This window comes from Podarcis pityusensis (assembly GCF_964106645.2).
Source record: "Podarcis pityusensis genome assembly, chromosome: 2".
NCBI classification, from domain to species: domain Eukaryota; kingdom Metazoa; phylum Chordata; class Lepidosauria; order Squamata; family Lacertidae; genus Podarcis; species Podarcis pityusensis.
The window spans coordinates 109607641-109733128 of NC_138029.1; the positions used below are offsets into that span (position 1 = coordinate 109607641).

General features: G+C 46.7%; 4 protein-coding genes and 6 long non-coding RNA genes across 20 annotated transcripts; 3 read left to right on the top strand and 7 right to left on the bottom strand.

Moving 5' to 3' along the window:
• Positions 1–2219: 2219 nt before the first annotated feature.
• Positions 2220–16249, bottom strand: LOC308469393 (uncharacterized protein). Of its 3 annotated transcripts, none has more exons than XM_080991773.1 (6): positions 15633–16249; positions 12408–12438; positions 11282–11394; positions 8890–8958; positions 7627–7743; positions 2220–4706 (listed from the first exon to the last, which is right to left on the bottom strand). In XM_080991773.1, exons 3-6 carry the CDS (start codon positions 11313–11315, stop codon positions 2434–2436), a joined length of 2493 nt encoding a protein of 830 aa, XP_080847899.1. In that variant the 5' UTR covers positions 11316–11394; positions 12408–12438; positions 15633–16249; the 3' UTR covers positions 2220–2433. The 3 variants fall into 3 exon arrangements, with proteins under 3 accessions (XP_080847899.1, XP_080847898.1, XP_080847900.1); XM_080991772.1 differs by having other exon boundaries at positions 8890–8961; positions 15633–16248; XM_080991774.1 differs by lacking the exon at positions 11282–11394 and having other exon boundaries at positions 8890–8961.
• Positions 16250–22638: 6389 nt separating this feature from the next.
• On the bottom strand, positions 22639–28206 carry LOC308470194. The gene is made up of 3 exons (XR_013982246.1): positions 28091–28206; positions 25851–25973; positions 22639–24607 (listed from the first exon to the last, which is right to left on the bottom strand). It is a non-coding gene; the product is annotated as an uncharacterized lncRNA (long non-coding RNA).
• A 4254-nt stretch (positions 28207–32460) lies between these two features.
• On the bottom strand, positions 32461–52554 carry LOC308469821 (E3 ubiquitin-protein ligase TRIM39-like). Of its 3 annotated transcripts, none has more exons than XM_080992796.1 (8): positions 52537–52554; positions 51036–51257; positions 48913–49435; positions 43478–43576; positions 39578–39808; positions 38278–38300; positions 36860–36975; positions 32461–36124 (listed from the first exon to the last, which is right to left on the bottom strand). In XM_080992796.1, exons 3-8 carry the CDS (start codon positions 49327–49329, stop codon positions 35577–35579), a joined length of 1434 nt encoding a protein of 477 aa, XP_080848922.1. In that variant the 5' UTR covers positions 49330–49435; positions 51036–51257; positions 52537–52554; the 3' UTR covers positions 32461–35576. The 3 variants fall into 3 exon arrangements, with proteins under 3 accessions (XP_080848922.1, XP_080848921.1, XP_080848923.1); XM_080992795.1 differs by lacking the exon at positions 52537–52554 and adding an exon at positions 52155–52530; XM_080992797.1 differs by lacking the exon at positions 52537–52554 and having other exon boundaries at positions 43478–43573; positions 51036–51177.
• A 3468-nt stretch (positions 52555–56022) lies between these two features.
• LOC308470184 lies at positions 56023–60039 on the top strand. Its single transcript, XR_013982231.1, has 3 exons — positions 56023–56622; positions 59014–59133; positions 59891–60039. It is a non-coding gene; the product is annotated as an uncharacterized lncRNA (long non-coding RNA).
• Positions 60040–65010: 4971 nt separating this feature from the next.
• Positions 65011–74793, top strand: LOC308470114 (uncharacterized protein). Of its 4 annotated transcripts, XR_013982180.1 has the most exons (7): positions 65011–65129; positions 66964–67450; positions 68653–68740; positions 69291–69373; positions 71159–71275; positions 72721–72874; positions 74531–74793. XR_013982180.1 is itself a non-coding variant. In XM_080993400.1 (5 exons), exons 2-5 carry the CDS (start codon positions 68686–68688, stop codon positions 74646–74648), a joined length of 444 nt encoding a protein of 147 aa, XP_080849526.1. In that variant the 5' UTR covers positions 67296–67450; positions 68653–68685; the 3' UTR covers positions 74649–74793. The 4 variants fall into 4 exon arrangements, 3 of the variants coding, with proteins under 3 accessions (XP_080849526.1, XP_080849525.1, XP_080849524.1); XM_080993400.1 differs by lacking the exons at positions 65011–65129; positions 69291–69373 and having other exon boundaries at positions 67296–67450; XM_080993399.1 differs by lacking the exons at positions 65011–65129; positions 66964–67450; positions 68653–68740 and having other exon boundaries at positions 68762–69373; positions 71162–71275.
• A 1280-nt stretch (positions 74794–76073) lies between these two features.
• LOC308470214 lies at positions 76074–79195 on the bottom strand. Its single transcript, XR_013982267.1, has 3 exons — positions 79057–79195; positions 77091–77210; positions 76074–76877 (listed from the first exon to the last, which is right to left on the bottom strand). It is a non-coding gene; the product is annotated as an uncharacterized lncRNA (long non-coding RNA).
• On the top strand, positions 76080–87736 carry LOC308470189. 4 transcript variants are annotated; one of them, XR_013982236.1, is made up of 4 exons: positions 76080–76678; positions 83805–83929; positions 86251–86370; positions 87165–87736. It is a non-coding gene; the product is annotated as an uncharacterized lncRNA (long non-coding RNA). The 4 variants fall into 4 exon arrangements; XR_013982237.1 differs by lacking the exon at positions 76080–76678 and adding an exon at positions 83049–83166 and having other exon boundaries at positions 83828–83929; XR_013982238.1 differs by lacking the exon at positions 76080–76678 and adding an exon at positions 83054–83166.
• Positions 87737–89027: 1291 nt separating this feature from the next.
• On the bottom strand, positions 89028–103036 carry LOC308470197. Its single transcript, XR_013982248.1, has 4 exons — positions 102265–103036; positions 94002–94137; positions 89831–89971; positions 89028–89171 (listed from the first exon to the last, which is right to left on the bottom strand). It is a non-coding gene; the product is annotated as an uncharacterized lncRNA (long non-coding RNA).
• A 1748-nt stretch (positions 103037–104784) lies between these two features.
• On the bottom strand, positions 104785–107348 carry LOC308470113 (uncharacterized protein). The gene is made up of 3 exons (XM_080993397.1): positions 107136–107348; positions 105690–105830; positions 104785–104970 (listed from the first exon to the last, which is right to left on the bottom strand). Exons 1-3 carry the CDS (start codon positions 107200–107202, stop codon positions 104834–104836), a joined length of 345 nt encoding a protein of 114 aa, XP_080849523.1. The 5' UTR covers positions 107203–107348; the 3' UTR covers positions 104785–104833.
• A 7940-nt stretch (positions 107349–115288) lies between these two features.
• LOC308470168 lies at positions 115289–117849 on the bottom strand. Its single transcript, XR_013982212.1, has 3 exons — positions 117630–117849; positions 116187–116327; positions 115289–115471 (listed from the first exon to the last, which is right to left on the bottom strand). It is a non-coding gene; the product is annotated as an uncharacterized lncRNA (long non-coding RNA).
• Between the last annotated feature and the right edge of the window lie 7639 nt (positions 117850–125488).

Here is a 125488-nt window from a genome sequence, read left to right on the forward strand (position 1 = left end):
ATCAACGGACAAAGTTGGTTTCCCACTAAGGCAGCCCCAATGCTCATTACAGTGGTACCTCAGGTTAAGAACTTAATTTGTTCTGGAGGTCTGTTCTTAACCTGAAGACCACTATAGCTAATGGGGCCTCCCGCTGCTGCCGCCGCGCTGCCCCTGTGCGATTTCTGTTCTCATCCTGAAGCAAAGCTCTTAACCTGAGGTACTATTTCTGGGTTAGCGGAGTCTGTAACCTGAAGCGTCTTGTAACCTGAAGTGTCTGTAACCCGAGGTACCACTGTATATAGAATCATGGAATTGTAGAGTTGGAAGGGGCCAGCCCTGTCCATTGCGGGAATCTTTCACCAATGTAGAGATCAAACTTATGACCCTGGGATCAAGAGCCTCACAGTGGGGATCTGGCAATTCAGGGTCTTGCATGGATGTGGGAATTTTGGATTCAAGGTCAACTCTGTCGTGGACCCCTTCCCCTTGTGGCCTTTGGAAAGTCATGTTCTCTCATCTTTTCCATAGCCTCCAACATGCTACAGAGGAACATCGAGACATAGATCTTTTCGGGCTGCATGCTCACATGAGAGGCGACTTGCCCCAGAGAACCACTGCCATCGCTGGGCCCCATTTCTAGACTTAATCCCATGCTTCTTTCTTACTCTCAAGCAGCACCCCTTGCTTCCGCAGAGCTTGGTCAGACTGGCCCATCACCCAGTACTTCTCCTGGATACCATAAAATGCACCTTGAACCTCCTATGCATCAGCGGAAGTATAGTGTCCAGTGTAACAGTACCACCCTATTCTGCCTTGATCAGACCATACATGGAATACTGGGTCCAGTTCTGGGCACCACAAATTAAGAAGCTGGAACGTGTCCAGAGGAGGGCAACCAAGAGGATCAAGGGTCTGGAAGCTAAGCGCTTGAAGAAGCTGGGTATGTTTAGTCTGGAAAAGAGGAGAACAAGAGGAGATATGATAGCCATCTTCATATATCTGAAGGGCTGTCACATGGAGCAAGCTTGCTTTCTCCTGCTCTGGAAGGTAGGACTTGAACCAATGGCTTCAAGTTACAAGAAAGGAGACTCAAATTAAACATCAGGAAGAACTTTCTGATAGTAAGCACGGTTCAACAGTGGAACAGACTCCCACGAGAGGTAGTGGACTCTCCTTCCTTGGAGGTTTTTAAGCAGAGATTGGATGGTCATCTGTTATGGATGCTTTAGTTGAGATTCCTGCATCGCAGGGGGTTGGACTAGATAATCTGGCGGGTCTCTTCTAACTATACAATTCTATGATTCTATGTACCTCTAATAAGGTACATGAAACACCATCTCCGTGATGCCTGCAAGAACAGAGGTATGCCTGGGTGGGAACAGACATTCCTCCTCTGCTCTGCTCATTGCAAACCTCTAAGCCCATTCCCAACAACATTGTGAGCCGGTTCAGCCGCTCAGGGGGAAAAAAGGACATGGTATACAGTCCACCTGGGATTGTATCGCCTCATTATGAAGAGATGCAGGTCCTACCGTTGGGCGATGAGGTGACTATGTAAGGAGGTACATGCTGAAAGTGGGCGGGGAGGCAGGCAGCAGCCCCACTGCTGTTTCTTCCAAGTTCCCTAGCTGTGTAACTAACTGCCTGTTGGGGGAAGAGCTGTGTGCATCATGTGACCTGCCCTGCGCCCCTGCTGCTCTCAAGTAACACTCAGCTCCCGGTTGAGCTGGCGCCATCCTCTTCTCCTCTGCCTCGGGCAGCAAAATGTCTTGGTCCGGCTCTGAACACAGGATTTGCCGCACCTTTCAATGCCCCCTACATCGAAGAAACTGTGTGGCATTCAGTGTCGTGCTGTCACAATCATTCCATCAGCGCGAGTGTTTCTGCTTTCCAGGTGGAACCAATTCCGCTTTCCTTCCCCCCTCCCCAGCCGTGTGCTGTTCTGGGGGCTGTCCTGACACCCCCACCCCACCCGCCAGCTGCTTTGGGGAGTCGTGTGGGGACAAAGCCCCGGTTGCCCTAGCCGGATTAATTCATCTGGTTGGCCACTGTGAGATCCAGCAGGCTCTGCTTGTGTTCTGATTGTGCTGGCTCCCACTAGCACAACCGTGTGGTCGAATCCGGCCCTCTCAGAACATGGAAACCCTGTAAGAAGAGGCCTGTATGGGAGGCCCACAAGCAGCTTCCCCACAGCTTCCTCCTCCTCTTTCAAAACACTAGCTGTCTACATGCAGCAGTTTTGTTTTCTTCTTTAATGTGAAGAAGTGCTCAAGTAGTCGTTCCTCCACGCCCAGAAACACCCGTTCTGAAATGCTACCGTCCCAGCAGAGCTGTTACCTCGTACTTTTTCAGCATCAGCTGAGGGGCGGTGGTGGAGGAAAGATGAATACTTCCTCTCTTGCCTCACCCCGCAAGCCAAAACAGATCTGGAAGTTGAGGTCCGTCGCCCAGTTAGGAGGTGGGGGGAAGTTGCGGCCAACCATCTTGGGCAAGGGTGGACGCCCAGCCCGAGCTGCTTTCCCCCAGTCTCCATGTATCTGGGGGCAAGAACCCCTTCACGCCCCAGCCCTGCAGACCCCCAGGATGGACGGCATTAGGGATAGGGCTCTGGAAGGGAGTTGGGACCTCGGGCCACGTGGGGGCAGCTGGCGGGTTGCTGTTCCTGTCTCCCTCGACCCACCAGGGCGGCATGATAGAGAGAGCGGGCTCGGGAACACTCGGGCCCGGCTCCTTGTTGCGCTTGGAGCCCCCTTTCCCACCCTCGGCCCCTCCCCGCGCCCCTCCCTTGGGGGGCCGGTTGGCCGCATGCGTGCGCTGGTGGCGGTTGCGGTGGGAGCTGCGGCTGAAGCATTTCCCGCACACGGGGCACTGGTACGGCTTCTCGCCCGTGTGGACCCTCCGGTGCCTCTCCAGGTGCGAGACAAAGCCGAAACTCTTGCCGCAGGCGGCGCACTCATAGGGCTTCTCGCCCCGGTGGGTCCGCTGGTGGGTCAGCAGCTGGGCGCCGGCCACAAAGCGCTTCCCGCACTCCTTGCACTTGTGGGGCTTCCCGCTCGAGTGGGTCCTCTGGTGCTGCAGGAGGGTGGAGCTGACGCTGAAGCTCTTCCCGCACTCGTTGCAGCGGTAGGGCTTCTCCCCCGTGTGGATCCTCCGGTGCCGGTCCAGGTGGGAGCTGACGCTGAAGCTCTTCCCGCAATCCCCGCAGGCGTAAGGCTTCTCCCCCGTGTGGATTCTCCGGTGCCTCTCCAAGTGCGAGCTCCAGCTGAAGCTCTTCCCGCAGTCGGCGCACCCGTAACGCTTGCTCTCGGCCGCGTGGGATTTCTGGTGCTTGACCAGAGACGCCAGCTCCCCGTAGGTCTTCCCGCACTCGCCGCACTTGTGGGGCCTGTCGGGCGAGTGCACGCGCTGGTGCCTCTCGAGGTGTGAGCTGACGCTGAAAGCCTTCCCGCACTCTTCGCACCGGTACGGCTTCTCGCCCGTGTGGATCCTCTTGTGCTTGATGAGGGCCGAGCACCAGCTGAACTTTTTCCCGCACTCCGGGCACTGGTAAGGCCTCTCTCCCGTGTGGATCCTCTGGTGCTTCACCAGCGACGAACTCTGGCCGAAGCCTTTCCCGCAGTCCGCGCACTTGTGGGGCTTCTCGCTGCAAGGTGGCGGCGAGGCAGGCAGCGGCGGTGGAGAGGGTGGGTTGGGGGTGGCCCGTTTGCGGCTGCAGTCGGAGCATTTGGTGGGATCCCGGCCCGCTGCCGGGGACGTCCCGAGGTGATGGAGGGCGGCCGCGCTGAGGTAGAAGCTCTTGCCGCAGTCCGCGCACTGCCGGGGCTTCTCGCCCGTGTGGATCCGCTGGTGCCGGTAGAGGTGGGAGCTGCGGCTGAAGCTCTTTCCGCAGTCGGGGCACTGATAGGGCCTCTCCCCCGTGTGGATCCTCTGGTGCCTTTCGAGGTGGGACGTGAAGCTGAAGCTCTTCCCGCAGTCAGGGCACTCGTACGGCTTCTGGCCCAGGTGCTTCCTCTGGTGAGCGGCCAGGTTGGCACTGAGGTTGAAGCCTTTCCCACAGTCCCCGCACTGGTAGGGCTTGTCGTTCGCGTGGGTCCTCTGGTGTTGTGCCAGGGTGGAGCTGACAGTGAAGCTCTTCCCGCAGTCTTTGCACTGGTACGGCTTCTCCCCGGTGTGGATCCGCCGGTGCCGCTCCAGGTGCGACCCGACGCTGAAGGCCTTCCCGCACTCCTTGCAGGCGTAGGGCTTCTCCCCGGTGTGGACCCTCCGGTGCCGCTCCAGGTGAGAGGTCCAGCTGAAGCTCTTCCCGCAGTCCTCGCACTTGTATGGCTTGTCGCCCGCGTGGCACTTCCGGTGCTTGGCCAGGGCCTCAGCCTCGGAGAAGCTCTTCTCGCACCCGTCACACTTGTGGGGTCTTTCGTCCAAGTGAAGCCTCTGGTGCCTGAGGAGGTTGGACTTCTGGCTGAAGCTTTTGCCGCACTCGGGGCAGTGGTGGCCCCTCTTGGTCCCTTGTGGCTTCCCAGAGGGCAGCAGGAGTTTGGAAGCGCTCACTGCCTGCTTTTCCTTCTCTGCCTTTCCTTCTGCTGCTTCCATGCGCCTCGGTCTCCCTTCCGGCTGGCTCTCTGCCTCTACTGGACTCCCGTCCAAGGTGCTCTCTGCCTGCAGGTCTGTCTTGCTCAAAGCCTCTTGCTGATGGGTATCCTCATTCTTCCTTCTCAGCTCATCACCTAAGACAAATGAAGCAAATGTGAGCTGCCTTCTGTGGTATACCTTTCACCACAACTTAACTGTTGTTGTTTTTTGACAATATTTTTTATTAATTTTCAATTACAATAATTCATGGTAGTCTCATTATAACAATGCCAAATTACAATACAACTACTAATCCCAATCATTCAAATGCCAAATTATATAATTTAGGTGGCCTTCCGTGTGCTAGAATTGATAATTTACTTTGTTTCTGCGTTCCAAGATCTTACTCCTCTCAATTACATTCCATTCAAAATAACCACCCCTTATTTAACAACTGCGGGTGGTGCTGTGGTATAAATCACTGAGCCTAGGGCTTGCCAATCGGAAGGTTGGCGGTTCGAATCCCCACAATGGGGTGAGTTCCCATTGTTCAGCCCCAGCTCCCGCCAACCTAGCAGTTTGAAAGCATGCCAGTGCAGGTAGATAAATAGGTACCGCTCTGGCGGGAAGGTAAACGGCGTTTCCGTGCGCTGCTCTGGTTTTGCCAGAAGCAGCTTAGTCATGCTGGCCACATGTCTGCAGACAAACGTCAGCTCCCTCGGCCAGTAAAACGAGATGAGCGCCGCAACCTCAGAGTTGTTTGCCACTGGACTTAACTGTCAGGGGTCCTTTACCTTTACCTTTTATTTAACAACTGCAGTATTAATGACATCCATTCATCTTGACACATTTAATGATTTATAAACTTATAGGTGAAGCTGTATCTTTATTCCTCCTGTGTGTGACAATTATTCCGTCCTTGTAAAGTGTTATGTCTATCTTTTCCCAGCTGATGCTTCCATCATGCCTTGGGCAGAGCTAATATCCTATCATTATTTCAAAAGTTCTCCATTGCTCCATCGCGTGGTTCATTGTTTTACAACTTTTACCAAAAAGCTCCCGAAGATCTATGTTCACATTGTTTTACAACTTCTACTGCAGCTGCGAAAATCGCACTGTTCCAGTATAAGTCCTCTTTTCGACATTTAACCTCCCCCCCATAACTTAACTGAATGCAACTTCAGTCAGATGGGTGGGGTACAAATTAATAATAATAATAATAATAATAATAATAATAAGTATCACTTATGTAGGAAATGATGCTCCAGTCAAAAAATAAATTTCATTTTTGTGAGGTGAGCAAAGGGTAAAGACACATGGAGTTCTCTGTAAATTCCTATAGGGCACTCTGTGAGGTCATATCCTCTGTCTGCCCAGGCAGGAAGGGTAATAATAGGAAGATTACGATTACGATATCTTTATTGTCATTGTCCCTTGCGGAACAATGAAATTGAAAATAAGATAATCCTTATCACTTCCTCCCACTTGAGAGCCAGTGTGGTGTAATGGTTAAGAGCGGTACACTCGTAATCTGGTGAACTGGGTTCACTTCCCCACTCCTCCACATGCAGCTGCTGGGTGACCTTGGGCTAGTCACACTTCTCTGAAGTCTCTCAGCCTCACTCATCTCACAGAGTGTTTGTTGTGGGGGAGGAAGAAAAAGGAGAATGTTAGCCACTTTGAGACTCCTTAAAAGGTAACGGTACCCCTGACCGTTAGGTCCAGTTGCGGACGACTCTGGGGTTGCGGCGCTCATCTCGCTTTACTGGCCGAGGGAGCTGGCGTACAGCTTCCGGGTCATGTGGCCAGCATGACTAAGCTGCTTCTGGCGAACCAGAGCAGTGCACGGAAACGCTGTTTATCTTCAGAGCAGTACCTATTTATCTACTTGCACTTTGATGTGCTTTCGAACTGCTAGGTGGGCAGTATCACTATCCTTAGGATAGTGATAAAGCGGGATATCCAATCCAAACTCCTCTTCTTCTTCTTCTTCTTCTTCTTCTTCTTCTTCTTCATCATCATCATGCAGAAAGGATGCAGGCTCTGTGTGCTCCTGAACACAGGCACCATGTTTGATCTAAACCAGGGTTTCCCAAACTTGGATCTCTGGCTGTTTTTTGGACTACAATTCCCATCATCCCTGACCACTGGTCCTGCTAGCTAGGGATGATGGGAGTTGTAGTCCAAAAACAGCCAGAGACACAAATTTGGGAAGCCCTAATCTAAGCCATGTATTTTGTAATTTAGAAAGATATTTTGCCTGACTTATTTACTGCTATTTTCTGCTTGAATCAAGTGTGCAACTTTATGTAAGCAAATCATATTATTACATTTTACATTACAGAGTTCTGTGTTGTTATTTTGTATAGATGGATAAACAAAGTCTCTCATGCAAAGTCTCTCATGAAACTCTGGTCTGCAGAAAGGCATCCTGGATAATTCTAGAAAGCTACATAACTTTGTCCCAAGTTTCCATGTTAGTGTTAGAAAGGATGGTATACTCTTAACTCTGCTAAACTAGATGCTAATATTACCCAAGTGAGTAAGAGGAAGGATAATTAATAAACAATGTATGCTATCCTACCTTCCACATCCATCCCAACAACTTAATCACTTAGCCCTGAATGACTGGCATCTCCAGAATGGGAAGAGTTGTGGGGGGGGATGGAGATCTCTCTGTCTCGAATTTGATCTGCAATGGCTCATCCACACATGCAAGTCACCACTTGATAACCAACAGAGTAATTGTGTGTTGAACATGTAGATGAGAATCAGTCCTAGATATGCTATAAGTGCCTGAAAGGGACACAACTTATCGCACCACGTCGTTCAGGTCGGACCTAGCTGGAATAGCTCAGTCGGTAGAGCATGAGACTCTTAATCTCAGGGTTGTGGGTTTGAGCCCCATATTGGGTAAAAATATCCCTGCATTGCAAGAGGTTGGATGACCCTCGTGGTCCCTTCCAACTCTACCATTCTATGATTCCCAGCCAGGAAAGACCACTAGTCTGGTTCAGGAGAGCTGCCTTTGAGTTCTGAAGTTCAATTCCATTTTTTAAAATGCTGGTTCCTCACCTGGGTTAGTCTCGCTTGGCATCTCCCTTCCCTCCGGCTCCTGAAAATCTGGAACCCATGGGTCTTCCCCTCGGTCCATCCAGGAGAGCAGGTCAGGTTTGGAAAGTGGAAATCCAGCTGATGAGAAAACGAAGGTGGCATTTCAGTAAAGGTAAAAAGGTAGTGGTTAAGAGCAGTAGACTCATAATCTGGTGAACCGGGTTCGCATCTCCGCTCCTCCACATGCAGCTGCTGGGTGACCTTGGGCCAGTCATACTTCTTTGAAGTCTCTCAGCCCCACTCACCTCACAGAGTGTTTGTTGTGGGGGAGGAAGGGAAAGGAGAATGTTAGCCGCTTGGAGACTCATTAAAAGGTAAAGGTACCCCTGGACGGATTAAGTCCAGTCAAGGGCGACTATGGGGTTGCGGCGCTCATCTCACTTTCAGGCCGAGGGAGCTGGCGTTTGTCCACAGACAGCTTTCCAGGTCATGTGTCCAGCATGACTAAACCACTTCTGGCGCAACAGCACACCGAGATGGAAGCCAGAGCGCACGAAAACACCGTTTAACTTTCCGCCACCGTGGTATCTATTTATCTACTTGCACTGGCATGCTTTCAAACTGCTAGGTTGGCAGGAGCTGGGACAGAGCAATGGGAGCTCACCATTGTTGCGGGGATTTGAACCACCGGCCTTCTGATTGGCAAGCACAAGAGGCTCAGTCGTTTAGACCACAGCGCCACCCACGTCCCTACCTGGCACTTCAATACCCTGAACAGGGCCCCATCTCTCTTTCTTGCTTGGTTACCTTCCTTTGCACGTTTGCTCAAGTGACGCTTGCAGTGCAATCGTATACAGATCTTCTCAGAAGCAAGTCCCACTGCTCACAGACAGACTATGCCGTTAAGAGAGCCACCAACTTACAGGGCAGCCCTAACTGTATCTACTCAGAAGTCAATCCAACCAAATTCACTGGGGCTTACCCCTAGGTCAGAATGTAAGAGGAGTCCTGCTGGATCAGGCAACTGGCCCAACTACTCCAGCATCCTGTTCCCACAGCGGCCCACCAGATGCTTATGAGAAGCCCACCAGCAGGATCTGAGCGCATGAGTCCTCTCCCTTCCTGGGGTTTCCAGCATCTGGTGTTCAGAAGCATCACTGCCTCTGATTCAGTTTGCAGAATTTTTTTCTGAGTGCAGAATGTGGGTTGATACAGCAAATAATTTCCTTTGTTGCTGCTGTTGTTTTTTCTCATAGAGCACAATGTTTACTGCATGGGACTCACCTGACGCCAGTCCTCTGCGATGCGAGTCGGCCAGCGCAGTGATCCGGGGAAGGCTGATGGCCATCTCTTCTGCTAACAAGAAGATGAGAGGATGCCATAGAAAGGAATGTAAGATGGAATCTTTTTATATGCAATAACAGCAGCAAGAACATTACTGGCCCAAAAATGGAAGCAAGAAAAATTACTGACAATCGAAGAATGGAGGATGAAGTTAATGGACTATGCAGAACTAGATAAACTAACAGGAAGAATTCGAAACCGGCGGGACCAGAAATTCATGGAAGACTGAAGTAAAATTATGGACTATTTGAAAAGTATTTGTGAAGATCAGACGACGTTGTAGGTTTGCAAGAAGTTTTGTGAGGAGTATGATTGGAAGTATTGCAAAAATGGAGAAGGGGAAGGATGATTTGTTAAGAGATGTAAAGGCAATATAAAGTTAAGAAATGCATAAGAAGTGGTTAAAACGGTGGATCATCAGAGGTGCTGATGGAAGTCTAAAAAGATTGTATAAGTGATAAGTTTTGTGGTACATTTTATAATTTATATATTCAAATCAATAAAAATTAAATTTAAAAAAAGAAAAAGATGAGAGGATGCCGTCAGAACACAAGGCAGGCTGGCCGGCGCCGTTGGGCTTTGAGCATTGAGATGCTGCTGGCTAACTTCCCCCATGCGAAAGCATTCTCCCAGTGCAAACCCTCTTCACTGCAGCACTCTCTCCTCCCTACCTTATGTAGCGGCTGGATTACGCTAATCTAGAATGCGGTAGCTAGACTGGTGACTGGGGGTAGCCGCCGAGACCACATAACACTGGTCTTGAAAGACCTACATTGGCTCCCAGTACATTTCCGAGCACAAGTCAAAGTGTTGGTGCTGACCTTTAAAGCCCTAAACGGCCTCGGCCCAGTATACCTGAAGGAGCGTCTCCACCCCCATCGTTCAGCCCAGACACTGAGGTCCAGCTCCAAGGGCCTTCTGGCAGTTCCCTCACTGCAAGAAGTGAGGTTACAGGCAACCAGGCAGAGGGCCTTCTCGGTAGTGGCGCCCGCCCTGTGGAACGCCCTCCCATCAGATGTCAAGGAAATAAAGAACTACCTGACGTTTAGAAGACATTTGAAGGCAGCCCGGTTTAGGGAAGTTTTTAATGTGTGACATTTTGATGTATTTTTAATCTTTGTTGGAAGCCACCCAGAGTGGCTGGGGAAACCCAGCCAGATGGGTGGGTTACAAATAATAAATTATTATTATTATTATTATTATTATTATTATTATTATTACGAAGGTCAAATGCGTCAGGGAATAAGTTTTCTAAGTGCAGAAGCCACCAGAACATTCTGGTACATTCTGCTTTCAAAGGTTCTGAAGTGTTCTGGAGGGCACAGAGAGGGCACAGCTGTTGGTTTTCTACTGTGCTATCTCCAAACTTCAAGGATGTTTGCCCCACGACAGTCTATATCAACTGCCTGCTGGGGAGCTCACATACTCTTCCTTCTTGTACCGTCCTGTACTTACTTTCATTTTGGCATTTATGCGATGTAATTCATTTTGACTGCTGAAACTGGATTTGCTCTAAAGGAGCTAAGTTTTGCCTTGCTAGGGAGCTAACAACAAATGGTAAGATGGATGCCTTAGTAAATCTCTACTCAATACATTTTCTGCCATCTGTGTATTTACAGAATCTACTTATCCGCCAAAAGTTCTGCTATTCCGCTAACCAAACGACGATTTAGGACCCAGGAGAGCCCTGCCAATCAGTGCAGGCAATACAGTGGTACCTCGGGTTAAGTACTTAATTCGTTCCGGAGGTCCGTTCTTAACCTGAAACTGTTCTTAACCTGAAGCACCACTTTAGCTAATGGGGCCTCCTGCTGCTGCAGCGCCGCTGGAGCATGATTTCTGTTCTCAACCTGAAGCAAAGTTATTAACCCGAGGTACTATTTCTGGGTTAACAGAGTCTGTAACCTGAAGCGTACGTAACCCGAGGTACCACTGTACTGAACTAGATGGGTCAATAGCCTGACTTGAGATAAAGGCAGCTTCCTATTCACCCTTGCCCATGGAGTTCTTTGGGGCTTAGTAGAGACCTATAGGCTTTCATTGCCAGTCCCTGATATTACAGCAATATATTATAGCAATAATCGTAACAATAAAAACAGGCTGTCTCGCAGGCTGTTTCTTTTAAAAATCAAAGTGTGGCTACATGTTCTTTTTATTTACCTTTTCGCTCTGACACGACAGGAATGTAGAACGAGTTGTAAAGTATGGAATGGCGGCGACAGAATAAGGAAAATGTCAATTGTGGAAGGTAATGCACGTGGCTGTCTAAAGGGAAAAGGTCCTCGTGTTCCAGGCTCCAGAACTGCCTCACTGGCACCGCTGGAATCCTTACCCAGAGAGATGAGCGTCTCATAATTCTCCTGCATGATATTCCAGCAGAGGGCTCAGGTGGCAAGGCCCTGCTCTTTTGTGAAGCGCACCTTTGGTCTCGGAGGCCTCTCGCATCTGTAAGGAGAAGTTTGCCCATCCATCAAACTAGCCCTGGAGGATAACCCACTTGCCCAATTTGAAATGCACGTTTTCCTAACTGTATTCCTGTCTGTGCGTTAATGACGTTGACTTTGGAGGCTGCAGGGGAAAAACAACCCCAAGATATGACCTGCACATTGTGACAAACATTTGAATGGATGCTCTTCATGTTTTCTTCCACATGGCAGGTTCGGGGGACCATTTTCAACCTGAGGGCCATATTTCCCCCTGGGCAGCTTTCCAAGGGCCACATGCCAGAGGTGGGCAGGGCCAGAGGCAAAAGTGGGCGGAGCAACACATTTAAATGTTACCTTTGTACCATAAGGGATGCGGGTGGCGCTGTGGGTTAAACCACAGAGCCTAGGACTTCCCAATCAGAAGGTCGGCGGTTCGAATCCCCGCAACAGGGTGAACTCCCGTTGCTCAGTCCCTGCTCCTGCCAACCTAGGAGTTTGAAAGCACGTCAAAGTGCAAGTAGATAAATAGGTACCACTCCGGCAGGAAGGTAAATGGCATTTCCGTGCGCTGCTCTGGTTTGCCAGAAGCGGCTTAGTCATGCTGGCCACATGACCTGGAAGCTGTACGCTGGCTCCCTCGGCCAACAAAGCGAGATGAGTGCCGCCACCCCAGAGTCGGCCACGACTGGACCAAATGGTCAGGGGTCCCTTTACCTTTACCTTTGTACCATAGACTACTTTCTACATATGTCCACACACCTTCCAGAAAAGCGATAGGCATTTTTAGAGTCCAGCGACTCATTCCTTCCGGGATAAACTTGGGGTGCACTTAGCACATTGAAGACATTTCACTGCAGGGTTTCCCAAACTTGGGTTGTTTTCGGACTACAATTCCCACCATCCCTGACCACTGGTCTTGCTAGCTCGGGATGATGGGAATTGTAGTTCAAAAACAGCTGGAGACCCAAGTCTCTGTGTAACCTGGGTTTTGGTTATGCCTGCCTGAACTATAAACCAGCACTGCACACCTACCTGAGTAGCAGGGATTGGCTCTTTGCGGTGCCTAGTGAAAAAACAGAAAGAAAGGAAGGTTAGTATGCAACAGGCTGGGTATAAATAAAGGGACATTAGGGACATTTTCCCTCTTACACTTATATCCTAGGTTTCTTCCATCACGGGACCCAAAGCAGACTACATGTAGTACCCAGGTGTTCTCCTTTCCAGCCACGGACCAGACCCAAGCCTGCTTAGCCTCAGCAAGGTAGTGGCTTCATGTGCCCCTTGAACCACACCCTGGGACTACAACTCCCATAATCCCTGTGTGGGATGGGCTGCTGGGAGCTGGAGTCCAGCAATATCCAGAAGGCCACAAGCTCTCCATGCCAGCCGCAGTCTCTCTGGCCCCACCATCACAGAACGGCAACACCCCACCAGTATTGAGGAACTCCCTTCCTGTGACACCAACCTTGTTCCACCCGCCTTGGCCTTTAGATGCCTGGTGACGGGGATTCTTTTCTTGAGAGCTTGAAGATATTTGACAGTTTCCAGAGGGGTGACCACATTTGAGGGCTTCCAGACAGGGGCTTAGTATCTCAGATGGGTCCCTCAGATATCACAAATGGCTCAGGGTATATTTTCTTTTTAACTTATTGACAGTGGTGTTTGGTCCATGAGGGTGACCCACCAACCTAAGTCTATCCTCTGCCAGCCTTCTTCCTTCTAACCGTTCAAAGGAAGAAGAAGTCAGCATCTTCTTCCTCTCCATCAATCTCAAGAGTTGCTCTTCAGTAGGGAAGAGGATGGACAGCCAGTGTGGTGTAGTGGTTAAGAGCGGAAGACTCGTAATCTGGGGAACCAGGTTCGTGTCTCCTCTCCTCCACATGCAGCTGCTGGGTGACCTTGGGCCAGTCACACTTCTCTGAAGTCTCTCAGCCCCACTCACCTCACAGAATGTTTGTTGTGTGGGAGGAAGGGAAAGGAGAATGTGAGCCGCTTTGAGACTCCTTTGGGTAGTGATAAAGCGGGATATCAAATCCAAACTCTTCTTCTTCTACTACTTGGCTCTGCCTGCTGTTGACTCTGTCTCCTCCTAGTGTTGGGCTCCCTGCCTTCCACCCCGTCAGTTCCAACGAGAACCAGCCACCGTGGCTTACCGGATCTTTCCGCAGGAATAAAAATTAAATGGGTGACACACGCTGGCATATCGATGCCGCCGAGGTCACGCAGATGCCGTGAAACACTTGCATGCCTGGGCAGCACCCATCCTGCAATAAGCACCTGTCCGGCAGTCCCTTTAGTCTGTTGAAGAAAATGAACACAAAAATCTTGCCGCACCTTGAAAGCCGGTGCAGTAAGTTAAGGTGCACCAGATCCAAACCCTGTTTGGCAGCAGGGCTTCTGTTGCTGCTCTGCATAAGAGGAAAAGAGCCTTTAAAATAGTATTCTGTGCTGGGTGGTCAGGCCACGTGACTAAGCTGAACAATCTTAGGATCCAGCCTGGGTCCTCTGTCTCTGGCCCTGTTCCATCCATAAAGCACCCATTTTGTGGAACTTGGCAAGCTGAGCAAATTACACTGAGTTGGGGTTGGAGACTTAACTCTGGTTGAGTCAGAGATGTGCTGCATCCTTGGCAATAATAATAATAATAATAATAATAATAATAATAATATATTATTTATAACCCGACCATCTGGCTGGGTTTCCCCAGCCACTCTGGGCGGCTCTCAACAGAATTAAAAGCACAATAAAACACCAGACATTAAAAACTTCCCTATAAAGAGCTGCCTTCAGAGGTCTTCTGAAAGTCAGATAGTTTGTTTATTTCCTTGACATCTGATGGGAGGGCACCACTACTGAGAAGGCCCTCTGTCTGGTTCCCTGTAACTTGGCTTCTTGCAGCGAGGGAACCACCAGAAGGCCCTCGGAGCTGGACCTCTGTGTCTGGGCTGAATGATGGGGGTGGAGACGCTCCTTCAGGTATACAGGGCCGAGGTCGTTTAGGGCTTTAAAGGTCAGCACCAACACTTTGAACTGTGCGCTTTGAATAGCTGCCTATCCTGGCAGATCTTGACATAGGATTGCCCTCTTAAACAAATGGCATAAGCAAATTATGACATAAGCTTCTGTGCATTACATACAGTCCACTTTCTCAGATACATGAAGTGTTAACCAGAGTAGGACGGATGGCCACTTTTCATAATGCAAATACCCACTGTCTATATACTGTCCTTCGTTTACAACCTATGCAATATGTATATGTACCTGCAATGCAGGATTACTCTTCATGCAACTGAGAACCTGAACTACAGCCTGTGAAAGTTTATGCCATAATAATTTATTCAGCATTCATCCTAAAGTCTTCACTGAGCACTCATTCAGATTTGTTTGTGGGGTGTCATTCGTTAATCCCACACTTTCCAGCCTATTTCCAAGTCACTTTCCCAACTGCAAATAGCCATTATTGTTTAAAGATTAGTTGTGCAGAGGCAGTGTAGGGCAACCTTTGACCTGCCTGCCAGCTGTTGCTGAACTACAACTCCCATCATCCCTGGCCATTGGCCATGTTTGCTGTGGGTGATGGGAGTTGCAGTCCAGCAAAACATGCAACAGGCCAAAGGTTTCCCACTCCTGCGCCAGAGCTTGAATCCACTTTAATTGCGCAAACCCAAATTCCCTGGCAAAATAATGACAGTGGAAGTGCCCTTAGTCTTTGTTTATTCTAGAACATAATGTATTTGTGTTTTTATACTGTGATTTTATATTGTGAACTGCCCTGAGACCTGCGGACATAGGGTGGTATACAAAGTTAATTTAATAATAAGAATAATACATTCATGGCGCTTTGCAATGCAAATGATTAACAAGGCAATAGGTCAACTAAAGACACATACCAAAAAAGGTGCTACAAACTCTTTTTATGCAAGAAAATTGGGACAGTTGCTGTTTCCAATTCTGCCTGGGTTTTGCTCCCTTCCCGGGTTCATCGGTTTGCTACAGCGACCCCATTCTTATTCCGTCTTGCAGCTGTATCATTTACACGTGTTAACTGCCTTCTCCGTAGATCAAGCGGCAGAGCTTGCATTGTATGAAGAAACACTATTTTTTTTTTAAATCACTAAACGAAAGCATGCCCTCATGCGCCACCAGTGAACAGCAAACCCTTGACTGATGGCAGCCGAGAATTTTTCATCGCATAGTAGACCCCCCGTGGAAAGTGTGGGGCGGGGATGGGGCGGGGTCATCCCTTCTTTCACCAACCTGCTTGTGAACGGGAGCATTTCCCGGGGTGGCCAATTCCGTGTCAAGCGAGTGCGCGCACAGCTTTGGGAGGTTTGCGCAGGCTGCAGCTCCGGGGCGCGCAGGCGATCGAGGCAGCAGGATCAAGCGCAGCCACTGCCCCCCACCCTCCCCAGTCTTTTGCCTTCAGCTTCCTTACAGCCCTCCAACCTCAGGGCATTCCCGCAGCCCTGGATCGGCTCTCGTTGCGAGCCGGAGACCTTCCCACCTTGGCCGGGCAATGGCAAGGGAGGCGTCCCGTCTAAGGCAGGCAGGTCTCCCGCGGGCATCGACTCCGGCTGGGGCGCCAAAGCAGCTGATCTGGCCCGCTTCTCAGCTGCATCCGAGTCACCCAGGAAGCGCAACGCCCGGAGGAAACACGCAGAGAGAGCGCGAGAGAGAAAGAGCCGCGTTTCTCTCTCTTCCCCAAGCCATACCCAGAGCCCTCTGGTGGCTGCCGAGGACGGAGCCTCCTCCCCGGACCGGCTTGGAAGATCTGGACAGAGGGATGGATGGATAGGCTCAGGGGGACCCGTCGCCAGCGGCTCTGTCTCGAGCTGCGGTGCTGGGACTGCTGGCTGGTGATGTAGGAGTGTAGATTCTGGTGTTCTTGTTGGTTTTTTTTTTTTAATGTCTCAATATTAATTGCATTTAACTTTTGGCTAAAATGCACCCTTTCCCGCGTGCCTGCGTTTTGTGACTCTCATAAATCCCTCCTACCAGTGCCAGATTTACATATAAGCTAAACAAGCTATAGCTTAGGGCCCCACTCTCTTGGAGGCCCCCAAAAAATTTAAAGGGAAAAAAACCTGGATGTACATTTCCAAAATATAAGATAAAAAACAAATAAAATAAAACTTACATACAGCAACAGTGTTTTGTGTTGTGTAGGCTCCTCTTTGTTATGTGCAAATGGCTTTAGATACCTATTAGATCCATAAATTACCAAATAGCATATATTTAACAAAAATAAAAAAAACAAGAGATGATTTGTTGTTGACAAAGGACAGCTGGACATATAAAAGGCCCCATTACCTTCAGTAGCTTAGGGCCTCATCAAACCTAAATCCAGCCCTGGACCCAGGGTGTAGATTTTGTTGTTGTTTTTAATGTATCAATATTAATTGAATTTAGCTTTTGGTTAAAATTCATCCATTCCTGTTTGCCTGCCTTTTGTGACTCTCATAAATCCATCCTACACCCTTGTGCAAATTAATTGAAACAAACTATGTTTTCTATCTTACTCGTAATCCTGTGCTCAAAACAAACACGAAAAGTCAGTTGATTATTATGGTATCAGAAGCCTGCAGCCAATAGAAGGAATGATGCGCTCGCCACAATATATTGAGGTTCTACGAAAGAGAGTTATTCCAGAGCTGGAAAAGAGGTATCCTGATGGTACTGGGAAATTGCAGGAGGACCTAGCCCCCTGACACATATCAAAAGTGGTGAAGAAATTCATGAGAGAGCAGCAAATACAGGTACTTGATTGGCCAGGGAATTCCCTGGACGTAAATCCCATTGAGAATTTGTGGGCTATATGCAAAAGTCGCCTCTGTGCTGTAGACTGTATGACTATAGAGAAGCTCATTCAGGCGCTGAGTCAAGTGTGGTATAGGGATCCGAAAACCAACAGTGACTGTTCAAAACTAGTAGACTCCATGCCAAACTGTGTTCAAATGCTGCTTAAAAATAGCGGAGGTCATATCCGTTACTAATGTACGTATATGTGAGTTTTGTACATGTATATGTGAGTTTGTTTTTCCCCCCAACCCATAATAAAAGATAATTATTAAGATTTTCAAAATGTTACAAAACAAAAAGAAAAAAGTACAAAAATAAAAATGGCTAAAAACAACTCAATCTTTCCATTACTTATTTTTCATTAGCTTATTTCCCGGACCTCCTCACGCCTCCCTTTTTTGTATTCCAGTTCAGTTTGTTGGTTCAGCAAATCCTTACCCTCTTTGTTTATCCTAGTCTTTAATCTTAAAGTATTGTAACGTTAAATTTTTACCTATTAATAATCCATTTTTCATATTCCCTTATAGTATTACAGCTGAAAACCACTTAGTTTCTATCCAACATCATTCTAACATTCATTAATTTTACAATATTTTTGTAGATAGTCCTTAAATTTCTTCCAATCTTCTTCCACAGACTCTTCTCCCTGGTCTCGGATTCTGCCACTCTTTTCCGCCAGTTCCATATAGTCCATCACCTTCATCTGCCATTCTTCCAGAGTGGGTAGATCTTGTGTCTTCCAATACTTTGCACTGAGTATTCTTGCTGCCGTTGTGGCATACATAAAAAAAGTTCTGTCCTTCTTTGGCACCAATTGGCTGACTATGCCCAGGAGAAAGGCCTCTGGTTTCTTCAAGAAGGTATATTTAAATACCTTTTTCAATTCATTATATATCATATCCCAGAAAGCCTTAATCCTTGGGCACGTCCACCAAAGGTGAAAGAATGTACCTTCAGTTTCTTTACATTTCCAACATTTGTTATCGGGCAAATGATAAATTTATCATTTATCATGTATATGTGAGTTTTGTACAATAAATTACATTGCTACATTTGCACAAGGGTGTACACTGCATTCCATCCATAGGAGCCAACTCCTAGGGGCTGAGGGGTCTTTAGCTCCCCCAATAATATATTTGAGGGTCAGCCATGGGCGTAGGCAAGGGGGCAGCTCCCTCCCGAGCAAATTAAGTAAATAAATATAAATAGTTAACGAACAGACCAATTGTATCACAGATAACTCGGTTCTGCCCCCCCCCCAAAGCCTACCCCCCCAAATAAATCCTGGCTACGCCAATGGGGGCCACCCCTCCAAAGTTGATGGGCGTTGCCATTCAAATGGTGAGTGTCCGTGGGAGTAGCCAAGAGGAGGCAGGGGGGCAGTTGCGCCCCCCAAAATCAATCAAAATCTAAACATATCAATTCAAATCTGAGATTCTGTCACCCCTTAACAAAAATCCTGGCTATACCCATGTGTGCGTGCACCCCATCATGTGGGGCAGGGCTCACCTGCCTCCCCCTCCAATATTTTATTCAAGTTGGCACCCTGGTTTCATATCTCTTATCTGACCCTGAAAGTACCACCAATGGCAGGACATTTTGTCTGTTGTGAGTATCTTGTAGTGAATGGAACACAGCTCCCTTTCCTGACTTGAAACAACTTGAGTTCCAGCTCAGCACCTTGAAGACGTCCACCAGGTTCATTCCTGCCATTGGCTTGTGGCACTTTGTCATCTGTGTATATGTGGGTTTATGGGAAGCAGAGGTCGGTTGGTGCTTAGAACATCTTGTGTTGGGCACCAGATGATCTTCTTGTTGGGATACTGCCAGGGAGACAAAGTCCATCATGACTCCACGTTGCCTCCGGACGATCCATCGATCTCCCGTAGATACAGTATCAGCAATTAGAGACACAAGCTCCAGAAATAGCTTGCCGCATTCCAGAGCTGATGCACGCTCTATCAGCAGATAATGCACAGCGAAAGATGCACTCAGGAGAGCATATTTACAACTTTATTCAGCGTTGGTCAGAACAAAGAAAACATGACTGCCTACTTCAGTATCTCAGGCACAGAGAGAGAAACGAAAGCAATAGACAAAACATAAACTTCCTGTGAACAGGAAATACGCAGACTCTGTGACTCACAAAGCCTGCTCCCTTTTAAGGTAGAACGGAAATATCCTAACACTTCTGGTCTTCTCCAGCCTCCTCCAAAATAAGATGCCAGGCATGAACTGGATTGTCATAGCTGAATGCTGGCAAGATGTCCCTATACTTCCTTCCTTCCTTTCTTTTTTTTAAAAAGGGAATTATTCTGTGTTGGCTGAGCAGTTAAAGATCTAGCGGAGGTGTTTTGTTCTTAAGATCCACCTTCAGTGGGTCAAGCTAATCCCATTATTAACTCTAAAGAAACAAAAAGTTTTCCATTGCAAACAGAAGGCCAGTTCAGACCAGTTTAGCTAGCTGGAGGTGGCAAATATACCCATCCCTGTGGTCAAAGGGAAGGGCAATATTAATTTTGTGCAAAAAAATTAAAATGTCTCCAGTGTTTCCTATTATAACTATCAATTAATAAGAAAAAAACTTAATTAGAACATTATCATAGGGGAGAGAGAAAATATTCATAAAAATAAAAAGCAGAGTTTTTGTTGTGCTTATTTTATATTTCAGGTAGCTGAACTTGTTGTTGTTGTTGTTTAGTCGTTTAGTTGTGTCCGACTCTTCGTGACCCCATGGACCAGAGCACATCAGGCACTCCTGTCTTCCACTGCCTCCCGCAGTTTGGTCAAACACATGCTGGTAGCTTCGAGAACACTGTCCAACCATCTCGTCCTCTTTCGTCCCCTTCTCCTTGTGCCCTCCATCTTTCCCAACATCAGGGTCTTTTCCAGGGAGTCTTCTCTTCTCATGAGGTGGCCAAAGTATTGGAGCCTCAGCTTCCCGATCTGTCCTTCCAGTGAGCACTCAGGGCTAATATCCTTAAGAATGGAGAGGTTGGATCTTCTTGCAGTCCATGGGACTCTCAAGAGTCTCCTCCAGCACCATAATTCAAAAGCTATACAATGAATTAAAAAATATGCTTAAAGAAAAAACTTCCCCCAAAACACCTGAGATTTTCCTCTTGGGGATGGTAACAATGGAAGTCCTAAAAAAAAGAAGAGTTTCAGGGAAGTTTTTAATGTGTGACATTTTAATGTATTTTTAATCTTTGTTGGAAGCTGCCCAGAGTGGCTGGGGAAACTCAGCCAGATGGGCGGGGTACAAATAAATAATAAGTAATAATAATTATATAATTATATTGTTGTTGTTGTTGTTGTTGTTGTTGTTGTTGTTGTTGTTGTTATTCGCCACTGCCGCAGCTAGAACTTTATTGGCACAAAGGTGGAGAATGACAGTGTAAAATGTTCAAATATGCTGAACTGGCTGGTCTGACGAACAGGATAAGAGAAAACAAAGATAGGGAATATAAGGAGGAATGAATACTGTTTACTGAATATTTTAAGAACCAGTATAGACAAATACATAGCTTTAGCAGGTCTCAAGTAAACCCAGCAGAGTTGAAATTGATAGAGTATTTTATAGATAACAAATTGGATGATTAAAAAGATGTGGATTACGTGGAGGAGTAGAAAAGCAAAGGAACCAGGAAAAGGGTGGAAGGGAAGTCATATGAGAGACCCTACCTGCCCGGAGACTGTCTTGCCAGAGTGGTGCATGCTCTGGTTATCTCCCGCTTGGACTACTGCAATGTGTTCAACGTGGGGCTACCATTGAAGGTGACTTGGAAACTGCAATTAATCCAGAATGTGGTGACTGGGAGTGGCCTCCAAGACCATATAACACTGGTCTTGAAAGACCTACATTGGCTCCCAGTATGTTTCCAAGCACAATTCAAAGTGTTGGTGCTGACCTTTAAAGCTCTAAACGGCCTCGGCCCAGTATACCTGAAGGAGCGTCTCCACCCCCATCGTTCAGCCCGGACACTGAGGTTCAGCTCTGAGGGCTTTCTGGCGGTTCCCTCACTGCGAGAAGCGAGATTACAGGGAACCAGGCAGAGGGCCTTCTTGGTAGTGGCACCCGCCCTGTGGAACGCCCTCCCATTAGATGTCAGGACAATATGCAACTATTTTACTTTTAAAAGACAACTGAAGGCTGCCCTGTTTAGGGAAGTTTTTAATGTTTGATACTGTACTGTTTTTAATATTCGGTTGGAAGCCGCCCAGAGTGGCTGGGGTATAAATAATAATAATAATAATAATAATAATAATAATAATAATAATTATATTTGGTATGAAGTTGTAAGTGGGACAGGGGGAGGGGAGAGGGGTTAAATATGCTCTCTGTTCCTTTTATGTACTGAAGTTCTCACCCTGGGCCAGCAGGGGGATACTGTAGATAGTTTTCACTCAGGTCCACATATGCAAATAAGGGCTTGAAAGTGACGTTCAGTGATTGGATAGTTACAGAAAATGGTTACTGTTGCGTTCTAGTGGAGCTCTATATAAGCAGGCTGGCTGAACCCTTCAGTTCAGTTCTGTTCTGGCCTGTGAATAAACAAGAGCTGTTTGAAGAATCTCTGTGTCGTCTGATATGTTCACCCACAACTTAACAGTTCCTGTTCTTGAAAATGAGACACACACACACACACACACACACACACACACGTGTAGCTGACTAATGTTTCTTTCATTCTACAAATCATCTTATCAAAGGTCTGCACTCTGCAGTCCTCCTGGGTGTCTATGCTTCAATTAAAGCCCTGGGGAAGACATCATAAGCCTTGGTAACTCTCCTCAAGGGGCTTCTCTTCAGATTGGGAAATGTGGGTAGCCAGGGAGGGGAGGCTGCAGAACTTTCAAGAAGTGTTTACATGAAAGCAAAACACAGAAACCTCCCTTGGCCACCTCGCAGCAGTTAGGTTAGTTGTTAAAAAAACAAAACTGCAGCCACCCATTAAAATTCTCAGATGCCCTGAGAGTCAGGCAGAAAACCTGAAGCCCCTTGAAACTGGAGGACAGATTTTGGTAGCTCACTAGCTTCTTTGTTGCTGTGTACAGAAGCAAGAAGCAGGAAGCAGACCCTTATGCAGGTGTAGCCAACGTGATACATTCCAGGTGTTGCTGAACTACATCTCCCATCATCCTGGACCAATCATGATAGGATTTGTAGTCCAAAATCTGGAAGGTACCAATCCAGCTAGTATTGTGGCTAATAGTAAACAGTTGATACACCTGTTGTCTGTGAATTTGCTGCATCCAATAATTATCTGTGGTAGTCATCTTTAACAGACAGTGAACACAGCTTGCCAACAGTCTAGACTGATCACCTGGAATCCCTCCAGTGTGATCCAGTCGATAAGCAATGTCCTGCATTGGGGAATTGACTTTGCAAGTGCTAAAGTCTGAGGCTATTCCAAAGCAGTCTGCAGTTTCTCAGGAATGATAAAGCATTTCAGAGACTTCCTTTGGGACCACCATGTAGTTTATTTGGATTTTATTTATTTGGTGCATACACACAAGGCTATGAGATTTTCTGGCAGATAATTCATTCGTCTGGTCTCAGTGAAATGTTGTTATAGGAGTGGACAAATCAACCAAGTTTGGGTTTCTCTCCCTTTGTCATTTTCCCAATCTTAAATTCAGTTGTCCCCATTCCCACAATAGTTTGCTTTTGTTTTGTTTTTTGAGTGAACAAAACTTCATATGCATTTTTGTCTCCATATGCAGTTTTGTCTTCATATGATTTTTTTGTCTTCATGTGCATTTTATTTACAAGCAATTTCCCCTAATAAAATGCATTTTTGGTGTTGTTGTTGTTGTTTAGTCGTTTAGTCGTGTCCTACTCTTCGTGACCCCGTGGATCAGAGCACACCAGGCACTCCTGTCTTCTACTGCCTCCCGCAGTTTGGTCAAACTCATGCTGGTAACCTCGAAAACACTATCCAACCATCTCGTCCTCTGTCGCCCCTTCTCCTTGTGCTCTCCATCTTTCCCAACATCAGGGTCTTTTCCAGGGAGTCTTCTCTTCTCATGAGGTGGCCAAAGTACTGGAGCCTCAGCTTCACGATCTGTCCTTCCAATGAGCACTCAGGGCTGATTTCCTTCAGAATGGAGAGGTTTGATCTTCTTGCAGTCCATGGGACTCTCAAGAGTCTCCTCCAGCACCATAATTCAAAAGCATCAATTCTTCGGCGGTCAGCCTTCTTTCTGGTCCAGCTCTCACTTCCATACATCACTACTGGGAAAACCATAGCTTGAACTATACGAACCTTTGTTGGCAAGGTGATGTCTTTACTTCTCAAGATGCTGTCTAGGCCTGTCATTGTCCTTCTCCCAAGAAGCAGGCGTCTTTTAATTTCGTGGCTGCTGTCACCATCTGCAGTGATCATGGAGCCCAAGAAAGTAAAATCTCTCACTGCCTCCATTTCTTCCCCTTCTATTTGCCAGGAGGTGATGGGACCAGTGGCCATGATCTTTGTTTTTTTGATGTTGAGCTTCAGACCATATTTTGCGCTCTCCTTTTTCACCCTCATTAAAAGGTTATTTAATTCCTCCTCACTTTCTGCCATCAAGGTTGTGTCATCTGCATATCTGAGGTTGTTGATATTTCTTCCGGCAATCTTAATTCCGGCTAGGGATTCATCCAGCCCAGCCTTTCGCATGATGAATTCTGCATTTTTGGTGTTAGTTCCATGAAAATAAGGGTGCTTTTTAAAACACTCTCCCCTAATTTACCGTATTTTTTGCTCTATAAGATGCACCAGACCACAAGACGTACCTAGTTTTTGGAGGAGGAAAACAAGGAAAAAAATATTCTGAATTTCAGAAGCCAGAACAGCAAGAGGGATCGCTGCGCAGTGAAAGCAGAAATCCCTCTTGCTGTTCTGGCTTCTGTGATAGCTGCACAGCCTCCATTCACTCCATAAGATGCACACACATTTCCCCTTACTTTTTAGGAGGGAAAAAGTGAGCAAAAAATATGGTACATTCTTTTGGTACGCTTTTTTTTGGGGGGGGGGAACAGCATTGAGAAATTTTGTAGAAGTGTGCATTTTGAAGGATAGCTAGGTTGGGGTTTCCATGAGTGAGAGGTGAGTTTGCATTAAAATACGTTTTTCTCTCCCATCCCTAATCATACAAGAGGGAAGCTTAAGTGAAGGGGGGGGGGAGTATGCCAGTGTGTGCACGCACATGATGGTGTGTCAGGAAAGCAGCATGACCCACAGGTCCTTCTCTGACTGCTTTGGAGACTGATCACAACGAATCCATATCCTCGGAATAATCTGTACCGCTTTCCCAGAAAACCCTGTTGCACATCTCCGGTTCCACGCAGCACTCAAATTTGATGGTATAGTCACCGCTTTTCTGTTCTGTGCCACAGACATCGATACCAGGCCTGGTGCAACCTTGGGCACGCAGCAGCTCTTGTTCTCCTGCAAAAAGGTAATAAAATGCGAGGCTAGTGGTGAGCTATCCTTGCATGTACAGTGGTACCTCAGGTTACATATGCTTCAGGTTACAGACTCCGCTAACCCAGGAATATTACCTCAGGTTAAGAATTTTGCTTCAGGATGAGAACAGCAATTGTGCTCTGGCAGCGCGGCAGCAGCAGGAGGCCCCATTAGCTAAAGTGGTGCTTCAGGTTAAGAACAGTTAAGAACGGACCTCCAGAACGAATTAAGTACTTAACCCGAGGTACCACTGTATATGGATGGCTTATCCGGGCGGTGGTACTAAAATACGGAGTTTAGATTTGGGACTGATGCTTCTGGTCTCCATTCTGGAGATGGAATGGTCTCCTGTGGACTCTCCTTCCTGGGAGGTTTTTAAGCAGAGGTTGGGTGGCCATCCGTCATGGATACTTCGGCCGAGACTTCTGCATTGAACTCTGGTTCTACTAAGGGGGACTGGCGAGTGGGGGAGGGGTACGTGGGGGATGGAGCGTGGGTGAGAGTTATTAGGGCTCAGGGAGCGGGGGGCACATTACTCGGGACACTTTCAAACCTGCTCCAGACCACTATAAGGAAATTCTGCCCTTGGTATGTTCATTTCCCACCTCTCCATTTTGATTGTCTGGCCCCATATCTGCACAAACGTATTATCCCAAAATACAGGCGTGCTTTTACACTTGCAAGACTGGATGTTTTGCCATCTACGGTACTTGAGGGTCGATTCCAAAAGATCCCACCTGAGAAATATCTTTGCCCCTGTGGAGACGGTAGCACCGAAACGGTGGCACACATCCTCCTGTTCTGTACTCTCTACAAAGACCTGAGGAACAAGATCATCACCCCACTCGTACTAACCATCCCAGGGCGCTCAACCACTGCCACAATGTCCTTTCTTCTATCAGATCAAAATGAGCAGATAACAGCAAAGGTTGCTAGGTTCATAGCAGGGGCAATCAGAATAAGGGCCACTAACTGACGGCTGATTCAGGACATATCAATGATTCAGTGCTCTTATATCAAATTTCCTCTTCTGCATATACTGTAATGTTTTACTGTTGCTATGGCCATTGGCTAATATGAATAAATCTTTATCTTATCTATCTAACCTGCTCCACAGCTGGCTCTACCATTTGGCAAAGCGAGACAGTTGCCTCGTGACGGGGCAACAAATGAACAAAATGCCCATTCGGAAGAAAGAACGTGTGGTCACGGGACCACGACTTACCGTGGAAAAAATGGAGCGTTATACAATTCTGTCCTCTGTCTAGGTCAGCCGAACATGCCTTTCCTCCAGTTACGCACCCAGATCCAGGGTAGTTCATGAGACAGCTGTAGCATCTGGTGCGCTCTGTCACAGGAAGCAGTGCAGGTGAGATACCCTGTCGTTTGGGTTTAAGGTGGGGACGCGGGTGGCACTGTGGTCTAAACCACTGAGCCTCTTGGGCTTGCCGATTGGAAGGTTGGCGGTTCGAATCCCCACGACGGGGTAAGCTCCCGTTGCTCTTTCCCAGCTCCTGCCAACCTAGCAGTTTGAAAGCACGCCAGTGCGAGTAGATAAATAGGTACCGCTGTGGCAGGAAGGTAAACAGCGTTTCCGTGAGTGCTCTGGCACTCGTCACACTGTCCCGTTGCACCAGAAGCGGTTTAGTCCTGCTGGCCACATGACCTGGAAAGCTGTCTATGGACAAACGCCGGAAAGCGAGATGAGCACCGCAACCCCACAGTCGCCTTTGACTGGACTTAACCGTCCAGGGGTCCTTTACCTTTACCTAACATGAAGCCATTTCACACATTGGGCAAATCTGTCAATGTTGGTTTCTCTCCAGCTCTCATTTTTCCAACCTTAAGTTCTATTTTCCACATTACCACATCTGTTGGCAATCCCCCCCCCCCATTATCGTTTTGGTGCTTATTTATCTTAATACTGTATGTGTATACATTTTTTGGTAAGCCGCTTCCCCATGTATAATGCACTTTTTTGCATGTTTATTTTCACTATGGAACGTGCTCCTTCTGGGTGAAATACCAGCAGTCCTGACTTAGCAAAGTTTGTCTCTAGGTGGAAAAGCTGAGACGAAGATCTGGCAGAATTTTAGGGTCACACTTGAAGAAGGGAAGTGTGCATGTAACAATATCCTACAGCTAGATCTGTCGAGAAGGCAGTTCCTGTTGAGAAGATATGTTGGCAAAATTGAAGTTGGCTGCATCTAGTGTGTGTTGAGATATTTGGTTCGGTTTGCACTTAAATATTAAGTGAAAAACAACATATAAAATGCATTATAACCGGGAAACTTGATTTGCAAAAATGCCTATATTGGCCAAAATTGCCTTGCCAACAAAGGTCCGTATAGTTAAATCTATGGTTTTCCCAGTAGTGATGTATGGAAGTGAGAGCTGGACCAGAAAGAAGGCTGATCGCCAAAGAATTGATGCTTTTGAATTATGGTGCTGGAGGAGACACTTGAGAGTCCCATGGACTGCAAGAAGATCAAAACTCTCCATTCTGAAGGAAATCAGCCCTGAGTGCTCACTGGAAGGACAGATTGTGAAGCTGAGGCTCCAATACTTTGGCCACCTCATGAGAAGAGAAGACTCCCTGGAAAAGACCCTGATGTTGGGAAAGATGGAGGGCACAAGGAGAAGGGGACGACAGAGGACAAGATGGTCGGACGGTGTTCTCGAAGCCACCAGCATGAGTTTGACCAAACTGCGGGAGGCAGTGGAAGACAGGAGTGCCTGGCATGCTCTGGTCCATGGGGTCACGAAGAGTAGGACACGACTAAATGACTAAGCAACAACAATATTTAAAGAAATGCACACTAAAATGCTGGCAAATTTTAGCGATGATGACTGAAGGGATAGCTCAGTTTGTAGAGCATGTGATTCTAAATTCCAGGGTGTTGGGTTTGAGGCCCACGTTGGGCAAAAAAATCCTGCATTGCAGGGGGTTGGGCTAGATGACCCCCATGGTCCCTTCTGACATGACCATTCTATTCTATGAATTTCCATGAGGAAAATCACAAACCCACGTAGAAATGTTTTGGACGTGGAAATGCTTAGCCGCCCAGAGTGGCTGGGGAAAACCTGCCAGATGAGTGGGGTATAAATAATAAAATTATTATTATTATAGGTAAAGGTAAAGGGACTCCTAACCATTAGGTCCAGTCGCAGATGACTCTGGGGTTGCGGTGCTCATCTCGCTTTACCAGCCAAGGGAGCTGGCGTATGTTCGCTTCCACAACAGGAAGCTCACCCCGTTGTGGGGATTCGAACCACCAACCTTCTGATCAGCAAGCCCTAGGCTCTGTGGTTTAACCCACAGCTCCACCCGTGTCCCTTTTATTATTATTATTATAGTTCAAAACAAAAAGAGACTGTGAAGAGCTCTCACAGGACCTCTCCAAACTGAGGACTAAAATGGCAAATGCAATTCAATGTAAACGATTACACTGGAATGAGACTTACCTGCCAGGCTCAGATCTAGGCAAAGCAGCACAAAGGTGGCAAAAAGAAGGGCCCGGACCATGCTGGAAGCTCCTTCTCAGTTGGTGGAAATTTTCATAAAGGCGGAAAAAGAGATGCCTGATAAAGTCTCCCTGCTAGAAGGTGGGTTTTTAGAAAAACACACACCGTGGGCAGCTGGTGGATTAAGCCAGCAGATAAAAGTATGAGGTCTACTTAGCAGCAAGAGAATCAGAAGACAAAAGTGATAGGATCAAATAATCCATTTTGTTGTGTGAAGAGGCGGCACCGGGCATTAATAATAACTTTGCTGTAGGAAATGGTTTATGGAATATTTACAGATAAATTATAAACAGAATAAAACGCTGGCAGGATTATTGTAACAACCTTTCGTTTTAGAAGAGTATGTATTTGAAGAAGATGAATAAATGAGTAAATTAAGGTAATTTGAATATGCAGAAGATATTCAAAACAAATTTAAGGAACTGCAGAGAGAGGGGGATGGAAGTTAAGTTTTGAAATGTCAAAATGAATGTAAAATTAGTGAAATGTATAAAACTAGTGAAATGTATAAATTTGAAAAGTATAAATAAAAGAAGCTCTTTCTGTTCCTGGGGGGTGTGTGTGTGTGTGTGTGTGTGTGTGTGTGAAAATACAAAACTTAAAGAAATGATGGATAAATTTGAGAAATCCTGCTTAATTGTTATGTTTATCTACTTCTTTCTCTCTTTTTCTCCTTCTCTTGTCTTTTCTTTCTTTGTAACTTTAAAATTCTCAATAAATATCATATATATTTTTTTTAAAAAAAGAGAAATCCTGCATGCCTAAACAGAATGAAATTTTTGAAAGAAACAAGTATTTCCTTTTTTCCATGCATCAGGAAAGCGGGTCAAACTATGGCTTGGTATTTCTCAGTATTAAGAAGGCTGAGCAGGAATTGTGGTTTTGGCTACTTGAAAGAGTCTCTGATAAGATACAGAATTATATGTGTTATTGGAGATAGATGTCCTCAGAGAGCGAGGACTAGCCAGGTGAGGGACATCTTGACCCTGCATGAAAGTCCAGGAACTATTGGAAAGATGCTGTGATCTTGGGTTATTAATTAATAGCTGGAGGCGATTAGCAGCCTCGCTGAGGTGGGTGTAACGAGACCGGCTTAATCTGAACGCACTGTGCAGTACTAGATCAAGGAAGCATCTAGTGATTTGCAAGAATGTGGCGTGGTTGTAGTTCTTGAACGTACCTAATGTTCTTTTTTAAAGTTTCTGAATCTGCCCAGCTGGGTTCACATTATACAAACTGGGTTCTGTAAGGAGGGCCTTCTTCCTCAAGCCAGGACTCCTCCCAGGCCTACATTTTCTGTTCCTCTACCTTCACCCAACCCTGACTGAGTCTCCTACCATCAACTTCATTACACCAACAAAGAGAAAAGGTAGCAAAATGTGCCACGGACAGTTTTCTGTCCTTTGCAACCAGCTTTCTGGTGAGTCTCAACAACAGTGAAAGTGGGAATCCACAGCCCAGGAGACTTTTTCATATTGCTTTGGGGGGCAGGGAGCACAAAACTTTCAGTCTGGCTGTGTACATACCACAGATTGTCTTTAATTAACTTTGACTTGCGGTTTGTACCTGTCTGTCTTGAGTGACAATGGAGTGCGCCTCCAGGGGTGATGTCAAATGGCTGCATTAGCAGCACCAAAGTAGTAGGAGGAGGAGGAGGAGGAGGAGGAGGAGGAGGAGGAGGAGTAATTTATTAATTATACCTCGCCCATCTGGCTGGGTTTCCCCAGCCACTCTGGGCGGCTCCCAACAAAATATTAAAAATAGAATCAAACATTAAAAACTTCCCTATACAGAGCTGCCTTCAGATGTCTTCTAAAAGTCAGATAGTTCTTTATTTCCTTGACATATGGTGGGAGGGCATTCCACAGGGCGGGCGCCACTACAAAGAAGGCTCTCTGCCTGGTTCCCTGTAACCTTACTTCTCGCAGTGAGGGAACTGCCAGAAGGCCCTCGGCGCTGGACCTCAGTGTCCGGGCTGAATGATGAGGGTGGAGATGCTCCTTCAGGTATACTGGGTTGAGGCCGTTTAGTTCTTTAAAGTGACCTCCCTGGGGCACAAGCCTGGGCAGGGTGTATGGAGGTCCTGGGTTGCCCAGACAACAAGACCGGCCTCTCTTGGCCTCTCTGATATGCACCAAAGGAAAGCAGAACAATGCATTTGGCACCAGCAGGAGCTGCCAGAAGGAGGTGTACAGTGGAACCTCGCATTATGGATGGGATCCGTTCCAGAGGCCCGTCCATACCAAGGAACTGACGCAAGCCGAAGTGCTGCGTCTGCGCACGCACGTGGCACGGTTTAGTGTGTCTGCACATGCACGAGCGGCAAACCCCGGAAGTAACCCATTCCGGTACTTCCGGGTTGCCATGGGACGCAACATGAAAACACGTAACCTGAAGTGGACGCAACATGAGGTAGAAGAAGAGGAGGAGGAGGAGTTTGGATTTGATATCCTGCTTTATCACTACCCTAAGGAGTCTCAAAGCGGCTAACATTCTCCTTTCCCTTCCTCCCCCACAACAAACACTCTGAGAGGTGAGTGAGGCCGAGAGACTTCAGAGAAGTGTGACTGGCCCAAGGTCACCCAGCAGCTGCATGTGGAGGAGCGGGGAAGCGAACCTGGTTCACCAGATTACGAGTCTACCACTCTTAACCACTACACCACGCTGGCTCTCAATGTGTGGTGCTTGTCAGTATATGGAAACATCACCGCTGCAGACAGCCAGACTGTTGACATCACATGATGTGCCTATCTGTGGGAAAGAAGAATTTCCCAGGACGTTCACAGGCTGGAGAAGTCTTTGTGAAAAGTGTAACTTGAAACCTTCTGTGTGCGCATGTTCAGGAAGTTTGTCTGACCTGCTAGAAGAACTGAACTGAAAGGATGTTGTCAGGGCTGCCTCAAGTCTCAGCTCACAAAAGACCAACGCCAATTTCTTCTTATATACAAAGGTTGGAGTTCATTGTTTGCTTCACATCCGAGGCGCGCAACCCCCACGTCTGTTACGCTTAGACCGTTGAAGTCCCCTCTGAGTCAGTCCCTCCCCTGCACCAGTTTAAGAGGCTTGCGCTGCTCCACCTCTTCCTCTCTTTCCTTTTCCGCAGGGTCTTCCTGCCCGCTGGGGTTTCGCCCCTCCTGGATTCCCCTGACGCGGAATCCCCAGATTGCTCTTCCCCCCTCCTGCGGGCTTTGGGACCTGGCTCCTCCTCCGGGCTCCCTGTACTTCCGCGCGCCTCCACATTTGAACTTGGCGCACGCGCCCAACCTCTAACCTTCCTTTTGACAGTTACACTACTCCCTTCACTACTCCCCTCCCCTTCCGGGAGGGTGGCTTGCTCCGACCTCCCTCCCTTCTCTGCTGCCGGAGCTGCTTCCCCTGATACACTGGAACCTCCACCCCCTTCGCTGCACTCTGGCGGGGAGGCTGGTCCTGACGCCCAGCTGCCACTTTGGGATCCCCCGCTGGCCCCCTGCTCCTGACACGTCCCCCCTGGGGCTCCCCTGGCCTTGACCACCGGCGCCCCCTTCTGGGAATCCTCTGATTCGCTGGAAAGACTCATGGAATCTCTTGAGTCATTGTCATCCTCTTCCTCGCTGTCCTGGGATTCATCCCCATCGCTCTCCATCTCCTGCCTACCCTGTGCCTCTGTCCCTGAACCCCTGACATCCATCCCCCCCTCGAAGCCCCCCCTTCCCCCCTCCCGCTGCTCGGGCGCAGGTTCCGGGAGCTCCGTTGTAGCGGGGGTAGATGCTGAATACAGTCCGTCGACGTCGATCTCCTCTGCTTCCAGTTCAGTGTATGAGTGCTCGAAACCGGGGTCCTCCCCCAACACGTCCAAGTCCTCCCCTCCCCCTGTTACTTCAGGCGATGCTGAACTGAAAGGATGTGTTTTTCTCTAGTGCTGAAATGTCAGAAATAAACATCATGTAAATAGATTTCTGACTTATTTTCTTTCCCCTGCGGAAGCAGGAGGGAGGGGTTGTGCATTTTACCCACGCTTGGGAAAATGTCGCCTATCAAAATCTCCCTGGTCTGTCTGGCTATCAGCCAGAGGAGGTTACCGGTAAGCAAGCTCCGAGGACAGTGAGAGGGGCCAGCCTCTATGGAGGGGGCTTGCAAACCGACAGTGCTGCCCTGAAAGTTGCCCTGGGAGCTGCAGCTACTGCAAAACGTGGCGCCTTGACTGCTACCTGGGGCAAGGTAAAGCCCCTGGTGTTACGTTGCTGCTGAAAGAACTGCAGTTCTGACATCTTTCTCCTGGCCGATAAAATAAAAATGCCCAAGAAGTGACACACGCACACACACATATATTGCTGTCAAATAAAACAAAGATTTTATTAATAATCTTACAAGCCACAAGACATAGATCTTGCCCTAAGCTGTGGGTTGCTAGCCCACTCATGCTCAAGGGTCAGACGCACCCAAGTCAGAGCTTCCTCAGCCGCATAGACACACACGTACACTACTCAATCACGCAACTCCAGACACTACCATTGGAAGGTAGAGGCAAGCTGAGCCCCACAGGGCATCACTGGGAGGGATGGGTTAAAGCCAATCACTAACCTGAGGCTGAACTGGGAATTGAATGTCTTAGAACAAGGTGGGTGGGGAAACCTGTAGCCCTCCAGATGTTGCCTTAGTCCAGGCATGTCCAAAGTCAGTTTTGGGGGTCTAATCTGGCCCGCCGGTCAGTTTAATCTGGCCCCTGTGGCAGTTTATTTCCTGGGGTAAAATCCTAAAAAACCTCAACAACTTCAACCCGAAGGAAAGGTCAACAACTTTGGTCGGCCCTCACGGCCCTTCACTTCATCAAATCTGGCCCTCTTTGAAAAAAGTTTGGACATCACTGCTCTAACTCCACTCCAGCCAGCATGGTACAGAGTCCGGGGTTGTGGCAGCTGTGCTCCATCAACATCTGGAGGGCCTTGCTGTAGAGGAATTTTCCCGGTCATGTTCAGAGGCGGTTGGAATCTTTATCCAACATACGTATTTTGCACTCAAGGGTATTCTAATCACAAACATAAAAAGGTAAAGGACCCCTGAACAGTAAAGCCCAGTCAAAGGCGACTATGGGGTTGCAGTGCTCATCTTGCTTTCAGGCCAAGGGAGTCGGCGTTTGTCCACAAACAGCTTTCCGGGTCACGTGGCCAGCAGGACTAAACCGCTTCTGGCACAACAGGACACTGAGACGGAAGCAAGAGCACATGGAAACACCATTTACCTTCCCACCGCAGTGGTACCTATTTATCTACTTGCACTGGTGTGCTTTCAAACTGTCTGGACAAATGCCGGCTTTCTCGGCCTGAAAGCGAGATGAGCGCCTCAACCCCATAGTCGCCTTTGACTGGACTTAACCGTCCAGGGGTCCTTTACCTTACCTTCACCAATCACAAACATACATACCTTCTGTAATAACGTTTAATATTCTAACTCTGGTGGAATCTCTCAGGATGACGAGTGGCGGTGGTGAGAAAGTTGCATATTCATCTGCTCCCCATTACCTTTCTTATTTGCTCTTGTCACCTTTCGAAAGCTGCTTCTTTCCTCAGCTTTAAGCAGCAGCAGCAGCAGCACCATTCCTCCATGAAAACTGCCCAAACAAAGGCGGTTTCCTAAGGCAGGAGCAGCCAAGCTGAGATCATATAATGACGGATGGCCACCCAACCTCTGCTTAAAAACCTCCAAGCAGTGTGATGATGTCATACTACAGTGCAGCCAGATTGGTCTGCGTTCCAAACAGGTAAACGTAGCAGCTGCATTTTGCTGACTTCCCCCAAAACATTGCCCAAAAAAGTGATTTTTGGTGTTGCTCCGTCGGCCTCACATTTGGCTAAGCCGTGCAACATGGGTGAACTTCAGGATAGAAAGGTTTGCAGAGGTGCCTTTTGTTCGATTCAAGTGAACTACTGGAAAACGTTCGCCCTCCATTGCAGGCCATTGCTCTCGACTCATCTGTGCACTGTGGGCACTACTTTTTCCCATGACAAATGCCGCCAGGCATTCCTCTTCACAGCCCACAGGCAAGGGTCACAGTACATGCCGTTCAATTCATGAAAGACTTTGGGATGGCAGCTTGAGTTAAAGCCAAATGGATGACACCAACTACAAACCATACAACTGGCCCTTTGGATAAAATTTGGGCCTTAAGACCAGCTTGTCCATGGGCGCTCACTACGAGGCAGCTCTGCTTCCTGGGTCCGAGACAGAAACTCGGTTCCAGCACCCCTCAGTCCAGATCTGCCAGCTGGCTGCAAGGGCTGTGCAGCCCATAACAGGACTGGGCAATATATCGATATGTCACCCAGAACTGGTTTCAAGTCCATACCATGATATTGCTTTCATAGTTTTAGACCTGGCAATATATTGTGAATCACGATGTGCATTTGTGTGCTATGCAAAAAAAACACAATGTGGGGAAAACCGTGAAGCCAGCCAAGGCCTCTACATAGCTCCATCCTCATTTCAGACGTTGTGATATATCAGTATATCGTGATGTTTAGCTGGCGATATACTGCGACGCTGAAAACCGGGTATTGCCCAGCCCTGGTCCACAGAAATCTCTGAACACTCTACCCAGGGAGTGCTGGCGTGTTCAAGAGGAAAGGATCCATTCCTGGCCTGCTTTATTCTCACATGTACCGGTACATTACAGCACTCTACCAAGACTACAGGAGGCTGCTTCTGCATACACTGCAGAAGGAGCAGCGAAGGGAAAAAGAGATGGTTTCTTCAATCTACACACGCAATGATGAATCCCTTGAGAGGTCACTTCCCTCCACTGCCCATATAGCACACATCTGCCACATTCTCATTCACACACATTTCTGACCAGCTCTGCCCACAGCTAATGCAAACAGTGTGGCTTTGTTTTTCTCCACCCCGCCCCCAAGTTTCAGCATCACCGTCTCAGATTTAAGCCCCGTTTGAGGTTTGGGAAAGCAGAAGGAATCCATTTCTTCACTGGCTTCCACAAAAGCCGAACTGCTCCAAAACGGGCTCTTTGCTTTTGTGGGAATATTCCCTTCACTAGCGTCACATCCCTTCAAGAAAATGTGAAGCCAAAGAGTTAAATACCAACATTTCTGTAGGGTCCCCGTGGTCCCCGCCCCCTTCAGTGGTGTTTTTGAAAGCCTTTCCACGTTTCCTTCTGCCATTCCCAGCTGGGGATGACGCAACTTGGTTTCCTGTTCCCTTGCATCCTTCTCCACTGAAAAACTGCCTTAAATAACTCCCTCAACACATTTGATAAGATATTTAGATTAATATTTTAGTTGGGCGGGTGGGGTGGGAAACAGATATTTGATATTATCTACTTTCCTTTATGCTCTAATAATTTTTTTCAAATTTATTCAGTTAAAAACCACCTTTGAGGGCTAATCCTAGAACGAGGTTGCGGGGCGCAGAGGGAGAAGAATCGGCCATCTTGTCACTCCCAGTCCGTGGGAGGCCGAATGATGAGGGGAGCTGCATTCTTGCGTCCGGCACGGATTCCTGGGTAGAAAAAAGGCCACAGCTTCTCCGTGAAGGTGTCGGTGAAAGTGTAGATGTGGGAGCGGTCCGTCACATTGTAGAAGGAAAGCCTGCCGGCCTCATAGTCCAGGAAGACGCCCACTCGCTTGGGTTTGGTGGCGACACTGAGGGGCGTGAAGGGGGTGGTGGTGGCCGCATACTTGTCCCCGTTGAAGAGCCTCACCCGCCAGTAGCCAGTCTCCGGCAAGGAGGTCGTCTCCCCTTTGCGGCTCACAGATTCGTTACAGACCCCTAGGGCCCAGTGGGTCTTTTCACCCACTTCCACTTCCCAGTAGTGGCGGCCCGAAGTGAAGCCCTCCGTTGCCAGGACACAAGGGTAGGTGGTGAAGCGCCGCGGGCTGTCGGGCAGGTCTCGCAGGCGTTGTTCCACAAACTTGACGCTCTTCCGGTCCTCGGAGAGCACTAAGTTGGGGTGGGCCGTCTCGGGGTCGAGGGTCAAATCTCCTGCAGGAAAAGGGAGAGACGTTTGTTCAGGCTCCGCTGCGACGGTGGCCAGGATGCTTTTTTTTTATTATAAATAATTTTCATTTGATTTTACAAATACAGAATTATAACAATACAACACAAAATACATGTCCATATTTAGAGATTTCTCTGAATCCGCTCAACTTCCAAAATGTTCGGAAACCAAGGCGTGGCTTCCGATTGGCTGCAGGAAGCTCCTGCAAGAAGCTCCTGCAGCCAATCAGCAGCTATGAAAGTGGTGTCGGACTTTTGGGTTCCAAAGAACGTTCACAAACCGGAACACTCACTTCTGGGTATGTGGCATTGGGAGCCAAAACATTCGACTCGCAAGGCGTTTGGGATCCAAGGTACAACTGTATCATTCCTGTTACTGCTGACAACTGGCTGTGCTGGGTGGGGTGTGTGTGTCGCAAAACATCTGGAACGCATCAGATTGGGGAAGGCTAATACTGTTCCTCTCCCACTATCAACAATTCTAGCACACCTCTCCTGGACTCGGTTCATTACAGAGTTGTGTTGTGTGTGCACTGATCAGAATTAAGCTCAATTGCCTGGACGGTGCTAATCTGCAGAATCTATTCCAAACTCAAAGAGTTTTGTTGGCACTGTGGACAAACCCCCTGATCCATGAGCAAGGGAGAAGAGACCCAATTCTCCCAGCCCCCACACCAACCAAAACGAAAAATGCCTGGATGTGGCACCACACCAACTTACCTGTGAGCCTCTTGATGATTTTGCGCAGGACGAAGTACTGCCTGGGGAAGTTGCAGAAGTTCTTTTCCAGCTCGATGGAGACCAGGTTCAGCTTCTGGGCCTGCACCTCTTCACATCTGCAAGAAAAAGAGAAGAGCAAGTTGGGTGAGGGCAAGTTCAGGGTTGGGGAACCTGTGGCCCCTTCAGACGTTGCCGGGCTCCCAACCCCTAGCAGCCCCACCCAGGATGGACAAGGGTCAGGGATGATGCAAGCTGTGAGCCCCAGGAACATCTGGTGGGCCCCAGGTTCACTGTCCCTGAAGTTGTCCATTGCTTCCATGTGTCCCCCAATCATCTTTCATTTCATGGCCATTGTGAGGCCTGACTTCAAATACTTGTAAGGTCTGGTCAGTGCCTGGATGAGTGATGCCATGAGAACCTACAGGTCCGCAGCCTTGGCTTCTGGGATGGAAGGAAGGTGGGATATCACTGTACAAATGTAAATAAGCAAATAAAAATTCTTGAGATTCACAAGTACTTTTAATTCTGCTGATTCTTTTATGCTGCTTTTTACATATTTTTTGTGCCTTTTTGTTTAGTATGCATTATGTACATGCTTTTTTATTTTTGTAAACTGTCCTGGAAATATGATTGAAAGACAGTTATAAAAAATACTTACAATAAATATATAAAAGAGTCTCCAGACCTGGGGGGGGGGGGGGGGGGAATGAATCATCTCCCAGGCTATAATTGAGCAACTTGTTTAATTTCATGGAGGTTTTATTTAGTTTTCACCAGGTTCTCCCAAACTTGGGTCTCCGGCTGTTTGTGGACTGCAACTCCCATCATGGCTAGGTAGCAGGACCAGTGGTCAGGGATGGTGGGAACTGTAGTTCAGAAACAGCTGGAGACCCAATTTTGGGAAACCCTGCTGGCAGTGTTTGAAACGCCCGTTGTTCTAGGTGCATTTCCACTAGCCTTGGCCTCGATCAAAGGCCAGTCTGTTCTTGGAAGGACTCCCACTAGGAATGAAATGGCACTTTTAGATCCAACCCCTTGCCTTTGTCCTTACAAGTATTTGCTTCAGCAAAGCAGGGGCCTTTCATACCTTCAACCACACCTGATGCCAAAAGAACATTAAGGTAGGTTGCAAGGCAAACCTCTCTGGGGAGAGCTTTCCGCAATTGTGAAGGCGGATGGCACCACCATAGAGAAGGCCCTGTTTTTGGTAGCTGCCCACCTCCTTTCAGAAAGCAAAGGCATCCATTGGAAGCGCTCCTTCAAGAGGTAAGGAGACCAGCAGTCTTTAAAAGAGCATTTTATGTGTCAAACCATGACAAATACTTGTCCAGCAACTGTTTATGACAAGGACCACCTCATAGGACCCCATGTTAAGAGGCAGTGAGGCTGTTGTGATGACCAAAGAATTTGCTCCTTACCTTTCGAGGGTGTGCTTCACATCCTGCATGAGAAGGACAAGAAATAAAAATTGTTAAGAGTCGTGTCGTCATTAAGGAGCCCAACCGCTAAGTAAAATCTATCTATGCAGATTGGTGAAATGAGGAAGATCCCACCTTTGGTTAAAGCAACACATATTATTCTGCTGTTTTAGCTTAAAAAAGCACAGGCAAGTTTAAAAAAACCCCAAACGCACCAAAAAATTCAAGTGTTGGACCTTTTGTGCAAACCACATCAACTTCCAGCCTGCCACCGCAATGTCCTGAAATATCACCTATCTAAGGATCTGCCTTCACAAAGCAAACCAATTCTGATGACCTTACACTGGATTTCATGCTTGCATGTCGACTACAGAAAGCTAGAGCCCTACGAATCTTGCCCTGCTACCCACAAGAGGCATACAGATTCACATCCAAAGGGTCTATAGAAATTGGGGTTCACAGACCCTTATGGAAATGTTAGATGAGAGGTGGAGGAAGTGGGGAACAGAAATGGGCTGGCGCAAGACTAGAATTCACCGACCCTTTGTTCTACTCTCATCCCTCTGAGTTGCACAATTAGTGATGGAGCCAAACCCCCACATGAAGGCCCATGAGCCCCATTCCACGGTGGCCCCAGGCCAAGAGCACTGCATTTCCAGGAAACTGGTTGAGGCAAATGATCTCTGGAGGTTCTTTGAACCCATCACATGCAACCACTGCTTCCTAAGAAAGTCCTGTTTAGAGCTTTATCTGCTCCATCAGGCAGCAGTTGAGGAAAAAAGGGGAAGCAGGCTCTCTCTTTCAGATCTGTGGGTGCAAAAGATACCATATTTTTTGCTCTATAAGACTTTTTCCCTCCTAAAAAGTAAGGGGAAATGTGTGTGCGTCTTATGGAGCGAATGCAGGCTGCACAGCTATCACAGAAGCCAGAACAGCAAGAGGGATTGTTGCTTTCACTGCGCAGCGATCCCTCTTGCTGTTCTGGCTTCTGAGATTCAGAATATTTTTTTTCTTGTTTTCCTCCTCCAAAAACTAGGTGCGTCTTGTGGTCTGGTGCGTCTTGTGGTCTGGTGCGTCTTATAGAGCGAAAAATACGGTAATTCAAGTCTGTTTTAATCTACTGTTGATTTACTGCCTGCCTTAAGCTTTACTGGTGGTTTACTACTCCTTAAATCACTAGAAAAAAGTAAGGGAAGGAGGCAGACTCAAGGGCTGCTGAGGAACGGGATGTTCCAAGCAGCATTTGTTCAGATGCAAGAGACGCCCCCACCCTCCAGGTAGACTTTGATGCACACCCCACCTTGAGCATCTCCATGCCTGACTGAAGACACTTCTCCTCAATTTCCGTGATGAGGCTGTTGAGGGAGACCCGCTGCTCAGACAGCTCAGCCACATTGTCCTTTAGTTTCTGCAAGATCTCCTTCTCCTCATCCTCCAGGTGTTGCATCAGCACTTCTTGCTCCTCCTCCAGGAACAAATGCATCTCCTCGAACTCTCGGATGATGAGTTGGCGGCGGTCCTCAACCTTCCGCTGCAGGGAGATGGGAGACAGGGTTCAGGTAGGCCTCAATGAGGTCAACCCAATGAGGTTGATGCTCAGGATTGGGAGAAAGAGGGAACTTCCTCACACAGCACAAAACCGTGGTGTGACACCCAGGAAGACCCAAATTCAAGTACTTGCTCAGTTGCGACTCTCACTGGGTGACCTTGGGACAGTCTCCCTCTCAGCCCAACTTACTGTACAGAAACAACAAAAAGAGCCTTGTGACACCTTGAGCACTAATTTAGTGGATCAAAGTCCATTTCATCAGATGAATGATGATAATGTGTTGAGGTGGATTCTGTCTATGAAAGCTTACATCATAATAAATGTGTCAACCTTTAGAGTGTCACAAGAATCTTTGTGGTTTGTGCTCCAACAGACTAACGCTCTTGAAATTGGAAGGTTACCAATTTTTTTGTGAAGACAGGAGAGTTATCTCACTGTGTACCACCTAGAGTTGGAGGAAAAGTTGGCCATGAAGTGTGGCAATCTAATATTCTTTGGAATACAGTAGACTCTCCAGATATGAATTTAATTCGTTCCGGGGGTCTGTACTTACCCCGAAAAGTTCGTAATTGGAGGCGCCACTTCTGCGCATGCGCACAGCACAATAGAGGTATACACAATATACACAATAGTAGTGTATAGAAGTATACACTTCTGGGTTTGCCACGTTCTCAACCCCAAAGTTACATATCCGGTTACATACATGTAACCGGAGGGTCCACTGTAATGTGATTCTCTACTATGGGTGGTACCATGGCATCTCAATGCAACATTAAAAAGAACTAAGTGAATTCATTTAGGCCAAGCCTGCCAGCCATTTCAACCAAACTGAACCTCCTCGTTCAGAGACAGTATACCTCTGAATATCAAGTGGGAGGGACAAAACCCAGCAGGGGAAGGTCTGGGAAACGTTCCTGCGCTGCTTCTGGGTTCCCAAAGGTACTAATGCTGAAAGAGTGCATTGCTTGCTGCTGCCACTGTAAAGTTGGCATAAATTTGTTGTATTTTTTTAATTGTTTCAATATGCTTTGGTATATTTGTACAATTGTCAGCCGTCCCAGGCTTTGCAAAGAGGAGCATAAACATTACATACACAAATGTGGCTATACAGCATACAGTTTCACCTGTATCACTAAGACAAATCCTCGTGTTCTCCCACCCACTTGCAGATGTGGCTTCTTAGCTGTTACTAATAGTAATGCACTTTTAAAGTTGTTTGAAGGGTGCTTTGTGGGTTGTTGTTGTTGTTGTTTTGCAAAACATTTTTTATCATCATCATCATGAAAAGCAATTTCCAGAGGAGCTAAAACTATAAGAAATTAAAAGCAACGGAGCATAAAGAACTGTCAGGACTAAACAGAAGGGAAAAAAAGAGCACATTATCCCAAAGTATGCAGTTCTGGTACCTTACAATTTTCCAGTGTGCTACTGTGTTCCTTTTTATAATTGGTTCATTTTGACATAAAAGTTAACAGAATGTATTTTCTTAAACCATTCTGATTCTGCCATGGTGGGGGCAGAAGGGTATTTCCTGCCCACCGACCAGCAACAAAAAGTAGCACAGAGCTTTGAGATAGTTAACTATATATTCCAAATTCCTGTGCTCAGCATTTATTTTTTGAGGGAATCTTGGTGAAGGTGTATCACAGCAAATGAAAATATCACATACAGTCGTACCTTGGAAGTCGAATGGAATCCGTTCCGGAAGTCTGTTCAACTCCCAAAACGTTCGGAAACCAAAGCGCGGCTTCTGATTGGCTGCAGGAAGCTCCTGCAGCCAACTGCAAGTTGCGGAAACCCTGTCGGACGTTCAGCTTCCAAAAATAGTTCGCAAACCAGAACAGTCACTTGGTGTTTGGGAGCCAAAATGTTCGAGAACTAAGCTGTTCGAAAACCAAGGTACGACTGTAGCAGCTTTTATTTTATACAACGAGTGGTTTTATTAAGTTATTTCCTATTAAGTTTTCTTTCTTTTTTTGATAGCAGTTACAAGCTCGGTGGAGCATGGAAATTCTGTGATATTCTTGTGGAGAAGCTGTTAAAATGTGGGTTGAACAAGGTAACTTAGGTAGATTTGTAGCTGGTTGACAGACAGAACCCAAAGAGTACCCATTAATGGTTCCTCGTCATCTTGGGAAAAAGTGGCAAGTAGGGTGCTGCAGGGTTCTGTTCTGGGCTCTTTATATTGAGGAGATGCTCATCAAATTTGCAGATGACACCACACTGGAAGGGGTAGCCCATGTCCCAGAAGACAGAATCAGCATTCAATTTGACTTTCAACAGATTGGAGTACTGGGCCAAAATTAACAAAATAAATTCCAACAGGGACAAATGTAAGGTTCTGCACTTAGGCAAGAAGAGCCAGCAGCACAGATATGAACCGACCCAGACTCTGCAACTGTGATCTGAAGCCTTCTTTGTGTGCCACCTCCACAAGGGGATTGGAGGGTGGCAACACACGAACAGGCCTTTTCTGTAGTGGCTCCCTATTTGTGGCATGCTCTTCCCAGGGAGGTTTGCCTGGTGCCTTTGTTACATATCTTTAGGTAAAGGTAAAGGGACCCCTGACCATTAGGTCCAGTCGCGGCTGACTCGGGGGTTGCGGCGCTCATCTCACTTTATTGGCCGAGGGAGCCGGCGTACAGCTTCCGGGTCATGTGGCCAGCATGACTAAGCCGCTTATGGCGAACCAGAGCAGCGCACGGAAACGCCGTTTACCTTCCCGCCAGAGCGGTACCTATTTATCTACTTGCACTTTGACGTGCTTTTGAACTGCTAGGTTGGCAGGAGCAGGGACCAAACAATGGGAACTCACCACGTTGCGGGGATTCGAACCGCCGACCTTCTGATCAGCAAGTCCTAGGCGCTGTGGTTTAACTCACAGTGCCACCAACGTCCCCTACATATCTTTATGTGCAACGCAAAAACATTCCTCTTTAACTATGCCTTTGTTTGTTAATGATATATGGCCTTTTAAAGCACACGTGATGTACTGTTGTTTTTAATGTGTGTGTTTTTCCTTTACCCCTTGGATATTAATGAAAGTTTGTTTTTTGTTTTTATAAAGATGCCTCCAGTTGCCTCAGTGAGAGAAAATGTTAATACTAGTAGTACAGTGGTGCCCTGCAAGATGAATGCCTCGCAAGACAGAAAACCCGCTAGACGAAAGGGTTTTCCGTTTTGGAGGTGCTTCGCAAAACGAATTTCCTATGGGCTTGCTTCGCAAGACGAAAATGTCTTGCAAGTTCCTGAGGGGTTTTTTTCCTCCCCCCCCCCTTTTTCCCAAGCCGCTAAGCTGCTTATCAGCTGATCCGCTAAGCCGCTTAACAGCTGATCACTAAGCCGCTTATCAGCTGATCCGTTAAGCCACTAAGCCGCTTATCATCTGATCCGCTAAGCCGCTTATCAGCTGATCCGCTAAGCCCGCTAAGCCCCTAATAGCGCTAATCCGCTAAACCGCTAATGGGCTTGCTTCGCAAGACGAAAAAACCGCAAGACGAAGAGACTCGCGGAACGGATTCTTTTCGTCTTGCGAGGCACCACTGTAGTCCACTTGAATTCAAGCAAGGCTCACAGGGTTTCCACTGCAGCATTTGCTTTGGGAGAAAATTCCAAGTGAAAGAGATACAATCCAACGCATGCAGCACTTGCCTTGAGCTCCCCAGGCTTCTTCTCCTCCCGGGATCTGCACTGGCCGATCTCATGCAGCTTTCGTTCAAGTGGCTCCAGGCATTTCTGCAGCTTTTCCTGCTTGAAAGAGGAGATGGCATAACTGGGAGCTAGCACAGCGATAACAGTTAGAGTACGAGTCATGAGCATAAGAACCACCCAGCTTGCTTCCTGCAGTGGCCAAAAAACAAACAGACAGACATCTCTAGGATGCCCACAAGTAGTGTTAGAAACTCAGATATATAAGCTAAGTGCCAAACAGCTCCTTAAATCAAGGTTACAGTCTCCAGAATGGAATGACCTCATCTTCAGAAAGCAGAAAAAGGAAGACCCAGGTAATTACCAACCAGTGATCTTGACATCAATACCAGGGAAGGGCCTAGAACAGATAATTCAACAGTCGGTCTATGAGTATTTAGAAAAGGATGCTGGGATTACTAAGACCCAGCACGGGTTTCTCAAATATAAGCCATGCCAGACCAATCTGATTTCATTTTTTGATGGAATTACAAACTTGGTGGATCAGGAAAATGCTGTGGACATAGTATATCTTGATTTCAGTAAGGCTTTTGACACACACACCCTGTGATAGTCTCATGAGGAACCTGGTAAAATGTGGGTTGAACAAGGTAACTGTTAGGTGGATTTGTAGCTGGTTGACTGACCGAACCCAAAGAATACTCATTAATGGTTCCTTGTCATCCTGGAAAAAAGTGAGAAGTGGGGTGCCACAGTGTTCTGTCCTGGGCCCGTTGTTGTTCAATATCTTTATAAATTACTTGGATGAAGGAATTGAGGGGATGCTCATCAAATTTGCAGACACCAAACTGGGAGGGGTAGATAATGCCACAGAAGACAGAATCAAAATTCAAAATGACCTTAACACATCGGAGAATTGGGCGAAAAATAACAACTTGAATTTCAATAGGGATAAATGTAAGGTTCTGCACTTAGGCAGGCAGAACCAGATGCACAAATATAGGATGGGGGACACCTTGCATACTAGCAGTACATGTGAAAAGGATGTAGGGGTCTTGATGAACCACAAACTTAGAGTCAACAGTATGATGTAGCAGCAGCAAAAACAAAACAAAACCTAACGCTATTCTCGGCTGCATCAACAGAAGTCTAGTGTCCAGATCGAGAAAAGTCATAGTACCACTCTATTCTGCCTTGGCCAGAACACACTTGGAATACTGTGTCCAATTCTGCGCACCACAATTTAAGAAGGATCTTGACAAGCTGGAAATGTGCAGAGGAGGGCAACTAAGATGATGAAGGGTCTGGAAACTAAACCTTATGAGGGGCGCTTGAAGGCATGGGTATGTTTAGCCTGGAAAAGTGGAGACTGAGAGAAGATATGATAGCCATCTTCAAATATCTTAAAGGCTGTACTATGAGGGAAGGAGCATGCTTGTTTTCCCCTGCTCTGAAGGGTAGGACTCGAACCAATGGCTTCAAGTCGCAAGAAAGGATATTCGAACATTCAGAAAAAACTTTCTGACAGTAAGAGCTGTTCAGCGGTGGAACAGACTCCCACGAGAGGTGGTGGACTCTTCTTCCTTGGAGGTTTTTAAACAGAGGTTGGATGGCCACCAGTCAAGGATGCTTTAGCTGAAATTCCAGCATTGCAGGGGGTTGGACTGGATGACCATTGGGGTCCCTTCTAACTCTAAGATTCTATGATTCTATGTATACAGTGGTACCTCGGGTTAAGTACTTAATTCGTTCCGGAGGTCCGTTCTTAACCTGAAACTGTTCTTAACCTGAAGACCACTTTAGCTAATGGGGCCTCCCGCTGCCGCTGGAGCACGATTTCTGTTCTCATCCTGAAGCAAAGTTCTTAACCTGAGGTACTATTTCCGGGTGAGCGGAGTCTGTAACCTGAAGCGTCTGTAACCCGAGGTACCACTGTAGTTGCTATTTTGGAGTTAAACAGCTCTAAAGTCTTATTTTTCATATGTGATTGATTCTCAGTTAAACATCTGGTGAGTTCCGATAGCTACATTGAGCTAGGTTAAGAACTTTGAGAACTTAAAAGAAGAAAAGTCACTTTATCCAGGGACAATCTACATATATCCTGGCCTATTTCTACCTCTTTTTCTTAAGGGGGACACAGACCATTCAAAATGTAAGAATATTCTTCACAACTGTGGACAGGGCAGTAGGGTGGGGTAAGTGAGGATAAGCTACAACAATTACATATAACATTATTCACTACTCCTGCTCAGGCTGCACAGAAAAAGCATTTTGGTTCCTGAAATTCATTCTGATTGTGCAGCTAGAATATAAATGACAGAATTGTACAGGGTGCGGTATTAGTGTGTGAAAACAGTTAAGATCCAATGATCCCCAGGCATGCACCTCCAGATAGTGGAGATGTCAGGTGCCATCTTGGTGCGCCCACGAATCTTCATTTGGTCTCAAGCGATTGATAGCCAGGTGCAAAATGCACCTGGCTAATTTCAAACACTGCCCACGACTTGAGTGCTCACCTGCTACTGCTGCCAGATTTATCCTATAGTTAGAAGCAAAAGCTATCTTTAACAGAATATAATGGCTTTAAAAACAGAAAATGAAACAAGTTGGGAGTTCCTGGTTCAAGTGCCATTTCAGAGACGTTCTAGATCAGGGGTCAGCAAACTTTTTCAGTAGGGGGCTGGTCCACTGTCCCTCAGACCTTGTGGAAGGGCGGACTATATTTTTTTTTTTTGGGGGGGGGGGGAGTGAACGAATTCCTATGCCCCACAAATAACCCAGAGGTGCATTTTAAATAAAAGGACACATTCTACTCATGTAAAAACACACTGATTCCTGGACCGTCCGTGGGCCAGATTGAGAAGGCGATTTGGCCAGCTCTGGCTCCTGGGCCTTAGGTCGCCTACCCATGGTCTTTTGGTCTAGATGGTCTGTGCAAACAACCATTGCCTCCACCCACAATCTCTGCAGCATTATTTCTATGGAAATAGTAATGCTGTCCTGCCCTGATGAGATTCTCCTATATGGTGTTAGAAGTGTTCAAAACTCCCATTGTTATAGGCGCATTTTGCGACAGGGAATTTCATTAGCGTGAGCAGTTTCTGAGCTCTGGATGCAGTACCGCACCTAAGATTTCAGATTAAAACAGCAGAATGGAAGGAAAGGAGGACCTTTTTCCACCTCCCCACTTCCAGGTACTCTCTGAAGACTGGAGAAGAGACCCTCCTAAGAATATCAGGGGGGGTGGGCAGGGGAAGAACTAGACCATGTGAAAAATAAATGAATATTTTAGTTGCAGTTCATTCATTTTAAGCTTTGAATTCTTATTATAAAAAAGTGTGCCCAGACATTCCGTTGTTGCGCCCATAACCTAGGCTCATAACCATTTAGCTCCTAGTTTTCATATCTCAGTTTCTAACACTGGATGTCAGTACAGCATGGTGAGCCAGCATGATAAAGTGCTAGTGGATATCCCTGTATACTTTGAACTTTACAAGGTTTACTTATAAGCCCAGATAATTGTGTTATAGTAGAATAGTTCATGATGTACCAACATATCTAGCTAGAATGTTTATGCTTGTCTTGTGTCATGAGATGCTAAACATTTTCTATTTTGGATTGAACTGCGTGGGTAAGGAGTTTTCTAAACTGGGAACTCTGTCAAGTAGAAAGCAGGAAGTCTCTAACATTCTGCTGATCACACCGGCTGAAGTGTGGTGTAGTATCAACAACAGATTGTTGGCCCTGTGTAACAGGTTATGGGCCAACTGACCTCACAAGTCTAACACGTACCGGTCAACATTTGGCCAGATGCATTCTGCACTAATTGAAGTGTTCACATCTTCAAGGGCAGCCTCATGTACAGGGGGATTACTGTAATGCAAGCAAGGGAGAGGTTGCTGGAATTTGGGGAACCGTGAAAAAGAGTATTCTTCTCCAGAATCAACTGTAGCCTGGCAAGTAAGCAAGAGCTGGACAAAGGCACCACCTTGGACACTTGAGGTTCAAGTGAGAAAGCTGGATCTAGGTGTAGCCCACCCCATAACAGCATAACTCCACTTATAGCAGGCTGCATACCTTGTTCCCAAACATAAGAGCAACCTACTCACATTGTGTCTGTCATTTGCTGCCTTTATTTTGCTTTATTTAAAGCCCTTCACGGCCTAGGACCCTCATACCTACGGAACCGCCTCTCCCAGTATGCCCCACGGAGAGCCTCAAGGTCCATAAATAGCAACACCCTAGTGATCCCGGGCCCTAAGGAAGTTAGATTGGCTTCAACCAGAGCCAGGGCCTTTTCAACTCTGGCTCCGGCCTGGTGGAACGCTCTGCCTCATGAGACCAGGGCCCTGCTGGATCTGATTTCTTTCCGCAGGGCCTGTAAGACAGAGTTGTTCCGCCTGGCCTTTGGCTTGGAGCCAATTTTATTCCCTCCCTCTCTTTCTTTTTTCTTTTCCTTCTCCCTCTGCGATGAGGCTACATTTTAATATTTTAATGTTTCAATATTTTAATGTTGTATTTTTTAATTTTGTTTTTAAGTTGTAATCATTTAACTTGTTTTTATTATTGCTTGTAAGCCGCTCTGAGCCCGGCCTTGGCTGGGGAGGGCGGGGTATAAATAATAATAATAATAATAATAATTATTATTATTATTATTATTATTATTCCAGCCTTCCTATTCATTATAGGAAGACAACTGTGTTCCCTTTCTCCATTCAACTCTGCACTGAATTCTCACATCAAATTTCAAGCTCCTTCCCTCATTTTTAAGGCTTTCCATTCCTCACCTCCATGACACCCTCTAATAGCAAAGTCCACCTCTGACTGCAGTGCCTAACAGAAATTCAACTAACACGGAAGCCACCAAGAAACAAAAGAGAGGCACCAGCATACTCAGGGGACCCCTGAGGTTTGCAGAAGAGCCAACAACAACAGCCCCCACCCAGACAACCCTATGGAGACTGAGAGCATAGTCAGTGGTCACTAGCAACCAGCTGAGCATTACTTTGAAAAGAAAAAATGGGAGGGTGAATTGGCTTACTTATAGTTCCCTGGAGGAAGCTGTGGCTGGCTGGCTGAGCACTTTAATGATTAAACAAGCAAACCAAAATATAGGACAGCATTTTCTTGCAGTTCCCACTCGGGCTTCCCTATTCAATCAGGCTATGTACAGTCTGTGCAAGTTTATGTGCTACTGTGATGGCCAAAAAAGGCATCTGCCTGCAATGGGCAGATACACATCAAATGTATACCTCAAACAACTGGTGGTGTTTCTGTTGTTATTTATATACATTAATTGCATTGCTCATGGAAATGACTCCAAGACGCAGACACAACAGAAATATTAAAACCAATTACTATGAACAAACTCAAATGTTGGTCTTCATGCCCTCTCCCGTCTTTTTTAAAATTCCAGCCATGTCCCATCCGCACTTTACCTTATACTCCAAGGAGGCATCGTCCAGGGTCACCACCGTGTGGGAGCGGTGTTCGTGAGAGATCTCGCACACTAAGCAAACGGCCTCCTGGTCGTCCTTGCAGAAGAGGCGGAGGACTTCATTGTGCTTCTCGCACAAGTTCTCATCCCGCACCTTGCGCTTGTTCGTGACCTGCAGCTGCTTGGCTATCTCCACCATGTTGCCCAGCTGCCGGTTGGGCCTCAGAATGCGGTGGCGCGAAGTCTTGCGGCAGACGGGGCAGGGGAAGTCCCGGTTCAGATCTTCCCACCAGCGGGTGATGCATACCCGGCAGAAATTGTGGCCGCAGTCAATGATCACGGGGTCCTTGAGGTACTCCAGGCAGACAGAGCAGCTGGCTTCTACCTGGAGGTTTTCCAAAGGGTTTGTGGTGGCCATGGCTCCTCAAAGGCAGGAGGGGGAAAGCATGGATGGCAGAACCAAGGGCTGTATCCAGCGTAGCACTGTCACTTATTGATATCCTTGTTGTGCTGGCGGAGCATTGCTGTGCAAAGGAAAACACAAGTATATTACAAAAGACTGCACGCCAACAGATTACAAAAGACGGCTCACCAACACAGCTGTTGTGCAACAAGCTTCCACTAGCACAACAGCTGTGTTTGATTCCTTAATTGCGCAACCTTTAAACTATGCCATCCACTAGTGCAAGGGATCTTGCACTAGCATACAATTAACATTGCATATGACCACGATAGAGTGGTGGCACAGTTCAATTTGTCCCAACTGTGTACTTTTCATAAAAACACCAAATTTGCACCATACACAGAATACACCACAATTGTTCTCAAATACTGAGGCATGTGATCTGGCATATACACAGGCATGTTAAATATTTCTAATTGAGCATAGTGTAAGCACACAATAACTCGTATATGACCCAAAACAATATGGAAAGTTTTCCCTATAGCCTTCACATCCTGATCATGGACCCTCTATTTAGCTCAGGCGTGGGGAATCCGTGGCCCTTCAGATGTTGCTGAACTTTGTTTTGTTCTTTTTACAAACTTTACTGAAAACTCTGAAAGCAATCACCAAACATGAAGTGTTGTCTTCCAGGACAAATACATGCACATATGTTAAGTCTTGCATGCAGTCATCCACACAGCATCAAAACAGACTTGGAGTATCTTTTACATTACAAATTCAGCCCACCTCTATAGGGTATATACATCAATCTAAAGAGTTAAAGTAATTTATTCATGCGCTGCTGAACTGTAACTCCCATCGCACTTGGCCATTGGCCATGTTTGCTGAGACTGATGTTTGTGCAGGAAATTAAGACTCTAGTTCCTGTTTGCAGAGTATGTGGAAGACAGCCCTGGGTGGTTTGACCCTTTAATTCTCTTTTTCCTCCTATAAAAACCACACAAGATACTTGTGTTTAAAGACCAAATAACTTTTACTTAGTGTACTTGCAATTGCAGATATATATATGTGTACGTGTGTGTACATACACGCACAATGCAGGTGGAAGTTTATTTAGTTGCTAGAACATCTTACATAGATTAAACTGTTACAGACTAACATTTACTCTGACTCTGAGACAAACAGCAGCACAACACAACACACCTGCTGCTCTAACTGTTAAGACTCACAAGACTGTTAATAGCTGAACCAACTGAAATACCACAGAGTGTATGAAACCAACTGAACCAACTGAAATACCACACAGAGAGAAACGCCACAGAGCGTATGACATCACAGGGTTCTACAGTCCTTTCAAACCTTAACTTTTTCCATATGCATTTTGGATGCTAACAGCCCAACAGTTTGTGGTTCAACATACGGAGAACAAAGTTCCCCGGACTTTCTCCTGCTGCTGCATAATTAGTACAATCCCTGGAACCTATGACAGGTGTTCCTCTGCTATGTGTAATTTGCACACCTTCTGCTAATGCTAAACACAGCAGCCCAACATCTGGAGGGCAGAATCTGTCTCCCAGATTCAAAGCTAACCTATTCACTTCATCACAGTGGCTCTCAACTAACCAATTAAAAAGTGTCCACTCTCAGCATTACAACAGTTTTAGTATTTGTCAGGGTACTTCAAAGCCCTTTACAGCGGGCGATGCCAGACTACCTACCTTGTTGTTTGGGTTATCTGGAGCTCCTCAACTGCAAGTGTATTTTCCTCTCTGGGCAGGGTTTTGGACAGCAAAGATTTATCCATTGGGAGCTGGCCGAGGCATGATTCAACATCACAGTTAAGCTATGGCTGTTGATCTCTTCCAGTTGATCTCTTCCACTGCCTTAACACCAAGGCACCTTGCAAATGAGTTGTCTAGCATTTAACACTTTGGTATTCCCTTGGCAGGTCAAAAGAAAAAAAATATATTTAGAAAGCAATAATGCTTCCCATATATACAGCATATTTCCAAGTGTTTGAAGTACTTCACGTGTATTATCCTGTAACCCTTACAACAGCCTTTAAGGAAAATTAGTATTATAAATCATCCCCATACAACAGATGAGGTGCTGAGATTGAGAAAACATTGGCTTGCCCAAGGGTATTTATATCTCAAGCAAGATCTGGATTAGAGACTTTCTAGCTCATGACTCTTACCCAAACTCTGGGCCTGTCCACACTGGAGTAAACCATACATTTGTACCTGCTTGTCTCCCTATTAAAGTAGGGTCACCCTCTCCACCCCTGTTTTGTTCCAGATCTTTCACCCCTTTAAATGTCGGCTTTTGATATTTCCCCTTTTGTACAGCGATATCAAATTCACTCTGTAGGGCACAGATAGTGGGCCACTGCCTCCGAACCCGAACCATCTAGTCCTGTTTTAGTTAACAATGGGACAGCAGCCTCCTTCCTGGCGAGCTGGTCACCGCTTATGCACCCAGCGCTTCCCCCAAAACACTTCACAGGCGTTTATCTCAAGCGCTTTTACAACAGCCCAACTTAGTAGGCCTGGTATTGCCCTCACGTTGCGCTGTGTAGGAACGGTGAACTGAGAGAATGCCACACCATGAACAGAAAGAAGATACAGGGCTTTTATTTCAGCTCACCCCGTTCAGCTACTGCACCACTCCAGCGCAGGCAGAGGAGGAAGAGGCAGGGCAGCAGGGCTGGCGGTGGCCATCTGTCAGGGATGCTTTAGTTGAGATCCCTGCATTGCATAAGGGGGTTGGGCTTGATGACCCCCAGGATCCCTTCCAGCTCTGTAATTCTAGGACTGAGGCAGGCACCTGAAGCGCACCTGCAACCTGAAGCACAGGAGATCTCTGTGGAGAGGACTTGGGCTCGGGGGCTAAGCCTGCCCACCTGAGCCCAAGGCGCCCGTTCTTAAGACGGCGCGGTGTTTTGAACCGGCTGCCAGGGAGAAGCCAGAGGGGCGGGGATCTCACGGCTGCAGTAAGGGCAATTTCAGAGGGGGCTTTAGAGGGGTAATTACGGGAGGCCCCGCAAAACCCGCCGCTCCTCCGCGCAGCACGGCCGCAATTACGGCAGCCCCGCCGCCCCTCTTTAGCCTTCACTTTCCATCCCCGCGAACATGAGGGCGACGGCTGACGGGGCGAACCGCACGACCTGCTGGACGTCCGGCCAACCGCCAGCCCCCTCCTCCCACTTCCACAACAAACCCGTTCCGTAAACGCCACCACAGGAAGCGGCTCCTACGTTACCGGAAGCGACGCTCTGAGCTACGCCGAGGCCATAGAGCTACAGGTTGATTCGTTCTCCCGCCCCCCAGCCGCTCTGGGAAGCGGCTCTGACGTCACCGGAAGCGACGCTCTGAGCGCCGCCGAGGCCATAGAGCTACAGGTTGATTTGTTCTCCCGGCCCTTTCGCTATCTCCGCTTTCCATAGACGCGTGGCGTGTGGTTAGACTCACAAAAGGCCTCGCCTTCCGGGTTCCTTTCGTTTCCCCCGTTCTGTAGGCTCTGCAGGGAGTTTCTCTGCCCTCCTGCGGCTCCCAGCAACTGCCATTCGGGAGCATTGCTGCCTCCAGCTGCTGAGGAAGAGCCTAGCTGTCCTCTTTTAGAGCCAACCGGGTTGGTGGCCACCCCTGCCTCCTGTGGGAGGGAGTTCCGCAGGTTACCTGCGAAGAAGTGCTTCCTTTCACCTGAATATTCCAACCATTACCTTCATCGGGTGCCCACGAGTTTTGGTGTGACCAGAGAGGGAGAACTCTTCTTTCGCCACTTTCTTTAAAAAATATATATTAAAAAATTGTTTCTACTTTTCAAGTTTATACATTTCACTATTTTTTACAATCATTTTGACATTTCGAATCTTGACTTCCCTCCCCCTCTTTCTGCACCTCCTTAAATTTATTTTTAATATCTTCAGCATATCCAAATGAACTTAATTTGCTCATTTACTCATCTTCTTTAAATATATACTCGTATGAAGCTGCATAATTTCATGCAGTTTTATCACGTAACTGGTCGCTGGCCTTTTCTCAAAACCAAAAAGTTCCCGTTGCCGCAACTTTTCCTCACAGGTGTTAGGGTGCACACACTCTACAGAAAACCAATACTTCACCCTTCAAAGTTTAGGAAATGTTCCCCCAAGGAAATGACACATTATTTTCGCACACAGAGCAAACCCCCCTCCCAAGCCATCTTGGCTCTCCTAATGACTCTTAAGTATTTCCTCTGCAGAAGAGAAACGTTTCCCAGTAGCTCTTTTGCTTCCAAATCCTTCAAATCCCACCCTAAGGGCATATTTAGTGTATGAATAGGGTGGGCCTGTGACCTTGATTCAAGAACTAATCTATTTACCATCTCAAAGGAATGGCCAAACTATAATTCTCAGCATCTTTAACAAAACTACAGTTTATGGGATTCTCTCCATGACTGCTGAACTGGTGGTCTGCTGCAGTCAAAACAAAATAAAAAAATCCTTCCAGTAGCACCTTTGTTGTTGTTTAGTTTAGTCGTGTCCGACTCTTTGTGACCCCATGGACCAGAGCACGCCAGGCGCTCCTGTCTTCCACTGCCTCCCGCAGTTTGGTCAAACATGCTGGTAGCTTCGCGAACACTATCCAACCATCTCGTCCTCTCTCGTCCCCTTCTCCTTGTGCCCTCCATCTTTCCCAACATCAGGGTCTTCTCCAGGGAGTCTTCTCTTCTCATGAGGTGGCCATAGTATTGGAGCCTCAGCTTCACGATCTGTCGTTCCAGTGAGCACTCAGGGCTGATTTCCTTAAGAATGGATACGTTTGATCTTCTTGCAGTCCATGGGACTCCTCCAGCACCATAATTCAAAAGCATCAATTCTTCAGCGATCAGCCTTCTTTATGGTCCAGCTCTCACTTCCATACATCACTACTGGGAAAACCATAGCTTTAACTATACGGACCTTTGTTGGCAAGGTGATGTCTCTACTTTTTAAGATGCTGTCTAGGTTTGTCACTGCTTTTCTCCCAAGAAGCAGGCGTCTTTTAATTTCGTGGCTGCTGTCACCATCTGCAGTGATCATGGAGCCCAAGAAAGTAAAATCTCTCACTGCCTCCATTTCTTCCCCTTCTGTTTGCCAGGAGGTGATGGGACCAGTGGCCATGATCTTCGTTTTTTGATGTTGAGCTTCAAACCATAGTTTGCGCTCTCCTCTTTCACCCGCACCTTAGAACCAACTAAGTTTGTAAAGCTGCTTTCAATGTATGGTGTGAGATATGACCATAAATGTAGATATGGAACCCAGGAGAAAAAAGCTCAATAACTTTGGCTGACCCCCCAAACAAAAATCCTGGCTACGGCAATGTCCAGGAGCACCTAATTTTATAGTGCTGGGGAGAACTAAGGTGCTTCAGCCCTTCCTGGTGTCTGTGAGATCAGTGGATGGACAATGGGAGCTGCTCTAAGTGTGCCAGTTGTTTTGCCGTACAAGCATTCCAGCTTGCCATGGGAGAGACCCCACTTCTACCTGCCAGGTGGCTGCTTTGGGGGTTCTCCTGACACCCCCCCCAAACCAGTCTTGGGGAATGTGGAGGGCATGCAGGGTAAGGTTACCAGACATCCCCGTTTCCCAGGGACAGTCCCCGGATTTACAGATCAGTCCCCTGACAAAATCTATCTATTCAGTAGGAAGTTGAAAAGTGTCCCCCAGAATCAGTTACCCACTAGGGGAGAACGGTTATGTAAGCTTTCAGAATATTTAGAATTAGCCAAATTGACAGATATAATAAGACAAAAACCAAAAAGTGAAGTGAAAAAAGAAGGGGAGTGCCTAAATGAATACCTTAAAAGCCAAGGTTCGAGGACAGAAATCTGGCTGAGTCTGGAATAACCTTGTGCAGTGAAAGGACAAGAAAGAGGGATTTATATTTAGATGTTAGGATAGAGATGATAAGGAAAACAGGAAAACAGGAAGATACAATGAGAGGTAAAGGAAGTGCTGTGGGATTGGTGGAAGTCAATGTTTGTTTTTCCTTTTTAGTGTTTACATTATTAATTTGTAAGATTTGGATTTGTTTTTTTAGTGCTTGTTTTTGTTTTTGTGTATTGTTATTTTTTGTTGTTTTATTGTTGTGTGGAAAATACTAATAAAATTTACTAAAAAAGAAAAGAAAAAGAAGAAAGTGTCCCCGGATTCATTGAAAAAAATCTGGTAACCTTAAGCAGGGGGAAGAGCGGGGGAAAGCCTCATTGTCCAAGCAGAAGTCCTTGCATTGGGCTTCCATAGATGGGGCTGTTAAAATGAGTATAGTATAAGTTGGTGTTCTTCGGCTGCAGGTCCCTAGACGTTGTTGGACTACAATTCCCATCATCCCCAGCCATTTTAGCCAATGGTCAGCGATGATGGGAGTTGCAGTTCTGGCAATGACCCAAAGTGGAAGAACACCACAGTAAGCAACAGTTTCAAAACAGAAGCTCCTTAATATCTCTGTCAATTTCATCCTGTTAAAAGCTTAGAGTGCAGGAGAGAAGGCACGGCAAGCATTTTTTTGTTTAATAAAAGTGGGATATTTCTGGAGCAGAAATTATGAGAACAGAATGATTGGTAGGCAGAAAGCTGCAATGGCAGGAGCTACAGAATCCAGGGCTAGGACACGTAGGCGTAGAATATATGGGTGCGTTCGTTTTTTCAGAGAATTGAACGTACTTTGCTAAGTTATTGCTGCCCATGGTGTGCATACTCATCCCACTCTAGGATAAAGGAGATCAAAAAAATTCCAGAGTATCTAATTTTAATTCCTTTGTTTTGTTTTTGTTGGGCTGGTGTTGGTTAAATGTTTAGCTGGAGTTGGTGGTTATTTTAACTTGGGTGTAACTGTAAACTCTTTATTGTTGTTGTTACTGATTTCTATTGATTTATTGGTTGGTTTGTTGCTTGTGTAGGATATTTTGTTTTTTAATGTTTAATGTTTTGTTGCGTTTCTGTATGTGTTGTAAGCTGCCCAGAGTGGCTGCGGAAACCCGGCCAGATGGATGGGATATAATTTTTTTAAAAATAAAACATTATCTCACCTAAGATCCAAACATTAAAATGGTAATCAGTGATCCCATGTGTTCAATCCACCTTCAGAAGCGAAGGCTAATCTCTGGAGTGTAGATGTGTTCTATGGTTGGGATAAAAACCAGACTGCCCACAAATGAGAAGTCACTTTCTCTTTGTTAGTTCCATCTAAGAGGACACTGTTGTTGCTCGAGGATCACTGTGGCTAGGCATGGCTCACATTTGGCTACTTGCATCTTGCATTTTTCTCTGCTTCGTAGCAGGAGGTAAGCCCAACAACTAGTAATAATAATAATTAGGGGTACGCATATCCTGATGTTGGGAAAGATTGAGGGCACAAGGAGAAGGGGGCGACAGAGGACGAGATGGTTGGACAGTGTTCTCAAAGCTACCAGCATGAGTTTGACCAAACTGCGGGAGGCAGTGGAAGACAGGAGTGCCTGGCGTGTTCTGGTCCATGGGGTCACGAAGAGTCGGACACGACTAAACAACTAAAGAACAACAACAAAAATGCCCCAAAACATTTTGTGAATATAAGTTTGGCCTCATTGAGGGGCAATAGTTCAATATGAGTAGGAAAGTGAGAGTACCCCAAACATTTTTTTAGAAAAAAGCACTAATATAATAATAATAATAATAATAATAATAATAATAATAATACATGCGGTGCCACTGGTCTGGGCATCATATCCCACTACCCTTTCCCCTATCCGTCACATACATTTAAAGTGTATTTAAAACACATGGCTTCCCCAAAGGATTCTTGGGCCCTCTAATTTACCCCTTACAGTTTTTCGATTCTCCGCACTCTTAACAAACTCCAGTTCCCAGGAGTCATTGAGGGAAGCCATGTGTTTCAAATGTATGAGCTACAAGACAAACCCCCAATTTGCTTCTCCCCCTCAAGGTAAATTACAAGGTAATTTATTGTTTTTAATTGTAGAATTAGATCAGATAGCTTTGCCACTTGGTCCCAGGTGATATTGCAATATCTGTGAACAATACAAACGTACACTTACTCAGAATCTTCGCCATCAGCCGCCTTTCTGTAAATCGTCACTTTCATGCAGCCCATGATATCATGAGGACAACTACACATTCAAAATGCTTTTGAACTTGGGAAAGACAAATCGCTGTCAGAACTCAGTTTTCTTAAGGCTACCAGTCATTTCAGTCCGTATCTCTTTCTTTTATCTTTTCCTTCTCCTCCTGCGATGAGGCTACATTTTAATATTTTAATGTTTCAATATTTTAATGTTGTTTTTTAATGTTGTTTTTAAGTTGTAATCATTCAACTTGTTTTTATTATTGCTTGTAAGCTGCTCTGAGCCTGGGCTTGGCTGGGGAGGGCGGGGGATAAATAAAAATTATTATTATTATTGTTATTATTATTATTATTATTGTAGACAGTTTGTATGGCACTTTGTATTTTATTGTACTGGTATACAGTGGTACCTCGGGTTACATGCGCTTCAGGTTACATACGCTTCAGGTTACACACTCCGCTAACCTAGAAATAGTGCTTCAGGTTAAGAACTTTGCTTCAGGATAAGAACAGAAATCAGGCTCCGGCGGTGCGGCAGCAGCAGGAGGCCCCATTAGCTAAAGTGGTGCTTCAGGAGGTTAAGAACGGACCTCCGGAACGAATTAAGTACTTAACCCGAGGTACCACTGTACTGGTATAATTGCTGCACATTGCCTTGGTGATATGAAAACGTTTTAGGAAATAAACAGCAAGTCATCTGAAAGGTTAACTCTGAAAGGGGGGAGGGAGAATGAGCACTCTAAGAATATGCAATTGCTTGGGCATATTGATTACATATTTGTCTGATATATTGTAATGGTTTGTTTTACGAAGTCCTGAGAATGTTCTAATGTCCGTATACACAAACTGAGTTGCTTTTTGGATTATGTTTTAAAATGCTTTAGCATTGGATCGTTAATGCTATTTAACACTGTCTTTGGGAGCCATTGTTACTCATTCCTGAGGAGCTAAAGCAGTTATATATATAAAAAGGTAAAGGACCCCTGGATGGTTAAGTCCAGTCAAAGGCGACTATGGGGTTGTGGCACTCATCTCACTTTCAGGCTGAGGGAGCTGGCGTTTGTCCACAGACGGCTTTCCGGGTCATGCAGCCAGCATGACTAAACCGCTTCTGGAGCAATGGGACACCGTGATGGAAACCAGAGCTCACAGAAACGCCGTTTACCTTCCCGCCACAGCAGTACCTATTTATCTACTTGCACTGGTGTGCTTTTGAGCTGCTAGGTTGGCAGGAGCTGGGACAGAGCAACGGGAGGTCACCCCGTCACAGGGATTCAAACTGCTGACCTTCTGATCAGCAAGTCCAAGAGGCTCAGTGGTTTAGACCACAGCGCCACCCGCCTCCTCATTCCAGAGGACCAAAACAGTTATACTACAGTGCCTGTCACATCCTTGCACACGGCACTATGTCATGACATAGCAATGCGAACAGCACCGTGTCATGATATAGCTCCATTTTCATGAGCATTGCTGGGTTAAGGAGAAAAGGAGGAGGAGGATAATATCTCTTTTCACTATCCAGCATCTAGATAAACTTGATCTGGAGACACTTGCTAATGTGGATCCTAGGAGCAACCGCATTATTATTTTTAATGCTCTTTCTTAACGACAGATGCTGTTGTGTGCCGACAGTGTGCTACCATGAGGCCGTGGATACCATGCATGCCGTTAGGGAGAAGATGCGCTGCCATAAAGAACAAAATGACCTGCATAATCTTGAAAGTCTACAAAGGTAAGGTGTCTTGTCTTCTTAGCAACCTTGACCTTTTCCTTGCAAGCTAGCACTTATTTCAAGAGCATTGCTTTTGGGGAAAGTCATATTGTGTTGGCCTGTGGATTATAACAACAACAACAATTTATATCCCGCCCATCTGGCTGGGCTTCCCCAGCCACTCTGGGCGGCTTTCAGCAAAATATTAAAATACAGTAATGCATCAAACATTAAAAGCTTCCCTAAACAGGGCTGCCGTCAGATGTCTTCTAAAAGTCTGGTAGTTGTTGTTCTCTTTGACATCTGGTGGGAGGGCGTTCCACAGGGTGTGTGCCACTACCAAGAAGGCCCTCTGCCGGGTTCCCTGTAACTTGGCTTCTTGCAGTGAGGGAACCTCCAGAAGGCCCTTGGCGCTGGACCTCAGTGTCTAGGTAGAACAATGGGGGTGGAGATGCGCCTTCAGATATGAATACAGCTGCCACTGGGGCATCAAGCCCCTGGGTGGCTTTAGATAGGTCGGGACTCACAGCTAGGCCTAGTCTACTGACGAACGAAGGTGAGGCACCCACCTTGAATGGTGGAAGAAGTCCAAGAGGTGGTGCCTGCCTCACCTCCGCCACTCACCCCCCTCCACCGCCAGTGGAGAAGCAGCGGCTAGTGTGTCGTGGGCAGCAGGGCGGGGTGGCGGCACGTTCCTGTTTCACCTCAAGCAGAACATGAATAACAACACGAATCAAAACGCTTTCCTTTCTCCCCGTGCCTCTTCCCACCACTCCAGGTTTCCAGCTGTGGCAGAAGGTCATGGGCTGCACGAATGTGGATGACGACAGGTGTGACCAATGGAATTTTGACAAGCGCACTGGCAAACTGTACACATTCTCCTGTTGCTCCGATAAAGATTATTGCACTCAGCAATAATAGATGGCAGTGTTGCGTGTCTTAGTTCTTTGTGTGACGTTGAGAGAAGAACAAAGAGGGGTCGAAGCGACCAGAAGTCTTTCAGTTAATTAACAGATACCGAAAAAGTGAGTGTTTGTTCAGCCGTCAGTCACGCCATCTCCCATGGACACTGTGAGGGCCACAAACCTAGGCAGCTTTAAACAAATCCAGCGGCCGCTATTCACCACGGCCACATGCTACTTAAAGGGCCAGAGGCAAATATGAGCTGCTGAGGATCATGAGTGGAAGAATGTTTCTGTGGTCATGTGGGCTGCCTTTAGACCTATGGTTGGCACTGTAAGGAGAAGAATGGCTGGACCTGAGAGGCCCGTGGTCCAATTTGGCAGTGCTCTTCTTTTTATGCTTTTATTCTCTGGGATAGCTCAGTTGGTAGAGCATGAGACTCTTAATCTCAAGGTCATGGGTTTGAGCCTGACGTTGTGCAAAATAACCCTGCATTGCAGAGGTTTGGACCAGATGACTCCATGGTCCCTCCCTTCTATAGCTAAGCATGTGGCCCTTTCTTTATTTGAGATTTCCATTTGCCACCACGGGCAGGGAAACAGGGAGAATGCAAACACTGGGAGCAAAGTCCTCTCTTGGTCTATTGGGTGGCCACGTTGATGTGGAAACTGGAAGAGTAATTCTAGCCCACTTGGAATCTGTGACCCCCCCTTAAGCCAAGCTGCATCAGGGAATGCGGAAGAATAGGCTGATTTGTGGCGTGACAGATTCCAGCCAATCAATTCTGCCCACAGCCAGTTTCTGCTTCCAACGTGCAGTCACAGTGTGATCTTGGTTCCCTTTAGGGGTTGCAAATTGCAGATGTGCAGACCAGCAAATTAAGCACTGGGTTACCTTGCCCCTGACCTAGGTAAAGGGTAAAGGGACCCCTAACCATTAGGTCCAGTCGCGGACGACTCTGGGGTTGCGGCGCTCATCTCGATTTATTGGCCGAGGGAGCCGGCGTACAGCTTCCAGGTCATGTGGCCAGCATGACTAAGCCGCTTCTGGCGAACCAGAGCAGCGCACAGAAACACCGTTTACCTTTCCGCCGGAGCGGTACCTATTTATCTACTTGCACTTCGTGCCTTCGAACTGCTAGGTTGGCAGGAGCAGGGACCAAGCAACGGGAGCTCACCCTGTCGGGGGATTCAAACCGCCAACCTTCTGATCGGCAAGCCCTAGGCTCTGTAGTTTAACCCACAGTGCTACCTGCTTCCCTTTGCCCCTGACCTACAGATATAGGAAAAAAAGAGAGAGACTGTCGCTGAACACATGCCCTTCAATTTAAAAATAGTTGACGGGATTGTGGCACGACCGAGTCCAGTCAACCCATGCTATCTGCAAACAGTTTCCGCTGCCAGCTTGCAGACTTGATTTTCTCAGATGAAACTACTGGAGAAGAAGAGATACATTTAAATGAAGCACAGCGAGACTCTTTACAAACTGGTCCCATTCCTCTACAAGCTATATATTTGGTCTCATGGCCAAAGTAAATGTGATGCTAAACACACATTATTAGAACACCCAGTTTGTCATGGGGTTTGTAGGATCTCATTGGGAATGCAGTGTGCGGGGAAAGGAGGCTTAACCCTTTCCTTCCCCACTGCTGTCCTCCTTACATGCATGCCCCCAATGTTGGTAATAGCATTCTAAGCTGCTTCCCTGAAGGTTTACAATGTGGGAATAGGCAGTACTCCCGCCCCACGCCCCCACACTTTAAGTAACTTTCTTTAACCAAATAAAACCAAACCAAGTTTCATAAAATGGATCAAATACACCCGGGACAATTATTTTTCTGCACCACCAATTACATCTCAAACAGTATCCAATACATGGCAAATACATCATATATCATCCAATATATCATCCAAAACTGGTTTGAAGGCTGTATCGTGATATTGTGATTTCATCATTTTTGTCCTGGCAATAACATATCACAAATCAGTGTGCAAGTGCTATGCAAAAAACACAATGTGGGAAAACCCATGAAGTCAGCCAATGTTTCTATCGATTGCTGCAGTGCATCATAAAAGCAGGTGCTGGCAAAAATCACGATGCAGTAAAAGCCATGAAGCTAGCCAATAATAATAATAATAATTTATTTATACCCCGCCTATTTCTGGGTTTCCCCAGCCACTCTGGGCAGCTCCCAATCGTATATTAAAAACACAATACAGCATTAAACATAAAAAACTTCCCTAAACCGGGTTGTCTTCAAATGTCTTCTAAAAGTCAGATAGTTGTTTATCTCCTTGACATCTGGTGGGAGGCCGATCCACAGGGCAGGCGCCACTACCGAGAAGGCCCTCTGCCTGGTTCCCCGTAACCTCGCTTCTTGCGGTGAGGGAACCACCAGAAGGCCCCTGGCCCTGGATCTCAGTGTCTCTACATAGCTCCATCCATATTTCAGAGATCGTGATAGATTGGTATATCACGATGTTTAGCTGGTAGTTGATAGCTCAGTTGGTAGAGAATGAGACTCTTAATCTCAGGGTCTTAATCTCAGGGTTGTGGGTTCAAGCCCCAAACTGGGTGAAAGATTCCTGCATTGCAGGGTGTCAGACTAGATGTCCCTCATGGTCCCTTCCACCTCTATGATTCTATGAAATATACAGTGGTACCTCAGGTTACAGACGCTTCAGGTTACAGACGCTTCAGGTTACAGACTCCGCTAACCCAGAAATAGTACCTCAGGTTAAGAACTTTGCTTCAGGATGAGAGCAGAAATCGTGTTCCAGCGGCACCACGGCAGCGGGAGGCCCCATGAGCTAAAGTGGTACCTCAGGTTAAGAACAGTTTTAGGTTAAGAACGGGCCTCCAGAATGAATTAAGGTCGTAACCCAAGGTACCACTGAAAAAAGCCCTAGTTACCACATTCTGCACAACAGTAACCACAATCAGTGCTATTTTTCTAGAAAAGGAGATGCCGGAACTCACCATGAACCCCTCCCTTGTTCTCTTATAATGGCAATGGCGCCCACCTGAGAGGTGCTGGAACTGAGTTCCGGAAAGTTCCGGCCGAAAAAAAAAAAGCCCTGACCACAATCGCCTAGATGCGGTGGGGGCCAATATGGATGCACACCTAGCTCTGCCCCCTCCGTCACAATTCTTTACCTTCCAACTCATTGAAAGCAAGCATCTGAACTGGAAGTCTTTTCTATCCAGGGATATAAAATGAAAGAACACAGCAGCAAATGATCTGCTCAGTGCTGGAATATAGGAAGGTGCCTTATACTGAGTTAGATCATTGGTTCGGCTATCTCGGTATTCTCTGCAGTGAATGACAGGCAGGAATCTCTCTCAACTTTACCTGGAGAAGCTGGAAAATGAACCTAAGGACCTTCTGCAGATGCTCCTTCACGTTTATTCCTCTTTCATGTAAACCCCTTACAGATTTGTTTATTATGTTACGCAATATATTTTTAAATAAAGAAACAAGTAAAAAAAAAAGGAAAGGAAAGATGTACAGTACAGGGTGGGAGAGGAGATGTTGCGTATCATTTTTCAGGAGAAGAACAGCTGGGCGGCCATCTGTCATGGATGCTTTAACTGAGATTCTCGCATTGCAAGGGGTTGGACTAAATAACAACAAAAACAACAACATCAACAACAACAACATTTTATTTTTATCCTGCCCTCCCCAGCCGAAGCCGGGCTCAGAGCGGCTAACAAAAGTAAAAAAAACACAGTTTACATAAAATCACAATCAATTAATTGAAATACCGTATTTTTCACCCTATAGGACGCACTTTTCCCCCTCCAAAAATGAAGGGGAAATGTGTGTGTGTCCTATGGGGTGAATGCAGGCTTTCACTGAAGCCTGGAGAGCGAGAGGGGTTGGTGCTCACCGACCCCTCTCACTCTCCAGGCTTCAGGAAGCTATCCGCTAGCCTGGGGAGCCCGCGGGAGTTCCCGCCAGGCTCCCTAGGCTTGCGGATAGCAGCCTGCATCCCAAAACCCAGGGCTTGAGCTCAGCGCACCCCAGGCTTCGGGCTTCACGCAGCTCTCCGCAAGCCATGGGAGCCTGGCGCAACTTCGCTCCGGGCTCCCATGGCTTGCGGAGAGCTGCCTGTTCTGGGGGCTGGGGTCGGGGGAAGCTTGGGCTTCCCCAGCCCTATGCCTGGGGGGGAAGTAATTTCCCCCCCTTTATTCCCCCCCAAAAACTAGTTGCACCCTATGGGGCGAAAAATATGGGTACATTCTAAAATCAATTCATTCTAAAATCAATTCAGAGTGAAATTAATGGCAACCATTGGGCTAGAGTTCTATGAGGATTACAGAAGGAGAGAGTGTGCCTTGGCCAAAGGCTTGGTGAAACAGCTCTGTCTTTCAGGCCCTGCAGAAAGATGTCAAGTCCCGCAGGGCCCTAGTCTCTTGTGACAGAGCGTTCCACCAGATCGGGGCCACAGCCGAAAAAGCCCTGGCTCTGGTTGAGGCCAGCCTAACCTCCCTGTGGCCTGGTATCTCCAAGATGTTTTTATTTGAAGACCATAAGATCCTCCGTGGGACATACCAGGAGAGGCGGTCCCGTAGGTACGAGGGTCCTAGATGACCCGTGGGGGTCCCTTAAAACTCTACAGTTCTATGATTCTATGATTTGGGGAGAGCAAAATCAGAAGGCAGAATGTCGCAATGCCAGCATCCATAGCATCCAGGACAGGTTGGACATGTAGGCAAAGAAAATATGAGCGTATTTGATCTTGTTCAGAGAACTGAATGTACCCTCACCCCACTCTATGATAAGGGAGCTCCAAGACTCCCAGAGTAATGTGTGCCAGCCGGTTTGTGTGTACATGCTGTGATCTCGACTACGATTCAAACATTCAAAAGGTTGTCTGTGATCTCAAGGCCCACCCGTCGCCATTCAACCCACCTTCAGAAGTGAGGGCTGATCTCTGGAGAATAGATGTGTTCTGTTATCGGGATAAAAACCAGTTTGCCCACAAATGAGAAGTCGCTTTCTCTCTGTTGGCGCCAACAGGACACGGCTTCTACTTGAGGACCGCCGAAAGCTAGCCATGGCTCGGATTGGGCTACTTGCTTCCTGTTTTTCCTCTGCTTCCTAGCAGGAGGTAAGCCCAACCAACGTTGTGGCTCTGTAAGGGTTAACCGATGCCTGTTTTAAACTCTTTTCCATGGCTTATATTGTACCGTTTTATGTTGTGTTCCGGTAAACTGGTTTGATGTATTTTTTAATGACATAATGGGATATAAGTATTTTTATATTTAAATAATAAATTAGAGGTAAAGGTAAAGGACCCCTGGACGTTAAGTCCAGTCAAAGGCAACTATGGGGTTGTGGCGCTCATCTTGCTTTCAGGCCGAGGGAGCCGGCGTTTGTCCACAAACAGCTTTCTGGGTCATGTGGCCAGCAGGACTAAACCTCTTCTGGCACAACGGAACACTGTGATGGAAACCAGAGCGCACGGAAATGCTGTTTACCTTCCTGCCACAGCAGTACCTATTTATCTACTTGCACTGGAGTGCTTTCGAACTGCTAGGTTAGCAGGAGCTGGGACAGAGGAATGGGAGCTCACCCCGTTGCAGGGATTCGAACCACCAACCTTCCAGTTGGCAAGCCCAAGAGGCTCAGTGGTTTAGACCACAGCGCCACCCGCGTCCCTGGTGATGCTGGTCCTCATTTTCAGTGTTGGAGATAGTATGCCCCCTGGATACCTGTTTGCTAGGAGTCACAGGTAGGGAGAAAGCCAACGCTCTCTGATCGTGCTTGGGGGCTTGCCATAGGCATCCCATAGGCCACTGTGAGAAAAGGATGGTTCTCTGGATAGAAACATGGAAGGACAGCTCAGTTGGTTAGAGCGTGGTGCTGATAACACCAAGGTCGCAGGTTGGATCCCCTTAAGGGGCATTTGCACATTCCTGCATTGCAGGGGGTTGGACTAGATCAGGCATCCCCAACCTGTGGCCCTCCAGATGTTTTGGCCTACAACTCCCATGATCCCTAGCTAACAGGACCAGTGGTCAGGGGTGATGGGAATTGTAGTCCAAAACATCTGGAGGGCCGAAGGTTGGGGATGCCTGGACTAGCTGATCCTCAGGATTCTTTCCAACTCTATGATTCTGTGACTTTTTCCTCTTCTCTTTTTTTTAAAAAAAATTATTTTTATTCAATTTTTCCAATACAAAATTTATACAATTCGTACATCTTTTTTTTATAAATCTATTCTCAATTTGACTTCCGTCAACTTGACTGATACTCCTTCCCTTCTTAATTTCTTACACATTTCTAAATCCTTACTTCCATTATTTTTATAGATTAAATCATATCTTACTCACATTCTAACATTGCTTCTTACAGAGCTTCATTAAAGCTTACAAGCGTTATTTGATTATCACTTAATTTATGCATATACTCTGTAAATTTTTCCCAATCTTCTATAAATCTCTGATCTCGTCAATTTCGGATCCTTCCCATCAGTCTATCAAGTTCTGCATAGTCTGTCATCTTCATTCTCCATTCGTCTAGTGTAGGTAGCTCCTCTTGCTTCCATTTCTGAGCCATCAATATCGACTTTTTCCTCTTCTCAATTAAGATGGGAAATCAATAGGAAATGGGTCTGGAAGGGAAGGGAATAGGGTATGAACTAATGAACATGCAAGAAGTACGGTAAGTACAGTGGTACCTTGGGTTAAGTACTTAATTCGTTCCGGAGGTCCGTTCTTAACCGGAAACTGTTCTTAACCTGAAGCACCACTTTAGCTAATGGGGCCTCCTGCTGCTGCTGCACTGCCGGAGCACGATTTCTGTTCTCATCCTGAAGCAAAGGTCTTAACCTGAAGCACTATTTCTGGGTTAGCAGAGTCTGTAACCTGAAGCGTATGTAACCTGAAGCGTATGTAACCCGAGGTACCACTGTAATTATGGATTATTATTACCTTACTAAGGGAACTTCTTGGAGATAAAATCGAATACACTGGGCCGGAGGAAGAATATTCTGAGTCTCTAGTGATAACAACAATTGAAGAGCACTTTTTGGACCTTTTGCGTGGAAAGGAAAACGAACAAATTTGGAGACTGAAGATTGAGGAAGCACTGCCTAACAGATTGAGGAATACCCGGACCTTGTCTTGGAGTTCTGAATGCTTTGAATAATCTGAATATGCATAATGGACCGATGGAGAATTGGAAGTCCTTTCTATCTCTTTACCTTATGCCTCTTTCTCTCTCTCCTTTTTATTATATTTAGCTTTTGTGCTTTTTGTTTTTGGTTGATTTCATTTTTGTTTAAGTTGTATTTCGTTTTCTGATGTCCTCTACTCTGAGTTGAGGAGGATGCTCACAGGAAGGTCATGGAGGACTGATGAAGGACCTTGCGTGAGAGGCAGGGAAGGGAAGAACTCCCAGGGTGGGAGAAGCAATGGAAGCTCGCAGGTGAGAGCTGGGAGGGTCCACACTCTTTTGTGCGAGATAAGGGTCAAGATCTACTCCTAATACAGGACTCTCTCTTTTCCCTCCTCTTTTCTCTCTTTGTTTTCTCTTTGTTTTCTCTATTTTAATTTAGATTCATTTTTTAAATTGTATTATATGCTGAAAACTTTCAATAAAAATTCAGGTTTTTTTTATTTTTTTAAGTTACACGGTGTTTGCAGTAAGGAATCCCTCTGTCCACACAAATGCTGGGCCAAAACCTCTTCCCCAACCCCCGGCTTCCAAAAATAGTCTCCTGCGAAAAAGAGGGGCTATTTGTTTTTCTTTTATGCTTTTCGGGGGGAGGGGGGTTCGGATGAATTTATTTGACATTTTCCAGAGCAGTAAAGGTAAAGGGACCCCTGACCATTAGGTCCAGTCGTGACCAACTCTGGGGTTGCGCGCTCATCTCGCTCTATAGGCCAAGGGAGCCGGCGTTTGTCTGCAGACAGCTTCCGGGTCATGTGGCCAGCATGACTAAGCCGCTTCTGGCGAACCAGAGCAGCGCACGGAAACACCGTTTACCTTTGCGCCGGAGCGGTACCTATTTATCTACTTGCACTTTGACATGCTTTAGAACTGCTAGGTTGGCAGGAGCAGGGACCGAGCAACGGGAGCTCACCCCGTTGCGGGGATTCGAACCACCCACCTTCTGATCGGCAAGTCCTAGGCTCTGTGGTTTAACCCACAGTGTCACCCACGTCCCATTTCCAGAGCAGAGTTCCAGTCAAATCAAACTCCTTGAAGATAAGCCTGCCTGTTGTTTTATAATTGTCCATAAATAGGTTTGTATTTTTCGGGGAGAGACAGACACCTAAATATTTTATTTTCTTTACCACTGTTATTTCCGTTTTGCTTTGTAACTGATCTATTTGTTCCCCATTCATATTTTTTACCATCGTTTTTGTTTTATGCTTGTTAATTTTCAGTCCTGCCAACAAACCAAATTCTTAATTACTTTTAATGCTCCCGCTGTCGAGATTTGTGGTTCCTGTAATGTCAAAACTATATTGTCAGCGAAGGCTTTGACCTTGTATTCTTCTTCTCCACACTTTATCCCTGTAATTCTTTCTGTCTCTCTTATATTTTGAAGTAATACTTGCAGTATTTGTTTTTGTCTTATGCTTTCCAGGGGGGGTTGGATGAATTTATTTGACATTTTCCAGAGCTGAGTTCCAGTCAAATCAAACTCCTTGAAGATGGGCCTGCCTGGCAAGCTGTTGTGTTCCATCATGGAAGGAAGTCAAGATACAGGTATGGAAAACATATGCATTGCAGGGGGTTGGACTAGATGACCCTCGGGGTCCCTTCCAACTCTACCATTTTATGAAAACAGCAGCATCCAGATGCAAGAAGGAATGAGCAGCAGACTTTGTGTGTGTGGAGGGGGGAAGGCGGACTCCATGATTTGCAGCACTACCAAAACAAGCTCTTTAAAAAATCCAAATAGGGATTTCCTTCCTTCTTTTTCTTTTAAGAATGGGGCAGACCCATTGGTGTCCATTATTAAGGACAGTCAGTCCTCTGTTATGAATAAACAAGAAAGCAAATGAGAGATACATACCAGCAGTTGCCAGTCTCAGAAGAGCCAAGATATAGGGAGTGGGAGGATGTTTCAATATTTCACTTGGGAGGGTCTTACATTCCATAGACCAGCAACGATCCTTTGGCTCATCGCCAAGAGAACATGTTGATCTTTGGAGTGTAGGTGTAGATTTTTTAAAAAATAAACAACAACAATCACAACAACCACCGAGCAGTAGTTTCATTCAGTCTGTCAAATGGGGAACATACTCTTCCTCAGGGCTCGGGGGCCAGTTGTGTTCCAGCCACGGCTGCTTGTAGTCTATGTTTTCCTCTGCCTCATACCAGAAGACCTGTCAAAAGGTAAGGTGACGTCTGCCGGCCAGTGATATGTTCTATTACTCCCCCCTCCACTTTCTTGTCTCTTCTTAAAAAGTGACAAATCCCCAAGCTGCTTTCTGAATTTGGAAGATAATTTGCAAGAGTGATGTTAAATTTCTGCAGAGACATTTTCAGGGGAGGAAGAAAAAACAAACAACTAGCTGAGGAAAGGTTCGCTGCCTTTGGAGAGCGCACACATATTGGGATGTTAGAAGAGGAAAAGGATTTTCTATTTATCTTATATTACAACATTTAGCTAAATATTCTTTGAATTTCTTCCAATCCTCTTGTGTCTACTTTCTGGCTAGCTCCAAAAAGTCCAACATGTTCATCTGCCATTGTTCTACTGTTGGTATTGATCCGTATTATTTCTCACTGTTGCATTTTTATGTTTGCAAACAGCACATGATTGTTCTCTTACATTGTTTTGATATTTTCTTTGCCATTGAAATGAATGTATGTTGCAAAAATGTATGTTGCAACTTATGTAGCTTACTTTGAACAGCGGCGAGTGAGATGACTAACACAGCACTTGGCAGAAACCGAACCACAGTACAGCGGAAACAGCTCTGGTTGTGATGAGTATGGGTTGGAATGCAAACTGCTGCCATTTTACATCCCTGCAGACCTACGCTACATGGAGGCGAAGGTGGCTCACTGTTAGCATGATGTTGATTAACTTTCAATGTACTTGTTGTGGTGATGTGTGCAAGAGGTGGAGGGGCTTGCAGATTGCGTGGGAATCTAAAAAAATATACATCTCTCTGTGCTCAGAGGCACATTGATGTCCTCTTCCCCCTGAGGTTCGTTTTAGTAAAGGTCATTGTGGCATGATTAGAAAGGTTTTGCCCAATATTATCCTGAAACAATTAGCTTTATTCAACCAAACTGGATGCCTGCTACCTAAGTCCATGGCAATTATGTGCTTTTATGGGGAAATATCAAGTCATGCTTTGAGGGAACAGTGTCCCTTTTTGTGTGTGTGGGGGGGGGGGGGGAACATCCCCTTAGGTTGGGATCACCAAAGTTACAGGTGACAATAGCTTCCAATTCTTAAAATACAATTTTTGAAAATGTACCCAAGGAAAAAAAGTGTCCCTCTACCCTGGTGATAGTCCAAGAGAGTTATTCCAGTATGTTTCTGAGCACAATTCAAAGTGTTGGTGCTGACCTTTTTAAAGCCCTAAACGGCCTCGGCCCAGTATACCTGAAGGAGCATCTCCACCCCAATTGTTCTGCCCGGACACTGAGGTCCAGCTCCGAGGGCTTCTGGTGGTTCCCTCGCTGCGAGAAGTGAGGTTACAGGGAACCAGGTGGAGGGCCTTCTTGGTAGTGGCGCCTGCCCTGTGGAATGCCCTCCCACCAGATGTCACGGCAATAAACAATTATCTGACTTTTAGAAGATATCTGAAGGCAGCCCTGTTTAGGGAAGTTTTAAATGTTTGATGTTGTTGCTTTTTTATTATTGTTATTGGGAGCCGCACAGAGTGGCTGGGGCAACCCAGCCAGATGGGTGGGGTATGTATGTATAAATAAATATTATTATTATCATTATTCCATGGTCAGTTTGAAGCTGCAATTCTGGTAGCAAGCCTCACCAAACTCTACAGGACTTGTTTCTGAGTATACACATATAGAACCCTTCCTACGTACTCCTCAGGCAGTACTATAAAAAAGATAAAATTGGTGCGGTGAGCATTCAAGGTAAGAACAATGCGTTTAGGCAGGGAGACGCTGCAATAAAATATGTCTCTGTCTCTTTAACAGCAGATGGCTTGGTCTGCCGGCAGTGTCTCTCTATGTGGCCAATGTCACCGTGCATTCCATTTAAAAATTTCTGCGAAGTCCGTGGTGGTGCCTGCTTCACCCTGAAAGTCTTGGGGGGTAAGGAGCCTTTCTGGAGATCGTGCATTCTCTAAGCGCCACCCTTTTATAGAATTGGCTGTGTTGGACGCAGGACAGCATTCTGCTCCCAGGCATCCCTTGAACTATGCTGTCTCAAAGAGCTGGAATTGAAAGCAAGCCTCACATGTTATCTCATTGGATGAGATCCAGGTGGAGTCCACCCACTGAGGTCACTGAACTTAATTTCACTGGGTCTACACTGAGTATGAGTTGCCTGGATATTACCAAATATTTTTATGCCAACCTGGTAAGGCAGGCCGTTTTCAAAATTATGCACATCCCAATATAATTCCTCTCCACACTGGAGAGCCAGTGTGGTGTAGTGGTTAAGAGCGGTAGACTTGTAATCTGGTGAACCGGGTTCGCGTCTCCGCTCCTCCACATGCAGCTGCTGGGTGACCTTGGGCCAGTCACACTTCTCTGAAGTCTCTCAGCCTCACTCACCTCACAGAGTGTTTGTTGCAGGGGAGGAAGGGAAAGGAAATTGTTAGCCGTTTTGAGACTCCTTAAGGGGAATGAAAGGCGGGGCATCAAGTCCAAACTCTTCTTTTTTATTATTGTCTTTATACCGATCATCAGTGAAGATGTTATTGGTTATTATGTATATTCAGTCTTATGGTTTCTTGGCACTAACGCTGGATGGTGTTGCTGTTTTTCAAAGCAGCTTTGATGGCTAACAATTCATTTCCTCCAGTTCCATAGTTAATTTATGTCCTTTCATGTAGGCTCCCGTCTCTTTTGTAAAACTGTAATATGCCTTACATTGATGGTATAGTACAACTTATTACATTCTCTAGAAAGGAATTGCGATAGTCCTGGGGGGGGGGAGGTTTATATGACACACATGACAACATATTTATGCTAAGTAAGCTGCACATTGTGGTGTTACGTTGGTCACAATAAATGTTGCATGTAAAACATATTTCAGGTAACATCTCGTCACATTTTCTTAATGCTAAGAACCTCAAAGAAGAGATTAAAATTTAAAAATATAGATTTTTTTCTTCATTTGTTGTGTGCGGGGGGGGGGGGGAGGTGTTTTTGTGACATGCTCACCCAACTAAGCTCATCCAATTTTATTCCTAACATAAAAATTATTGTCAGTTCACTAAATGCGAAACCAAAACTTTCAGTACAGTAAAGGGTCATTAAACTATTGTCTGTTTCCTTGGAGAGGTCTTTAACTAATCTTTAGAAAAGAAGCAGAGAGATTCTGAGTCATCTTGTATGTCATGCTCCTGGTTGCTTTACTCATGTGTAAAATGCCATTTCGAAAAGCTGTTGGCAGATAAGGAAAATTTGGAAAGTTATCTTTAAAATAACGCAGAACATGTTAACTCTATATGGGGGGAAATGGGTTTGTAGGTGGACATTTTCTTGGAATTTCCCTAATACAAACTCCTTTTCTCTTTTCCCAATTCCAGAAAAGCGGTTGGAGAAACTTATGCTAGGTTGCGAAGAGGATGCAAAGCACAAATGTGGAAGTCAGTGGAGGCACCCAAAAACTGATTTCCATTACATATTTAACTGCTGCTCTAATAAAGACAACTGCAATTGGAAACCCTGGATCCGTCCATGGTAACCCCTTTCTCTGGAATTGCCATAAAAGTTCATTCCATTTTCATGGAGTAATCAGGCAACTTCATTGTCAGCTCAATGTATTCCAGAGTTTTCTGTGTTCTCCTCCCATTCCCCCTCCCCATTTTGTTTGCCACCATAGAATGCAGTTACAGCACCAGCCTGCCCAGTGTGTTAAGGCAAAGCACTATCGATGGTGTTTCTGGGTCACTGTGCCTTTAATCAAAAGCTTCCTGTTTTCAGGTTGTGGCCCTCTTCTTCCTTTCCTTTCGGTGCTGCTGGGAGACTAATGATGAATGGTTCCTCCACATTTAGCTGGCAATACCCAAACCACTTACCTAGGAGTAAGAATCCCTGAAATAAATGGGATTGTGGCGTTTGCCCTCCTAGGTGTGTGACATCATACTGGGTTCATAAGGCAGTGGGGAAGTGAGCACAGTGGTGGCACAGGGATAAATAGACCGTTAAACGTCCGGGAACCCTGTGTTATCAGCACAAAAGTGGTGTCCGCGGTGGGATTCGAACCCATGCCCCCGAAGAGACTGGAGCCTTTTGTGGCGATCACACAGGGTTCCCGGACGTTTAACGGTCTATTGATCCCTGTGCCACCACTGTGCTCACTTCCCCGCTGCCAGCAACCTGTTACTCTCGGGTACACACTGAGTCCAGACAGTTGTTAAAACTGAAGCAAATAAACAAGTTTATTTTATAAGTATGAACAAATTTATGGTTTCTCAGAATATTCTTGTCAGTTTCTTTACTTTCTTTACCGGCCTATACCTTCCTAATACCTTCTGACTGATTATATCAACTGTTTGACCGGCTCCTCTTAACCTATTCTCTCACTCTCTCACATCAGACTAGCCCAACCCACAGACTTATCCTCTCAGTCTCTTCTCTAACTCCAGACTGACTTCTTAACAACTCTAACTCCTCCCCTTGGGTTCCTATTGGTTAGTCATTTTAAATTAGTTAACCCTTTCCTTATGAACCCAGTATGATGTCACACACCTAGCAGGGCAAACGCCACAGGGATGTACTTCTGTGTGGACTTGTATAGGATTGTGTTGTTCATCGGCCTCTAATCCCTGTGACAGCGTAGCAGAGGCACTTGACTAAAGCAGACAAAAGAGAGAAAGTCCTACTGAACAAACCAGTATACAACTGGTATATGCTTAGGAGCTAGTGTAGGGAGGAGATGGACCTTTAAAGCCCTAAACGGCCTCGGTCCAGTATACCTGAAGGAGCGTCTCCACCCCCATCATTCAGCCCGGACGCTGAGATCCAGCACCGAGGGCCTTCTGGCGGTTCCCTCATTGTGAGAAGTGAGGTTACAGGGAACCAGGCAGAGGGCCTTCTCAGTAGTGGCGCCCACTCTGTGGAACACTCTCCCTTCAGATGTGAAGGAAATAAGCAGCTATCCTATCTTTCAAAGACATCTGAAGGCAGCCCTGTTCAGGGAAGTTTTTAATATTTAACGCTGTATTGTTTTTAACACTTGATTGGGAGCCGCCCAGAGTGGCTGGGGAAACTCAGCCAGATGGGCGGGGTATAAATAATAAATGATGATGATGATGATGATGGTTGATCTTGCTGCTTTTCACTGCCTTTAAAAAAACAAAAAACAAAACCCAGTGCGCATTGGTGTCTTTACAGGAAGAACTTTGATAATGAAGAAATAAGCCAGTTTGAAAAGCTGAAAAGCACGGAGGCGCCTGCGACAACGTCAAAGGGACCAATTCAGAATTTGGATGGCAGCAGTGCTGCCATTTAAAGTCGCCTTGCGTTCGTGTTAGAAACTGGTGATTCTGAAATCCAGAATGATTCCTGCAGTTCAGTGGCGTATCTCGGAGGCAAAACATCCTTGGCTTAAGAAATGAAAGGAAACTAATGTTTAATAAAACAATCAATAGGCGTAATGCCGTTAGATGTGTGTGTGTTTCTTGCATCCACTTGTCCATTAAACTTGGAGGGCCTCTGGCACCATTGATTAATGCTTAGCAACAACAGTCACCTTCAATGGCCTGGTTTGCAGTCAGCAGTCAGTTAGTGGCCCTTATTCTGATTGCCCCTGCTATGAACCTAGCAACCTTTGCTGTTATCTGCTCATTTTGATCTGATAGAAGAAAGGACATTGTGGCAGTGGTTGAGCGCCCTGGGATGGTTAGTACGAGTGGGGTGATGATCTCGTTCCTCAGGTCTTTGTAGAGAGTACAGGACAGGAGGACGTGTGCCGCTGTTTCGGTGCTACCATCTCCACAGGGGCAAAGACATTTCTCAGGTGGGATCTTTTGGAATTGACCTTCAAGTACCTCAGATGGCAAAACATCCAGACTTGCAAGTGTAAAAGCACACCTGTATTTTGGGATAATAAGTTTGTGCAGATAAGGGGCCAGAGAATCAAAATGGAGAGGTGGAAACTGAACATACCAAGGGCAGAATTTCCTTATAGTGGCCAGGTTGTTCTGATGCTCGATATCTTTTAGACGTTGACCAATTACTGTATTTTTCGCCCTATAAGACGCACCGTCCCATAAGGCGCACCTAGTTTTTTGGGGGGGAAACAAAGAAAAAAAAATTATTTCCCCCCCAGGCACGGGGCTGGGGTGAGGGAAGCCCGAGCTTCCCCTGCCCCAGCCCCCAGAACAGGCAACTCTCCGCAAGCCATGGGAGCCCAGCGCAGGGCTCCCGCACCTTGCGGAGAGCTGCGCGAAGTCTGGGCGCACTGAGCTCAGAGCGCCCAGCCTTCGGCATGCAGGCAACTCTCTGCAAGCCGCGGGAGCCCAGCGCAGGGCTCCTGTGACTTGCGGAGAGCCGCGCGAAGTCTGGACACGCTGAGCTCAACGCGCCCAGGCTTCAGCATGCAGGCAACTCTCCCCACGGCTTGCGGAGAGCTGCGCGAAGCCTGGAGAGCGAGAGGGGTCGGTGCGTACCGACCCCTCTCGCTCTCCAGGCTTCAGCGAAAGCCTGCATTCGCCCCATAGGATGCACACACATTTCCCCTTCATTTTTGGAGGGGGAAAAGTGCGTCCTATGCGGCGAAAAATACGGTAGACTGTTTGCTTTAGGACCACTATGCACTATTATACTAACAAACTGTGGGAGGCAGTGGAAGACAGGAGTGCCTGGCGTGCTCTTGTCCATGGGGTCACGAAGAGTCGGACACGACTAAATGACTAAACAACAACAACATGCACTATTATTGCATCAAGAATATGCTGCAGGAGCTGGCTTTATTAAATCTGTTAATAGATGACCGTAGGAATTTATTTTTCAAGGACCTGCTAATCGTTGCCATGTCTGCAGCTAGAAACATAACAACACAATATTGTGAACAGCTACTAACTTTAAAGGGATGGTGAGACAGGATATGAAATAGAGCATGGCTTACTCTGGGACAATCTACGAAGAGAGTGGAAGACACCTGACAGATATAAGCAATTCTAAACTACTTACAAGCATATTTTTGACTATATCATTTACATGATTGTACAGCAGATTCATGGAATGTTTCTTGGGGGGGGTGAGGGTATATGTTTGGTTTTTTTGGCTACATGTATTTCTAGAAAGGGAATAATAAAGCTAATTATGATAGTAAACAAGTTGCAGGAGACACCTGCATTACAACACCAGCCTAGAGGGGCCCTTAAGCCACTTCCTGCCCAGGAGGAGCCAATGGGGAGCCTGGGTGGGTGGAGTCAGACAGAGCCAGAAGGCTCTACAAGAAGAAGACATAGCTATGTGGGTTATCACATGGGGCATGAGCAGCAGTTCCTGACAATATCTACAATTTAAATGTCAAAGGTGGGGGGAAATCAGAGATGCAAGTCCTCTTCCTTTTATGCTGGTTTTCTTCCAGGCATCAAACACTTGTCATTTTCATCACAGCAGACAAAGGCACGGCGTAGTTTTTTGTCCCCACTTATCTGTTCAATTCCGCATACCTTTGTATTTTTGGATATGCACCTCTTGTCTACATATGTCAAGGCACCTCCTGGGCGGGCTGGGGAGAAAAAGGATAGGTGAAAGGACAGGATATGTCCTCAGTACAAGCAAAGTGTGAAGTGTAGCCACTAGTCTCTTTTCGGGAAATAACATATCCTCCAAGTACCCCAATTTTCAAGTAACAGTCCCGGAATTGTAGAAGCCATCCCATTTTCTGATTTGATCCTGGAATGTCCAGAGGGATTGTAAGTACCCACAAAGTAATCCTTACCTTCGTAAATTAATATGGTCAAGCAGTATCCATCAGGGATTGTGCAGATATATGGAGGCCAGCAGTTCCTATTGATGTCTGGATTAGTAATATTGCAGTAATTGCATTTTATGGCTTCTGCTGCAAAAGAGACACATTGTTGTAACTCTTCCTTGCAGACAACATCCCTAATGTGGTGTCAGGATGCTGTCAGCAGCCCCCGGCTGGTTGCCCAGGAAAGTATAAAGACAAGGAAAAGTTTCTTACCGTCCTTTTTTATTTCAATCTTTAGAGAGAGAGAGGCTGTAGAACCCAGCCTCTTGGATAATAGCATTGTCCTGAATGAATCTCCACCCACCCTGTCTCTCCCACTTCCCCGTCCGTCTCCTCTACTGGTGCTGCTACGTGCCCTCTGTCTTTGAGCTCTTTGCTCTCCTACTTTTAAGGCTCATCAGGTTCTGGGAGACAGAGGATCTGGAATGCTTTCCAATGACGGCTGGGTGCTGTTCTGGCTCTCCCAGCTTCTCCCCTCATCTGCCTTTGAGCTACAACCTCCCTCAAACCCCTGTTGTAAATCTAAACTGTCTTCTACTTCCTCCTCCCTGGAAGGGTCAGGATGGGGAGGCAGTCTCCCCCATTCCTCCTCTGCTAGTCCCAGACACGTGGGAAAGATATAAGAAGAGTTTTCTTCTGCCAGATGAAAGGTCCCAAACATCCACCGAGCTCAGCATCTTGTATGTGTTTTTGTAGTCACTAGCCAGATGTTTCTCCAACATATTTATTTACACCATTTCCACCCTGAAATGTCAACACAGATAGACGTGGTCTGAGAGGGAAAGGAAGAGTTTGGGAGGATGGTGGTAGTGCCTATCCACCCATGAGGCAAGGTGAGGTGATGAAAGAGTGGCCTCTTGGGGAATAGGAGGCGCTGCTGGTCTCCCTGGGGGAGAAATGGTGGGGGTCACCCTCTGGGGTCTCCTGGACGCTGCACCTGCTTGCTGTGATTTAGAGCAGGAGGGTACTAAAAGTGATTTCCTTGAGAATGGGCTCCTTGAAACGGGGAGGAAAGTAGATTGTGCAACGTTAAATCAGAACAAATGTGGTTGTGGGATTCATGGTGGGGTAGGAGAAAAGGAGGGTTTATCAGTAGGGGAGGGAGAAAAGGGAATGTTGGATGCAAAATCATGGAGCAGGGGCTAACAGCCATGTACCCAAAGGGAAACTGTGGGGAGAAGTGTCTCCGATAAAGAATCAGTGGAATGGAATGTACCAAATGCCACATCACGGGGCAGGGGATGAAAAAGATGTATCTTCATTCCAGATCTGCAAGGAACCTATCTTCTAGTGTGGCCACCTGTTTCAGACACCTGCTAAAAACATATTTCTTGCAGCAAACCTATCCAGACTCATACTTTTATTATGTCTTCACTTGTTTGAAATATTACTAATTTTATTGGTCTTTATGCATATATAGGAACGGGAAGACTAATTTTTGTTGATCTTTCTATATATGCGTGCACACACATATTGTTAGATGAAAACTACTTAGGGATTTTTCTCTTTTGATTAAGCAATCTATGCATCTTATGGCGGACAGACCATGCAACATGCAACACACACACACACACTGCAGAAGTAGCCAGAGAACACAAATCTCACATGCTTCTTCTTGTTTGGAAGTTGAAGGGCTATGGTTTCCTCTGCTTGCTCCATGCCCCTCCACTGCACAGCTACCCCTTCTAGCTTCAACCACAAAGGCCACTAGAAACGATATTAGAGGTGTTTGACCAGTCCCAGCTCCTATGCCATCCAGCAACCCTTTCACAAATTCCTTTACAGGCCTTGTTGGGAAATGAGGTCCAAATGTGGAAAAGCAAGAAAGGCAGCAATGCCCATCAACTTTGGAGCTGTCCCTGAAAATATTTTATTGGGGGCCGAAGGGACCTGGGACCCTTCGAGTTGGCACCTATGTGTAGGTGGGACTTACCTCCTGGCATGAGGCAGAGCATAATGCAGACAGCAAGCAGCCAAGCTGGAGCCACACGAGGCTCTTGAATCTCCAGGATGAAGCCGTAACCCATTTTATAGCCCTTTGGTATGAGCAGAGAGAAATCGAAATTGGGCCACTGGGTTCCCTTTTTTTCTTCTGTGGGCAGTCGGGTTTCTACCACCCTGGCAGCTGGGCAGCTCGGTTGGTTGCGTGGAGGAGCCTGGAAAGAGCCATCTATTATATAAATCCAGATGAAGCCTTATTGGCTTCTCTCAGGTCACCTGATCAACATGGGCTTGATAGCTGCAGTAGCACACAATGGAGCTTCAGGACAGGCAGATGTCTGACTGTGATGATGAACCAGGTTAATCCATCCCAGTTCTACATGTGGCAGATTATATAGTATATCTGTGTTGTTGTTCTCTCTCTCTTATCAGATCAGCCCTTAGCAAGAACAGCATGTGTAAAAGAAACCCAGTGAGCCGTATTCACAGGTGGCTCAATTAGTACCAGGGAAGCTGAACATTTGGCTTTTAGCTCTATCAAATGGCCATCTCAGCTCTGCCCTTCGCAACCATTGAGCCTCATAGATAGAGGTTTAACAGCATATAACTTAAAATATCACAAGAAAAGAAGGAAGGAGAATCAGAATCAGAGCCAACTGACCCCAAACATTCAAATCAGGGTGTATGTAGAAGACAGCAGGGAAGAACACAGGGCCTGGGTAATAATAATAATAATAATAATAATAATAATAATAATACCCCACCCATCTGGCTGGGTTTCCCCAACCACTCTGGGCAGATTACAGCACATATAAAACATAATTTGTGTGGTGAGAGGTGATTCTTATGGTATTGGGGTCTTGAGCAGCATAAGGCTGTATAGATCAAACCTAGCACTTTTAATTAGGCATGGAAATTAACTGGTAGCCAGTATAGTCAGGCCAGGCCTTACATTGCTTAGACCAGAGCATATGTCTTGAGCCAAGGCAGCTGAAAGGCCATGTAAATGCCGGTGCAATTTTGCCTTTTGGCAACATAAATGATTCTCCATGGAGCCTAAGGCTATCATAAGCACAATGCCTGTATGGTATCTGGGGTACTATCTCTCTCTCTGCATACCTGTTGCTGGAGATCGTAAGTGAGAGAGTGCAATTATGCCCCACTTGTGAGCTGCCCATAGGCAGGGAGTGAGCAGGATGGTGGACTGCACAAGCCTTTGGCTGGATCCACCTGAGCTCAACTTGCCTGTTTGTATACGTGATTTAGATCTGCACTGCAACCCTATGCCTGTTTACTCAGAAATCAGTGGGGCTTAGTCACCTGCATTGTGTAGGATTGCAGCTGGGTTGTGTGCAGTACCAGATCAGCTCTTAGTGAGCATGGGTAAAATGAATCCAGTTACTTTGAACAGTCTTTACAGGTGGCGCAATGAGTACAAGGGAAGCCAAACATTTTGTTTCTGGTCTATTGAATGGTCATCTCAGCTCTGTCCTTTGTCACCATTGAGCCTCATCACTGGATACTCTTCAAGGCACAAGGAAATTCTGTGCTTGGGTTGTGATGTAGTGTGTGTGTGTGTGTGAGTGTGTGTGTTAAAAAAGCCTACAAGATCCCATTCACTGCAGTCGTTGCATATTGATTGCTCTGCTTTGTAGACCTAATGCTTGAAATGTGGGATGATAATAACAGAACAGAACATTTGGGGAGGCCAGATAAGAAGATAGGATCTTGCAGCATGACTTTGATCCAGAACAGGCTGGTAATGTGTACACACAGAAGGTGCACATCTTAGATTTTATTTTGGGAGACAAATGTGGTAAATATAAATATAGAGCTATCTCTCAGATGGGATTCTTACCTGGGAGACAAATGAAAGATAATGTTAGAAATATAATTGATTTAATTGAATATTTGGGTTCCAGGAAAGATAAACAAGCAGCTTTGATATTTATAGATGCTGAGAAGGCATTTGATAATGTGTCTTGGTATTTTATGAAAAGAAACTTAGAACTTATGGATATGGGTCCAATGTTTCTTAATGGTATTCAGGCTATTTACTCTGCACAATATGCTAAATTATTAGTCAATAGCACGTTAACCGACAAGATTGAGATTACAAAAGGAACTAGACAGGTTTAGTACTGACATTAGAACAACCGATATCCAGCGCAGTGGAAGCAATGGAGAGAATAGAAGAATATGGGCAATTAGCAGGTTTTATACTCAACAAATCCAAAATGAAATTATTAACTAAGAATGTGGATAGTAAGGAAATAGAGGAACTGCAACAGAAAACAGGAATGATGATGATAGCAAAAAAAGTAAAATATCTGGGAGTCTGGCTTACATCTAAAAATATAAATCTGTATAAGGATAATTATGAGAAAGTGTGGAATGAAGTCAAAAGATATTTGGAAATTTGGGGAAGAATGAAATTATCATTCATGGGAAGAATTTCTGCTATAAAAATGAGCGTGCTACCAAGAATGTTATTTTTATTTCAAACAATCCCGATTATCAGCGGAACAGGACAATTCAATATATGGCAAAAGAGACTTTTGAAATTTGATTGGCAAGGGGGGAAAACGAGAATTAAGTATAAGCTTTTGACAGATGCAAAAGAAAGAGGAGGATTTTCCTTGCCATATCTCAAAATCTATTATGAGGCGTCCTGTTGGTTGAAGGATTGGATGCTTTTGGACAATATGGATGTATTGGATTTAAAAGGATTCGATAACAGATTCGGCTGGCACACTTATTTGTAGTATGACAAGGTTAAAGTACATAGAGGCTTCCTAAACCACACTATAAGAAAATCAGTTTATGAGGTCTGGAACAGATATAAAACATTGTTAGAATGGTAAACTCCGTGGTGGCTTTCACCACTGGAAGCCTTCGTGGTAAAAAAGAAAAATATGGTAATTGATTGGGCTACATACAAAGATTTGTTAATGGAAGTTGACAACAAATTGAAGCTAAAGTCATTTGAAGAGATAAGAGGCAAGCTATCAGATTGGTTGCAGTACCATCAATTGCAAGATATATTTAAGGAAGATAGTAAGAGAAATGGTTTTGGTAATACTAAATCAAAACTAGAGACAGAGTTGCTAGATAGCAAAAGAAAAACATTGTCAAAGACGTATAAGTTATTATTAGAATGGCATACAAAGGATGAAGAAGTTAAGTTGGTTATGATTAAATGGTCTCAAGATTTTGGTCATAATATTGAATTAGATAAGTGGGAAAGATTGCGTGGACAGGCAAAGTCCCCCCAACCCCAGGCAACCCCCAGGTGGAATAATGACTCCAGACACTATGTTATGGGATTAAAATTGGCCACAACTTTATTAAAACTTCAGATGTAGGGAGACCTTGGCTTAGGCATTGGGTGTTTATCCCTCCCAGTCCCCGGCCGGGAAGCTGGGAAACATCAGGGTTATCCAGAATGAGTGGGGATTGGGCTGGCTCTGGAGAACATCTGTTCAAGCAGAGAGCCCACCCCCCATTTTGCCACCGTCACAGGGGAGAGCAATGACAACCTATTGGCGTATGGCCAACGCCTCCCCTCAAACAACCCCTTTAACGGGAAACCCTGGGATCGCCGCCGCGGGGGGGGGGCGTGGGTCACCGCTTCACGCCCCCACAAATTAGGGAAGATAAACTAAAGGATTCCGCCCAAGGCCTGAAACCACCAAAGTTGTGACGTTTTGCTACGGGGAAGGCAAAACCTGCAAATGCAGGAAAATTTCTTTCCGGCCCTTCAGCAGCGACCGTGATGTAGCAGCGCCCGTGTACCTGTGAAGAAGAGGTTAACCTGCAAAAGAAGGCTTAACTGAGGGAGGGCAGGGTGGGAGAAGCTCTGGAGCTGACTGAGGATTCCCAGGTAAGTTCTGCCCTCTATTGTGTGGGCAGGGCGGTCCCTCATTGGCCAAATCTCCTGCCAACGCGTCCCCAGTCAGGATAGAATAAATGGCAGAGGTAGGCGGAGACCTCCAGGTGTCCGGCTGCGGGTGGTGGTGGTGAATCCAGGCTGTACTGCCAGGAGCAGCATAGGTCCAGGGGTGTGAGCTCCAGAACAGAGTCCACAGCAGCAAGAGGTCAGGTCAGTTTCTCCTTCTCTCTTTTTTTAAAAAAAATGATATTTATTAAAGTTTCAAAGAAAAGATTACATAGATAAAAAGAGAAGAAAAAGAAAAAGAAATAAAAAAGAAAAAAATACAAAATACAGGAAAAAGATAAAAAAAAACACTTAAAAAAAAACATCGATCTTTCCATAACTTACATTTCATTTCCTTACTTCCCTGACTTCCTCACACCTCCCTTTTTTGTGTTCCAGTTCTATTAGTTAATTCAGCAATTACTTTCCCTCTTTATTTTTGTCTTAATCCTTTAACTTAATATATTATAACTTTGGATTCTCATCTGTTAGCAATCCATTTTTACATACACCTTTATAACGTTGCTGCTAAGACCACTTAATTTCATTCTGACATCATTCTAACTTTCATTAATTTTGCAGTATTTCTGTAAATAGTCTTTAAATTTCTTCCAATCTTCTTCCACCGACTCTTCTCCCTGGTCTCGGATTCTGCCCGTCATTTCCGCCAGTTCCATAAAGTCCATCACCTTCATCTGCCATTCTTCCATAGTGGGGAGATCTTGTGTCTTCCAATACTTTGCAATAAGTATTCTTGCTGCTGTTGTGGCATACATAAAGAAAATTCTGTCCTTCTTTGGCAGTTTCTCCTTCTCGATGCCAACAGGTTGGACAATGTGTTACAGCTTCACCCTGCAGACCCAGAGGCCACACTTGGCTAAGCTTTGGCTACTTGCTGCCTGCGTTACCCTCTGCTTTGGGCCAGGAGGTAAGTCCCGCTTATGAGAAAGGAGGGGAGTTACAACACCAGTGCTCAGAATCCTTGGGGGGGGGGGATACTTTTTCATAAAGTCAGCAGGTGCTGAAAAGACAGCAGAGGTGGCAACCGCCTAAAAATGGAGGGGAGGGAATTACAAAGGGTAGGCAGGTGCCACAACACACCAAAGACCTAAATGGTGTGGGACGGGCCTCCTGATAACATGGTCCCTTGCAGGAGGTTCTCTCTAGGAGAGTGCAGTGATATTGCGTTGGGTATGGAAGGGAGGAGGAGACCTCCAACTGGTGGGGATTGTTCCAACTATTATTCAAGCCTTTTATTCTTCCTGTTAGTAACGTATTTTTATTGATTACAGTAAGGTTCCAGGGTGGGCCACTGACATCTTCAACAGAACCTGCTCCGGAGAGTTTGGAGAAAGCTCTGAAACAGATTTTGCGGTTCCCTGGAGGTGGGGGGGGGGGGAGGAAGAGACCTTTCAAAGGTGCAAGGAGAAATCTGTGTGCTGATGAAGCAGTCTGCTTAGTATTGCTGCCCAATAACAATAACAATAATTTATTATTTATATCCTGCCCATCTGGCTGAGTTTCCCCAGCCATTCTGCGTGGCTCCCAGTGTTAAAAACATGCCATGTTTAAGTGGATCAGGTCCAACATGGTTTCTTTAAACTAAAATTTGAAGCAAGCTTGCAGTTTTAAACCATGCACACTTAATTTCGCACACAGTTCTCAAGCATCCAGCTCCTCCTGTTCTGCAACCTCCTTTGTACCTGGGTTTTCACTATGCCTTTCCCTCCCTACTCCTTTTCTGCCGACCTCTCGCCCAAGACACTTTGCGAGGCTCCCCGCATGCAAAAGAGGCTTCTCTGAACATATGCAGAACGCCTTTTCCTCCCCCACTGTGTTTTCCCATCTGCCCATGACTGATCTCCTATGTATACTCCATTTTCCTTCTCTCTCTCTCTCTCTCTCTCTCTCTCTCTCTCTCTCTCCCCCCCCCCCACCCCACCCCAGGGATTTCGTCTTTGGTACACTCCATCCCACTATTTTCCTATTCAGGACACTCCTTGACTCCCATGACCCCATTGGTGCATGGCTATTAGCCCCACCTCCACCCCACCCCATGGTTTTGTATCCTTGCTAATTATGCTTTCCCTTTTCCTCATCCCCTTCTGATAAACCCTACTTCCCTCCCACCCCCTATCACGAATGTCACCACGGCACTTGATGTTTTTATTCTGTGAACCGCCCTGAGTTCTAATGATGCAGCACAGTATATAAATCATATACAGTGGTACCTTGGTTCTCAAACACCTTGGTACTCAAACAACTTGGAATCCAAACACTGCAAACCCAGTTTGCAAACTTTTCCCGGAAGCCGAACGTGCTCCGATTTGAGTGCCACATTTCCATTTTGAGTGTTACGCTGAGGTCTGTCTGTTTTTGCTATTTATTTTGCCTTTTTGTTTTTGTGGCCCTTTTTGTTTTTTTGTGTTTTTTTGTGACTGTGTGGAACCCATTTCAGCTACTGATTGATTGATTGTGTGACTGCAGTATATTGTTTATTGCTTTCATTTTATGGCTCAATGGTCTCGTTAGAGAGTAAAATTCATGTTAAATTGTTTTTAAAAGTCTGGAAAGGATTAACCCATTTTGCATCACTTTCTATGGGAAAGCGCGCCTTGGTTTTGGAATGTTTTGGTTTTGGAACGGACTTCCGGAATGGATTAAGTCTGAGAACCAAGGTACCACTGTGGATGGATGGATAGATAGATAGATAGATAGATAGACAGACAGACAGACAGACAGATATAGATAGATGATAGATGATAGATGATAGATGATAGATGATAGATGATAGATGATAGATGATAGATGATAGATGATAGATGATAGATGATAGATAGATAGATATAGATGAAATGGCACTATATTCTCACCCCTTTCAAAAAACCCACTTTTAGCACACTTCTTCCCCTTAGCTAGTTATTTCCCTTTCACATACCCCCAAAATTGAAGAAGACACATGCACTTTGGAAACTGGGATTCACTTTTATAGCTCAGCTCCCATTCAAGGGGCTTAGAATTTCCCCCAAGGTCTGCTATCAGCCCCTGAATGGGCAGGGCAGAAATGTTGCAAATAAATTTGTGGGAGGGTTCTGGGAAGCACCCAGCTTGTCGCTGCAAAAAGCGAGACGGTGAGCTTTGGTGGATGTCTGGGGCTGCTCTTCTGGGACAGCAGAACTCTTCTTAGACCCTTCTCACCTAGGCAGGTTGCTTGCTAGGAAGAGCTGAAATGAGGCATTTCTTTTACAGCAGTAGCAATCAACTGCCAGGTCTGCAAACTGGAGCCGGAGAGGAGCATGCAGTGCTGGCCTAGAAGAAGCCATTGCACAATCAGGGATGGATATTGCTTGCAGATAATAACTATTGATGGTAAGGATTCTGTCTAGGGTGCTTGCCGTTGTCTCTGCTCCAACCCCTAAAACAGCTGTGGAGAAGCTTTGGCTCTTCAGGTGTCGTTTTAATTTCAGTCCACCATTCTGACTTTTTGTATGTTTTGAATTATTGCTGGGGTGGGTGGTGCTGTGGTCTAAACCACTGAGCCTCCTGGGCTTGCCGATCAGAAGGTCGGCGGTTTGAATCCCTGTGACGGGGTGAGCTCCCGTTGCTCTGACCCAGCTCCTGCCAACCTAGCAGTTCGAAAGCATGCCAGGTACTGCTGTGGCAGGAAGGTAAATAGTGTTTCCGTACTCTCTGGTTTCTGTCAGTGTCCCATTGCACCAGAAGCGGTTTAGTCATGCTGGCCACATGACCTGGAAAGCTGTCTGTGGACAAACATCGGCTCCCTCGGCCTGAAAGTGAGATGAGCGCCACAACCCCATAGTCATCTTGGACTGGACTTAACCGTCCAGGGGTCCTTTACCTTTTACCTTTATCTGTGGTGGTGGGAGGAGACCAGCAGTACCTCCTAATTACCGAGAGTGGAGGCAGTATGGTGATGGGAGCTGCCAAGAAGGAGCCATATGTGGCCTTCAAAGAGCATGCTGCAGCTGTCATTGGCACCGTGGCAGCAGTGGTGGGTGATGGAGGCCAGTTCTGCTGCCCCTGTGAATCCTGCCGCCTGAGGCGGTTACCTCCCCTTGCCTCATGGGTGGACCAGCCTGGCTTAGCATTCTACTTGTACCGAGGACGTATCCTGCACGTTCATTTGGCCTTTGTCTCCACAGCCGAAACAGATACCGTAAAACATATACGTAGGAACTGCATTTCCAAAGCCACAAAGATGTGCAGGCGCAAATTCCTGAGTGACGACAGAAAAGAAATCTACGCTTTTGCCTGCTGTGATGAAAATGGGTGTTTGATGCCTCATGGAATGGTCAACTGAAGTGTGTAGTGAAGATGATCCGGACACAAAAGCTTTTCTCTTTCTTTCTCTTTCTTTCTTTCTTTCTTTCTTAGCTATTTTTAAGGAAATTTGCCAGAAGCTATACTTCCAACACGGGTTGCCATGGGTCCTGATTTTCACAGACATTTCAGCGATTTCCTCCCAGGCACTATTTCCAACAGTCGAATCCCGGCAATGTCCAGGAAATTCCAGACATATGGCTGAGGATATTTCACCCCTCCCATTGCAAGAATCTGCTGATGTTCCAGAGAGGAGGGGGCGGACTTTTGCTCACTACTTATTCCGCTCCAGTCTCTGAAGGAATACATCTTTCCCTTGTTTCTGTTCGTTGATGTTGTATAGGAAAACCAGCATAAAGTGTTTGTATTGCAATAATAAAACTCTATATGCTTATGTGGTGTTGGTGGTGGAGGAAGTCATTGTGGCAGCTCTTCATTGGGGCATGACACCAGGAAGAGGATGGCACATTGCATAATAATAATTAATAATAATATAATAATAATTTATTATTTATAGCCTGCCTATCTGGTTGGGCTTCTCCAGCCACTCTGGGTTCCAATGGAATATTAAAATACAATAACCTATTAAACATTAAAAGCTTTCCTAAACAGGGCTGCCTTCAGATGTCTTCTAAAAATCTGCTAGCTGTTTTTCTTTTTGACATCTGATCGGAGGGCGTTCCACAGGGCGGATGCCGCTACCAAGACGGCCCTCTGTCTGGTTCCCTGTAACTTGGCTTCTCACAGCGAGGGAACCGCCAGAAGGCCCTCGGCGCTGGACCTCAGTGTCCGGGCAGAACGGTGGGGGTGGAGACGCTCCTTTAGGTATACTGGACCGAGGCCGTTTAGGGCTTTAAAAGTTAGTACCAATACTTTGAATTGTGCTTGGAAATGCACAAGAGGATGTTGCAAGCTGCCACCAGCATTGGAAAACACTGATGGGTGGGGAGCTGGCGTAGATTAATCCCTTCATGGGAGAGCAGCACCTTCAAAGTCCTTGAATTTAGCTACCTGTGGCATTCAGATTGCTAAAAGTTAGAAGCATCCTGAAAATACAGGGGAAAACAAAGCACACTACAATATGGGCAGAGTGTGTTAGGGGAAACAGTTCAATGAATTGAGGGCAAGAAGTTTCCCAGAGCAATGAGGTTAGTGCTATGTCACTGTGAAGAGTGCCCCTTCCCCAAGGTGGTAATGAAGAGGGCTGTCAGCAGGGGTGGGGAGGCTCCAGTTGGGGGAACCCCCAGAGGAGGAAGGCTCAGAGTCCGGGGATTGGTGGTGGGACACAGAGGTCAAAGGGAGAAGATTGGTGAGAGGAGGTGTCCGAAGCTAAAGGGGCAACAGGGTTTAGTGAGCAAGAAGAGCCTGTGACAGGGAGCAGTTCAGACTCCAAGGCTGAAGCAAAGGACGGCAGTGGTGATCAAGGGACTGCTGAAGAAGCCAGGGAGTCTTCTCCTCCAGCTGTGACAAGCTCCCCTCCTCCTGGGCCTCCAAAAATGCTGAAATGTGGCACAGAATTTTTTTATTTTTTATTTTAAAAAAGCATGCCCATCCACTTGCCTGCCAAGACCACTGCATGCCACTGGGCCCACACAGAGACCACTCACATAGACATCCCCACACAGCAACGTAACGCACAGCCCTTTGTTCACATCAGAGTTCTTTTAATACAGCATCTTCCTTAGACTGCATTCAAAGGCACTGGTCTCTGTCATTACAGCAGTGGAGCTCATGCAATTGCTGTACGTCACTGTAGAATTTTCGAGTTCTGCAGCCGCTGGCATAGAAGCCGCATCGTTTGTAGTAGCGCAAGACATGTTTAGTTACCACTGGGAAGAGAAAGAAAAGTATCTGGGTTACTGTTAGAATCTAGCGAAAGATGCGTGACGGTAATGGAAGGATCCGCTCATGGCAAGGTCCCCATCAGAGACAGCTGGGGAAACGGGGGTCTGTGCTGAAAGGCAGGTTTTTGCTACCACTGTTCCCAGGTACAGCAACCAACACCCCCATTTATCCTCAAGAATGAATGGAAACTCTTCCCTGGCATTAGGTGAAGCATTGCAATTGGGATGCCACTGGCCAGAGGACCCAACCTGGCCCCTGACTTGAGATACCTCAGCCAGGTGGGCTGCATCACATGGACTTATCCAGGATCCTTTCTGTACCTTGGCATGCTAGAGTTTGACTGGAGAATTATAAGTAAACTTAGAAAACTCATGTTTTTCCTACTGCTTGCAGGTATTGTTGGTTCAAAGAATTTCCAGGGGAATACATTTCATCATGTGACTGAGGGCTTGGAATCAGGTTTCGCATTAGCGTAGCTTAGAGCTTCCATTGGAACGAGGTGCTTCTCTCGTAGTTCTTGTTCTGCTGAAATTGCAAGATCCCCGACCTCCTCTGCACCCAGTCATACTAGCCATGCCCCACCGCCCACCCATGGAAATGCACTGAAAATAAGGGGGAGAGAAAGACAAGAAGGACCACTCACTTGAAGTGATTCTGTACAAGATGCAGGCTGGAGGATGTCCTGTACGTGGATCATCAGGGCATTTTTGTACATATGGGGCAACTGGTACACACGGCTGTCCTTCAGCCTCTGAATTGCACACACTACAGATTAAGGCATTTGCTGTCAATGGAAGAAGAAAGAAAGAAAGAAAGAAAGAAAGAAAGAAAGAAAGAAAGAGAGAGAAAGGCATCTGCTGTAAGAAAGGCTTTTCTATTTACATGTCTTTTCCCTCCTTGGGCTTCTAAGTCACCAATCTAGTTGTTTCCTTCAAAGAAGAAAACTGCTGATCAGAAAGTTCTGGGACATGATCCATGAAGAAATAAAAAAGTCACTAAGAACTTCACATAGCAAAAGACCAGAAACATACGTTTGGGGAGTATTGAATAGTGATATTTCTAGAGAAAATACTACGTGACATCAGCGGCGAGAATCCTGCTGGCTAAGTATTGGAAGGGTAACCAGGTACCGACCAAAGCAGAATGGTTATGTAAATTATGTGAATATTTGGAACTGGCCAAATTGACAGATATAATAAGACTAAAGGCAATGAATACAGTCAAGAAGGAAAGGAAGTGCTTGAATGATTATTTAGAAAGACAAGGTTCTAAAGTAAAAATCTGGCTGCGTCTAGAATGACCTCGTGAATGGAAAAGGGGAAACATACATATATACATATATATATCAATCAATATATTGAAAGTAATACTGAAATACAGATAAAATATGAAATGTGAAAGTAAGTGTTGTGAGAGTGATGGAAGTCTATTACTATTATTATTTTATAAAATAGTGTTTATTGTATTGAAATATTATACTTTTCTTTATTCTTTTACGGTCTACTTTTCTTTTTCCCCCTTTCCCCCTTTATTATTTTTTTCTTTTTCTTTATCATATTCTCTATGTACGGCTTGGTATTGATGTGTTTACTTTGCAATAAAAATTATAAAATAAAAATAAAAATGTTGAGATGCCCTGAGTCTAAAAAGGACATCGAGGGTTCTTACAGAAGGTGTAAATTGAGCCCCACAGAGTTCCGCAGAACGTGATTGGCTGCGTCTCAGGTTGCCTACAACCAGGAGGACCCTCCCCTCTGCCACATCCCCATAACAGGCATCTGAGGGTGCAGCCAGATCCAGCATTGTAGAGACTTTGCAGAAAGGGTGCTCTAGTGAGCCTCCTGAGAGTGGCAGGTGCCAAGCAGCAGCTTAGAGTTGCCATATTTCAAAAAGTAAAAATCTAGACACTAAAGTTGTAGAGCTATTATTCATATAATTATTAGTGCGGGTTGTTGAGCTTTTGGGACAAAATTGCAAAGAGAGAGAGAAAAGAATAATGATGTTTTTGAGCTATTTTTAAGGAAAATTGCCCAAAACGATAATGCCCAAAATTGCCATATGTCTGGATTTCCACTGACATTTTAGTGATTTCTGCTGGGACACTGCTTCCAACGTATGGCAACCCTACAACAGCCGGATGGGTAACATCAACAGATGTTAACACCAGAGAGTTTGCACCAACCGGTGTGTTTGTGTGTGTGTGTGTGTGTGTGTGTGTGTGTGTGTGTCACTGCAGCTATGATAGGAGGAGCACTGTCTGCAGCTGCCATTGTAAGCTGTCCAGTTTATGCAAACAATTAAACATTTTTTCAAAAATAGTTGTTGAACTGCTTGGGGAGCGGAAAGGCTGCACTTATGACTATTGCAAACTACTTTGATTTTTAAAAATCAAATGTTTTAACAAGTGAATAAATAAAGTTAAAATAAGCCCCCCCCCCGCCCTGTGCAATAGAGCATCATTCCCCTGAAAAACTTTCTGAAGTTGGGACTGTGCAGGGATTACAAGGACAGGAGACATAGTGGGAACTGTGGAAATCATCTCTGCCAATACCCTGACCCAAGCACGGTGGGTGTTGATGCCTGTATAGATCTGGCACTTAATAGTATCAAAACCTTTCTCCAGGTCTGCATTATTTCCAAAGTTAGACTTTCAATCATTATCCCCAAATAGGTGCCAGAGCTGAAAAGAGAAAGAAAATAGCTTACGGGTTCGCCAGTTCTTTTTTTTTTTTAATGATATTTATTAAAATTTCAAAGAATACAATAATTACACAAAAGCAAAAAATAAAAATACAAAATACAGCAAAATACAGCAAAAAGAGTAAAAAAAACCCTTATTAAGGTATAACAAAGAAATGAAAAATAAAAAGAAACATACAAAATAAAAACAGTTAAAAACACATTAGTTTTCCATAGCATATCTTCCTTACACTTATTTCCCCGGACCTCCTCGTACCTCCCTTTTTTGTATTCCAATTCAGTTTGTTAGTTCAGCAAATCCTTACCATTAAACTTTTACCCATTTGTAAACCTTTTTTCGTATCTCTTAAAGCATTACAGCTGGAAACCACTTAGTTTCTATCCAACATCCTTCTAAGATTCATTAATTTTACAATATTTCTGTAAATAGTCTTTAAATTTCTTCCAGTCTTCTTTCACCGACTCTTCTCCCTGGTCTCGGATTCTGCCAGTCATTTCTGCCAATTCCATGTAGTCAATCACCTTCATCTGCCATTCTTCCAGAGTGGGTAGATCTTGTGTCTTCCAATACTTTGCAATGAGTATTCTTGCTGCTGTTGTAGCATACATAAAAAAAGTTCTGTCCTTCTTTGGCACCAATTGGCCGACGATGCCCAAAAGAAAGGCCTCTGGTTTCTTCAAGAAGGTATATTTAAATACCCTTTTCAATTCATTATATATCATTTCCCAGAAAGCCTTAATCTTTGGGCACGTCCACCAGAGGTGAAAGAATGTACCTTCAGTTTCTTTACATTTCCAGCATTTATTATCGGGCAAATGATAGATTTTTGCAAGCTTGACTGGGGTCATGTACCACCTGTATATCATTTTCATAATATTCTCTCTTAAGGCATTACATGCCTTGAACTTCATACCTGTGGTCCATAACTGTTCCCAGTCAGCAAACATAATATTATGTCCAACATCTTGTGCCCATTTAATCATAGCAGATTTCACCGTTTCATTCTGAGTATTCCATTTCAACAGCAAGTTATACATTCTTGACAGATTCTTAGTTTTGGGTTCTAGCAGTTCTATTTCTAATTTTGACTTTTCCACCTGGAAGCCAATTTTCTTATCCAAATTATATGCCTCCATTATCTGATAGTAATGAAGCCAATCTCTCACTTTGTTTTTTAGTTTTTCGAAACTCTGCAATCTCAATTTGTCTCCTTCTTGTTCCAAAATTTCCCAATATGTCGGCCATTTGGCCTCCATATTGAGCCTTTTCAGAGCTTTTGCTTCCATTGGTGACAGCCACTTTGGGGTTTTATTTTCCAATAAATCTTTATATCTTATCCAGACATTAAACAATGCTTTCCTGACAATATGATTTTTGAATGCTTTGTGTGCTTTGACCTTATCATACCATAAATATGCATGCCATCCAAATACATTGTTAAAGCCTTCTAAATCCAAAATGTTTTCAAGAAGTAGCCATTCTTTCAACCAGCAAAAAGCTGCTGATTCATCATAAAAAAGTTTAAAGTCTGGCAGGGCAAATCCACCCCTTTCCTTTGCATCTGTTAGTATCTTAAATTTTACTCTGGGCTTCTTGCCCTGCCAGACAAATCTAGAAATATCTCTCTGCCACTTCTTAAAACAGTCCATCTTGTCCACAATTTGCAATGTCTGAAATAAAAACAACATTCTCGGCAATACATTCATTTTTATCACAGCAATGCGGCCCAACAATGAAAGTTTCAAATTTGACCAAATTTCTAAGTCTTTTTTCACTTCCGTCCAACATTTTTCATAATTATTTTTAAATAAGTTCCCATTTTTGGCTGTCATATTAATCCCCAAGTATTTCACTTTCTTTACCACCATCAATCCTGTCTCATTCTGAAACCTATCTCTTTCAATCGGTGTTAAATTTTTCTCTAAAACCTTAGTTTTTAACTTGTTCAATTTAAAACCTGCCACTTGACCAAATTCTTGAATTAATTCTAAAACCCTTTTAGTACTAGATTCTGGCTCCTGGGTTCGCCAGTTCTTAGGAAGATAGGTGCTGGACATACGGCACATTTGAATTGGTGGCCTACCATGTTTTTCCATTGGCAGGTGGAACTTACCTCCACAGCTGAGGCAGAGCAAAAGACAGACTTCAAGCAGCCAGACCTGAGCCAAACGTGGCTTCATGTTAGCAAGGAAAAAGCTCTGTCTGATTAGAAAGACTGTTTTGAAGAGTGATTGCTTGGAGACAGAGGACTAGCAGAGATGTGTGTGGTGGTACCTTGAGCCGTTAAGTGCATCGTGTCCTGATTGTTTAACAAATGTTAATGGGATGTGGGTTCAGCTGGATGCTCTACAGAATGTTCCATACTTCAGTGGTCCTCTGATGCTATCTTTGGTGGAGGCATGCCCGTTCCTTTCAATGGGTTCTCTGCCCAGCTCCACATTTCCTGGTTGACTGAGCCACGCAAACCAAAAGAGGAGCATGGTGCACCAGGGCAGGCAAGTTCAGAAGCTGATTTGGCTCTGAGGCCCAGAACATACAGCTTTTAATTTTAACAATCCTAAGTGCTTGTGATACACCAGTAAAAAGGTAAAAGGTAAAGGACCCGTGGACGGATAAGTCCAGTCAAAGACAACTATGGGGTTGAGGCACTCATCTCACTTTCAGGCCGAGGGAGTCGGCGTTTGACCACAGACAGCTTTCCAGGTCATGTGGCCATCATGACTAAACCGCTTCTGGAGCAACAGAACAACACGACAAAAGCCAGAGCACACGGAAACGCCATGTACAGTGGTACCTCAGGTTACAGACGCTTCAGGTTACAGATGCTTCAGGTTACAGACTCCGCTAACCCAGAAATAGTACGTCGGGTTAAGAACTTTGCTTCAGGATGAGAACAAATATTGTGCAGTGGGAGGCTTCATTAGCTACAGCGGTACCTCAGGTTAAGAACAGTTTCAGGTTAAGAACGGACCTCCAGAAAGAAATAAGTTCTTAACCCGAGATACCACTGTACCTTCCTGCCACAGCGGTACCTATTTATCTACTTGCATTGGTGCGCTTTCAAACTGCTAGGTTGGCAGAGGCTGGGACTGACCCAACTCGAGATTCTGAAATCCTGTACAGAATGTCCTAGATCTCAGCTTCCAAATGATTCTATCTTACATGGGACATTTCTCTTCATATGGGGCAGCTTGTATACACGGCTGTCCTGGACCCTCTGAACTGCACAGGCTACAGATTAAAGTATTTGCTGTTAAAATAAGAAAGGAAGGGAGGGAGGGAGGGAGGGAGGCACCTGCTGTAAGGCATGCTTCTTTGTTTACGTGTCTTGTCCCTTCCTGAGCTTCTAAGTCACCAAACTTGTTGTTTCCTTCAAAGAAGAAAAATGCTGAGATGCCCTGAGTCTAAAAAGGACATTGGTGGTTCTTACAGAAGGTGTAAATTGATTCCCACGGAGTTCCACAGAACGTGATTGGCTGTGTCTCAGGCTGCCTACAACCAGGAGGACCCTCCACTCTGCCACATCCCCATATCATGCAACTGAGGGTGCAGCCAGATCCAGCATTGTAGAGACTTTGCAGAAAGGGTTCTCTAGTGAGCCTCCTGAGAGTGGCAGGTGCCAAGCAGACTTTAGAGTTGCCATATTTCAAAAGGTAAAAATCTAGACACTAAAGTTGTAGAGCTTTTTTTATATATATATATATAATACTTATTAATTTTCCAACCATTTAAACACAACACTACAAAAAAACAACAACAAAAAGCATAAAAAAGAAGACAATGCAATACAATACAAAAACACTACAAAACACTAACACATAAAACTAATAAAACAAAAACAAAACCATTTCATTGTCTTATCTTTCATTTACTTGTTTCCACGACCTCCTCACACCTCCCTTTTTGTATTCCACTTCTGTTAATTGTTTCAGCAATTCCTTTCCATCTTCCTCTGTTTTCTATCCTGTAATTATCTTAGCACATTCTAACCTTATTTTCCCTTTGATACTCTATTAATCTATTTATACTTAATTCCTTATAACATTTCTACTAAAGCCATATAACTTCATTCCAACATTTTTCTAACATTCATTAATTTTACAATATTTCTGTAAATAATCTTTAAACTTTTTCCAGTCTTCTTCCACCGACTCTTCTCCCTGGTCTCGGATTCTGCCAGTCATTTCCTCCATTTCCATATAGTCCATCAACTTCATCTGCCATTCTTCCCAGGTGGGTAAATCTTGTGTCTTCCAATACTTCGCAATGAGTATTCTTGCTGCTGTAGTTGCATACATAAAAAAAGTTCTATCCTTCTTTGGCACCAATTGGCCGACCATGCCCAGGAGAAAGGCCTCTGGTTTCTTCAGGAAGGTATATTTAAAAACCTTTTTCATTTCATTATAAATCATCTCCCAGAATGTCTTAATCCTTGGGCATGTCCACCAAAGGTGAAAGAATGTACCTTCAGTTTCATTACATTTCCAACATTTATTATCGGGCAAATGGTAAATTTTTGCAAGCTTGACTGGTGTCATGTACCACCTATAAATCATTTTCATTAAATTTTCTCTTAGGGCATTACATGCCGTGAATTTCATACCTGTGGTCCATAACTGTTCCCAGTCGGCCATCATTATGTTATGTCCAACATCTTGTGCCCATTTAATCATAGTTGATTTCACCATTTCATCCTGAGTGTTCCATTTCAACAGCAAGTTATATATTCTTGACAAATTCTTAATTTTGGGATCTAACAATTCTGTTTCCAATTTTGATTTTTCCACCTGGAAACCAGCTTTTTTATCCAGATTATATGCCTCCATTATTTGATAGTAATGGAGCCAATCTCGCACTCTGTTTTTCAATTTTTCAAAGCTCTGCAGTTTTATTCTGTCTCCATCTTGTTCTAAAATTTCCCAATATTTCGGAAGAGCGGAGGACAAGTACAAGTAGATCCAGAGCTGATGAAGCGGCTGGGCCAAAGCCGAAAGGACGCTCAGTTGCGGATATGCCTGGAAGCGAAAGGAAAATCCAATGCTGTAAAGAAAAATATTGCATAGGAACCTGGAATGTAAGAACCATGAACCTTGGTAAGTTGGATGTGGTCAAAAATGAGATGGCAAGAATAAATATTGACATCCTGGGCATCAGTGAACTAAAATGGATGGGAATGGGCGAATTCAGTTCGGATGACCATCATATCTACTACTGTAGGCAAGAATCCCGTAAAAGAAATGGAGTGGCACTCATAGTCAACAAAAGAGTGGCGAAAGCTGTACTGGGATGCAATCTCAAAAAGATAGAATGATCTCGATATGATTCCAAAGCAGACCTTTTAACATCACAGTAATCCAAGTTTATGCACTGGTGCTGAAGAAATTGAAATTGACCAATTCTATGAAGACTTACAACACCTTATAGAAATGACACCAAAGAAGGATGTTCTTCTCATTGTAGGGGATTGGAATGCTAAAGTAGGGAGTCAAGAGATAAAAGGAACAACTGGCAAGTTTGGCCTTGGAGTTCAAAATGAAGCAGGGCAAAGGCTAATAGAGTTCTGCCAAGAGAACAAGCTGGTCATCACAAACACTCTTTTCCAGCAACACAAGAGACAACTCTACACATGGACATCACCAGATGGGCAGCATCGAAATCAGATTGATCATATTCTCTGCAGCCAAAGATGGAGAAGCTCTATACAGTCAGCAAAAACAAGACCTGGAGCTGACTGTGGCTCAGATCATCAGCTTCTTATAGCAAAATTCAAGCTTAAACTGAAGAAAGTAGGAAAAACCACTGGGCCGGTAAGATACAATCTAAGTCAAATCCCCTATGAATACACAGTGGAAGTGAGAAACAGGTTTAAGGATTTAGATTTGGTGGACAGAGTGCCTGAAGAACTATGGATGCAGGCTCGTAACATTATACAGGAGGCAGCAACTAAAACCATCCCAACAAAAAGGAAATGCAAGAAAGCAAAGTGGCTGTCCAGCGAGGCCTTACAAATAGCGGGGGAGAGAAGGGAAGCAAAATGTGAGGGAGATAGTGAAAGATACAGGAAATTGAATGCAGATTTCCAAAGAATAGCAAGGAGAGACAAGAAGGCACTCTTAAACGAGCAATGCAAAGAAATAGAGGAAAACAATAGAATGGGAAAAACCAGAGATCTGTTCAAGAAAATTGGAGATATGAAAGGAACATTTCGTACAAAGATTACCATAATAAAAGACAAAAGTGGAAAGGACCTAACAGAAGCAGAAGACATCAAGAAGAGGTGGCAAGAATACACAGAGGAACTATACCAGAAAGAAATGGATGGCTTGTACACCCCGGGTAGTGTGGTTGCTGACCTTGAGCCAGACATCCTGGAGAGTGAAGTCAAATGGGCCTTAGAAAGCACTGCTAATAACAAGGCCAGTGGAAGTGATGATATTCCAGCTGAACTATTTAAAATTTTAAACGATAATGCTGTTAAGGTGCTACACTCAATATGCCAGCAAGTTTGGAAAACTCAGCAGTGGCCAGAGGATTGGAGAAGATCAGTCTACATCCCAATCCCAAAGAAGGGCAGTGCCAAAGAATGCTCCAACTACCGCACAATTGCACTCATTTCACACGCTAGCAAGGTTATGCTTAAAATTCTACAAGGCAGGCTTAAGCAGTATGTAGACCGAGAACTCCCAGAAGTGCAAGCTGGATTTCGAAGGGGCAGAGGAACCAGAGACCAAATTGCAAACATGCGCTGGATTATGGAGAAAGCTAGAGAGTTCCAGAAAGACATCTACTTCTGTTTCATTGACTATGCAAAAGCCTTTGACTGTGTCGATCACAGCAAACTATGGCAAGTTCTTAAAGAAATGGGAGTGCCTGATCACCTCATCTGTCTCCTGAGAAATCTCTATGTGGGAAAAGAAGCTACAGTTAGAACTGGATATGGAACAACTGATTGGTTCAAAATTGGGAAAGGAGTACGGCAAGGCTGTATATTGTCTCCCTGCTTATTTAACTTATATGCAGAATTCATCATGCGAAAGGCTGGGCTGGATGAATCCCAAGCTGGAATTAAGATTGTTGGAAGAAATATCAACAACCTCAGATATGCAGATGACACAACCTCGATGGCAGAAAGTGAGGAGGAATTAAAGAACCTTTTAATGAGGGTGAAAGAGGAAAGCGCAAAATATGGTCTGAAGCTCAACATCAAAAAAACGAAGATCATGGCCACTGGGCCCATCACCTCAGTGCTTGCGAGGGACAAGTGCTTGTGATACCCCAATAAAAGGTAAAAGGTAAAAGACCCCTGGACGGTTACGTCCAGTCAAAGACAACTTTGTGGTTGAGGCACTCATCTCACTTTCAGGCCAAGGGAGCCGGTGTTTGTCCACAGACAGTTTTCTGGGTCATGTGGCCAGCATGACTAAACCGCTTCTGGAGCAACAGAACAACATGACAAAAGCCAGAGCACATGGAAACACCATGTACAGTGGTACCACCATGGCCACTGGGCCCATCACCTCCTGGCAAATAGAAGGGGAAGAAATGGAAGCAGTGAGAGATTTTACTTTCTTGGGCTCCATGATCACTGCAGATGGTGACAGTAGTCACGAAATTAAAAGACGCCTGCTCCTGGGCAGAAAGGCGATGGCAAACCTAGACAGTATCTTAAAAAGCAGAGACATCACCTTGCCAACAAAGGTCCGTATAGTTAAAGCCATGGTTTTCCCAGAAGTGATGCATGGAAGTGAGAACTGGACCATAAAGAAGGCTGATCACCGAAAAATTGATGCCTTTGAATTATGGTGCTGGAGGAGACTCTTGAGAGTCCCATGGACTGCAAGAAGATCAAACGTATCCATTCTTAAGGAAATCAGCCCTGAGTGCTCACTGGAAGGACAGATCCTGAAGCTGAGACTCCAGTACTTTGGCCACCTCATGAGAAGAGAAGATTCCCTGGAAAAGACCCTGATGTTGGGAAAGATGGAGGGCACAAGGAGAAGGGGACAACAGAGGATGAGATGGTTGGACGGTGTTCTTGAAGCTACAAACATGAGTCTGACCAAACTGCGGGAGGCAGTGGAAGACAGGAATGCCTGGCGTGCTCTGGTCCATGGGGTCACGAAGAGTCGGACACGACTAAACGACTAAACAACAACAATACCCTGACCCAAGCACAGTGGGTGATGATGCCTGTATAGATCTGGCACTTAATAGCATCTAAACCTTTCTCCAGGTCTGCGTTATTTCCAAACTTAGCCTTTCGATCATTATCCCCAAATAGGTGCCAGAGCTAAAAAGAGAACGAAAAAAGCTTACGGATTCACCAGTTCTTAGGAAGATAGGTGGTGAACATACAGCACATTTGAACTGGTGGCCTACCATGTTTTTCCATTTGCAGGTGGGACTTACCTCCACAGCTGAGGCAGAGCAAAACACAGACTCCAAGCGGCCAGGCGTGAGCTAAGCGTGGCTTCATGTTAGCAAGGAAAAAGCCCTGCCCCATGGGAAAGACTTTTGGTACGTTGAGGCTGCTTTGAAGGCTGAAAACTTGGAGACAGCAGACTAGGCTTCCTGGCAGTAAGTAGAAGGGGCAGCTCTATCTCTGTTGAACAATACTTCTCTCTGTCTGAGGCTCAATACTGTGATTATATAAGGCCGAGAGGGACCTTCTTGGCTGCTCACCCCATTCTAGTGGGCTTCAATGTACAAGAGGGCTATGGGGTGGCTCTGAAGAGCAGCAGAGATGTGGGTGGTGGTTCCTTGAGCCATTAAGTGCATCATGTCCTGATTGTTTAACAAATGTTAATGGGATGTGGGTTCAGCTGGATGCTCTACAGAATGTCCCAGACCTCAGTGGTCCTCTGATGCTATCTTTGGTGGAGGCATGCCCGTTCCTTTCAATGGGTTCTCTGCCCAGCTCCACATTTCCTGGTTGACTGAGGCACGCAAACCAAAAGAGGAGCATGGTGCACCAGGGCAGGCAAGTTCAGAAGCTGATTGGGCTCTGAGGCCCAGAACATACAGCTTTTAATTTTAACAATCCTAAGTGCTTGTGATACCCCAGTAAAAAGGTAAAAGGTAAAAGACCCCTGGACGGTTAAGTCCAGTCAAAGACAACTTTGTGGTTGAGGCACTCATCTCACTTTCAGGCCAAGGGAGCCGGTGTTTGTCCACAGACAGCTTTCCTGGTCATGTGGCCAGCATGACTAAACCGCTTCTGGAGCAACAGAACAACATGACAAAAGCCAGAGCACACGGAAACACCATGTACAGTGGTACCTCGTGTTACATACACTTCAGGTTACAGACTCCTCTAACCCAGAAATAGTACCTTGGGTTAAGAAGTTTGCTTCAGGATGAGAACAAAAATCGTGCGGCGGCAGCGCAACGGCAGCGGGAGGCCCCATTAGCTAAATTGGTACCTCAGGTTAAGAACAGTTTCAGGTTAAGTACAGACCTCCAGAAAGAAATAAGTTCTTAACCCAAGGTACCAATGTACCTTCCCCCCACAATGGTACCTATTTATCTGCTTGCATTGGTGAGCTTTCAAACTGCTAGGTTGGCAGAGGCTGGGACTGACCCAACTCGAGATTCTGAATGTCCTAGAGCTCATCTTCCAAATGATTCTATCTTACATGGGAAGGAAGTGTATTCCTTTCACTTAACAAGACTTTCATTATATAAGGCTCAGAGGCACCTTCTTTGTTCCTCAGGGCACCTGCCCCTGCTAGGCTCGAAAGGCACAAGGAGCTTTTTAGGTGCATAATATACTGCTTGTTTGGACAAATCCAAATGGGCTGAAGCTTAGGAACCAGCCTGATGCAGTACAGAGTGTCCCAGACTTCAGTGACCCTCTTACATGTAAGGATTACTTGTTCACCACCAGGAAGCTTCAGCCAGGCCCATATGTGCTACTCACATGGTTGTTTCATAGTCCTAGACCTCCCTGGGCCCCTGATGCTATTTATGGGGAAGGATTGCAGTATGTGTTCCCCACCAGGAAGCTGCAGTCAGGCATACGTGATTGTTGCATCACACCAAACTTCAGCTGACTAGGGACCATCAGACCTGGACCAAAGACCAGTTTTTACATTTAAAGGTTTGGATACAGAAGGGTATATTTTACTCGAGGACCTAAAGGACATATTTCACCAGCGCTACCGGGTGAATGGGCTGGGAGGCCACACAGCTACTGACCCTGCAGCCACTGAGTGGATTTCTCTACGGTCCTCAGATGCTCCCAACGGTGGTAAGTTGGACTAATTAAATGGAACCTTTTCCCAAAAAAAGACTTCACCCAGAATCCTCAGTAAAAAGACATTTTACAATGAACTGAAGAAATGATAGCTTGGAGTGATAGCTTGGAGACAGCAGACTAGGCTTCCTGGCAGTAAGTAGAAGGGGCAGCTCTTTCTCTGTTGAGCAACACGTCTCTCCGTCTGAGGCTCAATACTGTCATTATATAAGGCCGAGAGGGGCCTTCTTGGCTGCTCACCCCATTCTAATGGGCTTCAATGTACAAGAGGGCTCTGGGCTGGCTCTGAAGAGCAGCAGAGATGTGGGTGGTGGTTCCTTGAGCCGTTAAGTGCATCATGTCCTGATTGTTTAACAAATCCTAATGGGACGTGAGTTTAGCTGGATGCTATACAGAATGTCCCAGACCTCAGTGGTTCTCTGATGCTATCTTTGGTGGAGGCATGCCCTTTCCTTTGAATGGGTTCTCTGCCCAGCTCCACATTTTTTGGTTGACTGAGCCATGCAAACCAAAACAGGAGCATGGTGTGCAAGTTCAGTAGCTCATTTGGCTCTGAGGCCCAGAACATACAGCTTTTAATTTTAACAATCCTAAGTGCTTGTGATACCCCAGTAAAAAGGTAAAGGACCCCTGGACGGTAAAGTCCAGTCAAAGGCAACTATGGGGTTGAGGCGCTCATCTCGCTTTCAGGCCGAGGGAGCTAGCATTTGTCCACAGACAGCTTTCCGGGTCATGTGGCCAGCAGGACTAAACTGCTTCTGGCACAACGGAACAACATGACTGAAGCCAGAGTGCAAGGAAATGCAATGTCCCTTTCCGCCACAGCGGTACTTATTTATCTACTTGCACTGGTGCATTTTTGGACTGCTAGGTTGGCCAGAGCTGGGACTGATCCAACCCGAGATTCTGAAATCCTGTACAGAATGTCCTAGAGCTCATCTTCCAAATGATTCTGTCTTACATGGGAAGGAAGTGTATTGAGAGAGCATTGTTGGCTGCCCACTCTCCACCTTAGAGCAGATTTATGCCACAAGGTGCCATAGGAAGGCACTGGACATAGTAAAAGATCCATCGCATCCTGGTCACTGTCTCTTCGAGCTCTTGCTGTCGGGACGGAGATACAGGACGATGAAGACAAGAATGAGCCGTCTTAAGAACAGCTTCTTCTCCAGAGTGATCTCGGCCCTGAATGGGAAGCCCGGACTTTGAAAGTCATCTAATCTCCCTTGCTGTATTATACTGTATTGATTAATTAGAGTTTTTATGGAGCAGTCAAGTAATTTCGTTGTCCCCGAAGGGGGCAATGACAATAAAGATATTATTATTATTATTATTATTATTATTATTATTATTATTATTCCTTTCACTTAACAAGACTTTCATTATATAAGGCTCAGAGGCACCTTCTTTGTTCCTCAGGGCACCTGTCCCTGCTAGGCTCGAAAGGCACAAGGAGCTTTTTAGGTGCATAATATACTGCTTGTTTGGACAAATCCAAATGGGCTGAAGCTGAGGAACCAGCCTGATGCAGTACAGAGTGTCCCAGACTTCAGCAACCCGCTTACATGTAGGGATTACTTGTTCACCACCAGGAAGCTTCAGCCAGGCCCATATGTGCTACTCACATGGTTGTTTCATAGTCCTAGACCTCCCTGGGCCTCTGATGCTATCTTATGGGGAAGGATTGCAGTATGTGTTCCCCACCGGAAAGCTGCAGTCAGGCATATGTGATTGTTGCATCACACGAAACGTCAGCTGACTAGGGACCATCAGACCTGGACCAAAGATCAGTTTTACATTAAAAGGTTTGGATACAGAAGGGTATATTTTACTTGAGGACCTAAAGGGCATATTTCACCAGCACTACCGGGTGAATGGGCTGGGAGGCCACACAGCTACTGACCCTGAAGCCACTGAGTGGATTTCTGTACGGTCCTTTCTGTACAGCCTCAGATGCTCCCAACGGTGGTAAGTCAGACTAATTAAATGGAACCTTTTTCCCTCAAAAAGACTTCACCCAGAATCTTCAGTAAAAAGCCACTTTACAATGAATTGAAGAAATGAGTTTCGAAGCCTCTTGCTTGGCCTCCGTCACAGCAGAAAATTTTGGATTTTTCCAATCACTCATTCACCAGAAAGAGATGAACGGAAAGCAGTCCTCTCTCCAGATGAAAAACCTAAGTTCAGTGGAGGCTGGTCTACTACTACTTATTCTTAAGTTTCCACTAGATTCCCAAATTACACTCTTTCTATTTTCCCCAACCTCCAGTACTGAATTTCAATGGAGAGAGAATCCTGAATATTTTTCAGTCAATCTCCCGTTCTCTGGCTAATCAGCTCTCTGCAAAAGGATTGTTGTGGTGAGGTGGTCCCACCCACTTGTTCCTAGGCAGAAAATACCAGGCAATAAGTAGTCATAGTAGCTGAACCTCGAGTAAGGAAGATGTCACTTGGTTTGAAGACCCAGGCTCAATGCAGCCATGGCATACAGCCAGGGGAAACCTTGTTGACATCCCAGCTCACCTGCGATGCCCACCCACTCACCTGCTGAGACCCTGCACCCATGCACGCCACTCGGCACACACAGAACACACTCACATAGACATCCCCACACAGCAGCGTAACTCAAATTGCACAGCCATTTGTTCACATAGGAGTTCTTTTAATACATCATCCTCCTTAGACGGCGTTCAAAGGCAGTGGTCTCTGTCGTTACAGCAGTGGAGCTCGTGCACTTGCTGTACGTCATTGTAGACTTTTCGAGTTTTGCAGTCGCTGGTATAGAAGCCACATTTTTTGTAGTAGCGCAAGACATGTTTAGTTACCACTAGGAAGAGAAAGAAAAGTATCTGGTTTACTGTTAGTAACTGGTGAAAGATGCTTGATGATAATGTCAGGATCCACCCCTTGCTAGGTCCCCATCAGTGACAGCTGGGGAAACTGGGGTCTGTGCTGAAGGGCAGGTTTTTGCTGCCACTGTTGCCAGGTATAGCACCCAGCACCCCTGCTTATCCTCAAGAATGAATGGAAACTCTTCCCTGGCATTAGGAGAAGCACTGCAATTGGGACGCCATTGGCCAGAGGGCCCAACCTGGCCCCTTACTTGAGATACCTCAGCCAGGTGGGCTGCATCACATGGACTTATCCAGGATCCCATCTATACCTTGGCATGCTAGAGTTTGACTGGAGAATTATAAGTGAACTTAGAAAATTCATGCTTCTCTCACTGCCTGCAGGTATTGTTGCTTCAAAGAATTTCCAGGGGGATATGTACCGTCATGTGACTGAAGGCTTGCAATCAGGTTTCGTATGGAGGCTGCATTAGGATAGCTTAGAGCTCCATTGGAACGAGGTGCTTGAACAACGAGAGAAGGACCTCATCCCAATGGAAGCTCTAAGCTTCCATTGTACTACTTGTACTACTGAAGTTGCAAGATCCCCGGCCTCCTCTGCACCCAGTCACACTAGCCATGCCCCATCAGCCACTTATGGAAATGCACTGAAAATAAGGGGGACGGGGAGAGAAAGACAAGAAGGACCACTCACTTGAAGTGATTCTGTACAAGACGCAGGCTGCAGGGTGTCCTGTACGTGGATCATCAGCGCATTTCTCTTCATATGGGGCAGCTGGTACACATGGCTGCCCTTCAGCCTCTGAACTGCACAGGCTACAGATTAAGGCATTTGCTGTTAAAAGAAGAAAGGAAGGGAGGGAGGGAGGGAGGGAGGGAGGCACCTGCTGTAAGGCATGCTTCTTTGTTTACATGTCTTGTCCCTTCCTGAGCTTCTAAGTCACCAAACCCGTTGTTTCCTTCAAAGAAGAAAAATGCTGAGATGCCCTGAGTCTAAAAAGGACATTGGGGGTTCTTACAGAAGGTGTAAATTGATCCCCATGGAGTTGCGCAGAACGTGATTGGCTGTGCCTAGAACCAGGAGCACCCTCCCCTCTGCCACATCCCCATAACAGGCATCTGAGGGTGCAGCCAGCTCCAGCATTGTAGAGACTTTGCAGAAAGGGTCCTCTAGTGAGCCTCCTGAGAGTGGCAGGTGCCAAGCAGCAGCTTAGAGTTGCCATATTTCAAAAAGTAAAAATCTAGACACCAAAGTTGTAGAGCTTTTATTCTTCTTCTCCTTATTAGCCAGGGTTGTTGATTTTTGGGACATAATTGCAAAAAGAGAGAAAAGAATAAAGAGGTTTTTGAGCTATTTTTAAGGGGAAATTTCCCAATATGATAATGTTGACATGGGTTGCCATATGTCCGGATTTCCACGAACATTTTTAGTGATTTCTGCTTGGACACTGCTTCCGACGTATGGCAACCCTACAACAGCCAGATAGGCAACATCAACAGATGTGAACACCAGAGAGTTTGCACCAACCGGGGTGTGTGTGTGTGTGTGTGTGTGTGTGTGTGTGTGTGTGTCACTGCAGCTATGATAGGAGGAGCACTGTCTGCAGCTCCCATTTTAAGCTGCCAGGTTTATGCAGACAATTAATTTTTTTTTCAAAACTAGTTGGTGAACTGCTTGAGGAGGAGAAAGGCTGTACTTATGACTATGGCAAATTACTATGTTTTAAAAAATCAAATGTTTTAATAAGTAAATAAATAAAGTTAAAATAAGCCCCCCCTGCCCTGTGCAATAGAGCATCATTCCCCTGAAAAACTTTCTGAAGTTGGGACCGTGCAGGGATTACAAGGACAGGAGACATAGTGGGAACTGTGGAAATCATCTCTGCCAACACCCTGACCCAAGCACGGTGGGTGTTGATGCCTGTATAGATCTGGAACTTAATAGTATCTAAACCTTTCTCCAGGTCTGCATTATTTCCAAAGTTAGACTTTCAGTGATTATCCCCAAATAGGTGCCAGAGCTAAAAAGAGAAAGAAAATAGCTTACGGGTTCGCCAGTTCTTAGGAACATAGGTGGTGGACATACAGCTGATTTGAATTGGTGGCCTACCATGTTTTTCCATTGGCAGGTGGGACTTACCTCCACAGCTGAGGCAGAGCAAAAGACAGACTCCAAGCAGCCAGTCCTGAGCCAAGCGTGGCTTCATGTTAGCAGGGAAAAAGCTCTGTCTGATTAGAAAGACTGTTTTGAAGAGTGATTGCTGGGAGACAGCAGCTAAGACTTCCTGGCAGTACGTAGAAGGTGCAGCTCTTTCTCTGTTGAGCAACACGTCTCTCTGTCTGAGGCTCAATACTGTCATTATATAAGGCCGAGAGGGGCCTTCTTGGCTGCTCAACCCATTCTAGTGGGCTTAAAGGTACAAGAGGACTCTGGGGTGGCTGTGAAGAGCAGCAGAGATGTGGGTGGTGGTTCCTTGAGCCGTTAAGTGCATTATGTCCTGATTGTTTAACAGATCCTAATGGGATGTGGGTTCAGCTGGATGCTCTACAGAATGTTCCATACCTCAGTGGTTCTCTGATGCTATCTTTTGTGGAGGCATGCCCATTCCTTTCAATGGGTTCTCTGCCCAGCTCCACATTTCCTGGTTGACTGAGCCACGCAAACCAAAAGAGGAGCATGGTGCACCAGGGCAGGCAAGTTCAGAAGCTGATTGGGCTCTGAGGCCCAGAACATACAGCTTTTAATTTTATCAGTGCTAAGTGCTTGCGAGGGACAAGTGCTTGTGATACCCCTGTAAAAAGGTAAAAGGTAAAAGACCCCTGGACGGTTAAGTCCAGTCAAAGACAACTTTGTGGTTGAGGCACTCATCTCACTTTCAGGCCAAGGGAGTCGGTGTTTGTCCACAAACAGTTTTCTGGGTCATGTGGCCAGCATGATTAAACCGCTTCTGGAGCAACAGAACAACATGACAAAAGACAGAGCACACGGAAACGCCATGTACAGTGGTACCTCATGTTACAGATGCTTCAGGTTACAGATGCTTCAGGTTACAGACTATCCCAGAAATAGTACCTTGGGTTAAGAAGTTTGCTTCAGGATGAGAACAAAAATTGTGCGGCGGCAGCGCAAAGGCAGCGGGAGGCTCCATTAGCTACTGTGGTACCTCAGGTTAAGAACAGTTTCAGGTTAAGAACGGACCTCCAGAAAGAAATAAGTTCTTAACCCGAGATACCACTGTACCTTCCTGCCACAGCGGTACCTATTTATCTGCTTGCATTGGTGAGCTTTCAAACTGCTAGGTTGGCAGGAGCTTGGACTGACCCAACTCGAGATTCTGAAATCCTGTACAGAATGTCCTAGAGTTCAGCTTCCAAATGATTCTATCTTACATGGGAAGGAAGTGTATTCCTTTCACTTAACAAGACTTTCATTATATAAGGTGCAGAGGCACCTTCTTTGTTCCTCAGGGCACCTGTCCCTGGTAGTCTCAAAAGGTACAAGGAGCTTTTTAGGTGCATAATATACTGCTTGTTTGGACAAATCCAAATGGGCTGAAGCTGAGGAACCAGCCGGATGCAGTACAGAGTGTCCCCAGACTTCAGCGACCCTCTTACATGTAAGGATTACTTGTTCACCACCAGGAAGCTTCAGCCAGGCCCATATGTGTTACTCAAATGGTTGTTTCATAGTCCTAGACCTCCCTGGGCTCCTGATGCTATCTTATGGGGAAGGATTGCAGTATGTGTTCCCCACCAGGAAGCTGCAGTCAGGCATACGTGATTGTTGCATCACACGAAACGTCAGCTGACTAGGGACCATCAGACCTGGACTAAAGATCAGTTTTTACCTTAAAAGGTTTGGATACAGAAGGGTATATTTTACTTGAGGACTGTCAGGGAACTGCCATCGGAGCCAGGGGGAGAGGGAGGGCTCCAGAGGGATTCCGGAGAGCGTCCCGGGAGGGAGAGAAGCAGCACATCTTCTGGGGAAGGAAATCAGCGTAGCTCCAGTGGAGAAGGGGGGCAGATGGGGGAATCGGCGAGGTGGCTCCATGACTCCTCGCCGGGGACCAGCGGGGAGAACACGGGTCCTCCGCTGCCCACACCCTCCCTGCGCAGAAGGCTTCCGCGCAGGGAGAGTAGGCGGAGACTAGGCGTCAAAGAACTTCTTTGCTGGAAGAAGTTCAAGAAACGCCCACTGATGGATTCTGCCAGCGATTGAGACAGCCACGGGCGAGCGGCTGTCCGGACAGAAAGGGTTCACTCAGGCAACACAGCCAGGTGTGGCGCCGATTTACACACGAGCAACCCCTAGAACCATTACAGCAATCCGTCAGTCACTGACGTTGCTTGTGCGCAGCCCAGGAGAGGCATCACGATGAGCCAAACAGGAACAGCTGGAGAGACGGAGCAACCAGCTGCGATGCGGAGTCTGGTTGAGAGGAACCAAGACTTGGAGACGCATGTAGCTATCCTAACGGTGCGGCTGGAGGAAAGACGGGCTCAGGATGCACGGGTCAGAACCACCCCCATCACAAGGAAGGTACCGGGGCTGGTACACAAGTTTGGTGGAAAGCCCCAAGACTACAATGCCTTCCGAATGGAAGTGCAGTACTCTTTGGAGCTGCAGAAAGATGACTTTGCTGATGACGGGGAGAGGGTGCCTTACATTGTGGGGCATCTGCAGGATGGGGCGCGCGATTGGATCAGGCCCCAATGGCGACGCAAAATTATGCCTTGAAGGACCTTAAGAAATTCTTTCAGGGAATGGACGCGATGTTCTCCAGCGAGGTGGAGCAAAGCGTGACACGGCGGGAACTGATGGGGTGCAAGCAGGGGAGCCAGTCCGTCAGAAACTACTGGTCGCGTTTTGCGATGTTAGTCCACCGGCTCGGGTGGGATATTGACTCTAAACCAATACAAATGTTGTTTGAGGCGGGTCTGTCCCCCGAAGTGAAAGACAAGTTGTCCCGAGCGCCCCGCCCACGGTCGATGGACGAGCTCACAAAGGCTGTGCTCGCGATAGGCGTACGCCAAGAAGTGCGGGCGCAGGAGAAGCGGGAAAGGAGAGAGGAGCGTTTCCATGACTACCGCATTCCAGAGATACCGAGGGAGCCTTCCCAGGCGGCAGAGCCAATGGAAATTGATGGCGCGCGTGTGCGTGAGGTTTCAAACTCCGGTGAAGGTTGTAAAAGGGAGGGAAAGGACTGGAAAACTACCAAGAAGTGTTTCCTCTGTCAACGACCAGGACATTTTGCTAAGGTCTGCCCTCAACGAAAGGCCTGGCAAGGGATGGTGGGGGCTGCAGGCCACGACGAGAAGGGGGAGGAAGGGCAGGTGCAGGGAAATGCCAATGCCTGGCTGCCAACCAGCAGGGGCAGCAGCCAGGCCAGCAACCAATAGAAGTGCCCCAGCCTGACCCCCCCCAAGGCAGCTATAGCCATAGAAGTGGTGCTAGAACTCCCGAATGGGCACCCTGTCGCAGTTAAGGGACTGCTGGATTCGGGCAGCTCGTGTAATTTCTTCAGCAGAGACTTTGCTCTGGAGCACCAACTCCACCTGTCGCCTCTAGATTTCCCCTTGCAGGTGACAACCATCGATGGCAGGGAACTTCTGGGAGGGGAAGTGACACACCAGACCCCACCAATGCGAATGAGGGTTTCCAGGCACACGGAGACTATTGCCTTTCACGTGGCCACACTGGCAGGACCCCCAATAATACTGGGAATGAGCTGGTTGGCACTGCATGATCCCGTAGTGTCATGGCATCAGCGGTCAGTCACCTTTGGGTCAGCTTACTGGGAGGGGAGAACCCAAGAATGACGGTGGCCAGAGTGGCTGGGCTGGCCGTGGAACAAAAGGGGGAGGTGCCGCCAGAATATGCTGACCTGAAGGAGGTCTTCAGCGAGAGGGAGGCAGATAGACTACCCCCCCACAGGCCCTTTGACTGCCAAATCAACCTGCTCCCAGGGGCTCAGTTGCCGGTGGGTAAGCTGTATGCCATGTCCGACCGGGAGATGCAGGAGTTGCGGCAGTTTATTGACAAGAACCTGAAGAGGGGGTTCATAAGGGAATCAAAGGCGGTGGGGGGCAGTCTGGTGTTCTTTGTGGACAAAAAAGGGACTAATCAGCCTAGATTGATCGTGGATTATAGGGGCTTGAACCTGGTGTCAGAACCCGTGACCTTCCCAATGCCAAGGATTGACGACATTTTAACACGGGTGAGGCAGGGGAAGATTTTTACCAAGCTGGACCTCAGAGGGGCATACAATTTAATCAGGATAAGGGAGGGGGACGAATGGAAAACTACCATGTTCACCCCCCTGGGGGCCTTCGAGTACTTAGTTATGCCATTTGGATTACAATCGGGCTCCGCCTGCTTTCAAGCATTCATGCACCACGTGTTGGGGCCCCTGTTGTACAAGAATTGCATGGCCTTTTTGGATGACGTCTTAATCTATTCGGACAATGAGAAGCAACACGTCAGAGACGTCAGGGAAGTGCTACAGAGACTGCAGAAGCATCAGTTGTGGGTCAAGCTGGAAAAATGCCAATTTCACGCCAGGGAGGTCGAGTTTCTGGGGTACAAGTTGTCAGACAAGGGCCTAGCTATGGACCCAGGCAAGGTGAAGGCAGTGCTGGAATGAAAAGCCCCCAAAACCCGGAAGGATGTGCAGAGGTTCTTAGGGTTCAGCAACTTCTACAGGAAGTTCATAAAGAACTTCGCTCACTTGACAGCGCCCATAACAGATTGTCTCAGTAGCAAAAAGAAGTTTGCGTGGACAGAAAGTGCCCAGCAATCCTTTGAAAGGCTGGAGAAGGCGTTCGCTTCGGAACAGCAGCTCCTGCACGTTGATCTGCAGAAGCCCATGAGACTGGAGACGGATGCGTCCGACCGAGCTGTTGGAGCGGTCCTTTTGCAGCCCGGGGCCAAGCAGGACTGGAGGCGGTGTGCCTTTTTCTCAAGGAAGCTGAGCAAGTCAGAGCAGAACTACACAGTGTATGACCGAGAACTGCTTGCCATCTATGTGGCATTTCGGCAATGGAGACATCTGTTGATAGGGGCGCGGCACAAGATCCAGGTTTGTACTGACCACAAGAACTTGGAATACTGGCGGACCGCGCGGGTGCTCAACCAGAGACAGATTCGATGAGCCCAGGAGTTCGCCAAGTTTTCCTTCGCGATCAGATACATGCCAGGAGAGGAAAACATAAGAGCAGATGCTCTCTCCCAGAAACCGGAGTACCTGGAGGGAGAGGGACCACCAGAGATCCGACACGTGTTTCCCGAGGACCGGTGGGTGTGTGGGGGAACGCTGGTTGGGAAACGAGAACTGGCAGGGCTTACTAGAGACAACGCGTTCGCCCAAGCAAAAATCAGGGAACTCCGGGACGGAAGGGAAGACCATGGAGGGTTTGAGGAAAAGGAAGGGCTACTGTACTATAAGGGGGCACTGTATGTACCAGGGGAGACCTTGAGGGGGAAGGTACTTAAACAACTCCATGACAACCCAACAGCTGGGCACTTTGGACAGCACAAGACCACGCTGCTCGTCACCAGGCAGTTCTGGTGGCCAAAGGTGAGGGAAGACGTACGGGAATATGTACTGGGGTGCGACCAATGCCAGAGGGCAAAGGGAGAGAGGGCTGCCCCCGCAGGGCTACTGGAACCCTTACCTACACTGGAAAGGCCCTGGGAGGTGGTGTCCATTGATTTTATGACAGATTTGCCCAAGTCAAGGGGGAAGACAGCAGTCATGGTAGTAGTCGATCTACTGACAAAAATGTGCCATTTCATAGCTTGCTCACACGCGGTAACGGCAGAGGAGACAGCCAGGTTGTTTGTGGATCACATTTTCAGACTGCATGGGGCTCCCTCGAGGGTTATCTCAGATCTCAGGAAACAATTTACTTCCAGGTTCTGGAGGAAGCTCATGAGCTTGCTACAGGTCGAGGTGAGCTTCTCGGCGGCGAGACACCCAGAAACCAACGGACAAGCAGAAAGAGCGAACAGTATACTCCAGCAATACCTACGCTGCTACGTCAGTGAGAGACAGAACGATTGGGTAGAGAAACTAGCCTTGGCTGAATTTGCGTACAATAACGCTGAACATGTGTCCACAGGTATGAGCCCGTTTATAGCCAATTATGGGTGTCACCCCAGGGCCTTCCCGGGGAGGGGGGAGGAAGCATGGAGTGTACCCGTGGCCGAGCAGTTTATAGAAGAAATGGAGGCCTTGCACCAGCAACTCAAGATGAACTTGGAGCAGGCCAAGGAAGTTTACAAGAGGCAGGAGGACAAGCACCATCGGGAGGGGGAGGCCATACGGGTGGGAGACCGGGTGTGGTTGTCAACCCAAGGGTTACCCCTAAAGGGAGGGTGCAAGAAGTTGCAGCTGAAGCGGCTGGGGCCTTTTGAGGTAACACAGCAGGTGAACCCAGTGGCATTCAAACTCAAGTTGCCGGACAGCATGAAGATACATCCGGTGTTCCATAGGTCCCTACTTTCACCGTACATGGAGGGGCGGGAATTTCCGGGGCGGGAGGGAGGAGTCACCACCCACCCACAGGTAGAGGAGAGGGAACACCGCAACCGAGCCACGGAAATAATCGATTCAAGGTGGCAAGGTCGCCAGGTGGAGTACTTGGTAGCTTGGGAAGGAGAACCCGGGTCAGAAAACACGTGGGTCCCCGCTGAGTCAATCAATGACGGGTATCTGGTGGAAGAATTCCACAGTTTGTTCCCGGATAAGCCAAAACCACTAGCAAGATTCTGGGAGGAAGAATTTGGAACCACAGACGACGAAGGGGACTTTGTGGGTTTTCCTGCCTCCAAAGAGGAGGGAGGAGAGGTGTCAGAGGGAGAAGAATCAGACTGGGAGGTCCACCCTGAGGGGAGAGATCTGAGCAGGTGGGAGGCTGGTTTTGAATCCTCAAAGGATGGTGACAGCTTCTTCAGGGGATTCCCCGCATCGTCGGCCGAGGAAAGAGACGAGGTTATATCGGGAAATCACGCCGGGGTGGAGGGGGTCCTGGGGAGGAGGTGGATGTCAGGGAACTACCATCGGAGCCAGGGGGAGAGGGAGGGCTCCAGAGGGATTCCAGAGAGCGTCCGGGGAGGGAGAGAAGCAGCACATCTTCTGGGGAAGGAAATCAGCGTAGCTCCAGTGGAGAAGGGGGGCAGATGGGGGAATCAGCGAGGTGGCTCCATGACTCCTCGCCGGGGACCAGCGGGGAGAACATGGGTCCTCCGCTGCCCACACCCTCCCTGCGCAGAAGGCTTCCGCGCAGGGAGAGTAGGAGGAGACTAGGCGTCAAAGAACTTCTTTGCTGGAAGAAGTTCAAGAAACGCCCACTGACGGATTCTGCCAGCGATTGAGACAGCCACGGGGGAGCGGCTGTCCGGACAGAAAGGGTTCACTCAGGCAACCCAGCCAGGTGTGGCACCGATTTACGCACGAGCAACCCCTAGAACCATTACAAGGACCTAAAGGGCATATTTCACCAGCGCTACCAGGTGAATGGGCTGGGAGGTCACACAGCTACTGACCCTGCAAACACTGAGTGGATTTCTGTACGGTCCTTTCTGTACAGCCTCAGATGCTCCCAAGGGTGGTAAGTTGGACTAATTAAATGGAACCTTTTTCCCTCAAAAAGACTTCACCCAGAATCTTCAGTAAAAAGCCACTTTACAATGAATTGAAGAAATGAGTTTCGAAGCCTCTTGCTTGGCCTCCGTCACAGCAGAAAATTTTGGATTTTTCCAATCACTCATGCACCAGAAAGATATGAATGGAAAGCAGCCCTCTCTCCAGATGAAAAACCTAAGTTCAGTGGAGGCTGGTCTACTACTACTTATTCTTAAGTTTCCACTAGATTCCCAAACTACACTCTTTCTATTTTCCCCAACCTCCAGTACTGAATTTCAATGGAGAGAGAATCCTGAATATTTTTCAGTCAATCTCCCGTTCTCTGGCTAATCAGCTCTCTGCAAAAGGATTGTTGTGGTGAGGTGGTCCCACCCACTTGTTCCTAGGCAGAAAATACCAGGCAATAAGTAGTCATAGTAGCTGAACCTCGAGTAAGGAAGATGTCACTTGGTTTGAAGACCCAGGCTCAATGCAGCCATGGCATACAGCCAGGGGAAACCTTGTTGACATCCCAGCTCACCTGAGATGCCCACCCACTCACCTGCTGAGACCCTGCACCCATGCACGCCACTCGGCACACACAGAGCCCACTCACATAGACATCCCCAAACAGCAACACAACCTAACACAAATTGCACAGCCGTTTGTTCACATAGGAGTTCTTTTAATACACCATCCTCCTTAGACTGCATTCAAAGGCAGTGGTCTCTGTCGTTACAGCAGTAGAGCTCGTGCACTTCTGGTACGTCATCGTAGACTTTTAGAGTTTTGCAGTCGCTGGTATAGTAGCCGCATTTTTTGTAGTAGCGCAACACACGTCCAGTTTCTGATGGGAAGAGAAAGAAAATTATCTGGTTTACTGTTAGTAACTGGTGAAAGATGCTTGATGATAATGTCAGGATCCACCCTTGCTAGGTCCCCATCAGTGACAGCTGGGGAAACGGGGGTCTGTGCTGAAAGGCAGGTTTTTGCTACCACTGTTGCCAGGTATAGCACCCAGCACCCCTGCTTATCCTCAAGAATGAATGGCAACTCTTCCCTGGCATTAGGTGAAGCACTGCAATTAGGACGCCACTGGCCAGAGGGCCCAACCTGGCCCCTGACTTGAGATACCTCAGCCAGGTGGGCTGCATCACATGGACTTATCCAGGATCCCATCTATACCTTGGCATGCTAGAGTTTGACTGGAGAATTATAAGTGAACTTAGAAAATTCATGCTTCTCTCACTGCCTGCAGGTATTGTTGCTTCAAAGAATTTCCAGGGGGATATGTACCGTCATGTGACTGAAGGCTTGCAATCAGGTTTCGTATGGAGGCTGCATTAGGATAGCTTAGAGCTCCATTGGAACGAGGTGCTTGAACAACCAGGGAAGGACCTCATCCCAATGGAAGCTATAAGCTTCCATTGTACTACTTGTACTACTGAAGTTGCAAGATCCCCGGCCTCCTCTGCACCCAGTCATACTAGCCATGCCCCATCAGCCACTTATGGAAATGCACTGAAAATAAGGGGGAGAGAAAGACAAGAAGGACCACTCACTTGAAGTGATTCTGTACAAGACGCAGGCTGCAGGGTGTCCTGTACGTGGATCATCAGCGCATTTCTCTTCATATGGGGCAGCTGGTACACATGGCTGTCCTTCAGCCTCTGAACTGCACAGGCTACAGATTAAGGCATTTGCTGTTAAAAGAAGAAAGGAAGGAAGGAAGGGAGGGAGGGAGGGAGGGAGGCACCTGCTGTAAGGCATGCTTCTTTGTTTACATGTCTTGTCCCTTCCTGAGCTTCTAAGTCACCAAACTCGTTGTTTCCTTCAAAGAAGAAAAATGCTGAGATGCCCTGAGTCTAAAAAGGACATTGGTGGTTCTTACAGAAGGTGTAAATTGAACCCCACAGAGTTTCGTAGAAAGTGATTGGCTGTGCTTACAACCAGGAGGACCCTCCACTCTGCCACATCCCCATAACAGGCATCTGAGGGTGCAGCCAGATCCAGCATTGTAGAGACTTTGCAGAAAGGGTCCTCTAGTGAGCCTCCTGAGAGTGGCAGGTGCCAAGCAGCAGCTTAGAGTTGCCATATTTCAAAAAGTAAAAATCTAGACACCAAAGTTGTAGAGCTTTTATTCTTCTTCTCCTTATTAGCCAGGGTTGTTGATTTTTGGGACATAATTGCAAAAAGAGAGAAAAGAATAAAGAGGTTTTTGAGCTATTTTTAAGGGAAATTTCCCAATATGATAATGTTGACATGGGTTGCCATATGTCCGGATTTCCACGAACATTTTTAGTGATTTCTGCTTGGACACTGCTTCCGACGTATGGCAACCCTACAACAGCCGGATGGGCAACATCAACAGATGTGAACACCAGAGAGTTTGCACCAACCGGGGTGTGTGTGTGTGTGTGTGTGTGTGTGTGTGTGTCACTGCAGCTATGATAGGAGGAGCACTGTCTGCAGCTCCCATTTTAAGCTGCCAGGTTTATGCAGACAATTAATTTTTTTTTCAAAACTAGTTGGTGAACTGCTTGAGGAGGAGAAAGGCTGTACTTATGACTATGGCAAATTACTATGTTTTAAAAAATCAAATGTTTTAATAAGTAAATAAATAAAGTTAAAATAAGCCCCCCCTGCCCTGTGCAATAGAGCATCATTCCCCTGAAAAACTTTCTGAAGTTGGGACCGTGCAGGGATTACAAGGACAGGAGACATAGTGGGAACTGTGGAAATCATCTCTGCCAACACCCTGACCCAAGCACGGTGGGTGTTGATGCCTGTATAGATCTGGAACTTAATAGTATCTAAACCTTTCTCCAGGTCTGCATTATTTCCAAAGTTAGACTTTCAGTGATTATCCCCAAATAGGTGCCAGAGCTAAAAAGAGAAAGAAAATAGCTTACGGGTTCGCCAGTTCTTAGGAACATAGGTGGTGGACATACGGCTGATTTGAATTGGTGGCCTACCATGTTTTTCCATTGGCAGGTGGGACTTACCTCCACAGCTGAGGCAGAGCAAAAGACAGACTCCAAGCAGCCAGTCCTGAGCCAAGCGTGGCTTCATGTTAGCAAGGAAAAAGCCCTGTCTGATTAGAAAGACTGTTTTGAAGAGTGATTGCTGGGAGACAGCAGCTAAGACTTCCTGGCAGTACGTAGAAGGTGCAGCTCTTTCTCTGTTGAGCAACACGTCTCTCTGTCTGAGGCTCAATACTGTCATTATATAAGGCCGAGAGGGGCCTTCTTGGCTGCTCAACCCATTCTAGTGGGCTTAAAGGTACAAGAGGACTCTGGGGTGGCTGTGAAGAGCAGCAGAGATGTGGGTGGTGGTTCCTTGAGCCGTTAAGTGCATTATGTCCTGATTGTTTAACAGATCCTAATGGGATGTGGGTTCAGCTGGATGCTCTACAGAATGTTCCATACCTCAGTGGTCCTCTGATGCTATCTTTTGTGGAGGCATGCCCATTCCTTTCAATGGGTTCTCTGCCCAGCTCCACATTTCCTGGTTGACTGAGCCACGCAAACCAAAAGAGGAGCATGGTGCACCAGGGCAGGCAAGTTCAGAAGCTGATTGGGCTCTGAGGCCCAGAACATACAGCTTTTAATTTTATCAGTGCTAAGTGCTTGCGAGGGACAAGTGCTTGTGATACCCCTGTAAAAAGGTAAAAGGTAAAAGACCCCTGGACGGTTAAGTCCAGTCAAAGACAACTTTGTGGTTGAGGCACTCATCTCACTTTCAGGCCAAGGGAGCCGGTGTTTGTCCACAAACAGTTTTCTGGGTCATGTGGCCAGCATGATTAAACCGCTTCTGGAGCAACAGAACAACATGACAAAAGACAGAGCACACGGAAACGCCATGTACAGTGGTACCTCATGTTACAAATGCTTCAGGTTACAGATGCTTCAGGTTACAGACTATCCTAGAAATAATACCTTGGGTTAAGAAGTTTGCTTCAGGATGAGAACAAAAATTGTGCGGCAGCAGCGCAAAGGCAGCGGGAGGCTCCATTAGCTACTGTGGTACCTCAGGTTAAGAACAGTTTCAGGTTAAGAACGGACCTCCAGAAAGAAATAAGTTCTTAACCCGAGATACCACTGTACCTTCCTGCCACAGCGGTACCTATTTATCTGCTTGCATTGGTGAGCTTTCAAACTGCTAGGTTGGCAGGAGCTTGGACTGACCCAACTCGAGATTCTGAAATCCTGTACAGAATGTCCTAGAGTTCAGCTTCCAAATGATTCTATCTTACATGGGAAGGAAGTGTATTCCTTTCACTTAACAAGACTTTCATTATATAAGGTGCAGAGGCACCTTCTTTGTTCCTCAGGGCACCTGTCCCTGGTAGTCTCAAAAGGTACAAGGAGCTTTTTAGGTGCATAATATACTGCTTGTTTGGACAAATCCAAATGGGCTGAAGCTGAGGAACCAGCCGGATGCAGTATAGAGTGTCCCCAGACTTCAGCGACCCTCTTACATGTAAGGATTACTTGTTCACCACCAGGAAGCTTCAGCCAGGCCCATATGTGTTACTCAAATGGTTGTTTCATAGTCCTAGACCTCCCTGGGCTCCTGATGCTATCTTATGGGGAAGGATTGCAGTATGTGTTCCCCACCAGGAAGCTGCAGTCAGGCATACGTGATTGTTGCATCACACGAAACGTCAGCTGACTAGGGACCATCAGACCTGGACTAAAGATCAGTTTTTACCTTAAAAGGTTTGGATACAGAAGGGTATATTTTACTTGAGGACTGTCAGGGAACTGCCATCGGAGCCAGGGGGAGAGGGAGGGCTCCAGAGGGATTCCGGAGAGCGTCCCGGGAGGGAGAGAAGCAGCACATCTTCTGGGGAAGGAAATCAGCGTAGCTCCAGTGGAGAAGGGGGGCAGATGGGGGAATCGGCGAGGTGGCTCCATGACTCCTCGCCGGGGACCAGCGGGGAGAACACGGGTCCTCCGCTGCCCACACCCTCCCTGCGCAGAAGGCTTCCGCGCAGGGAGAGTAGGCGGAGACTAGACGTCAAAGAACTTCTTTGCTGGAAGAAGTTCAAGAAACGCCCACTGATGGATTCTGCCAGCGATTGAGACAGCCACGGGCGAGTGGCTGTCCGGACAGAAAGGGTTCACTCAGGCAACACAGCCAGGTGTGGCGCCGATTTACACACGAGCAACCCCTAGAACCATTACAGCAATCCGTCAGTCACTGACGTTGCTTGTGCGCAGCCCAGGAGAGGCATCACGATGAGCCAAACAGGAACAGCTGGAGAGACGGAGCAACCAGCTGCGATGCGGAGTCTGGTTGAGAGGAACCAAGACTTGGAGACGCATGTAGCTATCCTAACGGTGCGGCTGGAGGAAAGACGGGCTCAGGATGCACGGGTCAGAACCACCCCCATCACAAGGAAGGTACCGGGGCTGGTACACAAGTTTGGTGGAAAGCCCCAAGACTACAATGCCTTCCGAACGGAAGTGCAGTACTCTTTGGAGCTGCAGAAAGATGACTTTGCTGATGACGGGGAGAGGGTGCCTTACATTGTGGGGCATCTGCAGGATGGGGCGCGCGATTGGATCAGGCCCCTAATGGCGACGCAAAATTATGCCTTGAAGGACCTTAAGAAATTCTTTCAGGGAATGGACGCGATGTTCTCCAGCGAGGTGGAGCAAAGCGTGACACGGCGGGAACTGATGGGGTGCAAGCAGGGGAGCCAGTCCGTCAGAAACTACTGGTCGCGTTTTGCGATGTTAGTCCACCGGCTCAGGTGGGATATTGACTCTAAACCAATACAAATGTTGTTTGAGGCGGGTCTGTCCCCCGAAGTGAAAGACAAGTTGTCCCGAGCGCCCCACCCACGGTCGATGGACGAGCTCACAAAGGCTGTGCTCGCGATAGGCGTACGCCAAGAAGTGCGGGCGCAGGAGAAGCGGGAAAGGAGAGAGGAGCGTTTCCATGACTACCGCATTCCAGAGATACCGAGGGAGCCTTCCCAGGCGGCGGAGCCAATGGAAATTGATGGCGCGCGTGCGCGTGAGGTTTCAAACTCCGGTGAAGGTTGTAAAAGGGAGGGAAAGGACTGGAAAACTACCAAGAAGTGTTTCCTCTGTCAACGACCAGGACATTTTGCTAAGGTCTGCCCTCAACGAAAGGCCTGGCAAGGGATGGTGGGGGCTGCAGGCCACGACGAGAAGGGGGAGGAAGGGCAGGTGCAGGGAAATGCCAATGCCTGGCTGCCAATCAGCAGGGGCAGCAGCCAGGCCAGCAACCAATAGAAGTGCCCCAGCCTGACCCCCCCCCAAGGCAGCTATAGCCATAGAAGTGGTGCTAGAACTCCCGAATGGGCACCCTGTCGCAGTTAAGGGACTGCTGGATTCGGGCAGCTCGTGTAATTTCTTCAGCAGAGACTTTGCTCTGGAGCACCAACTCCACCTGTCGCCTCTAGATTTCCCCTTGCAGGTGACAACCATCGATGGCAGGGAACTTCTGGGAGGGGAAGTGACACACCAGACCCCACCAATGCGAATGAGGGTTTCCAGGCACACGGAGACTATTGCCTTTCACGTGGCCACACTGGCAGGACCCCCAATAATACTGGGAATGAGCTGGTTGGCACTGCATGATCCCGTAGTGTCATGGCATCAGCGGTCAGTCACCTTTGGGTCAGCTTACTGGGAGGGGAGAACCCAAGAATGACGGTGGCCAGAGTGGCTGGGCTGGCCGTGGAACAAAAGGGGGAGGTGCCGCCAGAATATGCTGACCTGAAGGAGGTCTTCAGCGAGAGGGAGGCAGATAGACTACCCCCCCACAGGCCCTTTGACTGCCAAATCAACCTGCTCCCAGGGGCTCAGTTGCCGGTGGGTAAGCTGTATGCCATGTCCGACCGGGAGATGCAGGAGTTGCGGCAGTTTATTGACAAGAACCTGAAGAGGGGGTTCATAAGGGAATCAAAGGCGGTGGGGGGCAGTCTGGTGTTCTTTGTGGACAAAAAAGGGACTAATCAGCCTAGATTGATCGTGGATTATAGGGGCTTGAACCTGGTGTCAGAACCCGTGACCTTCCCAATGCCAAGGATTGACGACATTTTAACACGGGTGAGGCAGGGGAAGATTTTTACCAAGCTGGACCTCAGAGGGGCATACAATTTAATCAGGATAAGGGAGGGGGACGAATGGAAAACTACCATGTTCACCCCCCTGGGGGCCTTCGAGTACTTAGTTATGCCATTTGGATTACAATCGGGCTCCGCCTGCTTTCAAGCATTCATGCACCACGTGTTGGGGCCCCTGTTGTACAAGAATTGCATGGCCTTTTTGGATGACGTCTTAATCTATTCGGACAATGAGAAGCAACACGTCAGAGACGTCAGGGAAGTGCTACAGAGACTGCAGAAGCATCAGTTGTGGGTCAAGCTGGAAAAATGCCAATTTCACGCCAGGGAGGTCGAGTTTCTGGGGTACAAGTTGTCAGACAAGGGCCTAGCTATGGACCCAGGCAAGGTGAAGGCAGTGCTGGAATGAAAAGCCCCCAAAACCCGGAAGGATGTGCAGAGGTTCTTAGGGTTCAGCAACTTCTACAGGAAGTTCATAAAGAACTTCGCTCACTTGACAGCGCCCATAACAGATTGTCTCAGTAGCAAAAAGAAGTTTGCGTGGACAGAAAGTGCCCAGCAATCCTTTGAAAGGCTGGAGAAGGCGTTCGCTTCGGAACAGCAGCTCCTGCACGTTGATCTGCAGAAGCCCATGAGACTGGAGACGGATGCGTCCGACCGAGCTGTTGGAGCGGTCCTTTTGCAGCCCGGGGCCAAGCAGGACTGGAGGCGGTGTGCCTTTTTCTCAAGGAAGCTGAGCAAGTCAGAGCAGAACTACACAGTGTATGACCGAGAACTGCTTGCCATCTATGTGGCATTTCGGCAATGGAGACATCTGTTGATAGGGGCGCGGCACAAGATCCAGGTTTGTACTGACCACAAGAACTTGGAATACTGGCGGACCGCGCGGGTGCTCAACCAGAGACAGATTCGATGAGCCCAGGAGTTCGCCAAGTTTTCCTTCGCGATCAGATACATGCCAGGAGAGGAAAACATAAGAGCAGATGCTCTCTCCCGGAAACCGGAGTACCTGGAGGGAGAGGGACCACCAGAGATCCGACACGTGTTTCCCGAGGACCGGTGGGTGTGTGGGGGAACGCTGGTTGGGAAACGAGAACTGGCAGGGCTTACTAGAGACAACGCGTTCGCCCAAGCAAAAATCAGGGAACTCCGGGACGGAAGGGAAGACCATGGAGGGTTTGAGGAAAAGGAAGGGCTACTGTACTATAAGGGGGCACTGTATGTACCAGGGGAGACCTTGAGGGGGAAGGTACTTAAACAACTCCATGACAACCCAACAGCTGGGCACTTTGGACAGCACAAGACCACGCTGCTCGTCACCAGGCAGTTCTGGTGGCCAAAGGTGAGGGAAGACGTACGGGAATATGTACTGGGGTGCGACCAATGCCAGAGGGCAAAGGGAGAGAGGGCTGCCCCCGCAGGGCTACTGGAACCCTTACCTACACTGGAAAGGCCCTGGGAGGTGGTGTCCATTGATTTTATGACAGATTTGCCCAAGTCAAGGGGGAAGACAGCAGTCATGGTAGTAGTCGATCTACTGACAAAAATGTGCCATTTCATAGCTTGCTCACACGCGGTAACGGCAGAGGAGACAGCCAGGTTGTTTGTGGATCACATTTTCAGACTGCATGGGGCTCCCTCGAGGGTTATCTCAGATCGCAGGAAACAATTTACTTCCAGGTTCTGGAGGAAGCTCATGAGCTTGCTACAGGTCGAGGTGAGCTTCTCGGCGGCGAGACACCCAGAAACCAACGGACAAGCAGAAAGAGCGAACAGTATACTCCAGCAATACCTACGCTGCTACGTCAGTGAGAGACAGAACGATTGGGTAGAGAAACTAGCCTTGGCTGAATTTGCGTACAATAACGCTGAACATGTGTCCACAGGTATGAGCCCGTTTATAGCCAATTATGGGTGTCACCCCAGGGCCTTCCCGGGGAGGGGGGAGGAAGCATGGAGTGTACCCGTGGCCGAGCAGTTTATAGAAGAAATGGAGGCCTTGCACCAGCAACTCAAGATGAACTTGGAGCAGGCCAAGGAAGTTTACAAGAGGCAGGAGGACAAGCACCATCGGGAGGGGGAGGCCATACGGGTGGGAGACCGGGTGTGGTTGTCAACCCAAGGGTTACCCCTAAAGGGAGGGTGCAAGAAGTTGCAGCTGAAGCGGCTGGGGCCTTTTGAGGTAACACAGCAGGTGAACCCAGTGGCATTCAAACTCAAGTTGCCGGACAGCATGAAGATACATCCGGTGTTCCATAGGTCCCTACTTTCACCGTACATGGAGGGGCGGGAATTTCCGGGGCGGGAGGGAGGAGTCACCACCCACCCACAGGTAGAGGAGAGGGAACACCGCAACCGAGCCACGGAAATAATCGATTCAAGGTGGCAAGGTCGCCAGGTGGAGTACTTGGTAGCTTGGGAAGGAGAACCCGGGTCAGAAAACACGTGGGTCCCCGCTGAGTCAATCAATGACGGGTATCTGGTGGAAGAATTCCACAGTTTGTTCCCGGATAAGCCAAAACCACTAGCAAGATTCTGGGAGGAAGAATTTGGAACCACAGACGACGAAGGGGACTTTGTGGGTTTTCCTGCCTCCAAAGAGGAGGGAGGAGAGGTGTCAGAGGGAGAAGAATCAGACTGGGAGGTCCACCCTGAGGGGAGAGATCTGAGCAGGTGGGAGGCTGGTTTTGAATCCTCAGAGGATGGTGACAGCTTCTTCAGGGGATTCCCCGCATCGTCGGCCGAGGAAAGAGACGAGGTTATATCAGGAAATCACGCCGGGGTGGAGGGGGTCCTGGGGAGGAGGTGGATGTCAGGGAACTACCATCGGAGCCAGGGGGAGAGGGAGGGCTCCAGAGGGATTCCGGAGAGCGTCCGGGGAGGGAGAGAAGCAGCACATCTTCTGGGGAAGGAAATCAGCGTAGCTCCAGTGGAGAAGGGGGGCAGATGGGGGAATCAGCGAGGTGGCTCCATGACTCCTCGCCGGGGACCAGCGGGGAGAACATGGGTCCTCCGCTGCCCACACCCTCCCTGCGCAGAAGGCTTCCGCGCAGGGAGAGTAGGAGGAGACTAGGCGTCAAAGAACTTCTTTGCTGGAAGAAGTTCAAGAAACGCCCACTGACGGATTCTGCCAGCGATTGAGACAGCCACGGGGGAGCGGCTGTCCGGACAGAAAGGGTTCACTCAGGCAACCCAGCCAGGTGTGGCACCGATTTACGCACGAGCAACCCCTAGAACCATTACAAGGACCTAAAGGGCATATTTCACCAGCGCTACCAGGTGAATGGGCTGGGAGGTCACACAGCTACTGACCCTGCAAACACTGAGTGGATTTCTGTACGGTCCTTTCTGTACAGCCTCAGATGCTCCCAAGGGTGGTAAGTTGGACTAATTAAATGGAACCTTTTCCCCTCAAAAAGACTTCACCCAGAATCTTCAGTAAAAAGCCACTTTACAATGAATTGAAGAAATGAGTTTCGAAGCCTCTTGCTTGGCCTCCGTCACAGCAGAAAATTTTGGATTTTTCCAATCACTCATGCACCAGAAAGATATGAATGGAAAGCAGCCCTCTCTCCAGATGAAAAACCTAAGTTCAGTGGAGGCTGGTCTACTACTACTTATTCTTAAGTTTCCACTGGATTCCCAAACTACACTCTTTCTATTTTCCCCAACCTCCAGTACTGAATTTCAATGGAGAGAGAATCCTGAATATTTTTCAGTCAATCTCCCATTCTCTGGCTAATCAGCTCTCTGCAAAAG

Bases quoted from the DNA above. Each gene is read 5' to 3' on its own strand.
- LOC308469393 (XM_080991772.1), bottom strand. From the start codon at position 11,315: ATGCAGGAGAATTATGAGACGCTCATCTCTCTGG. The intron at 7,744-8,889 runs GTGAGTCCCATG...TTTTCTCATCAG, and splicing joins TCGCAGAGGACTGGCGTCAG to CTGGATTTCCACTTTCCAAA. The intron at 4,707-7,626 runs GTGAGGAACCAG...CATTTGTCTTAG, and splicing joins GCCAAGCGAGACTAACCCAG to GTGATGAGCTGAGAAGGAAG.
- LOC308469821 (XM_080992796.1), bottom strand. From the start codon at position 49,329: ATGGCCACCACAAACCCTTTGGAAAACCTCCAGGTAGAAGCCAGCTGC. The intron at 39,809-43,477 runs GCAAGTGCTGCA...ATCTCCCTGCAG, and splicing joins AGAAGCCTGGGGAGCTCAAG to CGGAAGGTTGAGGACCGCCG. The intron at 36,125-36,859 runs GTAAGTTGGTGT...CTTTTCCTGCAG, and splicing joins AATCATCAAGAGGCTCACAG to GAGATTTGACCCTCGACCCC.
- LOC308470114 (XM_080993398.1), top strand. From the start codon at position 69,268: ATGGGGAACATACTCTTCCTCAGGGCTCGGGGGCCAGTTGTGTTCCAG. The intron at 69,374-71,158 runs GTAAGGTGACGT...TCTCTTTAACAG, and splicing joins ACCAGAAGACCTGTCAAAAG to CAGATGGCTTGGTCTGCCGG. The intron at 71,276-72,720 runs GTAAGGAGCCTT...TCCCAATTCCAG, and splicing joins CACCCTGAAAGTCTTGGGGG to AAAAGCGGTTGGAGAAACTT.
- LOC308470113 (XM_080993397.1), bottom strand. From the start codon at position 107,202: ATGAAGCCACGCTTGGCTCAGGACTGGCTGCTTGGAGTCTGTCTTTTG. The intron at 105,831-107,135 runs GTAAGTCCCACC...TTCTTTTAACAG, and splicing joins GCTCTGCCTCAGCTGTGGAG to CAAATGCCTTAATCTGTAGC. The intron at 104,971-105,689 runs GTGAGTGGTCCT...TTCTCTTCCTAG, and splicing joins CTTGTACAGAATCACTTCAA to TGGTAACTAAACATGTCTTG.